This window comes from Pleurodeles waltl, chromosome 9 (assembly GCF_031143425.1).
Source record: "Pleurodeles waltl isolate 20211129_DDA chromosome 9, aPleWal1.hap1.20221129, whole genome shotgun sequence".
In the NCBI taxonomy this organism is placed as follows: Eukaryota; Metazoa; Chordata; class Amphibia; order Caudata; family Salamandridae; genus Pleurodeles; species Pleurodeles waltl.
This window is the reverse complement of record NC_090448.1, coordinates 864,512,980-864,657,158: the sequence shown is the minus strand read 5'-3', so window position 1 is coordinate 864,657,158 and position 144,179 is coordinate 864,512,980.

Here is a 144,179-nt window from a genome sequence, read left to right as displayed (position 1 = left end):
ACCTGTGGATTTTGGCCTCTAGCTCAGCCGGCACTTGGGGAAACCTAGCAAACCAGCGCATTTTTGAAAACTAGAAACCCAGGGGAATCCAAGATGGGGTGACTTATGGGGCTCTGACCAGGTTCTGTTACAAAGAATCCTTTGCAAACCCCAAAAGTAGCTAAAATAACACATTTTCCTCACATTTCGGTGACAGAAAGTTCTAGAATCTGAAAGGAGCCACAAATTTCCTTCCACCCAGCGTTCCCCCAAGTCTCCCGATAAAAATTATACCTCACTTATGTGGGTAGGCCTAGCGCCCGCGACAGGAAATGCCCCAAAACACAACGTGGACACATCCCATTTTTTGACAGAAAACAGAGCTGTTTTTTGCAAAGTGCCTACCTGTAGATTTTGGCCTCTAGCTCAGCCGGCACATAGAGATACCTACCAAACCTGTGCATTTTTGAAAACTAGAGACCTAGGGGAATCCAAGATGGGGTGACTTGTGGGGCTCTGACCAGGTTCTGTTACCCAGAATCCTTTGCAAACCTCAAAACGTGGCTAAAAAAACACGTTTTCCTCACAAATCAGTGACAGAAAGTTCTGGAATCTGAGAGGAGCCAAAAATTTCCTTCCACCCAGAGTTCCCCCAAGTCTCCCGATAAAAATGATACCTCACTTGTGTGGGTAGGCCTAGCGCTCGCGACAGGAAATGCCCCAAAACACAACATGGACACATCCCATTTTTTGACAGAAAACAGGGCTGTTTTTTGCAAAGTGCCTACCTGTAGATTTTGGCCTCTAGCTCAGCCGGCACCTAGGGAAACCTACCAAACCTGTGCATTTTTTTAAACTAGAGACCTAGGGGAATCGAAGATGGGGTGACTTGTGGGGCTCTGACCAGGTTCTGTTACCCAGAATCCTTTGCAAACCTCAAAACGTGGCAAAAATAACACGTTTCCTCACATTTCGGTGACAGAAAGTTCTGGAATCTGAGAGGAGCCACAAATTTCCTTCCACCCTGCGTTCCCCCAAGTCTCCCGATAAAAATTATACCTCACTTGTGTGGGTAGACCTAGCGCCCGAACAGAAAATGCCCCAAAACACAACGTGGACACATCACATTTTTTCATAGAAAACAGTGCCTACCTGTGGATTTTGGCCTCTAGCTCAGCCGGCACTTAGGGGAAACCTAGCAAACCAGCGCATTTTTGAAAATTAGAAACCCAGGCGAATCCAAGATGGGGTGACTTATGGGGCTCTGACCAGGTTCTGTTACCCAGAATCCTTTGCAAACCCCAAAAGCAGCTAAAATAACACATTTTCCTCACATTTCGGTGACAGAAAGTTCTGGAATCTGAGAGGAGCCACAAATTTACTTCCACCCTGCATTCCCCGAAGTCTCCCGATAAAAATGATACCTCACTTATGTGGGTAGGCCTAGCGCCCGCGATAGGAAATGCCCCAAAACACAAAGTGGACACATCCCATTTTTTGACAGAAAACAGAGCTGTTTTTTGCAAAGTGCCTACCTGTAGATTTTGGCCTCTAGCTCAGCCGGCACATAGAGATACCTACCAAACCTGTGCCTTTTTTAAAACTAGAGACCTAGGGGAATCCAAGATGGGGTGACTTGTGGGGCTCTGACCAGGTTCTGTTTCCCAGAATCCTTTGCAAACCTCAAAATGTGGCTAAAATAACACATTTTCCTCACATTTCGGTGACAGAAAGTTCTGGAATCTGAGAGGAGCCACAAATTTCCTTCCACCCAGCGTTCCCCCAAGTCTCCAGATAAAAATTATACCTCACTTATGTGGGTAGGCCTAGCGCCCGCGACAGGAAATGCCCCAAAACACAACGTGGACACATCCCATTTTTTGACAGAAAACAGAGCTGTTTTTTGCAAAGTGCCTACCTGTAGATTTTGGCCTCTAGCTCAGCCGGCACATAGAGATACCTACCAAACCTGTGCATTTTTGAAAACTAGAGACCTAGGGGAATCCAAGATGGGGTGACTTGTGGGGCTCTGGCCAGATTCTGTTACCCAGAATCCTTTGCAAACCTCAAAACGTGGCCAAAATAACACGTTTCCTCACATTTCGGTGACAGAAAGTTCTGGAATCTGAGAGGAGCCACAAATTTCCTTCCACCCTGCGTTCCCCCAAGTCTCCCGATAAAAATTATACCTCACTTGTGTGGGTAGACCTAGCGCCCGAACAGAAAATGCCCCAAAACACAACGTGGACACATCACATTTTTTCATAGAAAACAGTGCCTACCTGTGGATTTTGGCCTCTAGCTCAGCCGGCACCTAGGGGAAACCTAGCAAACCAGCGCATTTTTGAAAATTAGAAACCCAGGCGAATCCAAGATGGGGTGACTTATGGGGCTCTGACCAGGTTCTGTTACCCAGAATCCTTTGCAAACCCCAAAAGCAGCTAAAATAACACATTTTCCTCACATTTCGGTGACAGAAAGTTCTGGAATCTGAGAGGAGCCACAAATTTACTTCCACCCTGCATTCCCCGAAGTCTCCCGATAAAAATGATACCTCACTTATGTGGGTAGGCCTAGCGCCCGCGATAGGAAATGCCCCAAAACACAAAGTGGACACATCCCATTTTTTGACAGAAAACAGAGCTGTTTTTTGCAAAGTGCCTACCTGTAGATTTTGGCCTCTAGCTCAGCCGGCACATAGAGATACCTACCAAACCTGTGCCTTTTTTAAAACTAGAGACCTAGGGGAATCCAAGATGGGGTGACTTGTGGGGCTCTGACCAGGTTCTGTTTCCCAGAATCCTTTGCAAACCTCAAAATGTGGCTAAAATAACACATTTTCCTCACATTTCGGTGACAGAAAGTTCTGGAATCTGAGAGGAGCCACAAATTTCCTTCCACCCAGCGTTCCCCCAAGTCTCCAGATAAAAATTATAGCTCACTTATGTGGGTAGGCCTAGCGCCCGCGACAGGAAATGCCCCAAAACACAACGTGGACACATCCCATTTTTTGACAGAAAACAGAGCTGTTTTTTGCAAAGTGCCTACCTGTAGATTTTGGCCTCTAGCTCAGCCGGCACATAGAGATACCTACCAAACCTGTGCATTTTTGAAAACTAGAGACCTAGGGGAATCCAAGATGGGGTGACTTGTGGGGCTCTGGCCAGATTCTGTTACCCAGAATCCTTTGCAAACCTCAAAACGTGGCCAAAATAACACGTTTCCTCACATTTCGGTGACAGAAAGTTCTGGAATCTGAGAGGAGCCACAAATTTCTTTCCACCCAGAGTTCCCACAAGTCTCCGGATAAAAATGATACCTCACTTGTGTGGGTAGGCCTAGCGCCCGCGACAGGAAATGCCCCAAAACACAACATGGACACATCCCATTTTTTGACAGAAAACAGGGCTGTTTTTTGCAAGGAGCCTACCTGTAGATTTTGGCCTCTAGCTCAGCCGGCACCTAGGGAAACCTACCAAACCTGTGCATTTTTTAAAACTAGAGACCTAGGGGAATCCAAGATGGGGTGACTTGTGGGGCTCTGACCAGTTTCTGTTACCCAGAATCCTTTGCAAACCTCAAAATGTGGCTAAAATAACACGTTTTCCTCACATTTCGGTGACAGAAGGTTCTGGAATCTGAGAGGAGCCACAAATTTCCTTCCACCCAGCGTTCCCCCAAGTCTCCAGATAAAAATTATACCTCACTTATGTGGGAGGCCTAGCGCCCGCGACAGGAAATGCCCCAAAACACAACGTGGACACATCCAATTTTTTGACAGAAAACAGAGCTGTTTTTTGCAAAGTGCTTACCTGTAGATTTTTGCCTCTAGCTCAGCCGGCACATAGAGATACCTACCAAACCTGTGCATTTTTGAAAACTAGAGACCTAGGGGAATCCAAGATGGGGTGACTTGTGGGGCTCTGACCAGTTTCTGTTACCCAGAATCCTTTGCAAACCTCAAAATGTGGCTAAAATAACACGTTTTCCTCACATTTCGGTGACAGAAAGTTCCGGAATCTGAGAGGAGCCACAAATTTCCTTCCACCCTGCATTCCCCCAAGTCTCCCGATAAAATGATACCTCACTTGTGTGGGTAGGCCTAGCGCCCGTGACAGAAAATGCCCCAAAACACAACATTGGCACACATCATATTTTTTCATAGAAAACAGTGCCTACCTGTGGATTTTGGCCTCTAGCTCAGCCGGCACTTGGGGAAACCTAGCAAACCAGCGCATTTTTTAAAACTAGAAACCCAGGGGAATCCAATATGGGGTGACTTATGGGGCTCTGACTAGGTTCTGTTACCCAGAATCCTTTGCAAACCTCAAAATGTGGCTAAAATAACACATTTTCCTCACATTTCGGTGACAGAAAGTTCTGGAATCTGAGAGGAGCCACAAATTTCCTTCCACCCAGCGTTCCCCCAAGTCTCCAGATAAAAATTATACCTCACTTATGTGGGTAGGCCTAGCGCCCGCGACAGGAAATGCCCCAAAACACAAAGTGGACACATCCCATTTTTTGACAGAAAACAGAGCTGTTTTTTGCAAAGTGCCTACCTGTAGATTTTGGCCTCTAGCTCAGCCGGCACATAGAGATACCTACCAAACCTGTGCATTTTTTAAAACTAGAGACCTAGGGGAATACAAGATGGGGTGACTTGCGGGGCTCTGACCAGGTTCTGTTACCCAGAATCCTTTGCAAACCTCACAATGTGGCTAAAATAACAAGTTTTCCTCACATTTCGGTGACAGAAAGTTCTGGAATCTGAGAGGAGCCACAAATTTCCTTCCACCCTGCGTTCCCCCAAGTCTCCCGATAAAAATGATACCTCACTTGTGTGGGTAGGCCTAGTGCCCGAACAGAAAATGCCCCAAAACACAACGTGGACACATCACATTTTTTCATAGAAAACAGTGCCTACCTGTGGATTTTGGCCTCTAGCTCAGCCGGCACCTAGGGGAAACCTAGCAAACCAGCGCATTTTTGAAAACTAGAAACCCAGGGGAATCCAAGATGGGGTGACTTATGGGGCTCTGACCAGGTTCTGTTACCCAGAATCCTTTGCAAACCCCAAAAGTAGCTAAAATAACAAATTTTCCTCTCATTTCGGTGACAGAAAGTTCTGGAATCTGAGAGGAGCCACAAATTTCCTTCCACCCAGCGTTCCCCCAAGTCTCCCCATAAAAATTATACCTCACTTATGTGGGTAGGCCTAGCGCCCGCGACAGGAAATGCCCCAAAACACAACGTGGACACATCCCATTTTTTGACAGAAAACAGAGCTGTTTTTTGCAAAGTGCCTACCTGTAGATTTTGGCCTCTAGCTCAGCCGGCACATAGAGATACCTACCAAACCTGTGCATTTTTTAAAACTAGAGACCTAGGGGAATACAAGATGGGGTGACTTGCGGGGCTCTGACCAGGTTCTGTTACCCAGAATCCTTTGCAAACCTCAAAATGTGGCTAAAATAACAAGTTTTCCTCACATTTCGGTGACAGAAAGTTCTGGAATCTGAGAGGAGCCACAAATTTCCTTCCACCCTGCGTTCCCCCAAGTCTCCCGATAAAAATGATACCTCACTTGTGTTGGTAGGTCTAGTGCCCGAACAGAAAATGCCCCAAAACACAACGTGGACACATCACATTTTTTCATAGAAAACAGTGCCTACCTGTGGATTTTGGCCTCTAGCTCAGCCGGCACCTAGGGGAAACCTAGCAAACCAGCGCATTTTTGAAAACTAGAAACCCAGGGGAATCCAAGATGGGGTGACTTATGGGGCTCTGACCAGGTTCTGTTACCCAGAATCCTTTGCAAACCCCAAAAGTAGCTAAAATAACAATTTTTCCTCTCATTTCGGTGACAGAAAGTTCTGGAATCTGAGAGGAGCCACAAATTTCCTTCCACCCAGCGTTCCCCCAAGTCTCCCCATAAAAATTATACCTCACTTATGTGGGTAGGCCTAGCGCCCGCGACAGGAAATGCCCCAAAACACAACGTGGACACATCCCATTTTTTGACAGAAAACAGAGCTGTTTTTTGCAAAGTGCCTACCTGTAGATTTTGGCCTCAAGCTCAGCCGGCACATAGAGATACCTACTAAACCTGTGCATTTTTGAAAACTAGAGACCTAGGGGAATCCAAGATGGGGTGACTTGTGGGGCTCTGACCAGGTTCTGTCACCCAGAATCCTTTGCAAACCTCAAAACGTGGCTAAAAAAACACGTTTTCCTCACAAATCAGTGACAGAAAGTTCTGGAATCTGAGAGGAGCCACAAAATTCCTTCCACCCAGAGTTCCCCCAAGTCTCCCGATAAAAATGATACCTCACTTGTGTTGGTAGGCCTAGCGCTCGCGACAGGAAATGCCCCAAAACACAACATGGACACATCCCATTTTTTGACAGAAAACAGGGCTGTTTTTTGCAAAGTGCCTACCTGTAGATTTTGGCCTCTAGCTCAGCCGGCACCTAGGGAAACCTACCAAACCTGTGCATTTTTTAAAACTAGAGACCTAGGGGAATCCAAGATGGGGTGACTTGTGGGGCTCTGACCAGGTTCTGTTACCCAGAATTCTTTGCAAACCTCAAAATGTGGCTAAAATAACACGTTTTCCTCACATTTCGGTGACAGAAAGTTCCGGAATCTGAGAGGAGCCACAAATTTCCTTCCACCCTGCGTTCCCCCAAGTCTCCCGATAAAATGATACCTCACTTGTGTGGGTAGGCCTAGCGCCCGTGACAGAAAATGCCCCAAAACACAACATTGGCACACATCATATTTTTTCTTTGAAAACAGTGCCTACCTGTGGATTTTGGCCTCTAGCTCAGCCGGCACTTGCGGAAACCTAGCAAACCAGCGCATTTTTGAAAACTAGAAACCCAGGGGAATCCAAGATGGGGTGACTTATGGGGCTCTGACTAGGTTCTGTTACCCAGAATCCTTTGCAAACCTCAAAATGTGGCTAAAATAACACATTTTCCTCACATTTCGGTGACAGAAAGTTCTGGAATCTGAGAGGAGCCACAAATTTCCTTCCACCCAGCGTTCCCCCAAGTCTCCAGATAAAAATTATACCTCACTTATGTGGGTAGGCCTAGCGCCAGCGACAGGAAATGCCCCAAAAAACAACGTGGACACATCCCATTTTTTGACAGAAAACAGAGCTGTTTTTTGCAAAGTGCCTACCTGTAGATTTTGGCCTCTAGCTCAGCCGGCTCATAGAGATACCTACCAAACCTGTGCATTTTTGAAAACTAGAGACCTAGGGGAATCCTAGATGGGGTGACTTGTGGGGCTCTGACCAGGTTCTGTTACCCAGAATCCTTTGCAAACCTCAAAACGTGGCTAAAAAAACACGTTTTCCTCACAAATCAGTGACAGAAAGTTCTGGAATCTGAGAGGAGCCACAAATTTCCTTCCACCCAGCGTTCCCCAAAGTCTCCCGATAAAAATGATACCTCACTTGTGTGGGTAGGCCTAGCGCCCGTGACAGAAAATGCCCCAAAACACAACGTGGACACATCACATTTTTTCATAGAAAACAGTGCCTACCTGTGCATTTTGGCCTCTAGCTCAGCCGGCACCTGGGGAAACCTAGCAAACCAGCGCATTTTTGAAAACTAGAAACCCAGGGTAATCCAAGATGGGGTGACTTATGGGGCTCTGACCAGGTTCTGTTACCCAGAATCCTTTGCAAACCTCAAAATGTGGCTAAAATAACACATTTTCCTCACATTTCGGTGACAGAAAGTTCTGGAATCTGAGAGGAGCCACAAATTTCCTTCCACCCAGCGTTCCCCCAAGTCTCTGGATAAAAATGATACCTCACTTGTGTGGGTAGACCTAGCGCCCGCGACAGGAAATGCCCCAAAACACAACATGGACACATCCCATTTTTTGACAGAAAACAGGGCGTTTTTTTGCAAAGTGCCTACCTGTGGATTTTGGCCTCTAGCTCAGCCGGCACCTAGGGAAACCTACCAAACCTGTGCATTTTTTAAAACTAGAGACCTAGGGGAATCCAAGATGGGGTGACTTGTGGGGCTCTGACCAGGTTCTGTTACCCAGAATCCTTTGCAAACCTCAAAACCCGGCTAAAATAACACATTTTCCTCACATTTCGGTGACAGAAAGTTCTGGAATCTGAGAGGAGCCACAAATTTCCTTCAACCCAGCGTTCCCCCAAGTCTCCCGATAAAAATGATACCTCGCTTGTGTGGGTAGGCCTAGCGCCCGTGACAGAAAATGCCCCAAAACTCAACGTGAACACATCCCATTTTTTGACAGAAAACAGAGCTGTTTTTTGCAAAGTGCCTACCTGTATATTTTGGCCTCTAGCTCAGCCGGCACATAGAGATACCTACCAAACCCGTGCATTTTTGAAAACTAGAGACCTAGGGGAATCCAAGATGGGGTGACTTGTGGGGCTCTGACCAGGTTCTGTTACCCAGAATCCTTTGCAAACCTCAAAACGTGGCTAAAAAAACACGTTTTCCTCACAAATCAGTGACAGAAAGTTCTGGAATCTGAGAGGAGCCACAAATTTCCTTCCACCCAGAGTTCCCCCAAGTCTCCCGATAAAAATGATACCTCACTTGTGTGGGTAGGCCTAGCGCTCGCGACAGGAAATGCCCCAAAACACAACATGGACACATCCCATTTTTTGACAGAAAACAGGGCTGTTTTTTGCAAAGTGCCTACCTGTAGATTTTGGCCTCTAGCTCAGCCGGCACCTAGGGAAACCTACCAAACCTGTGCATTTTTTTAAACTAGAGACCTAGGGGAATCCAAGATGGGGTGACTTGTGGGGCTCTGACCAGGTTCTGTTACCCAGAATCCTTTGCAAACCTTAAAATGTGGCTAAAATAACACGTTTTCCTCACATTTCGGTGACAGAAAGTTCCGGAATCTGAGAGGAGCCACAAATTTCCTTCCACCCTGCGTTCCCCCAAGTCTCCCGATAAAATGATACCTCACTTGTGTGGGTAGGCCTAGCGCCCGTGACAGAAAATGCCCCAAAACACAACATTGGCACACATCATATTTTTTCATAGAAAACAGTGCCTACCTGTGGATTTTGGCCTCTAGCTCAGCCGGCACTTGGGGAAACCTAGCAAACCAGCGCATTTTTGATAACTAGAAACCCAGGGGAATCCAAGATGGGGTGACTTATGGGGCTCTGACTAGGTTCTGTTACCCAGAATCCTTTGCAAACCTCAAAATGTGGCTAAAATAACACATTTTCCTCACATTTCGGTGACAGAAAGTTCTGGAATCTGAGAGGAGCAACAAATTTCCTTCCACCCAGCGTTCCCCCAAGTCTCCAGATAAAAATTATACCTCACTTATGTGGGTAGGCCTAGCGCCCGCGACAGGAAATGCCCCAAAACACAACGTGGACACATCCCATTTTTTGACAGAAAACAGAGCTGTTTTTTGCAAAGTGCCTACCTGTAGATTTTGGCCTCTAGCTCAGCCGGCGCATAGAGATACCTACCAAACCTGTGCATTTTTGAAAACTAGAGACCTAGGGGAATCCAAGATGGGGTGACTTGTAGGGCTCTGACCAGGTTCTGTTACCCAGAATCCTTTGCAAACCTCAAAACGTGGCTAAAAAAACACGTTTTCCTCACAAATCAGTGACAGAAAGTTCTGGAATCTGAGAGGAGCCACAAATTTCCTTCCACCCAGAGTTCCCCAAAGTCTCCCGATAAAAATGATACCTCACTTGTGTGGGTAGGCCTAGCGCCCGTGACAGAAAATGCCCCAAAACACAACGTGGACACATCACATTTTTTCATAGAAAAAAGTGCCTACCTGTGCATTTTGGCCTCTAGCTCAGCCGGCACCTAGGGAAACCTACCAAACCTGTGCATTTTTTAAAACTAGAGACCTAGGGGAATCCAAGATGGGGTGACTTGTGGGGCTCTGACCAGGTTCTGTTACCCAGAATCCTTTGCAAACCTCAAAATGTGGCCAAAATAACACGTTTCCTCACATTTCGGTGACAGAAAGTTCTGGAATCTGAGAGGAGCCACAAATTTCCTTCCACCCAGCGTTCCCCAAAGTCTCCCGATAAAAATGATACCTCACTTGTGTGGGTAGGCCTAGCGCCCGTGACAGAAAATGCCCCAAAACACAACGTGGACACATCACATTTTTTCATAGAAAACAGTGCCTACCTGTGCATTTTGGCCTCTAGCTCAGCCGGCACCTGGGGAAACCTAGCAAACCAGCGCATTTTTGAAAACTAGAAACCCAGGGGAATCCAAGATGGGGTGACTTATGGGGCTCTGACCAGGTTCTGTTACCCAGAATCCTTTGCAAACCTCAAAATGTGGCTAAAATAACACGTTTTCCTCACATTTCGGTGACAGAAAGTACTGGAATCTGAGAGGAGCCACAAATTTCCTTCCACCCAGCGTTCCCCCAAGTCTCCCGATAAAAATGATACCTCGCTTGTGTGGGTAGGCCTAGCGCCCGTGACAGAAAATGCCCCAAAACACAACGTGGACACATCACATTTGTCATAGAAAACAGTGCCTACCTGTGCATTTTGGCCTCTAGCTCAGCCGGCACCTAGGGAAACGTAGCAAACCAGCGCATTTTTGAAAACTAGAAACCCAGGGGAATCCAAGATGGGGTGACTTATGGGGCTCTGACCAGGCTCTGTTACCCAGAATCCTTTGCAAACCTCAAATAGTGGCTAAAATAACACATTTTCCTCACATTTCGGTGACAGAAAGTTCTGGAATCTAAGAGGAGCCACAAATTTCCTTCCACCCAGCGTTCCCCCAAGTCTCCCGATAAAAATGATACCTCGCTTGTGTGGGTAGGCCTAGCGCCCGTGACAGAAAATGCCCCAAAACACAACGTGGACACATCCCATTTTTTGACAGAAAACAGAGCTGTTTTTTGCAAAGTGCCTACCTGTAGATTTTGGCCTCTAGCTCAGCCGGCAAATAGAGATACCTACCAAACCCGTGCATTTTTGAAAACTAGAGACCTAGGGGAATCCAAGATGGGGTGACTTGTGGGGCTCTGACCAGGTTCTGTTACCCAGAATCCTTTGCAAACCTCAAAACGTGGCTAAAAAAACACGTTTTCCTCACAAATCAGTGACAGAAAGTTCTGGAATCTGAGAGGAGCCACAAATTTCCTTCCACCCAGAGTTCCCCCAAGTCTCCCGATAAAAATGATACCTCACTTGTGTGGGTAGGCCTAGCGCTCGTGACACGAAATGCCCCAAAACAGAACATGGACACATCCCATTTTTTGACAGAAAACAGGGCTGTTTTTTGCAAAGTGCCTACCTGTAGATTTTGGCCTCTAGCTCAGCCGGCACCTAGGGAAACCTACCAAACCTGTGCATTTTTTAAAACTAGAGACCTAGGGGAATCCAAGATGGGGTGACTTGTGGGGCTCTGACCAGGTTCTGTTACCCAGAATCCTTTGCAAACCTCAAAATGTGGCTAAAATAACACGTTTTCCTCACATTTCGGTGACAGAAAGTTCCGGAATCTGAGAGGAGCCACAAATTTCCTTCCACCCTGCGTTCCCCCAAGTCTCCCGATAAAATGATACCTCACTTGTGTGGGTAGGCCTAGCGCCCGTGACAGAAAATGCCCCAAAACACAACATTGGCACACATCATATTTTTTCATTGAAAACAGTGCCTACCTGTGGATTTTGGCCTCTAGCTCAGCCGGCACTTGGGGAAACCTAGCAAACCAGTGCATTTTTGAAAACTAGAAACCCAGGGGAATCCAAGATGGGGTGACTTATGGGGCTCTGACTAGGTTCTGTTACCCAGAATCCTTTGCAAACCTCAAAATGTGGCTAAAATAACACATTTTCCTCACATTTCGGTGACAGAAAGTTCTGGAATCTGAGAGGAGCCACAAATTTCCTTCCACCCAGCGTTCCCCCAAGTCTCCAGATAAAAATTATACCTCACTTATGTGGGTAGGCCTAGCGCCAGCGACAGGAAATGCCCCAAAAAACAACGTGGACACATCCCATTTTTTGACAGAAAACAGAGCTGTTTTTTGCAAAGTGCCTACCTGTAGATTTTGGCCTCTAGCTCAGCCGGCTCATAGAGATACCTACCAAACCTGTGCATTTTTGAAAACTAGAGACCTAGGGGAATCCTAGATGGGGTGACTTGTGGGGCTCTGACCAGGTTCTGTTACACAGAATCCTTTGCAAACCTCAAAACGTGGCTAAAAAAACACGTTTTCCTCACAAATCAGTGACAGAAAGTTCTGGAATCTGAGAGGAGCCACAAATTTCATTCCACCCAGCTTTCCCCAAAGTCTCCCGATAAAAATGATACCTCACTTGTGTGGGTAGGCCTAGCGCCCGTGACAGAAAATGCCCCAAAACACAACGTGGACACATCACATTTTTTCATAGAAAACAGTGCCTACCTGTGCATTTTGGCCTCTAGCTCAGCCGGCACCTGGGGAAACCTAGCAAACCAGCGCATTTTTGAAAACTAGAAACCCAGGGTAATCCAAGATGGGGTGACTTATGGGGCTCTGACCAGGTTCTGTTACCCAGAATCCTTTGCAAACCTCAAAATGTGGCTAAAATAACACATTTTCCTCACATTTCGGTGACAGAAAGTTCTGGAATCTGAGAGGAGCCACAAATTTCCTTTCACCCAGCGTTCCCCAAGTCTCTGGATAAAAATGATACCTCACTTGTGTGGGTAGACCTAGCGCCCGCGACAGGAAATGCCCCAAAACACAACATGGACACATCCCATTTTTTGACAGAAAACAGGGCTGTTTTTTGCAAAGTGCCTACCTGTGGATTTTGGCCTCTAGCTCAGCCGGCACCTAGGGAAACCTACCAAACCTGTGCATTTTTTAAAACTAGAGACCTAGGGGAATCCAAGATGGGGTGACTTGTGGGGCTCTGACCAGGTTCTGTTACCCAGAATCCTTTGCAAACCTCAAAACCCGGCTAAAATAACACATTTTCCTCACATTTCGGTGACAGAAAGTTCTGGAATCTGAGAGGAGCCACAAATTTCCTTCAACCCAGCGTTCCCCCAAGTCTCCCGATAAAAATGGTACCTCGCTTGTGTGGGTAGGCCTAGCGCCCGTGACAGAAAATGCCCCAAAACTCAACGTGAACACATCCCATTTTTTGACAGAAAACAGAGCTGTTTTTTGCAAAGTGCCTACCTGTATATTTTGGCCTCTAGCTCAGCCGGCACATAGAGATACCTACCAAACCCGTGCATTTTTGAAAACTAGAGACCTAGGGGAATCCAAGATGGGGTGACTTGTGGGGCTCTGACCAGGTTCTGTTACCCAGAATCCTTTGCAAACCTCAAAACGTGGCTAAAAAAACACGTTTTCCTCACAAATCAGTGACAGAAAGTTTGGAATCTGAGAGGAGCCACAAATTTCCTTCCACCCAGAGTTCCCCCAAGTCTCCCGATAAAAATGATACCTCACTTGTGTGGGTAGGCCTAGCGCTCGCGACAGGAAATGCCCCAAAACACAACATGGACACATCCCATTTTTTGACAGAAAACAGGGCTGTTTTTTGCAAAGTGCCTACCTGTAGATTTTGGCCTCTAGCTCAGCCGGCACCTAGGGAAACCTACCAAACCTGTGCATTTTTTTAAACTAGAGACCTAGGGGAATCCAAGATGGGGTGACTTGTGGGGCTCTGACCAGGTTCTGTTACCCAGAATCCTTTGCAAACCTTAAAATGTGGCTAAAATAACACGTTTTCCTCACATTTCGGTGACAGAAAGTTCCGGAATCTGAGAGGAGCCACAAATTTCCTTCCACCCTGCGTTCCCCCAAGTCTCCCGATAAAATGATACCTCACTTGTGTGGGTAGGCCTAGCGCCCGTGACAGAAAATGCCCCAAAACACAACATTGGCACACATCATATTTTTTCATAGAAAACAGTGCCTACCTGTGGATTTTGGCCTCTAGCTCAGCCGGCACTTGGGGAAACCTAGCAAACCAGCGCATTTTTGATAACTAGAAACCCAGGGGAATCCAAGATGGGGTGACTTATGGGGCTCTGACTAGGTTCTGTTACCCAGAATCCTTTGCAAACCTCAAAATGTGGCTAAAATAACACATTTTCCTCACATTTCGGTGACAGAAAGTTCTGGAATCTGAGAGGAGCAACAAATTTCCTTCCACCCAGCGTTCCCCCAAGTCTCCAGATAAAAATTATACCTCACTTATGTGGGTACGCCTAGCGCCCGCGACAGGAAATGCCCCAAAACACAACGTGGACACATCCCATTTTTTGACAGAAAACAGAGCTGTTTTTTGCAAAGTGCCTACCTGTAGATTTTGGCCTCTAGCTCAGCCGGCGCATAGAGATGCCTACCAAACCTGTGCATTTTTGAAAACTAGAGACCTAGGGGAATCCAAGATGGGGTGACTTGTAGGGCTCTGACCAGGTTCTGTTACCCAGAATCCTTTGCAAACCTCAAAACGTGGCTAAAAAAACACGTTTTCCTCACAAATCAGTGACAGAAAGTTCTGGAATCTGAGAGGAGCCACAAATTTCCTTCCACCCAGCGTTCCCCAAAGTCTCCCGATAAAAATGATACCTCACTTGTGTGGGTAGGCCTAGCGCCCGTGACAGAAAATGCCCCAAAACACAACGTGGACACATCACATTTGTCATAGAAAACAGTGCCTACCTGTGCATTTTGGCCTCTAGCTCAGCCGGCACCTAGGGAAACGTAGCAAACCAGCGCATTTTTGAAAACTAGAAACCCAGGGGAATCCAAGATGGGGTGACTTATGGGGCTCTGACCAGGCTCTGTTACCCAGAATCCTTTGCAAACCTCAAAATGTGGCTAAAATAACACGTTTTCCTCACATTTCGGTGACAGAAAGTTCTGGAATCTGAGAGGAGCCACAAATTTCCTTCCACCCAGCGTTCCCCCAAGTCTCCGGTTAAAAATGATACCTCACTTGTGTTGGTAGACCTAGCGCCCGCGACAGGAAATGCCCAAAAACACAACATGGACACATCCCATTTTTTTACAGAAAACAGGGCTGTTTTTTGCAAAGTGCCTACCTGTAGATTTTGGCCTCTAGCTCAGCCGGCACCTAGGGAAACCTACCAAACCTGTGCATTTTTTTAAACTAGAGACCTAGGGGAATCCAAGATGGGGTGACTTGTGGGGCTCTGACCAGGTTCTGTTACCCAGAATCCTTTGCAAACCTCAAAATGTGGCTAAAATAACACGTTTTCCTCACATTTCGGTGACAGAAAGTTCCGGAATCTGAGAGGAGCCACAAATTTCCTTCCACCCTGCGTTCCCCCAAGTCTCCCGATAAAATGATACCTCACTTGTGTGGGTAGGCCTAGCGCCCGTGACAGAAAATGCCCCAAAACACAACATTGGCACACATCATATTTTTTCATAGAAAACAGTGCCTACCTGTGGATTTTGGCCTCTAGCTCAGCCGGCACTTGGGGAAACCTAGCAAACCAGCGCATTTTTGATAACTAGAAACCCAGGGGAATCCAAGATGGGGTGACTTATGGGGCTCTGACTAGGTTCTGTTACCCAGAATCCTTTGCAAACCTCAAAATGTGGCTAAAATAACACATTTTCCTCACATTTCGGTGACAGAAAGTTCTGGAATCTGAGAGGAGCAACAAATTTCCTTCCACCCAGCGTTCCCCCAAGTCTCCCGATAAAAATGATACCTCACTTGTGTGGGTAGGCCTAGCGCCCGTGACAGAAAATGCCCCAAAACACAACGTGGACACATCACATTTTTTCATAGAAAAAAGTGCCTACCTGTGCATTTTGGCCTCTAGCTCAGCCGGCACCTAGGGAAACCTACCAAACCTGTGCATTTTATAAAACTAGAGACCTAGGGGAATCCAAGATGGGGTGACTTGTGGGGCTCTGACCAGGTTCTGTTACCCAGAATCCTTTGCAAACCTCAAAATGTGGCCAAAATAACACGTTTCCTCACATTTCGGTGACAGAAAGTTCTGGAATCTGAGAGGAGCCACAAATTTCCTTCCACCCAGCGTTCCCCAAAGTCTCCCGATAAAAATGATACCTCACTTGTGTGGGTAGGCCTAGCGCCCGTGACAGAAAATGCCCCAAAACACAACGTGGACACATCACATTTTTTCATAGAAAACAGTGCCTACCTGTGCATTTTGGCCTCTAGCTCAGCCGGCACCTGGGGAAACCTAGCAAACCAGCGCATTTTTGAAAACTAGAAACCCAGGGGAATCCAAGATGGGGTGACTTATGGGGCTCTGACCAGGTTCTGTTACCCAGAATCCTTTGCAAACCTCAAAATGTGGCTAAAATAACACGTTTTCCTCACATTTCGGTGACAGAAAGTACTGGAATCTGAGAGGAGCCACAAATTTCCTTCCACCCAGCGTTCCCCCAAGTCTCCCGATAAAAATGATACCTCGCTTGTGTGGGTAGGCCTAGCGCCCGTGACAGAAAATGCCCCAAAACACAACGTGGACACATCACATTTGTCATAGAAAACAGTGCCTACCTGTGCATTTTGGCCTCTAGCTCAGCCGGCACCTAGGGAAACGTAGCAAACCAGCGCATTTTTGAAAACTAGAAACCCAGGGGAATCCAAGATGGGGTGACTTATGGGGCTCTGACCAGGCTCTGTTTCCCAGAATCCTTTGCAAACCTCAAATAGTGGCTAAAATAACACATTTTCCTCACATTTCGGTGACAGAAAGTTCTGGAATCTAAGAGGAGCCACAAATTTCCTTCCACCCAGCGTTCCCCCAAGTCTCCCGATAAAAATGATACCTCGCTTGTGTGGGTAGGCCTAGCGCCCGTGACAGAAAATGCCCCAAAACACAACGTGGACACATCCCATTTTTTGACAGAAAACAGAGCTGTTTTTTGCAAAGTGCCTACCTGTAGATTTTGGCCTCTAGCTCAGCCGGCACATAGAGATACCTACCAAACCCGTGCATTTTTGAAAACTAGAGACCTAGGGGAATCCAAGATGGGGTGACTTGTGGGGCTCTGACCAGGTTCTGTTACCCAGAATCCTTTGCAAACCTCAAAACGTGGCTAAAAAAACACGTTTTCCTCACAAATCAGTGACAGAAAGTTCTGGAATCTGAGAGGAGCCACAAATTTCCTTCCACCCAGAGTTCCCCCAAGTCTCCCGATAAAAATGATACCTCACTTGTGTGGGTAGGCCTAGCGCTCGTGACACGAAATGCCCCAAAACACAACATGGACACATCCCATTTTTTGACAGAAAACAGGGCTGTTTTTTGCAAAGTGCCTACCTGTAGATTTTGGCCTCTAGCTCAGCCGGCACCTAGGGAAACCTACCAAACCTGTGCATTTTTTTAAACTAGAGACCTAGGGGAATCCAAGATGGGGTGACTTGTGGGGCTCTGACCAGGTTCTGTTACCCAGAATCCTTTGCAAACCTCAAAATGTGGCTAAAATAACACGTTTTCCTCACATTTCGGTGACAGAAAGTTCCGGAATCTGAGAGGAGCCACAAATTTCCTTCCACCCTGCGTTCCCCCAAGTCTCCCGATAAAATGATACCTCACTTGTGTGGGTAGGCCTAGCGCCCGTGACAGAAAATGCCCCAAAACACAACATTGGCACACATCATATTTTTTCATTGAAAACAGTGCCTACCTGTGGATTTTGGCCTCTAGCTCAGCCGGCACTTGGGGAAACCTAGCAAACCAGTGCATTTTTGAAAACTAGAAACCCAGGGGAATCCAAGATGGGGTGACTTATGGGGCTCTGACTAGGTTCTGTTACCCAGAATCCTTTGCAAACCTCAAAATGTGGCTAAAATAACACATTTTTCTCACATTTCGGTGACAGAAAGTTCTGGAATCTGAGAGGAGCCACAAATTTCCTTCCACCCAGCGTTCCCCCAAGTCTCCAGATAAAAATTATACCTCACTTATGTGGGTAGGCCTAGCGCCAGCGACAGGAAATGCCCCAAAAAACAACGTGGACACATCCCATTTTTTGACAGAAAACAGAGCTGTTTTTTGCAAAGTGCCTACCTGTAGATTTTGGCCTCTAGCTCAGCCGGCTCATAGAGATACCTACCAAACCTGTGCATTTTTGAAAACTAGAGACCTAGGGGAATCCTAGATGGGGTGACTTGTGGGGCTCTGACCAGGTTCTGTTACACAGAATCCTTTGCAAACCTCAAAACGTGGCTAAAAAAACACGTTTTCCTCACAAATCAGTGACAGAAAGTTCTGGAATCTGAGAGGAGCCACAAATTTCATTCCACCCAGCTTTCCCCAAAGTCTCCCGATAAAAATGATACCTCACTTGTGTGGGTAGGCCTAGCGCCCGTGACAGAAAATGCCCCAAAACACAACGTGGACACATCACATTTTTTCATAGAAAACAGTGCCTACCTGTGCATTTTGGCCTCTAGCTCAGCCGGCACCTGGGGAAACCTAGCAAACCAGCGCATTTTTGAAAACTAGAAACCCAGGGTAATCCAAGATGGGGTGACTTATGGGGCTCTGACCAGGTTCTGTTACCCAGAATCCTTTGCAAACCTCAAAATGTGGCTAAAATAACACATTTTCCTCACATTTCGGTGACAGAAAGTTCTGGAATCTGAGAGGAGCCACAAATTTCCTTTCACCCAGCGTTCCCCAAGTCTCTGGATAAAAATGATACCTCACTTGTGTGGGTAGACCTAGCGCCCGCGACAGGAAATGCCCCAAAACACAACATGGACACATCCCATTTTTTGACAGAAAACAGGGCTGTTTTTTGCAAAGTGCCTACCTGTGGATTTTGGCCTCTAGCTCAGCCGGCACCTAGGGAAACCTACCAAACCTGTGCATTTTTTAAAACTAGAGACCTAGGGGAATCCAAGATGGGGTGACTTGTGGGGCTCTGACCAGGTTCTGTTACCCAGAATCCTTTGCAAACCTCAAAACCCGGCTAAAATAACACATTTTCCTCACATTTCGGTGACAGAAAGTTCTGGAATCTGAGAGGAGCCACAAATTTCCTTCAACCCAGCGTTCCCCCAAGTCTCCCGATAAAAATGGTACCTCGCTTGTGTGGGTAGGCCTAGCGCCCGTGACAGAAAATGCCCCAAAACTCAACGTGAACACATCCCATTTTTTGACAGAAAACAGAGCTGTTTTTTGCAAAGTGCCTACCTGTATATTTTGGCCTCTAGCTCAGCCGGCACATAGAGATACCTACCAAACCCGTGCATTTTTGAAAACTAGAGACCTAGGGGAATCCAAGATGGGGTGACTTGTGGGGCTCTGACCAGGTTCTGTTACCCAGAATCCTTTGCAAACCTCAAAACGTGGCTAAAAAAACACGTTTTCCTCACAAATCAGTGACAGAAAGTTTGGAATCTGAGAGGAGCCACAAATTTCCTTCCACCCAGAGTTCCCCCAAGTCTCCCGATAAAAATGATACCTCACTTGTGTGGGTAGGCCTAGCGCTCGCGACAGGAAATGCCCCAAAACACAACATGGACACATCCCATTTTTTGACAGAAAACAGGGCTGTTTTTTGCAAAGTGCCTACCTGTAGATTTTGGCCTCTAGCTCAGCCGGCACCTAGGGAAACCTACCAAACCTGTGCATTTTTTTAAACTAGAGACCTAGGGGAATCCATGATGGGGTGACTTGTGGGGCTCTGACCAGGTTCTGTTACCCAGAATCCTTTGCAAACCTTAAAATGTGGCTAAAATAACACGTTTTCCTCACATTTCGGTGACAGAAAGTTCCGGAATCTGAGAGGAGCCACAAATTTCCTTCCACCCTGCGTTCCCCCAAGTCTCCCGATAAAATGATACCTCACTTGTGTGGGTAGGCCTAGCGCCCGTGACAGAAAATGCCCCAAAACACAACATTGGCACACATCATATTTTTTCATAGAAAACAGTGCCTACCTGTGGATTTTGGCCTCTAGCTCAGCCGGCACTTGGGGAAACCTAGCAAACCAGCGCATTTTTGATAACTAGAAACCCAGGGGAATCCAAGATGGGGTGACTTATGGGGCTCTGACTAGGTTCTGTTACCCAGAATCCTTTGCAAACCTCAAAATGTGGCTAAAATAACACATTTTCCTCACATTTCGGTGACAGAAAGTTCTGGAATCTGAGAGGAGCAACAAATTTCCTTCCACCCAGCGTTCCCCCAAGTCTCCAGATAAAAATTATACCTCACTTATGTGGGTACGCCTAGCGCCCGCGACAGGAAATGCCCCAAAACACAACGTGGACACATCCCATTTTTTGACAGAAAACAGAGCTGTTTTTTGCAAAGTGCCTACCTGTAGATTTTGGCCTCTAGCTCAGCCGGCGCATAGAGATGCCTACCAAACCTGTGCATTTTTGAAAACTAGAGACCTAGGGGAATCCAAGATGGGGTGACTTGTAGGGCTCTGACCAGGTTCTGTTACCCAGAATCCTTTGCAAACCTCAAAACGTGGCTAAAAAAACACGTTTTCCTCACAAATCAGTGACAGAAAGTTCTGGAATCTGAGAGGAGCCACAAATTTCCTTCCACCCAGCGTTCCCCAAAGTCTCCCGATAAAAATGATACCTCACTTGTGTGGGTAGGCCTAGCGCCCGTGACAGAAAATGCCCCAAAACACAACGTGGACACATCACATTTGTCATAGAAAACAGTGCCTACCTGTGCATTTTGGCCTCTAGCTCAGCCGGCACCTAGGGAAACGTAGCAAACCAGCGCATTTTTGAAAACTAGAAACCCAGGGGAATCCAAGATGGGGTGACTTATGGGGCTCTGACCAGGCTCTGTTACCCAGAATCCTTTGCAAACCTCAAAATGTGGCTAAAATAACACGTTTTCCTCACATTTCGGTGACAGAAAGTTCTGGAATCTGAGAGGAGCCACAAATTTCCTTCCACCCAGCGTTCCCCCAAGTCTCCGGTTAAAAATGATACCTCACTTGTGTTGGTAGACCTAGCGCCCGCGACAGGAAATGCCCAAAAACACAACATGGACACATCCCATTTTTTTACAGAAAACAGGGCTGTTTTTTGCAAAGTGCCTACCTGTAGATTTTGGCCTCTAGCTCAGCCGGCACCTAGGGAAACCTACCAAACCTGTGCATTTTTTTAAACTAGAGACCTAGGGGAATCCAAGATGGGGTGACTTGTGGGGCTCTGACCAGGTTCTGTTACCCAGAATCCTTTGCAAACCTCAAAATGTGGCTAAAATAACACGTTTTCCTCACATTTCGGTGACAGAAAGTTCCGGAATCTGAGAGGAGCCACAAATTTCCTTCCACCCTGCGTTCCCCCAAGTCTCCCGATAAAATGATACCTCACTTGTGTGGGTAGGCCTAGCGCCCGTGACAGAAAATGCCCCAAAACACAACATTGGCACACATCATATTTTTTCATAGAAAACAGTGCCTACCTGTGGATTTTGGCCTCTAGCTCAGCCGGCACTTGGGGAAACCTAGCAAACCAGCGCATTTTTGATAACTAGAAACCCAGGGGAATCCAAGATGGGGTGACTTATGGGGCTCTGACTAGGTTCTGTTACCCAGAATCCTTTGCAAACCTCAAAATGTGGCTAAAATAACACATTTTCCTCACATTTCGGTGACAGAAAGTTCTGGAATCTGAGAGGAGCAACAAATTTCCTTCCACCCAGCGTTCCCCCAAGTCTCCCGATAAAAATGATACCTCACTTGTGTGGGTAGGCCTAGCGCCCGTGACAGAAAATGCCCCAAAACACAACGTGGACACATCACATTTTTTCATAGAAAAAAGTGCCTACCTGTGCATTTTGGCCTCTAGCTCAGCCGGCACCTAGGGAAACCTACCAAACCTGTGCATTTTATAAAACTAGAGACCTAGGGGAATCCAAGATGGGGTGACTTGTGGGGCTCTGACCAGGTTCTGTTACCCAGAATCCTTTGCAAACCTCAAAATGTGGCCAAAATAACACGTTTCCTCACATTTCGGTGACAGAAAGTTCTGGAATCTGAGAGGAGCCACAAATTTCCTTCCACCCAGCGTTCCCCAAAGTCTCCCGATAAAAATGATACCTCACTTGTGTGGGTAGGCCTAGCGCCCGTGACAGAAAATGCCCCAAAACACAACGTGGACACATCACATTTTTTCATAGAAAACAGTGCCTACCTGTGCATTTTGGCCTCTAGCTCAGCCGGCACCTGGGGAAACCTAGCAAACCAGCGCATTTTTGAAAACTAGAAACCCAGGGGAATCCAAGATGGGGTGACTTATGGGGCTCTGACCAGGTTCTGTTACCCAGAATCCTTTGCAAACCTCAAAATGTGGCTAAAATAACACGTTTTCCTCACATTTCGGTGACAGAAAGTACTGGAATCTGAGAGGAGCCACAAATTTCCTTCCACCCAGCGTTCCCCCAAGTCTCCCGATAAAAATGATACCTCGCTTGTGTGGGTAGGCCTAGCGCCCGTGACAGAAAATGCCCCAAAACACAACGTGGACACATCACATTTGTCATAGAAAACAGTGCCTACCTGTGCATTTTGGCCTCTAGCTCAGCCGGCACCTAGGGAAACGTAGCAAACCAGCGCATTTTTGAAAACTAGAAACCCAGGGGAATCCAAGATGGGGTGACTTATGGGGCTCTGACCAGGCTCTGTTACCCAGAATCCTTTGCAAACCTCAAATAGTGGCTAAAATAACACATTTTCCTCACATTTCGGTGACAGAAAGTTCTGGAATCTAAGAGGAGCCACAAATTTCCTTCCACCCAGCGTTCCCCCAAGTCTCCCGATAAAAATGATACCTCGCTTGTGTGGGTAGGCCTAGCGCCCGTGACAGAAAATGCCCCAAAACACAACGTGGACACATCCCATTTTTTGACAGAAAACAGAGCTGTTTTTTGCAAAGTGCCTACCTGTAGATTTTGGCCTCTAGCTCAGCCGGCACATAGAGATACCTACCAAACCCGTGCATTTTTGAAAACTAGAGACCTAGGGGAATCCAAGATGGGGTGACTTGTGGGGCTCTGACCAGGTTCTGTTACCCAGAATCCTTTGCAAACCTCAAAACGTGGCTAAAAAAACACGTTTTCCTCACAAATCAGTGACAGAAAGTTCTGGAATCTGAGAGGAGCCACAAATTTCCTTCCACCCAGAGTTCCCCCAAGTCTCCCGATAAAAATGATACCTCACTTGTGTGGGTAGGCCTAGCGCTCGTGACACGAAATGCCCCAAAACACAACATGGACACATCCCATTTTTTGACAGAAAACAGGGCTGTTTTTTGCAAAGTGCCTACCTGTAGATTTTGGCCTCTAGCTCAGCCGGCACCTAGGGAAACCTACCAAACCTGTGCATTTTTTTAAACTAGAGACCTAGGGGAATCCAAGATGGGGTGACTTGTGGGGCTCTGACCAGGTTCTGTTACCCAGAATCCTTTGCAAACCTCAAAATGTGGCTAAAATAACACGTTTTCCTCACATTTCGGTGACAGAAAGTTCCGGAATCTGAGAGGAGCCACAAATTTCCTTCCACCCTGCGTTCCCCCAAGTCTCCCGATAAAATGATACCTCACTTGTGTGGGTAGGCCTAGCGCCCGTGACAGAAAATGCCCCAAAACACAACATTGGCACACATCATATTTTTTCATAGAAAACAGTGCCTACCTGTGGATTTTGGCCTCTAGCTCAGCCGGCACTTGGGGAAACCTAGCAAACCAGCGCATTTTTGATAACTAGAAACCCAGGGGAATCCAAGATGGGGTGACTTATGGGGCTCTGACTAGGTTCTGTTACCCAGAATCCTTTGCAAACCTCCAAATGTGGCTAAAATAACACATTTTCCTCACATTTCGGTGACAGAAAGTTCTGGAATCTGAGAGGAGCAACAAATTTCCTTCCACCCAGCGTTCCCCCAAGTCTCCAGATAAAAATTATACCTCACTTATGTGGGTAGGCCTAGCGCCCGCGACAGGAAATGCCCCAAAACACAACGTGGACACATCCCATTTTTTGACAGAAAACAGAGCTGTTTTTTGCAAAGTGCCTACCTGTAGATTTTGGCCTCTAGCTCAGCCGGCGCATAGAGATACCTACCAAACCTGTGCATTTTTGAAAACTAGAGACCTAGGGGAATCCAAGATGGGTTGACTTGTAGGGCTCTGACCAGGTTCTGTTACCCAGAATCCTTTGCAAACCTCAAAACGTGGCTAAAAAAACACGTTTTCCTCACAAATCAGTGACAGAAAGTTCTGGAATCTGAGAGGAGCCACAAATTTCCTTCCACCCAGAGTTCCCCAAAGTCTCCCGATAAAAATGATACCTCACTTGTGTGGGTAGGCCTAGCGCCCGTGACAGAAAATGCCCCAAAACACAACGTGGACACATCACATTTTTTCATAGAAAAAAGTGCCTACCTGTGCATTTTGGCCTCTAGCTCAGCCGGCACCTAGGGAAACCTACCAAACCTGTGCATTTTTTAAAACTAGAGACCTAGGGGAATCCAAGATGGGGTGACTTGTGGGGCTCTGACCAGGTTCTGTTACCCAGAATCCTTTGCAAAGCTCAAAATGTGGCCAAAATAACACGTTTCCTCACATTTCGGTGACAGAAAGTTCTGGAATCTGAGAGGAGCCACAAATTTCCTTCCACCCAGCGTTCCCCAAAGTCTCCCGATAAAAATGATACCTCACTTGTGTGGGTAGGCCTAGCGCCCGTGACAGAAAATGCCCCAAAACACAACGTGGACACATCACATTTTTTCATAGAAAACAGTGCCTACCTGTGCATTTTGGCCTCTAGCTCAGCCGGCACCTGGGGAAACCTAGCAAACCAGCGCATTTTTTAAAACTAGAAACCCAGGGGAATCCAAGATGGGGTGACTTATGGGGTTCTGACCAGGTTCTGTTACCCAGAATCCTTTGCAAACCTCAAAATGTGGCTAAAATAACACGTTTTCCTCACATTTCGGTGACAGAAAGTTCTGGAATCTGAGAGGAGCCACAAATTTCCTTCCACCCAGCGTTCCCCCAAGTCTCCCGATAAAAATGATACCTCGCTTGTGTGGGTAGGCCTAGCGCCCGTGACAGAAAATGCCCCAAAACACAACGTGGACACATCACATTTGTCATAGAAAACAGTGCCTACCTGTGCATTTTGGCCTCTAGCTCAGCCGGCACCTAGGGAAACGTAGCAAACCAGCGCATTTTTGAAAACTAGAAACCCAGGGGAATCCAAGATGGGGTGACTTATGGGGCTCTGACCAGGCTCTGTTACCCAGAATCCTTTGCAAACCTCAAAATGTGGCTAAAATAACACGTTTTCCTCACATTTCGGTGACAGAAAGTTCTGGAATCTGAGAGGAGCCACAAATTTCCTTCCACCCAGCGTTCCCCCAAGTCTCCGGTTAAAAATGATACCTCACTTGTGTTGGTAGACCTAGCGCCCGCGACAGGAAATGCCCCAAAACACAACATGGACACATCCCATTTTTTTACAGAAAACAGGGCTGTTTTTTGCAAAGTGCCTACCTGTAGATTTTGGCCTCTAGCTCAGCCGGCACCTAGGGAAACCTACCAAACCTGTGCATTTTTTAAAACTAGAGACCTAGGGGAATCCAAGATGGGGTGACTTGTGGGGCTCTGACCAGGTTCTGTTACCCAGAATCCTTTGCAAACCTCAAAATGTGGCTAAAATAACACCTTTTCCTCACATTTCGGTGACAGAAAGTTCTAGAATCTGAGAGGAGCCACAAATTTCCTTCCACCCTGCGTTCCCCCAAGTCTCCCGATAAAAATGATGCTTTACTTGTGTGGGTAGGCATAGCGCACGTGACAGAAAATGCCCCAAAACACAACGTGGACACATCACATTTTTTCATAGAAAACAGTGCCTACCTGTGGATTTTGGCCTCTAGCTCAGCCGGCACCTGGGGAAACCTAGCAAACCAGCGCATTTTTGAAAACTAGAAACCCAGGGGAATCCAAGATGGGGTGACGTATGGGGCTCTGACCAGGTTCTGTTACCCAGAATCCTTTGCAAACCTCAAAACGTGGCTAAAATAACACATTTTCCTCACATTTCGGTGACAGAAAGTTCTGGAATCTGAGAGGAGCCACAAATTTCCTTCCACCCAGCGTTCCCTCAAGTCTCCGGATAAAAATTATACCTCATTTGTGTGGGTAGGCCTAGCGCCCGCGACAGGAAATGCCCCAAAACACAACATGGACACATCCCATTTTTTGACAGAAAACAGGGCTGTTTTTTGCAAAGAGCCTACCTGTAGGTTTTGGCCTCTAGCTCAGCCGGCACCTAGGGAAACCTACCAAACCTGTGCATATTTTAAAACTAGAGACCTAGGGGAATCCAAGATGGGGTGACTTTTGGGGCTCTGACCAGGTTCTGTTACCCAGAATCCTTTGCAAACCTCAAAATGTGGCTAAAATAACATGTTTTCCTCACATTTCGGTGACAGAAAGTTCTGGAATCTGAGAGGAGCCACAAATTTCCTTCCACCCTGCGTTCCCCCAAGTCTCCCGATAAAAATGATACCTCACTTGTGTGGGTAGACCTAGCGCCCGAACAGAAAATGCCCCAAAACACAATGTGGACACATCACATTTTTTCATAGAAAACAGTGCCTACCTGTGGATTTTGGCCTCTAGCTCAGCCGGCACCTAGGGGAAACCTAGCAAACCAGCGCATTTTTGAAAACTAGAAACCCAGAGGAATCCAAGATGGGGTGACTTATGGTGTTGCGTGGGCTCTCATTATCCTAAATGAGACTACTGGATTTCTAGGCAGCAGGATCGATAACGGTGTGGGGGACTGAGTCTGACCCACGTGTAAGGAACTCTGTCACCCTAAATCCGGTTGTTGCTCCGGCTAACTAGCAGTGCCTCATTTCTCCCACGGGGAAGAAATGATTGGGCAGCCGAGCGCATGACATCTTTGGAACTTCTCAGGGAAGTCGTGGTCACTCAGATCCAAACCAACTCTCTCATTCACAATATGGTCTCATATACAAATGACAAAGACAGTATAAGTTTTATATAATGTTTTAATAAAACAACTGTATTTTAGATATTAAGGCGTGAGCCGCAATAACCAGAACAATACAACATAGTAGGATGGATATAGTAACCAGGAGAGTGAAACATAGAAATAAAGCTATCATAATTCCTAACCGTTTCTACTCTCCCTCTGCTTGTTCTATTTAGAGCACAGCATGTTTAAGCTTTCAGCTTGCCTTTCTGTATCACTAGGGAGACGGATACACTCATACCTGAGCAAAGGCCTGTGATCTTGGTTCAACATCTGCAACGAGGCAGTCAGCGTCAAGTTGTGGTTCCCTGGTCGGAATCTCCCTCTTACGTGTACTGGGACAAGGAAGTGATTTTATAACTAACATGTCAGCAAGATCACAAAATGTCCCTACGCAGGAATGCAGAGTCTAAACTCTTACCACGTCTATCGGCAATGTACCAGACTGTATCCTTGACTGAAGCACAGAGTAAATATGTTATGGAGAACTCTAGTGCAGAGTAGGCAAAACAGTGTGATATGAATAAAAAACAACACCGTAGAACTGGCTATTTGAAAAATAACAGTACGAAGCCTAATAAAAAGCATGTAGAGCAAAGTGCACAGAGGCTCTAAGCTATTAGCAAATGAATAAAATATATTCAGGGCAAAATGCACAAAGGCCTAAAGCCTGAAGCTAAAGCGCAATGAATACGTAAAACTAACCACACTACACCCTCCCCTTGTCGGTAGCAAGTGGTTCCAATAACATAAAAGGATGCCCTAAACATAAACCAAATCTAAAACAAGTATTTCGACAAGGTGAGAAGACAATAAAGTCATAAATTTAGGTATCATGTGAGCACAACCAAATTCAAGATAGTGTCAATTTTGTAAAAATCCAATCATCAGACAGAAGCAATAGAACGTAGGAGTTCCTCCACCTCGATATATGTCAATATCGGAAGTTCCACGCCACAAAGTACCATGGAGCAGGTGTGATCCAAAGCCCCAAAACCACTCTGGGCGGCACCCCGTGCAGGGCCTATGAAAGAGACAATACCATCTTCCTCCAGGAAGGGAATCTCATAAACTGCCTCACGAAGCAAGCGCATCTGTAGTGCACAAGTCTGGGAATGAGCCCTCATCGGGAACATCAACAGATCAGTATCGACCATTGGAGGGCGCTGCAATGAGAGACAGAGAGCCAGTGCATGTTCAAACGAGCACCAAAGGCATCGAAACACGGGTTGCACACAATCCAAAACCGGTCTGAATGACAGAGACCAGTCGCACTCCAAATGTCCCAGGAGTGTTGCTCCAAAATGCCGCATCATGCGTTCACGACACAGCTGCGCTGATGGGAGCAGCAGTACAGGATCTCGTCGCGACGGGACAGCCATTACGAAAAAATAGCAATAACAGCAAGACTCCAGCCAATAAAGCCAAAGTAATCGGGAAACCCCCAAAAACGCTTCCGAAAATAGAATGTATAGCCAAAGGTATCAAACCGAATATGGAAGAGAAGGTATTAGCAAAACCAACACCAACGACTTTGAAAAAATGTGCAATACCAGCAGTGCTGGATGCATTAAATATACGTCCCACAAGTTCACCGAAGTGAGTCGGAAAGTTAGTATTCAAAAGGGACTGTATCTCCGCCGATGACCTTGCCACCTGAAGTGTGTAGGTCTCGCTAGCAGATGTAAGGGCCACATGCTTTTGAAACAATAAAGCTTTTAGCCGACTCAACTTGTCGAAATCAACCTTGGAAGTAGCAATATGAGGCCAGATGTCCGCTACCTCCCTAATTTGAGTGGGGGGAAACAACACATTCCCGCAGCACGTAACGGCCTTGATGACAACAACGATGTAAACTATTCCGGCACGCATGCCACAGCAGCGTTCGCTGTTAAGAACAATGTAACTGCCGTTAGAAAGCACCTGGAAAGTGTTTTTAATAACCGGGACTGGAACTCCCTTCAGATAACAAGCTAAGTTAGCAATCGAAGCGTTACACGCCCCGTGCAAGGACAGCTGTTTACAAACCATTGAATGGCTGACAGAAGCTTCGCATTCGCTGCCGCTAAGAAAAACCTCCTTCAAACCATTAACACATCTGTACTGAAAGGGAAGGTCCCACACCTCGTGTATGTAACTGTCTCCCAATAGTTCATATCTACCCACCGGAATGTGCTTCAAACACGAAGTAAATTGCAAAGTAGAGATAGGCAAATTAATAACCCCATGGATCAACCATTCAGCTGACGGAATCTCAGCTACCGTGAAAGGCAGTTTCTCAAATTTTTCAATATTTAACATAACATATGTCGCTTCCTTTTTAGCCATCAGTTGTTGTTGACGAGTCAAATTAAAAGAGATAAAGATCTCTCTGGCACGAACGTGCTGCCACGGAACGCGACCCGCCTTCAAGGTCTGAAGAGTCCAACCCAGCTGCATGATGGATCGTGTCTGACTCTGCCCATGATATAAAGAAGATATGTCCGATTTAATAATGTCTATAGCAGAGGACACAATGCTGTCAATTGTGTAAACACGTTCAGAAAGGGTATGCATGCCATTATCAACAACAGACAAAGGCCCTCATTCGGACCTAGGCGGGCGGCGGAGGCCGCCCGCCAAAGTCCCGCCGTCAAAATACCGTACCGCGGTTGCAAGACCGCGGCGGGTATTTTGACTTTTCCCCTGGGCTGGCGGGCGGCCGCCGAAAGGCCGCCCTCCAGCCCAGGGGGAAAACGACCTTCCCACCATGAAGCCGGCTCGTAATCGAGCCGGCGGAGTGGGAAGGTGCGACGGGTGCTACTGCACCCGTCGCGTATTTCACTGTCTGCTATGCAGACAGTGAAATACTAGCGGGGCCCTCTTACGGGGGCCCCTGCAGTGCCCATGCCATTGGCATGGGCACTGCAGGGGCCCCCAGGGGCCCCACGACACCCCCTACCGCCATCCTGTTCCTGGCGGGCGAACCGCCAGGAACAGGATGGCGGTAGGGGGTGTCAGAATCCCCAAGGCGGCGCAGCATGCTGCGCCGCCTTGGAGGATTCATTTGGGCAGCGGGAAACTGGCGGGAGACCGCCAGTTGTCCCGGTCCGACCGCGGCGTTACCGCCGCGGTCGGAATGCCCAAGGGAGCACCGCCGGCCTGTCGGCGGTGCTCCCGCCCCCGTTGGCCCTGGCGGTTCTGTACCGCCAGGGTCATAATGAGGCCCAAAGTCTGCATCAGATTTGCTTGATCAATCTGCCTCAACCGGGCTGCAGCCTCTTGTTGTGAAAGCTTCCAAATCTCATTATAAACCTCGTATAAGAACCTTTTCTTCCGTGGTACTCTGGGACCTGACAAAAAATCTTGTAAATCAGTATTATTAGACAGTAACATGAGATGTGACTTAACTGCATCCAGCGTGGAGGACTTCAACCATTGCTGACAAAGCTTCCCCACACTGTATGTAGTTATAATATCAGCATGTTCTGGTGAAACGTAACGAGGGTCTGCCCTACTAGTCCTGAACCCCCCTGAAGAGGTGACAAAACGTTGATGACACATATTAGTGTCTATAGGCCATAATAACCACCCGCCTGGATGTAACGATGAAGTGTTAAGTGTACCATTCTGGACCCAATGTGTAAAGTCACTGAAAGTAGCATTCACATAGTGCTGCCAATTTTTTAATTTAGAAGGGACAGGTATACTAGGCAAAGTTAATTCCTTAATCGTCGCTAAGCCCAAACAGCTAGTCTGTTGTACTGTGTCATTGAGGAAAATCATCTGCACAGGGATAATACATGCTCTAAATAACGTGTCCCTGCCTCGCATTTGCCAATTTTTCGTACCCCAAACACTTTTCAAGTCAACAGTTTTGAACCAGTATTCATATCCCTCGACCGACAGTTTAGATACAAACAAATTAGAATACAGTAATTTAGTATCGGTCAATAACATTTGCTTATTAGAATACGGTGTAACTTTAAAATAGTAGGACCTAGCATTACGCGGATCATGCCCAGTAAAATATGCAAATTTGTCATAATACGTTTTTGAACTCCCTTGTGGAGGAGTCGAGCAATGTTCCCATTGCACATAATTAAACATGGACTTAGGGCTACTAGCTTTATGAATAAAGTGGTGTCCATAATAGTTGTAACAAAACATGTCACCATGATTATCTCTAAACTGGTAAGCATCTTCATCGTCATAGACAGTATAATATTGCAAATCCATTAGCATAGAATCTACTGTCTTCACATCCCAATCATCAGAAACAATGCCTGGTATAACAATATCATTCATAGATAATTTGAGGACATACGGTATTTGAATCAATTCAGTGGGACCATATATATCAAACATTACTTTATCCCACACAATTCCATCCGGAACTGGTATAGCAGAAATGTTCACTGTGGACAAGTCTCTTCGAACCATATGAGATGAAAAATGTGGTTTCAACACAGTCTTCACGTGCTCAATGTCAGATCGATCGGGAAGAAAATGACCATGTATTGTTAGAAAAAAAGTAACCACAAATCCCAACCATAATAATATAGTCATCACGGCCAAAAATAGCCAAAAATTGTTCCAAGGAAAAACAAAATATGTTCGTTTTAGCCATCCCAGCAGCCGTTGTGGACCGGGGACAGAAGACATCGAAGACGAAGAGCCGGACCCATCATTATCAGCGTCGTTGAAGCAGCCAGAAGCAGTTCTAGCAAAAGGTGCAACCCTGAACGAAGAAGCAGACGGAGGCTCCCGCCGTGGCACGCTATAAACCACATGTTCAGAAACATCAGTAGAACGTACAGCAATTTGATCACAAGATTCCATATTAATCGCCGTCGGTGGAACGATCGCAAGATCATCATCCACCCTCCCCAAGCTCGGAGAGGAAACAGTGTCGGTGAAAATCACCTGCAGCGGGACCTCATCCCCAGTAGTGAGAGGGATTCCGGAACTACTGGGTGTCCCTCTTGGTTTGCTGTGCAGAATCGGCCACATGTTGTAACTTGACATTATCAATGGAAACAAAGCGATTTCCTTTGGCCCCTCGCAGCGGCGGTAAAATCACAGTTCTCGTGCCGCTTACCCCTAACACAGGGACAGGTTCTCGATAAGAAGGACCAAATTCTTTTTTAACTGCGACCTTTTCACGCACCAGATCCCCAATCCTGGGTATCCAACCAGTAGGTGTTACTGGCTCATCCTTAATTCCTGAGGAGGCAGCATTGGCAGAAGAGTTATCTTCACGGAATTGTTGTAAATCCTGCAAAACAGTGACACGATCATTTATGTCAAAGGGCGTATCTGCCGCCTCCACACCAGGACCATCTAGATCAGGAACATACATTCGTGTTCCGAACAGGCACTCATATGAAGTACGACCCCCCAGTGACCTTCTAGGCAAGTTATTAAGTGCTCTCTGTACTCCATACAGGTGGGCTAGCCAACCACGACCCGTACCTATAACTCTGGCCGTTAAGGACTGCTTTAAATCACGATTTAAACGCTCCACAACAGAATTTCCCTCGGGATGAAATGGAGACGAGAATTGGAGTTGGACCCCCAACGAAGCCATGGTGTCCCTGAATGCCTTAGAGGCAAAAGCAGGGCCCTGGTCCGAATGAAAAGCCGCAACTGCAAATATATCGACAAAGATGCGCAAATCTTTAATAACAGTGCGAGCGCCAGCCGAGCGTTGTGGCCATACCCATACAAATCTGGAGCACGAATCTACAGCAACCAATATATATTTGCATGCACTATCTGGTGTCAGCGGACCACAATGATCCAAGTACACACACTGTAATGGTTTGTTTGAAATCAGAAGGGGCGTCTGCTGCGGGCGTCTAGCCGACGATGTCTTAATTTGTTGACAAATGTCACAACAAAGGACATACTGTTTCGTCTCTTTATAGAGACCAGGCCACCAGTAACGAGCCTGTAAAAGTGAAATTGTGGCAGCCACCCCAGCATGTGCAGAAGCCACCCCCTCATGTGCTGCAGAAATCAATCGAGGTCTTTCAATTTTATTGGGAATTTCACGTACACCAATGCCTGGAATTGTAACAGTAGCATTTAGCGCACCATTCAAGCAGTAACTATATTTCGAAGGAAATCCTTTAGGAAAAGGCGTGCCATCAGCCGTAGCCTTTATGGCAGCTGAAATTTCTGTGTCTGGTTTTGAACTCGAACGAGTCACTGCGGCTACTGTGGCGACAGCCACTGCCGATTTCGCGGCTTCATCAGCCAAAGTATTCCCAGCAACGTGTATTCCAACGCGCTGGTGTCCAAGTGTATGCACAACATGGACATTAGGAAGCGTTTCCTTTAGATCCGCAACCTTACCCCACAACATTTTATGCTTAATGGTGTTGCCTTTAGAATCTCTGAACCCATTCATCTTCCAATAGTGTAAATATTTGTTAAAAGACTGCACACAGTAGTAGGAGTCACAGACCAGCAAGGTTAAAAGTGCCGGATCCGCGTGCTCCAATGCTAACAATAGAGCTTTGAGCTCAGCCAGCTGTGCCGTGCAATCTCCCAAGGTTTTAGTATAAGTATGTCGGGGGCAGAACACTTCCCCCTCCATAGTGCCGCTCACCACCGCACATGCAGCAGAATATTGTTGTTTAGTCCCAACCGCCGGTTGCGCAGAGCCATCAGTATACATGACCACTTCATATTGGTCAATAGGCAATGTACCAGCAGGAACAGGGTATTCTATTTCGTATTGAAGAAATTCTTGAGTCTGCAGTTTAGGATCAAATACATAATCTACATCAGTGGCTGTCAAAGACATAGCCCATTGTATCCATCGCGGGTGTAGAGCCTTCGAATTAGGAACACTCGCTTTAGTAACAGCCTCTAAGGCCGGAACCGGGGAAACGACAACAATGCGTTGACCCTGTGCCAGCGGTCTTTCTTTAATAACAGCCATCTGTACTGCAGTGAGAATTTTCTCAGTTTGTGCAAAACGTTGCTCTGCAGCAGAATACAAGTGAGATTTGTATGCAATCGGGACAGTCTCCCCTTCATTAAAGGTGACATAAGTAAACCCAACAGCCCCAGGTATTACCCTGCTCACTAAATGTGTTTTATTTTCCCGAGTGTGTAAGTGTTTAACTGCTAAAAGATCACTCTGTAATTCTCGCAGTATGTGTGTATGTTCAATCGTCCAAAGTTTACTCGAAAAATTCGTATAATGGTTTTATACGCGTTGCATATTCAGGAATGTAAGTTCTGCCAAAATTCAGAAACCCCAACAATGACTGGAGCTTCCGAACCGTATTAGGAGGCTGCAATAAAGCACATTTCTCCAAAAAATGTGGCGCTAAGCTCTTGCCCTCACTCGACAACTCATATCCCAGGAAAATGACGCTGAGGAAAGCAATCTTTGATTTCTTAAAATTGAACTTATAGCCAATATCTGCAAATCCCACAACAATGCGCGATACACGCCGTAGATGTCGCAGAATCTCATCATCTGTCAGATATATGTCATCAACATATGATAATGCTTCAGGGTCGAACTCATGCAGCATTTCAGTTACACGAGCCGAAAACAGTCCTGGGCTATTCTTATACCCCTGAGGCAAACGACAAAAAATTTTCTGAGAGCCAAACGCACTGAAACAGGTATAGTCCCGACTCTCGGGCGCTATATTCTGGCAGAAAAATCCATTCGAGATATCCAATGTTGTTTTGTATTTTTTACGCACTATATTATTTATAAGCGCCGCGCTATGTGAGTTCTGTATTGCATATGTGCGTGTATGACTATTCAAATGTCGGTAATCCACCACTATCCTATATGAATGGTCCGGTTTAGCAACCGGAAACAAGGGATTATTCATCGGCGAGACACAGGGCTCAATAACACCCTGATACTCCAATTCAGTAAGAATTTTCCTAACCGATGCCCTAGCTTCAAATTTGATAGGATATTGCGGTTGTGGCTGAGGTTCGCCCTTTATCAGTATTACATGATAAGGTGATTGTCTGTCCCACCCCACGTTATTTCTATACAAGGCGGGAGCCTGTGCTAGAGCCCATGATTTACTATAGGACTCCGCAAGTTCTCTCGGAACAAGTGGTGAGAAGGAAGGTGTAATAACCTCCTCCCCAACTGGACAGTCGCGAACAAAGTCAGGTGGCCAATCTTGTTCGGCCAACAGAACATCATATGATTTTACCACATGGTCCCAAAAAATGGCGTTTATAACACGGTCAATGTCCCCTTCCAATCGCAGAGTTACTTCATATACTCTATCAGGATCAGAGACTCGCATATCCGCCGTCTCGACTTGTATGAAGTCATCAGTTGCTTTCACCTCCAGATGCTCTAGAAGACTCCGGCGAACTATTGTGACCTCTGCCGCGCTGTCTAACAGTGCTAACGCCCATGTCTTGTTCTTCAAGAGAACTCTCTTCTTGAGCGGCATGTCTAACTGAGACAGCTGCCACTTTCTTCTTTTTGAATTGCTGTTTCTGTTGCAGCGGTTTCTCTTCTTGTTTAATAGAAACCTCCGCAGAGCGTTGTGAATCCTGTCTCGGTTTCACGTACTCCGTCCTCCGCTCTGACCGCCCACCTCTCTCACTTCTCTTTTCCGAGGAGTCCTGAAAGGAACGAGATTGGCGTGTATCAATATATTGATATCTATCAGGCGTCTTCAAAGTATCCCTATTCCTGAGATTATACTTATTCTGTGGGGTCTCTGTTGCGGAGACTGCCCATCATCCTTCTTAGGTGTTTGCTGTTTCTTTTCCCAGCGCTTTTTCGAACCCTCAGGTTGTTGCTGTTTAGCATTATCTTTATTATTTTTACCCTGTAACTGGAGTTTTTGTGGTCTAGCCCCTAGGCTATCACGACCAATACTAGAATATGTTTCCGCTATTATTCTCGGAAGCTCCTGCTCCTGTTGAAGCAGCGGAACATCCCGAAGACGCATACGCACTGCTAGTGCTACTGCCTCTCCTTTGAGATTACTCAAAATAATAGAAGAAACTGTGGCAAAATTGCCCAGCAACTGCATGCTCAAATCCAAGGCAGGGGCAGCCCCATATTCTTCCTGTATCTGCTTAAGTACGTCCGTTAAATTAGCTAATGTCGGTGTACCGTGTGCCGTAGTGTAGAGCGCGGCAAACACCGTGCCCCAGGTATTACAAAGGTCCACCGTAGGAACCATCCCGTACGGCAAACACATCGTCAAAATTCTATGTTTATCCTGAGGTCCCGTATGGGGAAATACTGCTTCCAGCGTATTAATTTTTTGCGCCAGCCAAAACGGAGTCGCCTCTCGTTTAGCCGGTGCTTTACCCATAACTGAGTGTACAGTGGCCGGATTAAGACCCGGAACCACCGGCTGTGGGTGCGCTGGAGCAGCACGCGCTGCATTCGTATTTAATGTCTGCATCACAAACTGAACTAATCGTCTATATGTATCCGTTAATTCTGTATATAAACGATGAACTTCAACCACTGCCAATTGAGCAACCGCAGGATGTGGTGTATATGTAGCCAATAAAGGCCAGGTAGGACCATCATTACTCAGTGGACCTAACCTTACTTGTGCTATTGTGTGTGGGAGGGCGCCATCAAGCCAATTATGGTGTTCTTGATAAGATAGAGGTATTTCTAAATAAGCGTAAGCCCTGTATTGTCCAGGGGCATTCGCAACTGTGTATTCGTGAAAAGTATTTGTTCCCCCATCCACTGCTGGAAAAGCGACCCAAGAATAAAAAAGTTCCGTTCTATAGGCTGCATGGGCGTCCACCACAAAAGTGACTGGACCCCCCTTGACTGTCAGTCCATGTGTCAATAGATGTCCCGTGAGCGGATGTCGCATATTAATTGCTATGTTCACTACATTAGGATTCGCCATTTCATAAAAAAAACGGCTGCAGGTCAGAGAAGGCACACCAATATCGGGGTTTTTTCCTTTCAAAGTTCAAGCTTGAACAACCGACCACTAAGCAATAGGATGTACCCAACCAGTGGTGGCGGAAACCCTCAGCCCCACGGACGTCTCCGCATACGGAACCGAGGAGTCAAAATATATACGAGACCGACCCAAACATTAGAGCCAGACCAAACGTTGGCGGCGCCATGTCGCGTGGGCTCTCATTATCCTAAATGAGACTACTGGATTTCTAGGCAGCAGGATCGATAACGGTGTGGGGGACTGAGTCTGACCCACGTGTAAGGAACTCTGTCACCCTAAATCCGGTTGTTGCTCCGGCTAACTAGCAGTGCCTCATTTCTCCCACGGGAAAGAAATGATTGGGCAGCCGAGCGCATGACATCTTTGGAACTTCTCAGGGAAGTCGTGGTCACTCAGATCCAAACCAACTCTCTCATTCACAATATGGTCTCATATACAAATGACAAAGACAGTATAAGTTTTATATAATGTTTTAATAAAACGACTGTATTTTAGATATTAAGGCGTGAGCCGCAATAACCAGAACAATACAACATAGTAGGATGGATATACTAACCAGGAGAGTGAAACATAGAAATAAAGCTATCATAATTCCTAACCGTTTCTACTCTCCCTCTGCTTGTTCTATTTAGAGCACAGCATGTTTAAGCTTTCAGCTTGCCTTTCTGTATCACTAGGGAGACGGATACACTCATACCTGAGCAAAGGCCTGTGATCTTGGTTCAGCATCTGCAACGAGGCAGTCAGCGTCAAGTTGTGGTTCCCTGGTCGGAATCTCCCTCTTACGTGTACTGGGACAAGGAAGTGATTTTATAACTAACATGTCAGCGAGATCACAAAATGTCCCTACGCAGGAATGCAGAGTCTAAACTCTTACCACGTCTACCGGCAATGTACCAGACTGTATCCTTGACTGAAGCACAGAGTAAATATGTTATGGAGAACTCTAGTGCAGAGTAGGCAAAACAGTGTGATATGAATAAAAAACAACACCGTAGAACTGGCTATTTGAAAAATAACAGTACGAAGCCTAATAAAAAGCATGTAGAGCAAAGTGCACAGAGGCTCTAAGCTATTAGCAAATGAATAAAATATATTCAGGGCAAAATGCACAAAGGCCTAAAGCCTGAAGCTAAAGCGCAATGAATACGTAAAACTAACCACACTACAATGGGGCTCTGACCAGGTTCTGTTACCCAGAATCCTTTGCAAACCCCAAAAGCAGCTAAAATAACACATTTTCCTCACATTTCGGTGACAGAAAGTTCTGGAATCTGAGAGGAGCCACAAATTTACTTCCACCCAGCGTTCCCCGAAGTCTCCCGATAAAAATGATACCTCACTTATGTGGGTAGGCCTAGCGCCCGCGATAGGAAATGCCCCAAAACACAAAGTGGACACATCCCATTTTTTGACAGAAAACAGAGCTGTTTTTTGCAAAGTGCCTACCTGTAGATTTTGGCCTCTAGCTCAGCCGGCACATAGAGATAACTACCAAACCTGTGCATTTTTGAAAACTAAAGACCTAGGGGAAACCAAGATGGGGTGACTTGTGGGGCTCTGACCAGGTTCTGTTTCCCAGAATCCTTTGCAAACCTCAAAACGTGGCTAAAAAAACACGTTTTCCTCACAAATCAGTGACAGAAAGTTCTGGAATCTGAGAGGAGCCACAAATTTCCTTCCACCCAGAGTTCCCCCAAGTCTCCCGATAAAAATGATACCTCACTTGTGTGGGTAGGCCTAGCGCTCGCGACAGGAAATGCCCCAAAACACAACATGGACACATCCCATTTTTTGACAGAAAACAGGGCTGTTTTTTGCAAAGTGCCTACCTGTAGATTTTGGCCTCTAGCTCAGCCGGCACCTAGGGAAACCTACCAAACCTGTGCATTTTTTAAAACTAGAGACCTAGGGGAATCCAAGATGGGGTGACTTGTGGGGCTCTGACCAGGTTCTGTTACCCAGAATCCTTTGCAAACCTCAAAATATGGCTAAAATAACACGTTTTCCTCACATTTCGGTGACAGAAAGTTCCGGAATCTGAGAGGAGCCACAAATTTCCTTCCACCCTGCGTTCCCCCAAGCCTCCCGATAAAATGATACCTCACTTGTGTGGGTAGGCCTAGCGCCCGTGACAGAAAATGCCCCAAAACACAACATTGGCACACATTATATTTTTTCATAGAAAACAGTGCCTACCTGTGGATTTTGGCCTCTAGCTCAGCCGGCACTTGGGGAAACCTAGCAAACCAGCGCATTTTTGAAAACTAGAAACCCAGGGGAATCCAAGATGGGGTGACTTATGGGGCTCTGACTAGGTTCTGTTACCCAGAATCCTTTGCAAACCTCAAAATATGGCTAAAATAACACATTTTCCTCACATTTCGGTGACAGAAAGTTCTGGAATCTGAGAGGAGCCACAAATTTCCTTCCACCCAGCGTTCCCCCAAGTCTCCAGATAAAAATTATACCTCACTTATGTGGGTAGGCCTAGCGCCCGCGACAGGAAATGCCCCAAAACACAACGTGGACACATCCCATTTTTTGACAGAAAACAGAGCTGTTTTTTGCAAAGTGCCTACCTGTAGATTTTGGCCTCTAGCTCAGCCGGCACATAGAGATACCTACCAAACCTGTGCATTTTTGAAAACTAAAGACCTAGGGGAATCCAAGATGGGGTGACTTGTGGGGCTCTGACCAGGTTCTGTTACCCAGAATCCTTTGCAAACCTCAAAACGTGGCCAAAATAACACGTTTCCTCACATTTCGGTGACAGAAAGTTCTGGAATCTGAGAGGAGCCACAAATTTCCTTACACCCTGCGTTCCCCCAAGTCTCCCGATAAAAATGATACCTCGCTTGTGTGGGTAGGCCTAGCGCCTGTGACAGAAAATACCCCAAAACACAACGTGGACACATCACATTTTTCATAGAAAACAGTGCCTACCTGTGGATTTTGGCCTCTAGCTCAGCCGGCACCTGGGGAAACCTAGCAAACCAGCGCATTTTAGAAAACTAGAAATCCAGGGGAATCCAAGATGGGGTGACTTATGGGGCTCTGACCAGGTTCTGTTACCCAGAATCCTTTGCAAACCTCAAAACGTGGCTAAAATAACACATTTTCCTCACATTTCGGTGACAGAAAGTTCTGGAATCTGAGAGGAGCCACAAATTTCCTTCCACCCAGCGTTCCCCCAAGTCTCCGGATAAAAATGATACCTCACTTGTGTGGGTAGGCCTAGCGCCCGCGACAGGAAATGGCCCAAAACACAACATGGACACATCCCATTTTTTGACAGAAAACAGAGCTGTTTTTTGCAAAGTGCCTACCTGTAGATTTTGGCCTCTAGCTCAGCCGGCACATAGAGATACCTACCAAACCTGTGCATTTTTGAAAACTAGAGACCTAGGGGAATCCAAGATGGGGTGACTTGTGGGGCTCTGACCAGGTTCTGTTTCCCAGAATCCTTTGCAAACCTCAAAACGTGGCTAAAAAAACACGTTTTCCTCACAAATCAGTGACAGAAAGTTCTGGAATCTGAGAGGAGCCACAAATTTCCTTCCACCCAGAGTTCCCCCAAGTCTCCCGATAAAAATGATACCTCACTTGTGTGGGTAGGCCTAGCGCTCGCGACAGGAAATGCCCCAAAACACAACATGGACACATCCCATTTTTTTACAGAAAACAGGGCTGTTTTTTGCAAAGTGCCTACCTGTAGATTTTGGCCTCTAGCTCAGCCGGCACCTAGGGAAACCTACCAAACCTGTGCATTTTTGAAAACTAGAGACCTAGGGGAATCCAAGATGGGGTGACTTGTGGGGCTCTGACCAGGTTCTGTTACCCAGAATCCTTTGCAAATCTCAAAACGTGGCCAAAATAACACGTTTCCTCACATTTCGGTGACAGAAAGTTCTGGAATCTGAGAGGAGCCACAAATTTCCTTACACCCTGCGTTCCCCCAAGTCTCCCGATAAAAATGATACCTCGCTTGTGTGGGTAGGCCTAGCGCCTGTGACAGAAAATACCCCAAAACACAAGGTGGACACATCACATTTTTCATAGAAAACAGTGCCTACCTGTGGATTTTGGCCTCTAGCTCAGCCGGCACCTGGGGAAACCTAGCAAACCAGCGCATTTTAGAAAACTAGAAATCCAGGGGAATCCAAGATGGGGTGACTTATGGGGCTCTGACCAGGTTCTGTTACCCAGAATCCTTTGCAAACCTCAAAACGTGGCTAAAATAACACATTTTCCTCACATTTCGGTGACAGAAAGTTCTGGAATCTGAGAGGAGCCACAAATTTCCTTCCACCCAGCGTTCCCCCAAGTCTCCGGATAAAAATGATACCTCACTTGTGTGGGTAGGCCTAGCGCCCGCGACAGGAAATGCCCCAAAACACAACATGGACACATCCCATTTTTTGACAGAAAACAGAGCTGTTTTTTGCAAAGTGCCTACCTGTAGATTTTGGCCTCTAGCTCAGCCGGCACATAGAGATACCTACCAAACCTGTGCATTTTTGAAAACTAGAGACCTAGGGGAATCCAAGATGGGGTGACTTGTGGGGCTCTGACCAGGTTCTGTTTCCCAGAATCCTTTGCAAACCTCAAAACGTGGCTAAAAAAACACGTTTTCCTCACAAATCAGTGACAGAAAGTTCTGGAATCTGAGAGGAGCCACAAATTTCCTTCCACCCAGAGTTCCCCCAAGTCTCCCGATAAAAATGATACCTCACTTGTGTGGGTAGGCCTAGCGCTCGCGACAGGAAATGCCCCAAAACACAACATGGACACATCCCATTTTTTTACAGAAAACAGGGCTGTTTTTTGCAAAGTGCCTACCTGTAGATTTTGGCCTCTAGCTCAGCCGGCACCTAGGGAAACCTACCAAACCTGTGCATTTTTTAAAACTAGAGACCTAGGGGAATCCAAGATGGGGTGACTTGTGGGGCTCTGACCAGGTTCTGTTACCCCGAATCCTTTGCAAACCTCAAAATGTGGCTAAAATAACACGTTTTCCTCACATTTCCATGACAGAAAGTTCTGGAATCTGAGAGGAGCCACAAATTTCCTTCCACCCTGCGTTCCCCCAAGCCTCCCGATAAAATGATACCTCACTTGTGTGGGTAGGCCTAGCGCCCGTGACAGAAAATGCCCCAAAACAGAACATTGGCACACATCATATTTTTTCATAGAAAACAGTGCCTACCTGTGGATTTTGGCCTCTAGCTCAGCCGGCACTTGGGGAAACCTAGCAAACCAGCGCATTTTTGAAAACTAGAAACCCAGGGGAATCCAAGATGGGGTGACTTATGGGGCTCTGACTAGGTTCTGTTACCCAGAATCCTTTGCAAACCTCAAAATGTGGCTAAAATAACACATTTTCCTCACATTTCGGTGACAGAAAGTTCTGGAATCTGAGAGGAGCCACAAATTTCCTTCCACCCAGCGTTCCCCCAAGTCTCCAGATAAAAATGATACCTCACTTATGTGGGTAGGCCTAGCGCCCGCGACAGGAAATGCCCCAAAACACAACGTGGACACATCCCATTTTTTGACAGAAAACAGAGCTGTTTTTTGCAAAGTGCCTACCTGTAGATTTTGGCCTCTAGCTCAGCCGGCACATAGAGATACCTACCAAACCTGTGCATTTTTGAAAACTAAAGACCTAGGGGAATCCAAGATGGGGTGACTTGTGGGGCTCTGACCAGGTTCTGTTACCCAGAATCCTTTGCAAACCTCAAAACGTGGCCAAAATAACACGTTTCCTCAAATTTCGGTGACAGAAAGTTCTGGAATCTGAGAGGAGCCACAAATTTCCTTCCACCCTGCGTTCCCCCAAGTCTCCCGATAAAAATTATACCTCGCTTGTGTGGGTAGGCCTAGCGCCTGTGACAGAAAATACCCCAAAACACAACGTGGACACATCACATTTTTCATAGAAAACAGTGCCTACCTGTGGATTTTGGCCTCTAGCTCAGCCGGCACCTGGGGAAACCTAGCAAACCAGCGCATTTTAGAAAACTAGAAATCCAGGGGAATCCAAGATGGGGTGACTTATGGGGCTCTGACCAGGTTCTGTTACCCAGAATCCTTTGCAAACCTCAAAACGTGGCTAAAAAAACACGTTTTCCTCACAAATCGGTGACAGAAAGTTCTGGAATCTGAGAGGAGCCACAAATTTCCTTCCACCCAGAGTTCCCCCAAGTCTCCCGATAAAAATGATACCTCACTTGTGAGGGTAGGCCTAGCGCTCGCGACAGGAAATGCCCCATAACACACAACATGGACACATCCCATTTTTTGACAGAAAACGGGGCTGTTTTTTGCAAAGTGCCTACCTGTAGATTTTGGCCTCTAGCTCAGCCGGCACCTAGGGAAACCTATTAAACCTGTGCATTTTTTAAAACTAGAGACCTGGGGGAATCCAAGATGAGGTGACTTGTGGGGCTCTGACCAGGTTCTGTTACCAAGAATCCTTTGCAAACCTCAAAATGTGGCTAAAATAACACGTTTTCCTCACATTTCGGTGACAGAAAGTTCTGGAATCTGAGAGGAGCCACAAATTTCCTTCCAACCTGCGTTCCCCCAAGTCTCCTGATAAAATGATACCTCACCTGTGTGGGTAGGCCAGCGCCCGTGACAGAAAATGCCCCAAAACACAACGTGGACACATCATATTTTTTCATAGAAAACAGTGCCTACCTATGGATTTTGGCCTCTAGCTCAGCCGGCACTTGGGGAAACCTAGCAAACCAGCGCATTTTTGAAAACTAGAAACCCAGGGGAATCCAAGATGGGGTGACTTATGGGGCTCTGACTAGGTTCTGTTACCCAGAATCCTTTGCAAACCTCAAAATGTGGCTAAAATAACACATTTTCCTCACATTTCGGTGACAGAAAGTTCTGGAATCTGAGAGGAGCCACAAATTTCCTTCCACCCAGCGTTCCCCCAAGTCTCCGGATAAAAATGATACCTCACTTGTGTGGGTAGGCCTAGCGCCCGCGACAGGAAATGCCCCAAAACACAACATGGACACATCCCATTTTTTGACAGAAAACAGGGCTGTTTTTTGCAAAGAGCCTACCTGTAGATTTTGGCCTCTAGCTCAGCCGGCACCTAGGGAAACCTACCAAACCTGTGCATTTTTTAAAACTAGAGACCTAGGGGAATCCAAGATGGGGTGACTTGTGGGGCTCTGACCAGTTTCTGTTACCCAGAATCCTTTGCAAACCTCAAAATGTGGCTAAAATAACACGTTTTCCTCACATTTCGGTGACAGAAAGTTCTGGAATCTGAGAGGAGCCACAAATTTCCTTCCACCCTGCGTTCCCCCAAGTCTCCCGATAAAAATGATACCTCACTTGTGTGGGTAGGCCTAGCGCCCGTGACAGAAAATGCCCCAAAACACAACGTGGATACATCACATTTTTTCATAGAAAACAGTGCCTACCTGTGGATTTTGGCCTCTAGCTCAGCCGGCACCTGGGGAAACCTAGCAAACCAGCGCATTTTTTAAAACTAGAAACCCAGGGGAATCCAAGATGGGGTGACTTATGGAGCTCTGACCAGGTTCTGTTACCCAGAATACTTTGCAAACCTCAAAATGTGGCTAAAATAACACATTTTCCTCACATTTCGGTGACAGAAAGTTCTGGAATCTGAGAGGAGCCACAAATTTCCTTCCACCCAGCGTTCCCCCAAGTCTCCCGATAAAAATTATACCTCACTTATGTGGGTAGGCCTAGCGCCCGCGACAGGAAATGCCCCAAAACACAACGTGGACACATCCCATTTTTTGACAGAAAACAGAGCTGTTTTTTGCAAAGTGCCTACCTGTAGATTTTGGCCTCTAGCTCAGCCGGCACATAGAGATACCTACCAAACCTGTGCATTTTTGAAAACTAGAGACCTAGGGGAATCCAAGATGGGGTGACTTGTGGGGCTCTGACCAGTTTCTGTTACCCAGAATCCTTTGCAAACCTCAAAACGTGGCTAAAATAACACGTTTTCCTCACATTTCGGTGACAGAAAGTTCTGGAATCTGAGAGGAGCCACAAATTTCCTTCCACCCAGCGTTCCCCCAAGTCTCCAGATAAAAATTATACCTCACTTATGTGGGAGGCCTAGCGCCCGCGACAGGAAATGCCCCAAAACACAACGTGGACACATCCCATTTTTTGACAGAAAACAGAGCTGTTTTTTGCAAAGTGCCTACCTGTAGATTTTGGCCTCTAGCTCAACCGGCACATAGAGATACCTACCAAACCTGTGCATTTTTGAAAACTAGAGACCCAGGGGAATCCAAGATGGGGTGACTTATGGGGCTCTGACTAGGTTCTGTTACCCAGAATCCTTTGCAAACCTCAAAATGTGGCTAAAATAACACATTTTCCTCACATTTCGGTGACAGAAAGTTCTGGAATCTGAGAGGAGCCACAAATTTCCTTCCACCCAGCGTTCCCCCAAGTCTCCCGATAAAAATTATACCTCACTTATGTGGGTAGGCCTAGCGCCCGCGACAGGAAATGCCCCAAAACACAACGTGGACACATCCCATTTTTTGACAGAAAACAGAGCTGTTTTTTGCAAAGTGCCTACCTGTAGATTTTGGCCTCTAGCTCAGCCGGCACATAGAGATACCTACCAAACCTGTGCATTTTTGAAAACTAGAGACCTAGGGGAATCCAAGATGGGGTGACTTGTGGGGCTCTGACCAGGTTCTGTTACCCAGAATCCTTTGCAAACCTCAAAACGTGGCTAAAAAAACAAGTTTTCCTCACAAATCGGTGACAGAAAGTTCTGGAATCTGAGAGGAGCCACAAATTTCCTTCCACCCAGAGTTCCCCCAAGTCTCCCGATAAAAATGATACCTCACTTGTGAGGGTAGGCCTAGCGCTCGCGACAGGAAATGCCCCATAACACACAACATGGACACATCCCATTTTTTGACAGAAAACAGGGCTGTTTTTTGCAAAGTGCCTACCTGTAGATTTTGGCCTCTAGCTCAGCCGGCACCTAGGGAAACCTATTAAACCTGTGCATTTTTTAAAACTAGAGACCTGGGGGAATCCAAGATGAGGTGACTTGTGGGGCTCTGACCAGGTTCTGTTACCAAGAATCCTTTGCAAACCTCAAAATGTGGCTAAAATAACACGTTTTCCTCACATTTCGGTGACAGAAAGTTCTGGAATCTGAGAGGAGCCACAAATTTCCTTCCACCCTGCGTTCCCCCAAGTCTCCTGATAAAATGATACCTCACCTGTGTGGGTAGGCCAGCGCCCGTGACAGAAAATGCCCCAAAACACAACGTGGACACATCATATTTTTTCATAGAAAACAGTGCCTACCTATGGATTTTGGCCTCTAGCTCAGCCGGCACTTGGGGAAACCTAGCAAACCAGCGCATTTTTGAAAACTAGAAACCCAGGGGAATCCAAGATGGGGTGACTTATGGGGCTCTGACTAGGTTCTGTTACCCAGAATCCTTTGCAAACCTCAAAATGTGGCTAAAATAACACATTTTCCTCACATTTCGGTGACAGAAAGTTCTGGAATCTGAGAGGAGCCACAAATTTCCTTCCACCCAGCGTTCCCCCAAGTCTCCGGATAAAAATGATACCTCACTTGTGTGGGTAGGCCTAGCGCCCGCGACAGGAAATGCCCCAAAACACAACATGGACACATCCCATTTTTAGACAGAAAACAGGGCTTTTTTTTGCAAAGAGCCTACCTGTAGATTTTGGCCTCTAGCTCAGCCGGCACCTAGGGAAACCTACCAAACCTGTGCATTTTTTAAAACTAGAGACCTAGGGGAATCCAAGATGGGGTGACTTGTGGGGCTCTGACCAGTTTCTGTTACCCAGAATCCTTTGCAAACCTCAAAATGTGGCTAAAATAACACGTTTTCCTCACATTTCGGTGACAGAAAGTTCTGGAATCTGAGAGGAGCCACATATTTCCTTCCACCCTGCGTTCCCCCAAGTCTCCCGATAAAAATGATACCTCACTTGTGTGGGTAGGCCTAGCGCCCGTGACAGAAAATGCCCCAAAACACAACGTGGATACATCACATTTTTTCATAGAAAACAGTGCCTACCTGTGGATTTTGGCCTCTAGCTCAGCCGGCACCTGGGGAAACCTAGCAAACCAGCGCATTTTTTAAAACTAGAAACCCAGGGGAATCCAAGATGGGGTGACTTATGGAGCTCTGACCAGGTTCTGTTACCCAGAATACTTTGCAAACCTCAAAATGTGGCTAAAATAACACATTTTCCTCACATTTCGGTGACAGAAAGTTCTGGAATCTGAGAGGAGCCACAAATTTCCTTCCACCCAGCGTTCCCCCAAGTCTCCCGATAAAAATTATACCTCACTTATGTGGGTAGGCCTAGCGCCCGCGACAGGAAATGCCCCAAAACACAACGTGGACACATGCCATTTTTTGACAGAAAACAGAGCTGTTTTTTGCAAAGTGCCTACCTGTAGATTTTGGCCTCTAGCTCAGCCGGCACATAGAGATACCTACCAAACCTGTGCATTTTTGAAAACTAGAGACCTAGGGGAATCCAAGATGGGGTGTCTTGTGGGGCTCTGACCAGTTTCTGTTACCCAGAATCCTTTGCAAACCTCAAAATGTGGCTAAAATAACACGTTTTCCTCACATTTCGGTGACAGAAAGTTCCGGAATCTGAGAGGAGCCACAAATTTCCTTCCACCCTGCGTTCCCCCAAGTCTCCCGATAAAATGATACCTCACTTGTGTGGGTAGGCCTAGCGCCTGTGACAGAAAATGCCCCAAAACACACCATTGGCACACATCATATTTTTTCATAGAAAACAGTGCTTACCTGTGGATTTTGGCCTCTAGCTCAGCCGGCACTTGGGGAAACCTAGCAAACCAGCGCATTTTTGAAAACTAGAAACCCAGGGGAATCCAAGATGGGGTGACTTATGGGGCTCTGACTAGGTTCTGTTACCCAGAATCCTTTGCAAACCTCAAAATGTGGCTAAAATAACACATTTTCCTCACATTTCGGTGACAGAAAGTTCTGGAATCTGAGAGGAGCCACAAATTTCCTTCCACCCTGCGTTCCCCCAAGTCTCCAGATAAAAATTATACCTCACTTATGTGGGTAGGCCTAGCGCCCGCGACAGGAAATGCCCCAAAACACAAAATGGACACATCCCATTTTTTGACAGAAAACAGAGCTGTTTTTTGCAAAGTGCCTACCTGTAGATTTTGGCCTCTAGCTCAGCCGGCACATAGAGATACCTACCAAACCTGTGCATTTTTGAAAACTAGAGACCTAGGGGAATCCAAGATGGGGTGTCTTGTGGGGCTCTGACCAGGTTCTGTTACCCAGAATCCTTTGCAAACCTCAAAACGTGGCCAAAATAACACGTTTCCTCACATTTCGGTGACAGAAAGTTCTGGAATCTGAGAGGAGCCACAAATTTCCTTCCACCCTGCGTTCCCCCAAGTCTCCCGATAAAAATGATACCTCGCTTGTGTGGGTAGGCCTAGCGCCCGTGACAGAAAATACCCCAAAACACAACGTGGACACATCACATTTTTCATAGAAAACAGTGCCTACCTGTGGATTTTGGCCTCTAGCTCTGCCGGCACCTGGGGAAACCTAGCAAACCAGCGCATTTTTGAAAACTAGAAATCCAGGGGAATCCAAGATGGGGTGACTTATGGGGCTCTGAACAGGTTCTGTTACCCAGAATCCTTTGCAAACCTCAAAACGTGGCTAAAATAACACATTTTCCTCACATTTCGGTGACAGAAAGTTCTGGAATCTGAGAGGAGCCACAAATTTCCTTCCACCCAGCGTTCCCCCAAGTCTCCGGATAAAAATGATACCTCACTTGTGTGGGTAGGCCTAGCGCCCGCGACAGGAAATGCCCCAAAACACAACATGGGCATATCCCATTTTTTGACAGAAAACAGGGCTGTTTTTTGCAAAGAGCCTACCTGTAGATTTTGGCCTCTAGCTCAGCCGGCACATAGAGATACCTACCAAACCTGTGCATTTTTGAAAACTAGAGACCTAGGGGAATCAAAGATGGGGTGACTTGTGGGGCTCTGACCAGGTTCTGTTACCCAGAATCCTTTGCAAACCTCAAAACGTGGCTAAAAAAACATGTTTTCCTCACAAATCAGTGACAGAAAGTTCTGGAATCTGAGAGGAGCCACAAATTTCCTTCCACCCAGAGTTCCCCCAAGTCTCCCGATAAAAATGATACCTCACTTGTGTGGGTAGGCCTAGCGCTCGCGACAGGAAATGCCCCATAACACACAACATGGACACATCCCATTTTTTGACAGAAAACAGGGCTGTTTTTTGCAAAGTGCCTACCTGTAGATTTTGGCCTCTAGCTCAGCCGGCACCTAGGGAAACCTATTAAACCTGTGCATTTTTTAAAACTAGAGACCTGGGGGAATCCAAGATGAGGTGACTTGTGGGGCTCTGACCAGGTTCTGTTACCAAGAATCCTTTGCAAACCTCAAAATGTGGCTAAAATAACACGTTTTCCTCACATTTCGGTGACAGAAAGTTCTGGAATCTGAGAGGAGCCACAAATTTCCTTCCACCCTGCGTTCCCCTAAGTCTCCTGATAAAATGATACCTCACCTGTGTGGGTAGGCCAGCGCCCGTGACAGAAAATGCCCCAAAACACAACGTGGACACATCATATTTTTTCATAGAAAACAGTGCCTACCTATGGATTTTGGCCTTTAGCTCAGCCGGCACTTGGGGAAACGTAGCAAACCAGCGCATTTTTGAAAACTAGAAACCCAGGGGAATCCAAGATGGGGTGACTTATGGGGCTCTGACTAGGTTCTGTTACCCAGAATCCTTTGCAAACCTCAAAATGTGGCTAAAATAACACATTTTCCTCACATTTCGGTGACAGAAAGTTCTGGAATCTGAGAGGAGCCACAAATTTCCTTCCACCCAGCGTTCCCCCAAGTCTCCGGATAAAAATGATACCTCACTTGTGTGGGTAGGCCTAGCGCCCGCGACAGGAAATGCCCCAAAACACAACGTGGATACATCACATTTTTTCATAGAAAACAGTGACTACCTGTGGATTTTGGCCTCTAGCTCAGCCGGCACCTGGGGAAACCTAGCAAACCAGCGCATTTTTTAAAACTAGAAACCCAGGGGAATCCAAGATGGGGTGACTTATGGGGCTCTGACCAGGTTCTGTTACCCAGAATCCTTTGCAAACCTCAAAATGTGGCTAAAATAACACATTTTCCTCACATTTCGGTGACAGAAAGTTCTGGAATCTGATAGGAGCCACACATTTCCTTCCACCCAGCGTTCCCCCAAGTCTCCCGATAAAAATTATACCTCACTTATGTGGGTAGGCCTAGCGCCCGCGACAGGAAATGCCCCAAAACACAACGTGGACACATCCCATTTTTTGACAGAAAACAGAGCTGTTTTTTGCAAAGTGCCTACCTGTAGATTTTGGCCTCTAGCTCAGCCGGCACATAGAGATACCTACCAAACCTGTGCATTTTTGAAAACTAGAGACCTAGGGGAATCCAAGATGGGGTGACTTGTGGGGCTCTGACCAGGTTCTGTTACCCAGAATCCTTTGCAAACCTCAAAACGTGGCTAAAAAAACACGTTTTCCTCACAAATCAGTGACAGAAAGTTCTGGAATCTGAGAGGAGCCACAAATTTCCTTCCACCCAGAGTTCCCCCAAGTCTCCCGATAAAAATGATACCTCACTTGTGTGGGTAGGCCTAGCGCTCGCGACAGGAAATGCCCCATAACACACAACATGGACACATCCCATTTTTTGACAGAAAACAGGGCTGTTTTTTGCAAAGTGCCTACCTGTAGATTTTGGCCTCTAGCTCAGCCGGCACCTAGGGAAACCTATTAAACCTGTGCATTTTTTAAAACTAGAGACCTAGAGGAATCCAAGATGAGGTGACTTGTGGGGCTCTGACCAGGTTCTGTTACCCAGAATCCTTTGCAAACCTCAAAATGTGGCTAAAATAACACGTTTTCCTCACATTTCAGTGACAGAAAGTTCTGGAATCTGAGAGGAGCCACAAATTTCCTTCCACCCTGCGTTCCCCCAAGTCTCCCGATAAAATGATACCTCACCTGTGTGGGTAGGCCAGCGCCCGTGACAGAAAATGCCCCAAAACACAACGTGGACACATCATATTTTTTCATAGAAAACAGTGCCTACCTATGGATTTTGGCCTCTTGCTCAGCCGGCACTTGGGGAAACCTAGCACACCAGCGCATTTCTGAAAACTAGAAACCCAGGGGAATCCAAGATGGGGTGACTTATGGGGCTCTGACTAGGTTCTGTTACCCAGAATCCTTTGCAAACCTCAAAATGTGGCTAAAATAACACATTTTCCTCACATTTCGGTGACAGAAAGTTCTGGAATCTGAGAGGAGCCACAAATTTCCTTCCACCCAGCGTTCCCCCAAGTCTCCAGATAAAAATTATACCTCACTTATGTGGGTAGGCCTAGCGCCCGCGACAGGAAATGCCCCAAACCACAATGTGGACACATCCCATTTTTTGCCAGAAAACAGAGCTGTTTTTTGCAAAGTGCCTACCTGTAGATTTTGGCCTCTAGCTCACCCGGCACATAGAGATACCTACCAAACCTGTGCATTTTTGAAAACTAGTGACCTAGGGGAATCCAAGATGGGGTGACTTGTGGGGTCTGACCAGGTTCTGTTACCCAGAATCCTTTGCAAACCTCAAAACGTGGCTAAAAAAACACGTTTTCCTCACAAATCAGTGACAGAAAGTTCTGGAATCTGAGAGGAGCCACAAATTTCCTTCCACCCAGAGTTCCCCCAAGTCTCCCGATAAAAATGATACCTCACTTGTGTGGGTAGGCCTAGCGCCCGCGACAGGAAATGCCCCAAAACACAACATGGACACATCCCATTTTATGACAGAAAACAGAGCTGTTTTCTGCAAAGTGCCTACCTGTAGATTTTGGCCTCTAGCTCAGCCGGCACCTAGGGAAACCTACCAAACCTGTGCATTTTTTTAAACTAGATACCTAGGGGATTCCAAGATGGGGAGACTTGTGGGGCTCTGACCAGGTTCTGTTACCCAGAATCCTTTGCAAACCTCAAAATGTGGCCAAAATAACACGTTTCCTCACATTTCGGTGACAGAAAGTTCTGGAATCTGAGAGGAGCCACAAATTTCCTTCCACCCAGCGTTCCCCCAAGTCTCCCGATAAAAATGATACCTCGCTTGTGTGGGTAGGCCTAGCGCCCGTGACAGAAAATGCCCCAAAACACAACGTGGACACATCACATTTTTCATAGAAAACAGTGCCTACCTGTGGATTTTGGCCTCTAGCTCAGCCGGCACCTGGGGAAACCTAGCAAACCAGCGCATTTTTGAAAACTAGAAACCCAGGGGAATCCAAGATGGGGTGACTTATGGGGCTCTGACTAGGTTCTGTTACCCAGAATCCTTTGCAAACCTCAAAATGTGGCTAAAATAACACATTTTCCTCACATTTCGGTGACAGAAAGTTCTGGAATCTGAGAGGAGCCACAAATTTCCTTCCACCCAGCGTTCACCCAAGTCTCCAGATAAAAATTATACCTCACTTATGTGGGTAGGCCTAGCGCCCGCGACAGGAAATGCCCCAAAACACAACGTGGACACATCCCATTTTTTGACAGAAAACAGATCTGTTTTTTGCAAAGTGCCTACCTGTAGATTTTGGCCTCTAGCTCAGCCGGCACATAGAGATACCTACCAAACCTGTGCATTTTTGAAAACTAGAGACCTAGGGGAATCCAAGATGGGGTGACTTGTGGGGCTCTGACCAGGTTCTGTTACCCAGAATCCTTTGCAAACCTCAAAACGTGGCCAAAATAACACGTTTCCTCACATTTTGGTGACAGAAAGTTCTGGAATCTGAGAGGAGCCACAAATTTCCTTCCACCCTGCGTTCCCCCTAGTCTCCCGATAAAAATTATACCTCACTTATGTGGGTAGGCCTAGCGCTCGCGACAGGAAATGCCCCAAAACACAACGTGGACACATCCCATTTTTTGACAGAAAACAGAGCTGTTTTTTGCAAAGTGCCTACCTGTAGATTTTGGCCTCTAGCTCAGCCGGCACATAGAGATACCTACCAAACCTGTGCATTTTTGAAAACTAGAGACCTAGGGGAATCAAAGATGGGGTGACTTGTGGGGCTCTGACCAGGTTCTGTTACCCAGAATCCTTTGCAAACCTCAAAACGTGGCTAAAAAAACACGTTTTCCTCACAAATCAGTGACAGAAAGTTCTGGAATCTGAGAGGAGCCACAAATTTCCTTCCACCCAGAGTTCCCCCAAGTCTCCCGATAAAAATGATACCTCACTTGTGTGGGTAGGCCTAGCGCTCGCGACAGGAAATGCCCCATAACACACAACATGGACACATCCCATTTTTTTGACAGAAAACAGGGCTGTTTTTTGCAAAGTGCCTACCTGTAGATTTTGGCCTCTAGCTCAGCCGGCACCTAGGGAAACCTATTAAACCTGTGCATTTTTTAAAACTAGAGACCTGGGGGAATCCAAGATGAGGTGACTTGTGGGGCTCTGACCAGGTTCTGTTACCAAGAATCCTTTGCAAACCTCAAAATGTGGCTAAAATAACACATTTTCCTCACATTTCGGTGACAGAAAGTTCTGGAATCTGAGAGGAGCCACAAATTTCCTTCCACCCTGCGTTCCCCCAAGTCTCCTGATAAAATGATACCTCACCTGTGTGGGTAGGCCAGCGCCCGTGACAGAAAATGCCCCAAAACACAACGTGGACACATCATATTTTTTCATAGAAAACAGTGCCTACCTATGGATTTTGGCCTTTAGCTCAGCCGGCACTTGGGGAAACGTAGCAAACCAGCGCATTTTTGAAAACTAGAAACCCAGGGGAATCCAAGATGGGGTGACTTATGGGGCTCTGACTAGGTTCTGTTACCCAGAATCATTTGCAAACCTCAAAATGTGGCTAAAATAACACATTTTCCTCACATTTCGGTGACAGAAAGTTCTGGAATCTGAGAGGAGCCACAAATTTCCTTCCACCCAGCGTTCCCCCAAGTCTCCTGATAAAAATTATACCTCACTTATGTGGGTAGGCCTAGCGCCCGCGACAGGAAATGCCCCAAAACACAACGTGGACACATCCCATTTTTTGCCAGAAAACAGAGCTGTTTTTTGCAAAGTGCCTACCTGTAGATTTTGGCCTCTAGCTCACCCGGCACATAGAGATACCTACCAAACCTGTGCATTTTTGAAAACTAGTGACCTAGGGGAATCCAAGATGGGGTGACTTGTGGGGTCTGACCAGGTTCTGTTACCCAGAATCCTTTGCAAACCTCAAAACGTGGCTAAAAAAACACGTTTTCCTCACAAATCAGTGACAGAAAGTTCTGGAATCTGAGAGGAGCCACAAATTTCCTTCCACCCAGAGTTCCCCCAAGTCTCCCGATAAAAATGATACCTCACTTGTGTGGGTAGGCCTAGCGCCCGCGACAGGAAATGCCCCAAAACACAACATGGACACATCCCATTTTATGACAGAAAACAGAGCTGTTTTCTGCAAAGTGCCTACCTGTAGATTTTGGCCTCTAGCTCAGCCGGCACCTAGGGAAACCTACCAAACCTGTGCATTTTTTTAAACTAGAGACCTAGGGGAATCCAAGATGGGGAGACTTGTGGGGCTCTGACCAGGTTCTGTTACCCAGAATCCTTTGCAAACCTCAAAATGTGGCCAAAATAACACGTTTCCTCACATTTCGGTGACAGAAAGTTCTGGAATCTGAGAGGAGCCACAAATTTCCTTCCACCCAGCGTTCCCCCAAGTCTCCCGATAAAAATGATACCTCGCTTGTGTGGGTAGGCCTAGCGCCCGTGACAGAAAATGCCCCAAAACACAACGTGGACACATCACATTTTTCATAGAAAACAGTGCCTACCTGTGGATTTTGGCCTCTAGCTCAGCCGGCACCTGGGGAAACCTAGCAAACCAGCGCATTTTTGAAAACTAGAAACCCAGGGGAATCCAAGATGGGGTGACTTATGGGGCTCTGACTAGGTTCTGTTACCCAGAATCCTTTGCAAACCTCAAAATGTGGCTAAAATAACACATTTTCCTCACATTTCGGTGACAGAAAGTTCTGGAATCTGAGAGGAGCCACAAATTTCCTTCCACCCAGCGTTCACCCAAGTCTCCAGATAAAAATTATACCTCACTTATGTGGGTAGGCCTAGCGCCCGCGACAGGAAATGCCCCAAAACACAACGTGGACACATCCCATTTTTTGACAGAAAACAGATCTGTTTTTTGCAAAGTGCCTACCTGTAGATTTTGGCCTCTAGCTCAGCCGGCACATAGAGATACCTACCAAACCTGTGCATTTTTGAAAACTAGAGACCTAGGGGAATCCAAGATGGGGTGACTTGTGGGGCTCTGACCAGGTTCTGTTACCCAGAATCCTTTGCAAACCTCAAAACGTGGCCAAAATAACACGTTTCCTCACATTTCGGTGACAGAAAGTTCTGGAATCTGAGAGGAGCCACAAATTTCCTTCCACCCTGCGTTCCCCCTAGTCTCCCGATAAAAATGATACCTCACTTATGTGGGTAGGCCTAGCGCCCGCGACAGGAAATGCCCCAAAACACAACGTGGACACATCCCATTTTTTGACAGAAAACAGAGCTGTTTTTTGCAAAGTGCCTACCTGTAGATTTTGGCCTCTAGCTCAGCCGGCACATAGAGATACCTACCAAACCTGTGCATTTTTGAAAACTAGAGACCTAGGGGAATCAAAGATGGGGTGACTTGTGGGGCTCTGACCAGGTTCTGTTACCCAGAATCCTTTGCAAACCTCAAAACGTGGCTAAAAAAACACGTTTTCCTCACAAATCAGTGACAGAAAGTTCTGGAATCTGAGAGGAGCCACAAATTTCCTTCCACCCAGAGTTCCCCCAAGTCTCCCGATAAAAATGATACCTCACTTGTGTGGGTAGGCCTAGCGCTCGCGACAGGAAATGCCCCATAACACACAACATGGACACATCCCATTTTTTTGACAGAAAACAGGGCTGTTTTTTGCAAAGTGCCTACCTGTAGATTTTGGCCTCTAGCTCAGCCGGCACCTAGGGAAACCTATTAAACCTGTGCATTTTTTAAAACTAGAGACCTGGGGGAATCCAAGATGAGGTGACTTGTGGGGCTCTGACCAGGTTCTGTTACCAAGAATCCTTTGCAAACCTCAAAATGTGGCTAAAATAACACGTTTTCCTCACATTTCGGTGACAGAAAGTTCTGGAATCTGAGAGGAGCCACAAATTTCCTTCCACCCTGCGTTCCCCCAAGTCTCCTGATAAAATGATACCTCACCTGTGTGGGTAGGCCAGCGCCCGTGACAGAAAATGCCCCAAAACACAACGTGGACACATCATATTTTTTCATAGAAAACAGTGCCTACCTATGGATTTTGGCCTTTAGCTCAGCCGGCACTTGGGGAAACGTAGCAAACCAGCGCATTTTTGAAAACTAGAAACCCAGGGGAATCCAAGATGGGGTGACTTATGGGGCTCTGACTAGGTTCTGTTACCCAGAATCATTTGCAAACCTCAAAATGTGGCTAAAATAACACATTTTCCTCACATTTCGGTGACAGAAAGTTCTGGAATCTGAGAGGAGCCACAAATTTCCTTCCACCCAGCGTTCCCCCAAGTCTCCTGATAAAAATTATACCTCACTTATGTGGGTAGGCCTAGCGCCCGCGACAGGAAATGCCCCAAAACACAACGTGGACACATCCCATTTTTTGACAGAAAACAGAGCTGTTTTTTGCAAAGTGCCTACCTGTAGATTTTGGCCTCTAGCTCAGCCGGCACATAGAGATACCTACCAAACCTGTGCATTTTTGAAAACTAGAGACCTAGGGGAATCCAAGATGGGGTGACTTGTGGGGCTCTGACCAGGTTCTGTTACCCAGAATCCTTTGCAAACCTCAAAACGTGGCTAAAAAAACACGTTTTCCTCACAAATCAGTGACAGAAAGTTCTGGAATCTGAGAGGAGCCACAAATTTCCTTAAACCCAGAGTTCCCCCAAGTCTCCCGATAAAAATGATACCTCACTTGTGTGGGTAGGCCTAGCGCTCGCGACAGGAAATGCCCCATAACACACAACATGGACACATCCCATTTTTTGACAGAAAACAGGGCTGTTTTTTGCAAAGTGCCTACCTGTAGATTTTGGCCTCTAGCTCAGCCGGCACCTAGGGAAACCTATTAAACCTGTGCATTTTTTAAAACTAGAGACCTAGTGGAATCCAAGATGAGGTGACTTGTGGGGCTCTGACCAGGTTCTGTTACCCAGAATCCTTTGCAAACCTCAAAATGTGGCTAAAATAACACGTTTTCCTCACATTTCAGTGACAGAAAGTTCTGGAATCTGAGAGGAGCCACAAATTTCCTTCCACCCTGCGTTCCCCCAAGTCTCCCGATAAAATGATACCTCACCTGTGTGGGTAGGCCAGCGCCCGTGACAGAAAATGCCCCAAAACACAACGTGGACACATCATATTTTTTCATAGAAAACAGTGCCTACCTATGGATTTTGGCCTCTTGCTCAGCCGGCACTTGGGGAAACCTAGCACACCAGCGCATTTCTGAAAACTAGAAACCCAGGGGAATCCAAGATGGGGTGACTTATGGGGCTCTGACTAGGTTCTGTTACCCAGAATCCTTTGCAAACCTCAAAATGTGGCTAAAATAACACATTTTCCTCACATTTCGGTGACAGAAAGTTCTGGAATCTGAGAGGAGCCACAAATTTCCTTCCACCCAGCGTTCCCCCAAGTCTCCAGATAAAAATTATACCTCACTTATGTGGGTAGGCCTAGCGCCCGCGACAGGAAATGCCCCAAACCACAACGTGGACACATCCCATTTTTTGCCAGAAAACAGAGCTGTTTTTTGCAAAGTGCCTACCTGTAGATTTTGGCCTCTAGCTCACCCGGCACATAGAGATACCTACCAAACCTGTGCATTTTTGAAAACTAGTGACCTAGGGGAATCCAAGATGGGGTGACTTGTGGGGTCTGACCAGGTTCTGTTACCCAGAATCCTTTGCAAACCTCAAAACGTGGCTAAAAAAACACGTTTTCCTCACAAATCAGTGACAGAAAGTTCTGGAATCTGAGAGGAGCCACAAATTTCCTTCCACCCAGAGTTCCCCCAAGTCTCCCGATAAAAATGATACCTCACTTGTGTGGGTAGGCCTAGCGCCCGCGACAGGAAATGCCCCAAAACACAACATGGACACATCCCATTTTATGACAGAAAACAGAGCTGTTTTCTGCAAAGTGCCTACCTGTAGATTTTGGCCTCTAGCTCAGCCGGCACCTAGGGAAACCTACCAAACCTGTGCATTTTTTTAAACTAGAGACCTAGGGGAATCCAAGATGGGGAGACTTGTGGGGCTCTGACCAGGTTCTGTTACCCAGAATCCTTTGCAAACCTCAAAATGTGGCCAAAATAACACGTTTCCTCACATTTCGGTGACAGAAAGTTCTGGAATCTGAGAGGAGCCACAAATTTCCTTCCACCCAGCGTTCCCCCAAGTCTCCCGATAAAAATGATACCTCGCTTGTGTGGGTAGGCCTAGCGCCCGTGACAGAAAATGCCCCAAAACACAACGTGGACACATCACATTTTTCATAGAAAACAGTGCCTACCTGTGGATTTTGGCCTCTAGCTCAGCCGGCACCTGGGGAAACCTAGCAAACCAGCGCATTTTTGAAAACTAGAAACCCAGGGGAATCCAAGATGGGGTGACTTATGGGGCTCTGACTAGGTTCTGTTACCCAGAATCCTTTGCAAACCTCAAAATGTGGCTAAAATAACACATTTTCCTCACATTTCGGTGACAGAAAGTTCTGGAATCTGAGAGGAGCCACAAATTTCCTTCCACCCAGCGTTCACCCAAGTCTCCAGATAAAAATTATACCTCACTTATGTGGGTAGGCCTAGCGCCTGCGACAGGAAATGCCCCAAAACACAACGTGGACACATCCCATTTTTTGACAGAAAACAGATCTGTTTTTTGCAAATTGCCTACCTGTAGATTTTGGCCTCTAGCTCAGCCGGCACATAGAGATACCTACCAAACCTGTGCATTTTTGAAAACTAGAGACCTAGGGGAATCCAAGATGGGGTGACTTGTGGGGCTCTGACCAGGTTCTGTTACCCAGAATCCTTTGCAAACCTCAAAACATGGCCAAAATAACACGTTTCCTCACATTTCGGTGACAGAAAGTTCTGGAATCTGAGAGGAGCCACAAATTTCCTTCCACCCTGCGTTCCCCCAAGTCTCCCGATAAAAATGATACCTCGCTTGTGTGGGTAGGCCTAGCGCCCGTGACAGAAAATACCCCAAAACACAACGTGGACACATCACATTTTTCATAGAAAACAGTGCCTACCTGTGGATTTTGGCCTCTAGCTCAGCCGGCACCTGGGGAAACCTAGCAAACCAGCGCATTTTTGAAAACTAGAAATCCAGGGGAATCCAAGATGGGGTGACTTATGGGGCTCTGACCAGGTTCTGTTACCCAGAATCCTTTGCAAACCTCAAAACGTGGCTAAAATAACACATTTTCCTCACATTTCGGTGACAGAAAGTTCTGGAATCTGAGAGGAGCCACAAATTTCCTTCCACCCAGCGTTCCCCCAAGTCTCCGGATAAAAATGATACCTCACTTGTGTGGGTAGGCCTAGCGCCCGCGACAGGAAATGCCCCAAAACACAACATGGACACATCTCATTTTTTGACAGAAAACAGGGCTGTTTTTTGCAAAGAGCCTACCTGTAGATTTTGGCCTCCAGCTCAGCCGGCACCTAGGGAAACCTACCAAACCTGTGAATTTTTTAAAACTAGAGACCTAGGGGAATCCAAGATGGGGTGACTTGTGGGGCTCTGACCAGTTTCTGTTACCCAGAATCCTTTGCAAACCTCAAAATGTGGCTAAAATAACACGTTTTCCTCACATTTCGGTGACAGAAAGTTCTGGAATCTGAGAGGAGCCACAAATTTCCTTCCACCCTGCGTTCCCCCAAGTCTCCCGATAAAAATTATACCTCACTTGTGTGGGCAGGCCTAGCGCCTGTGACAGAAAATACCCCAAAACACAACGTGGACACATCACATTTTTCATAGAAAACAGTGCCTACCTGTGGATTTTGGCCTCTAGCTCAGCCGGCACCTGGGGAAACCTAGCAAACCAGCGCATTTTAGAAAACTAGAAATCCAGGGGAATCCAAGATGGGGTGACTTATGGGGCTCTGACCAGGTTCTGTTACCCATAATCCTTTGCAAACCTCAAAACGTGGCTAAAATAACACGTTTTCCTCACAAATCAGTGACAGAAAGTTCTGGAATCTGAGAGGAGCCACAAATTTCCTTCCACCCAGAGTTCCCCCAAGTCTCCCGATAAAAATGATACCTCACTTGTGTGGGTAGGCCTAGCGCCCGCGACAGGAAATGCCCCAAAACACAACATGGACACATCCCATTTTTTGACAGAAAACAGGGCTGTTTTTTGCAAAGAGCCTACCTGTAGATTTTGGCCTCTAGCTCAGCCGGCACCTAGGGAAACCTACCAAACCTGTGCATTTTTTAAAACTAGAGACCTAGGGGAATCCAAGATGGGGTGACTTGTGGGGCTCTGACCAGTTTCTGTTACCCAGAATCCTTTGCAAACCTCAAAATGTGGCTAAAATAACACGTTTTCCTCACATTTCGGTGACAGAAAGTTCTGGAATCTGAGAGGAGCCACAAATTTCCTTCCACCCTGCGTTCCCCCAAGTCTCCTTATAAAAATGATACCTCACTTGTGTGGGTAGGCCTAGCGCCCGTGACAGAAAATGCCCCAAAACACAACGTGGATACATCACATTTTTTCATAGAAAACAGTGCCTACCTGTGGATTTTGGCCTCTAGCTCAGCCGGCACCTGGGGAAACCAAGCAAACCAGCGCATTTTTTAAAACTAGAAACCCAGGGGAATGCAAGATGGGGTGACTTATGGGGCTCTGACCAGGTTCTGTTACCCAGAATCCTTTGCAAACCTCAAAATGTGGCTAAAATAACACATTTTCCTCACATTTCGGTGACAGAAAGTTCTGGAATCTGAGAGGAGCCACAAATTTCCTTCCACCCAGCGTTCCCCCAAGTCTCCCGATAAAAATTATACCTCACTTATGTGGGTAGGCCTAGCGCCCGCGACAGGAAATGCCCCAAAACACAATGTGGACACATCCCATTTTTTGACAGAAAACAGAGCTGTTTTTTGCAAAGTGCCTACCTGTAGATTTTGGCCTCTAGCTCAGCCGGCACATAGAGATACCAACCAAACCTGTGCATTTTTGAAAACTAGAGACCTAGGGGAATCCAAGATGGGGTGACTTGTGGGGCTCTGACCAGGTTCTGTTACCCAGAATCCTTTGGAAACCTCAAATGTGGCTAAAAAAACACGTTTTCCTCACAAATCAGTGACAGAAAGTTCTGGAATCTGAGAGGAGCCACTTATTTCCTTCCACCCAGAGTTCCCCCAAGTCTCCCGATAAAAATGATACCTCACTTGTGTGAGTAGGCCTAGCGCCCGCGACAGGAAATGCCCCAAAACACAACATGGACACATCCCATTTTTTGACAGAAAACAGGGCTGTTTTTTGCAAAGAGCCTACCTGTAGATTTTGGCCTCTAGCTCAGCCGGCACCTAGGAAAACCTACCAAACCTGTGCATATTTTAAAACTAGAGACCGAGGGGAATCCAAGATGGGGTGACTTGTGGGGCTCTGACGAGGTTCTGTTACCCAGAATCCTTTGCAAACCTCAAAATGTGGCTAAAATAACACGTTTTCCTCACATTTCGGTGACAGAAAGTTCTGGAATCTGAGGGGAGCCACAAATTTCCTTCCACCCTGCGTTCCCCCAAGTCTCCCGATAAAAATGATACCTCACTTGTGTGGGCAGGCCTAGCGCCTGTGACAGAAAATACCCCAAAACACAACGTGGACACATCACTTTTTTCATAGAAAACAGTGCCTACCTGTGGATTTTGGCCTCTAGCTCAGCCGGCACCTGGGGAAACCTAGCAAACCAGCGCATTTTAGAAAACTAGAAATCCAGGGGAATCCAAGATGGGGTGACTTATGGGGCTCTGACCAGTTTCTGTTACCCAGAATCCTTTGCAAACCTCAAAATGTGGCTAAAATAACATGTTTTCCTCACATTTCGGTGACAGAAAGTTCTGGAATCTGAGAGGAGCCACAAATTTCCTTCCACCCAGCGTTCCCCCAAGTCTCCAGATAAAAATTATACCTCACTTATGTGGGAGGCCTAGCGCCCGCGACAGGAAATGCCCCAAAACACAACGTGGACACATCCCATTTTTTGACAGAAAACAGAGCTGTTTTTTGCAAAGTGCCTACCTGTAGATTTTGGTCTCTAGCTCAGCCGGCACATAGAGATACCTACCAAACCTGTGCATTTTTGAAAACTAGAGACCTAGGGGAATCCAAGATGGGGTGACTTGTGGGGCTCTGACCAGTTTCTGTTACCCAGAATCCTTTGCAAACCTCAAAATGTGGCTAAAATAACACGTTTTCCTCACATTTCGGTGACAGAAAGTTCCGGAATCTGAGAGGAGCCACAAATTTCCTTCCACCCTGCGTTCCCCCAAGTCTCCCGATAAAATGATACCTCACTTGTGTGGGTAGGCCTAGTGCCCGTGACAGAAAATGCCCCAAAACACAACATTGGCACACATCATATTTTTTCATAGAAAACAGTGCCTACCTGTGGATTTTGGCCTCTAGCTCAGCCCGCACTTGGGGAAACCTAGCAAACCAGCGCATTTTTGAAAACTAGAAACCCAGGGGAATCCAAGATGGGGTGACTTATGGGGCTCTGACTTGGTTCTGTTACCCAGAATCCTTTGCAAACCTCAAAATGTGGCTAAAATAACACATTTTCCTCACATTTCGGTGACAGAAAGTTCTGGAATCTGAGAGGAGCCACAAATTTCCTTCCACCCAGCGTTCCCCCAAGTCTCCAGATAAAAATTATACCTCACTTATGTGGGTAGGCCTAGCGCCCGCGACAGGAAATGCCCCGAAACACAACGTGGACACATCCCATTTTTTGACAGAAAACAGAGCTGTTTTTTGCAAAGTGCCTACCTGTAGATTTTGGCCTCTAGCTCAGCCGGCACATAGAGATACCTACCAAACCTGTGCATTTTTGAAAACTAGAGACCTAGGGGAATCCAAGATGGGGTGACTTATGGGGCTCTGACCAGGTTCTGTTACCCAGAATCCTTTGCAAACCTCAAAACGTGCTAAAATAACACATTTTCCTCACATTTCGGTGACAGAAAGTTCTGGAATCTGAGAGGAGCCACAAATTTCCTTCCACCCAGCGTTCCCCCAAGTCTCCGGATAAAAATGATACCTCACTTGTGTGGGTAGGCCTAGCGCCCGCGACAGGAAATGCCCCAAAACACAACATGGACACATCCCATTTTTTGACAGAAAACAGGGCTGTTTTTTGCAAAGAGCCTACCTGTAGATTTTGGCCTCTAGCTCAGCCGGCACCTAGGGAAACCTACCAAACCTGTGCATTTTTTAAAACTAGAGACCTAGGGGAATCCAAGATGGGGTGACTTGTGGGGCTCTGACCAGTTTCTGTTACCCAGAATCCTTTGCAAACCTCAAAATGTGGCTAAAATAACACGTTTTCCTCACATTTCGGTGACAGAAAGTTCTGGAATCTGAGAGGAGCCACAAATTTCCTTCCACCCTGCGTTCCCCCAAGTCTCCCTATAAAAATGATACCTCACTTGTGTGGGTAGGCCTAGCGCCCGTGACAGAAAATGCCCCAAAACACAACGTGGATACATCACATTTTTTCATAGAAAACAGTGCCTACCTGTGGATTTTGGCCTCTAGCTCAGCCGGCACCTGGGGAAACCTAGCAAACCAGCGCATTTTTTAAAACTAGAAACCCAGGGGAATCCAAGATGGGGTGACTTATGGGGCTCTGACCAGGTTCTGTTACCCAGAATCCTTTGCAAACCTCAAAATGTGGCTAAAATAACACGTTTTACTCACATTTCGGTGACAGAAAGTTCCGGAATCTGAGAGGAGCCACAAATTTCCTTCCACCCTGCGTTCCCCCAAGTCTCCCGATAAAATGATACCTCACTTGTGTGGGTAGGCCTAGCGCCCGTGACAGAAAATGCCCCAAAACACAACATTGGCACACATCATATTTTTTCATAGAAAACAGTGCCTACCTGTGGATTTTGGCCTCTAGCTCAGCCGGCACTTGGGGAAACCTTGCAAACCAGCGCATTTTTGAAAACTAGAAACCCAGGGGAATCCAAGATGGGGTGACTTATGGGGCTCTGACTAGGTTCTGTTACCCAGAATCCTTTGCAAACCTCAAAATGTGGCTAAAATAACACATTTTCCTCACATTTCGGTGACAGAAAGTTCTGGAATCTGAGAGGAGCCACAAATTTCCTTCCACCCAGCGTTCCCCCAAGTCTCCAGATAAAAATTATACCTCACTTATGTGGGTAGGCCTAGCGCCCGCGACAGGAAATGCCCCAAACCACAACGTGGACACATCCCATTTTTTGCCAGAAAACAGAGCTGTTTTTTGCAAAGTGCCTACCTGTAGATTTTGGCCTCTAGCTCACCCGGCACATAGAGATACCTACCAAACCTGTGCATTTTTTAAAACTAGTGACCTAGGGGAATCCAAGATGGGGTGACTTGTGGGGCTCTGACCAGGTTCTGTTACCCAGAATCCTTTGCAAACCTCAAAACGTGGCTAAAAAAACACGTTTTCCTCACAAATCAGTGACAGAAAGTTCTGGAATCTGAGAGGAGCCACAAATTTCCTTCCACCCAGAGTTCCCCCAAGTCTCCCGATAAAAATGATACCTCACTTGTGTGGGTAGGCCTAGCGCCCGCGACAGGAAATGCCCCAAAACACAACATGGACACATCCCATTTTATGACAGAAAACAGAGCTGTTTTCTGCAAAGTGCCTACCTGTAGATTTTGGCCTCTAGCTCAGCCGGCACCTAGGGAAACCTACCAAACCTGTGCATTTTTTTTAAACTAGAGACCTAGGGGAATCCAAGATGGGGAGACTTGTGGGGCTCTGACCAGGTTCTGTTACCCAGAATCCTTTGCAAACCTCAAAACGTGGCCAAAATAACACGTTTCCTCACATTTCGGTGACAGAAAGTTCTGGAATCTGAGAGGAGCCACAAATTTCCTTCCACCCTGCGTTCCCCCAAGTCTCCCGATAAAAATGATACCTCGCTTGTGTGGGTAGGCCTAGCGCCCGTGATAGAAAATACACAAAACACAACGTGGACACATCACATTTTTCATAGAAAACAGTGCCTACCTGTGGATTTTGGCCTCTAGCTCAGCCGGCACCTGGGGAAACCTAGCAAACCAGCGCATTTTTGAAAACTAGAAATCCAGGGGAATCCAAGATGGGGTGACTTATGGGGCTCTGACCAGGTTCTGTTACCCAGAATCCTTTGCAAACCTCAAAACGTGGCTAAAATAACACATTTTCCTCACATTTCGGTGACAGAAAGTTCTGGAATCTGAGAGGAGCCACAAATTTCCTTCCACCCAGCGTTCCCCCAAGTCTCCGGATAAAAATGATACCTCACTTGTGTGGGTAGGCCTAGCGCCCGCGACAGGAAATGCCCCAAAACACAACATGGACACATCCCATTTTTTGACAGAAAACAGGGCTGTTTTTTGCAAAGAGCCTACCTGTAGATTTTGGCCTCTAGCTCAGCCGGCACCTAGGAAAACCTACCAAACCTGTGCATATTTTAAAACTAGAGACCGAGGGGAATCCAAGATGGGGTGACTTGTGGGGCTCTGACGAGGTTCTGTTACCTAGAATCCTTTGCAAACCTCAAAATGTGGCTAAAATAACACGTTTTCCTCACATTTCGGTGACAGAAAGTTCTGGAATCTGAGAGGAGCCACAAATTTCCTTCCACCCTGCGTTCCCCCAAGTCTCCCGATAAAAATGATACCTCACTTGTGTGGGCAGGCCTAGCGCCTGTTACAGAAAATACCCCAAAACACAACGTGGACACATCACATTTTTCATAGAAAACAGTGCCTACCTGTGGATTTTGGCCTCTAGCTCAGCCGGCACCTGGGGAAACCTAGCAAACCAGCGCATTTTAGAAAACTAGAAATCCAGGGGAATCCAAGATGGGGTGACTTATGGGGCTCTGACCAGGTTCTGTTACCCAGAATCCTTTGCAAACCTCAAAACGTGGCTAAAATAACACATTTTCCTCACATTTCGGTGACAGAAAGTTCTGGAATCTGAGAGGAGCCACAAATTTCCTTCCACCCAGCGTTCCCCCAAGTCTCCGGATAAAAATGATACCTCACTTGTGTGGGTAGGCCTAGCGCCCGCGACAGGAAATGCCCCAAAACACAACATGGACACATCCCATTTTTTGACAGAAAACAGGGCTGTTTTTTGCAAAGAGCCTACCTGTAGATTTTGGCCTCTAGCTCAGCCGGCACCTAGGGAAACCTACCAAACCTGTGCAGTTTTTAAAACTAGAGACCTAGGGGAATCCAAGATGGGGTGACTTGTGGGGCTCTGACCAGTTTCTGTTACCCAGAATCCTTTGCAAACCTCAAAATGTGGCTAAAATAACACGTTTTCCTCACATTTCGGTGACAGAAAGTTCTGGAATCTGAGAGGAGCCACAAATTTCCTTCCACCCTGCATTCCCCCAAGTCTCCCGATAAAAATGATACCTCACTTGTGTGGGTAGGCCTAGCGCCCGTGACAGAAAATGCCCCAAAACACAACGTGGATACATCACATTTTTTCATAGAAAACAGTGCCTACCTGTGGATTTTGGCCTCTAGCTCAGCCGGCACCTGGGGAAACCTAGCAAACCAGCGCATTTTTTAAAACTAGAAACCCAGGGGAATCCAAGATGGGGTGACTTATGGGGCTCTGACCAGGTTCTGTTACCCAGAATCCTTTGCAAACCTCAAAATGTGGCTAAAATAACACATTTTCCTCACATTTCGGTGACAGAAAGTTCTGGAATCTGAGAGGAGCCACAAATTTCCTTCCACCCAGCGTTCCCCCAAGTCTCCAGATAAAAATTATACCTCACTTATGTGGGTAGGCCTAGCGCCCGCGACAGGAAATGCCCCAAACCACAACGTGGACACATCCCATTTTTTGCCAGAAAACAGAGCTGTTTTTTGCAAAGTGCCTACCTGTAGATTTTGGCCTCTAGCTCACCCGGCACATAGAGATACCTACCAAACCTGTGCATTTTTGAAAACTAGTGACCTAGGGGAATCCAAGATGGGGTGACTTGTGGGGCTCTGACCAGGTTCTGTTACCCAGAATCCTTTGCAAACCTCAAAACGTGGCTAAAAAAACACGTTTTCCTCACAAATCAGTGACAGAAAGTTCTGGAATCTGAGAGGAGCCACAAATTTCCTTCCACCCAGAGTTCCCCCAAGTCTCCCGATAAAAATGATACCTCACTTGTGTGGGTAGGCCTAGCGCCCGCGACAGGAAATGCCCCAAAACACAACATGGACACATCCCATTTTATGACAGAAAACAGAGCTGTTTTCTGCAAAGTGCCTACCTGTAGATTTTGGCCTCTAGCTCAGCCGGCACCTAGGGAAACCTACCAAACCTGTGCATTTTTTAAAACTAGAGACCTAGGGGAATACAAGATGGGGTGACTTGTGGGGCTCTGACCAGGTTCTGTTACCCAGAATCCTTTGCAAACCTCAAAACGTGGCAAAAAAAAAAAACGTTTTCCTCACAAATCAGTGACAGAAAGTTCTGGAATCTGAGAGGAGCCACAAATTTCCTTCCACCCAGAGTTCCCCCAAGTCTCCCGATAAAAATGATACCTCACTTGTGTGGGTAGGCCTAGCGCCCGCGACAGGAAATGCCCCAAAACACAACATGGACACATCCCATTTTATGACAGAAAACAGAGCTGTTTTCTGCAAAGTGCCTACCTGTAGATTTTGGCCTCTAGCTCAGCCGGCACCTAGGGAAACCTACCAAACCTGTGCATTTTTTTTAAACTAGAGACCTAGGGGAATCCAAGATGGGGAGACTTGTGGGGCTCTGACCAGGTTCTGTTACCCAGAATCCTTTGCAAACCTCAAAACGTGGCCAAAATAACACGTTTCCTCACATTTCGGTGACAGAAAGTTCTGGAATCTGAGAGGAGCCACAAATTTCCTTCCACCCTGCGTTCCCCCAAGTCTCCCGATAAAAATGATACCTCGCTTGTGTGGGTAGGCCTAGCGCCCGTGATAGAAAATACACAAAACACAACGTGGACACATCACATTTTTCATAGAAAACAGTGCCTACCTGTGGATTTTGGCCTCTAGCTCAGCCGGCACCTGGGGAAACCTAGCAAACCAGCGCATTTTTGAAAACTAGAAATCCAGGGGAATCCAAGATGGGGTGACTTATGGGGCTCTGACCAGGTTCTGTTACCCAGAATCCTTTGCAAACCTCAAAACGTGGCTAAAATAACACATTTTCCTCACATTTCGGTGACAGAAAGTTCTGGAATCTGAGAGGAGCCACAAATTTCCTTCCACCCAGCGTTCCCCCAAGTCTCCGGATAAAAATGATACCTCACTTGTGTGGGTAGGCCTAGCGCCCGCGACAGGAAATGCCCCAAAACACAACATGGACACATCCCATTTTTTGACAGAAAACAGGGCTGTTTTTTGCAAAGAGCCTACCTGTAGATTTTGGCCTCTAGCTCAGCCGGCACCTAGGAAAACCTACCAAACCTGTGCATATTTTAAAACTAGAGACCGAGGGGAATCCAAGATGGGGTGACTTGTGGGGCTCTGACGAGGTTCTGTTACCCAGAATCCTTTGCAAACCTCAAAATGTGGCTAAAATAACACGTTTTCCTCACATTTCGGTGACAGAAAGTTCTGGAATCTGAGAGGAGCCACAAATTTCCTTCCACCCTGCGTTCCCCCAAGTCTCCCGATAAAAATGATACCTCACTTGTGTGGGCAGGCCTAGCGCCTGTGACAGAAAATACCCCAAAACACAACGTGGACACATCACATTTTTCATAGAAAACAGTGCCTACCTGTGGATTTTGGCCTCTAGCTCAGCCGGCACCTGGGGAAACCTAGAAAACCAGCGCATTTTAGAAAACTAGAAATCCAGGGGAATCCAAGATGGGGTGACTTATGGGGCTCTGACCAGGTTCTGTTACCCAGAATCCTTTGCAAACCTCAAAACGTGGCTAAAATAACACATTTTCCTCACATTTCGGTGACAGAAAGTTCTGGAATCTGAGAGGAGCCACAAATTTCCTTCCACCCAGCGTTCCCCCAAGTCTCCGGATAAAAATGATACCTCACTTGTGTGGGTAGGCCTAGCGCCCGCGACAGGAAATGCCCCAAAACACAACATGGACACATCCCATTTTTTGACAGAAAACAGGGCTGTTTTTTGCAAAGAGCCTACCTGTAGATTTTGGCCTCTAGCTCAGCCGGCACCTAGGGAAACCTACCAAACCTGTGCATTTTTTAAAACTAGAGACCTAGGGGAATCCAAGATGGGGTGACTTGTGGGGCTCTGACCAGTTTCTGTTACCCAGAATCCTTTGCAAACCTCAAAATGTGGCTAAAATAACACGTTTTCCTCACATTTCGGTGACAGAAAGTTCTGGAATCTGAGAGGAGCCACAAATTTCCTTCCACCCTGCGTTCCCCCAAGTCTCCCGATAAAAATGATACCTCACTTGTGTGGGTAGGCCTAGCGCCCGTGACAGAAAATGCCCCAAAACACAACGTGGATACATCACATTTTTTCATAGAAAACAGTGCCTACCTGTGGATTTTGGCCTCTAGCTCAGCCGGCACCTGGGGAAACCTAGCAAACCAGCGCATTTTTTAAAACTAGAAACCCAGGGGAATCCAAGATGGGGTGACTTATGGGGCTCTGACCAGGTTCTGTTACCCAGAATCCTTTGCAAACCTCAAAATGTGGCTAAAATAACACATTTTCCTCACATTTCGGTGACAGAAAGTTCTGGAATCTGAGAGGAGCCACAAATTTCCTTCCACCCAGCGTTCCCCCAAGTCTCCCGATAAAAATTATACCTCACTTATGTGGGTAGGCCTAGCGCCCGCGACAGGAGATGCCCCAAAACACAATGTGGACACATCCCATTTTTTGACAGGAAACAGAGCTGTTTTTTGCAAAGTGCATACCTTTAGATTTTGGCCTCTAGCTCAGCCGGCACATAGAGATACCTACCAAACCTGTGCATTTTTGAAAACTAGAGACCTAGGGGAATCCAAGATGGGGTGACTTGTGGGGCTCTGACCAGGTTCTGTTACCCAGAATCCTTTGCAAACCTCAAAACGTGTCTAAAAAAACACGTTTTCCTCACAAATCAGTGACAGAAAGTTCTGGAATCTGAGAGGAGCCACAAATTTCCTTCCACCCAGAGTTCCCCCAAGTCTCTCGATAAAAATGATACCTCACTTGTGTGGGTAGGCCTAGCGCCCGCGACAGGAAATGCCCCAAAACACAACATGGACACATCCCATTTTTTGACAGAAAACAGGGCTGTTTTTTGCAAAGAGCCTACCTGTAGATTTTGGCCTCTAGCTCAGCGGGCACCTAGGAAAACCTACCAAACCTGTGCATATTTTAAAACTAGAGACCGAGGGGAATCCAAGATGCGGTGACTTGTGGGGCTCTGACGAGGTTCTGTTACCCAGAATCCTTTGCAAACCTCAAAATGTGGCTAAAATAACACGTTTTCCTCACATTTCGGTGACAGAAAGTTCTGGAATCTGAGAGGAGCCACAAATTTCCTTCCACCCTGCGTTCCCCCAAGTCTCCCGATAAAAATGATACCTCACTTGTGTGGGCAGGCCTAGCGCCTGTGACAGAAAATACCCCAAAACACAACGTGGACACATCACATTTTTCATAGAAAACAGTGCCTACCTGTGGATTTTGGCCTCTAGCTCAGCCGGCACCTGGGGAAACCTAGCAAACCAGCGCATTTTTGAAAACTAGAAATCCAGGGGAATCCAAGATGGGGTGACTTATGGGGCTCTGACCAGTTTCTGTTACCCAGAATCCTTTGCAAACCTCAAAATGTGGCTAAAATAACACGTTTTCCTCACATTTCGGTGACAGAAAGTTCTGGAATCTGAGATGAGCCACAAATTTCCTTCCACCCAGCGTTCCCCCAAGTCTCCAGATAACAATTATACCTCACTTATGTGGGAGGCCTAGCGCCCGCGACAGGAAATGCCCCAAAACACAACGTGGACACATCCCATTTTTTGACAGAAAACAGAGCTGTTTTTTGCAAAGTGCCTACCTGTAGATTTTGGCCTCTAGCTCAGCCGGCACATAGAGATACCTACCAAACCTGTGCATTTTTGAAAACTAGAGACGTAGGGGAATCCAAGATGGGGTGACTTGTGGGGCTCTGACCAGTTTCTGTTACCCAGAATCCTTTGCAAACCTCAAAATGTGGCTAAAATAACACGTTTTCCTCACATTTCGGTGACAGAAAGTTCCGGAATCTGAGATGAGCCACAAATTTCCTTCCACCCTGCGTTCCCCCAAGTCTCCCGATAAAATGATACCTCACTTGTGTGGGTAGGCCTAGCGCCCGTGACAAAAAATGCCCCAAAACACAACATTGGCACACATCATATTTTTTCATAGAAAACAGTGCCTACCTGTGGATTTTGGCCTCTAGCTCAGCCGGCACTTGGGGAAACCTAGCAAACCAGCGCATTTTTGAAAACTAGAAACCCAGGGGAATCCAAGATGGGGTGACTTATGGGGCTCTGACTAGGTTCTGTTACCCAGAATCCTTTGCAAACCTCAAAATGTGGCTAAAATAACACATTTTCCTCACATTTCGGTGACAGAAAGTTCTGGAATCTGAGAGGAGCCACAAATTTCCTTCCACCCAGCGTTCACCCAAGTCTCCAGATAAAAATTATACCTCACTTATGTGGGTAGGCCTAGCGCCCGCGACAGGAAATGCCCCAAAACACAACGTGGACACATCCCATTTTTTGACAGAAAACAGAGCTGTTTTTTGCAAAGTGCCTACCTGTAGATTTTGGCCTCTAGCTCAGCCGGCACATAGAGATACCTACCAAACCTGTGCATTTTTGAAAACTAGAGACCTAGGGGAATCCAAGATGGGGTGACTTGTGGGGCTCTGACCAGGTTCTGTTACCCAGAATCCTTTGCAACCCTCAAAACGTGGCCAAAATAACACGTTTCCTCACATTTCGGTGACAGAAAGTTCTGGAATCTGAGAGGAGCCACAAATTTCCTTCCACCCTGCGTTCCCCCAAGTCTCCCGATAAAAATGATACCTCGCTTGTGTTGGTAGGCCTAGCGCCCGTGACAGAAAATACCCCAAAACACAACGTGGACACATCACATTTTTCATAGAAAACAGTGCCTACCTGTGGATTTTGGCCTCTAGCTCAGCCGGCACCTGGGGAAACCTAGCAAACCAGCGCATTTTTGAAAACTAGAAATCCAGGGGAATCCAAGATGGGGTGACTTATGGGGCTCTGACCAGGTTCTGTTACCCAGAATCCTTTGCAAACCTCAAAACGTGGCTAAAATAACACATTTTCCTCACATTTCGGTGACAGAAAGTTCTGGAATCTGAGAGGAGCCACAAATTTCCTTCCACCCTGCGTTCCCCCAAGTCTCCCGATAAAAATGATACCTCACTTGTGTGGGCAGGCCTAGCGCCTGTGACAGAAAATACCCCAAAACACAACGTGGACACATCACATTTTTCATAGAAAACAGTGCCTACCTGTGGATTTTGGCCTCTAGCTCAGCCGGCACCTGGGGAAACCTAGAAAACCAGCGCATTTTAGAAAACTAGAAATCCAGGGGAATCCAAGATGGGGTGACTTATGGGGCTCTGACCAGGTTCTGTTACCCAGAATCCTTTGCAAACCTCAAAACGTGGCTAAAATAACACATTTTCCTCACATTTCGGTGACAGAAAGTTCTGGAATCTGAGAGGAGCCACAAATTTCCTTCCACCCAGCGTTCCCCCAAGTCTCCGGATAAAAATGATACCTCACTTGTGTGGGTAGGCCTAGCGCCCGCGACAGGAAATGCCCCAAAACACAACATGGACACATCCCATTTTTTGACAGAAAACAGGGCTGTTTTTTGCAAAGAGCCTACCTGTAGATTTTGGCCTCTAGCTCAGCCGGCACCTAGGGAAACCTACCAAACCTGTGCATTTTTTAAAACTAGAGACCTAGGGGAATCCAAGATGGGGTGACTTGTGGGGCTCTGACCAGTTTCTGTTACCCAGAATCCTTTGCAAACCTCAAAATGTGGCTAAAATAACACGTTTTCCTCACATTTCGGTGACAGAAAGTTCTGGAATCTGAGAGGAGCCACAAATTTCCTTCCACCCTGCGTTCCCCCAAGTCTCCCGATAAAAATGATACCTCACTTGTGTGGGTAGGCCTAGCGCCCGTGACAGAAAATGCCCCAAAACACAACGTGGATACATCACATTTTTTCATAGAAAACAGTGCCTACCTGTGGATTTTGGCCTCTAGCTCAGCCGGCACCTGGGGAAACCTAGCAAACCAGCGCATTTTTTAAAACTAGAAACCCAGGGGAATCCAAGATGGGGTGACTTATGGGGCTCTGACCAGGTTCTGTTACCCAGAATCCTTTGCAAACCTCAAAATGTGGCTAAAATAACACATTTTCCTCACATTTCGGTGACAGAAAGTTCTGGAATCTGAGAGGAGCCACAAATTTCCTTCCACCCAGCGTTCCCCCAAGTCTCCCGATAAAAATTATACCTCACTTATGTGGGTAGGCCTAGCGCCCGCGACAGGAAATGCCCCAAAACACAATGTGGACACATCCCATTTTTTGACAGAAAACAGAGCTGTTTTTTGCAAAGTGCCTACCTGTAGATTTTGGCCTCTAGCTCAGCCGGCACATAGAGATACCTACCAAACCTGTGCATTTTTGAAAACTAGAGACCTAGGGGAATCCAAGATGGGGTGACTTGTGGGGCTCTGACCAGGTTCTGTTACCCAGAATCCTTTGCAAACCTCAAAACGTGGCTAAAAAAACACGTTTTCCTCACAAATCAGTGACAGAAAGTTCTGGAATCTGAGAGGAGCCACAAATTTCCTTCCACCCAGAGTTCCCCCAAGTCTCCCGATAAAAATGATACCTCACTTGTGTGGGTAGGCCTAGTGCCCGCGACAGGAAATGCCCCAAAACACAACATGGACACATCTTATTTTTTGACAGAAAACATGGCTGTTTTTTGCAAAGAGCCTACCTGTAGATTTTGGCCTCTAGCTCAGCCGGCACCTAGGAAAACCTACCAAACCTGTGCATATTTTAAAACTAGAGACCGAGGGGAATCCAAGATGGGGTGACTTGTGGGGCTCTGACGAGGTTCTGTTACCCAGAATCCTTTGCAAACCTCAAAATGTGGCTAAAATAACACGTTTTCCTCACATTTCGGTGACAGAAAGTTCTGGAATCTGAGGGGAGCCACAAATTTCCTTCCACCTTGCGTTCCCCCAAGTCTCCCGATAAAAATGATACCTCACTTGTGTGGGCAGGCCTAGCGCCTGTGACAGAAAATACCCCAAAACACAACGTGGACACATCACATTTTTCATAGAAAACAGTGCCTACCTGTGGATTTTGGCCTCTAGCTCAGCCGGCACCTGGGGAAACCTAGCAAACCAGCGCATTTTAGAAAACTAGAAATCCAGGGGAATCCAAGATGGGGTGACTTATGGGGCTCTGACTTGGTTCTGTTACCCAGAATCCTTTGCAAACCTCAAAACGTGGCTAAAATAACACATTTTCCTCACATTTCGGTGACAGAAAGTTCTGGAATCTGAGAGGAGCCACAAATTTCCTTCCACCCAGCGTTCCCCCAAGTCTCCAGATAAAAATTATACCTCACTTATGTGGGTAGGCCTAGCGCCCGCGACAGGAAATGCCCCAAAACACAACATGGACACATCCCATTTTTTGACAGAAAACAGGGCTGTTTTTTGCAAAGAGCCTACCTGTAGATTTTGGCCTCTAGCTCAGCCGGCACCTAGGGAAACCTACCAAACCTGTGCATTTTTTAAAACTAGAGACCTAGGGGAATCCAAGATGGGGTGACTTGTGGGGCTCTGACCAGTTTCTGTTACCCAGAATCCTTTGCAAACCTCAAAATGTGGCTAAAATAACACGTTTTCCTCACATTTCGGTGACAGAAAGTTCTGGAATCTGAGAGGAGCCACAAATTTCCTTCCACCCTGCGTTCCCCCAAGTCTCCCTATAAAAATGATACCTCACTTGTGTGGGTAGGCCTAGCGCCCGTGACAGAAAATGCCCCAAAACACAACGTGGATACATCACATTTTTTCATAGAAAACAGTGCCTACCTGTGGATTTTGGCCTCTAGCTCAGCCGGCACCTGGGGAAACCTAGCAAACCAGCGCATTTTTTAAAACTAGAAACCCAGGGGAATCCAAGATGAGGTGACTTATGGGGCTCTGACCAGGTTCTGTTACCCAGAATCCTTTGCAAACCTCAAAATGTGGCTAAAATAACACGTTTTCCTCACATTTCGGTGACAGAAAGTTCCGGAATCTGAGAGGAGCCACAAATTTCCTTCCACCCTGCGTTCCCCCAAGTCTCCCGATAAAATGATACCTCACTTGTGTGGGTAGGCCTAGCGCCCGTGACAGAAAATGCCCCAAAACACAACATTGGCACACATCATATTTTTTCATAGCAAACAGTGCCTACCTGTGGATTTTGGCCTCTAGCTCAGTCGGCACTTGGGGAAACCTAGCAAACCAGCGCATTTTTGAAAACTAGAAACCCAGGGGAATCCAAGATGGGGTGACTTATGAGCTCTGACTAGGTTCTGTTACCCAGAATCCTTTGCAAACCTCAAAATGTGGCTAAAATAACACATTTTCCTCACATTTCGGTGACAGAAAGTTCTGGAATCTGAGAGGAGCCACAAATTTCCTTCCACCCTGCGTTCCCCCAAGTCTCCCGATAAAAATGATACCTCACTTGTGTGGGCAGGCCTAGCGCCTGTGACAGAAAATACCCCAAAACACAACGTGGACACATCACATTTTTCATAGAAAACAGTGCCTACCTGTGGATTTTGGCCTCTAGCTCAGCCGGCACCTGGGGAAACTTAGCAAACCAGCGCATTTTAGAAAACTAGAAATCCAGGGGAATCCAAGATGGGGTGACTTATGGGGCTCTGACCAGTTTCTGTTACCCAGAATCCTTTGCAAACCTCAAAATGTGGCTAAAATAACACGTTTTCCTCACATTTCGGTGACAGAAAGTTCTGGAATCTGAGAGGAGCCACAAATTTCCTTCCACCCAGCGTTCCCCCAAGTCTCCAGATAAAAATTATACCTCACTTATGTGGGAGGCCTAGCGCCCGCGACAGTAAATGCCCCAAAGCACAACGTGGACACATCCCATTTTTTGACAGAAAACAGAGCTGTTTTTTGCAAAGTGCCTACCTGTAGATTTTGGCCTCTAGCTCAGCCGGCACATAGAGATACCTACCAAACCTGTGCATTTTTTAAAACTAGAGACCTAGGGGAATACAAGATGGGGTGACTTGTGGGGCTCTGACCAGGTTCTGTTACCCAGAATCCTTTGCAAACCTCAAAACGTGGCAAAAAAAAAAAACGTTTTCCTCACAAATCAGTGACAGAAAGTTCTGGAATCTGAGAGGAGCCACAAATTTCCTTCCACCCAGAGTTCCCCCAAGTCTCCCGATAAAAATGATACCTCACTTGTGTGGGTAGGCCTAGCGCCCGCAACAGGAAATGCCCCAAAACACAACATGGACACATCCCATTTTATGACAGAAAACAGAGCTGTTTTCTGCAAAGTGCCTACCTGTAGATTTTGGCCTCTAGCTCAGCCGGCACCTAGGGAAACCTACCAAACCTGTGCATTTTTTTTAAACTAGAGACCTAGGGGAATCCAAGATGGGGAGACTTGTGGGGCTCTGACCAGGTTCTGTTACCCAGAATCCTTTGCAAACCTCAAAACGTGGCCAAAATAACACGTTTCCTCACATTTCGGTGACAGAAAGTTCTGGAATCTGAGAGGAGCCACAAATTTCCTTCCACCCTGCGTTCCCCCAAGTCTCCCGATAAAAATGATACCTCGCTTGTGTGGGTAGGCCTAGCGCCCGTGATAGAAAATACACAAAACACAACGTGGACACATCACATTTTTCATAGAAAACAGTGCCTACCTGTGGATTTTGGCCTCTAGCTCAGCCGGCACCTGGGGAAACCTAGCAAACCAGCGCATTTTTGAAAACTAGAAATCCAGGGGAATCCAAGATGGGGTGACTTATGGGGCTCTGACCAGGTTCTGTTACCCAGAATCCTTTGCAAACCTCAAAACGTGGCTAAAATAACACATTTTCCTCACATTTCGGTGACAGAAAGTTCTGGAATCTGAGAGGAGCCACAAATTTCCTTCCACCCAGCGTTCCCCCAAGTCTCCGGATAAAAATGATACCTCACTTGTGTGGGTAGGCCTAGCGCCCGCGACAGGAAATGCCCCAAAACACAACATGGAAACATCCCATTTTTTGACAGAAAACAGGGCTGTTTTTTGCAAAGAGCCTACCTGTAGATTTTGGCCTCTAGCTCAGCCGGCACCTAGGAAAACCTACCAAACCTGTGCATATTTTAAAACTAGAGACCGAGGGGAATCCAAGATGGGGTGACTTGTGGGGCTCTGACGAGGTTCTGTTACCCAGAATCCTTTGCAAACCTCAAAATGTGGCTAAAATAACACGTTTTCCTCACATTTCGGTGACAGAAAGTTCTGGAATCTGAGAGGAGCCACAAATTTCCTTCCACCCTGCGTTCCCCCAAGTCTCCCGATAAAAATGATACCTCACTTGTGTGGGCAGGCCTAGCGCCTGTGACAGAAAATACCCCAAAACACAACGTGGACACATCACATTTTTCATAGAAAACAGTGCCTACCTGTGGATTTTGGCCTCTAGCTCAGCCGGCACCTGGGGAAACCTAGAAAACCAGCGCATTTTAGAAAACTAGAAATCCAGGGGAATCCAAGATGGGGTGACTTATGGGGCTCTGACCAGGTTCTGTTACCCAGAATCCTTTGCAAACCTCAAAACGTGGCTAAAATAACACATTTTCCTCACATTTCGGTGACAGAAAGTTCTGGAATCTGAGAGGAGCCACAAATTTCCTTCCACCCAGCGTTCCCCCAAGTCTCCGGATAAAAATGATACCTCACTTGTGTGGGTAGGCCTAGCGCCCGCAACAGGAAATGCCCCAAAACACAACATGGACACATCCCATTTTTTGACAGAAAACAGGGCTGTTTTTTGCAAAGAGCCTACCTGTAGATTTTGGCCTCTAGCTCAGCCGGCACCTAGGGAAACCTACCAAACCTGTGCATTTTTTAAAACTAGAGACCTAGGGGAATCCAAGATGGGGTGACTTGTGGGGCTCTGACCAGTTTCTGTTACCCAGAATCCTTTGCAAACCTCAAAATGTGGCTAAAATAACACGTTTTCCTCACATTTCGGTGACAGAAAGTTCTGGAATCTGAGAGGAGCCACAAATTTCCTTCCACCCTGCGTTCCCCCAAGTCTCCCGATAAAAATGATACCTCACTTGTGTGGGTAGGCCTAGCGCCCGTGACAGAAAATGCCCCAAAACACAACGTGGATACATCACATTTTTTCATAGAAAACAGCGCCTACCTGTGGATTTTGGCCTCTAGCTCAGCCGGCACCTGGGGAAACCTAGCAAACCAGCGCATTTTTTAAAACTAGAAACCCAGGGGAATCCAAGATGGGGTGACTTATGGGGCTCTGACCAGGTTCTGTTACCCAGAATCCTTTGCAAACCTCAAAATGTGGCTAAAATAACACATTTTCCTCACATTTCGGTGACAGAAAGTTCTGGAATCTGAGAGGAGCCACAAATTTCCTTCCACCCAGCGTTCCCCCAAGTCTCCCGATAAAAATTATACCTCACTTATGTGGGTAGGCCTAGCGCCCGCGACAGGAGATGCCCCAAAACACAATGTGGACACATCCCATTTTTTGACAGGAAACAGAGCTGTTTTTTGCAAAGTGCATACCTTTAGATTTTGGCCTCTAGCTCAGCCGGCACATAGAGATACCTACCAAACCTGTGCATTTTTGAAAACTAGAGACCTAGGGGAATCCAAGATGGGGTGACTTGTGGGGCTCTGACCAGGTTCTGTTACCCAGAATCCTTTGCAAACCTCAAAACGTGTCTAAAAAAACACGTTTTCCTCACAAATCAGTGACAGAAAGTTCTGGAATCTGAGAGGAGCCACAAATTTCCTTCCACCCAGAGTTCCCCCAAGTCTCTCGATAAAAATGATACCTCACTTGTGTGGGTAGGCCTAGCGCCCGCGACAGGAAATGCCCCAAAACACAACATGGACACATCCCATTTTTTGACAGAAAACAGGGCTGTTTTTTGCAAAGAGCCTACCTGTAGATTTTGGCCTCTAGCTCAGCCGGCACCTAGGAAAACCTACCAAACCTGTGCATATTTTAAAACTAGAGACCGAGGGGAATCCAAGATGCGGTGACTTGTGGGGCTCTGACGAGGTTCTGTTACCCAGAATCCTTTGCAAACCTCAAAATGTGGCTAAAATAACACGTTTTCCTCACATTTCGGTGACAGAAAGTTCTGGAATCTGAGAGGAGCCACAAATTTCCTTCCACCCTGCGTTCCCCCAAGTCTCCCGATAAAAATGATACCTCACTTGTGTGGGCAGGCCTAGCGCCTGTGACAGAAAATACCCCAAAACACAACGTGGACACATCACATTTTTCATAGAAAACAGTGCCTACCTGTGGATTTTGGCCTCTAGCTCAGCCGGCACCTGGGGAAACCTAGCAAACCAGCGCATTTTTGAAAACTAGAAATCCAGGGGAATCCAAGATGGGGTGACTTATGGGGCTCTGACCAGTTTCTGTTACCCAGAATCCTTTGCAAACCTCAAAATGTGGCTAAAATAACACGTTTTCCTCACATTTCGGTGACAGAAAGTTCTGGAATCTGAGATGAGCCACAAATTTCCTTCCACCCAGCGTTCCCCCAAGTCTCCAGATAAAAATTATACCTCACTTATGTGGGAGGCCTAGCGCCCGCGACAGGAAATGCCCCAAAACACAACGTGGACACATCCCATTTTTTGACAGAAAACAGAGCTGTTTTTTGCAAAGTGCCTACCTGTAGATTTTGGCCTCTAGCTCAGCCGGCACATAGAGATACCTACCAAACCTGTGCATTTTTTAAAACTAGAGACGTAGGGGAATCCAAGATGGGGTGACTTGTGGGGCTCTGACCAGTTTCTGTTACCCAGAATCCTTTGCAAACCTCAAAATGTGGCTAAAATAACACGTTTTCCTCACATTTCGGTGACAGAAAGTTCCGGAATCTGAGATGAGCCACAAATTTCCTTCCACCCTGCGTTCCCCCAAGTCTCCCGATAAAATGATACCTCACTTGTGTGGGTAGGCCTAGCGCCCGTGACAAAAAATGCCCCAAAACACAACATTGGCACACATCATATTTTTTCATAGAAAACAGTGCCTACCTGTGGATTTTGGCCTCTAGCTCAGCCGGCACTTGGGGAAACCTAGCAAACCAGCGCATTTTTGAAAACTAGAAACCCAGGGGAATCCAAGATGGGGTGACTTATGGGGCTCTGACTAGGTTCTGTTACCCAGAATCCTTTGCAAACCTCAAAATGTGGCTAAAATAACACATTTTCCTCACATTTCGGTGACAGAAAGTTCTGGAATCTGAGAGGAGCCACAAATTTCCTTCCACCCAGCGTTCACCCAAGTCTCCAGATAAAAATTATACCTCACTTATGTGGGTAGGCCTAGCGCCCGCGACAGGAAATGCCCCAAAACACAACGTGGACACATCCCATTTTTTGACAGAAAACAGAGCTGTTTTTTGCAAAGTGCCTACCTAGAGATTTTGGCCTCTAGCTCAGCCGGCACATAGAGATACCTACCAAACCTGTGCATTTTTGAAAACTAGAGACCTAGGGGAATCCAAGATGGGGTGACTTGTGGGGCTCTGACCAGGTTCTGTTACCCAGAATCCTTTGCAAACCTCAAAACGTGGCCAAAATAACACGTTTCCTCAAATTTCGGTGACAGAAAGTTCTGGAATCTGAGAGGAGCCACAAATTTCCTTCCACCCTGCGTTCCCCCAAGTCTCCCGATAAAAATGATACCTCGCTTGTGTGGGTAGGCCTAGCGCCCGTGACAGAAAATACCCCAAAACACAACGTGGACACATCACATTTTTCATAGAAAACAGTGCCTACCTGTGGATTTTGGCCTCTAGCTCAGCCGGCACCTGGGGAAACCTAGCAAACCAGCGCATTTTTGAAAACTAGAAATCCAGGGGAATCCAAGATGGGGTGACTTATGGGGCTCTGACCAGGTTCTGTTACCCAGAATCCTTTGCAAACCTCAAAACGTGGCTAAAATAACACATTTTCCTCACATTTCGGTGACAGAAAGTTCTGGAATCTGAGAGGAGCCACAAATTTCCTTCCACCCAGCGTTCCCCCAAGTCTCCAGATAAAAATTATACCTCACTTATGTGGGTAGGCCTAGCGCCCGCGACAGGAAATGCCCCAAAACACAACATGGACACATCCCATTTTTTGACAGAAAACAGGGCTGTTTTTTGCAAAGAGCCTACCTGTAGATTTTGGCCTCTAGCTCAGCCGGCACCTAGGGAAACCTACCAAACCTGTGCATTTTTTAAAACTAGAGACCTAGGGGAATCCAAGATGGGGTGACTTGTGGGGCTCTGACCAGTTTCTGTTACCCAGAATCCTTTGCAAACCTCAAAATGTGGCTAAAATAACACGTTTTCCTCACATTTCGGTGACAGAAAGTTCTGGAATCTGAGAGGAGCCACAAATTTCCTTCCACCCTGCGTTCCCCCAAGTCTCCCGATAAAAATGATACCTCACTTGTGTGGGTAGGCCTAGCGCCCGTGACAGAAAATGCCCCAAAACACAACGTGGATACATCACATTTTTTCATAGAAAACAGTGCCTACCTGTGGATTTTGGCCTCTAGCTCAGCCGGCACCTGGGGAAACCTAGCAAACCAGCGCATTTTTTAAAACTAGAAACCCAGGGGAATCCAAGATGGGGTGACTTATGGGGCTCTGACCAGGTTCTGTTACCCAGAATCCTTTGCAAACCTCAAAATGTGGCTAAAATAACACATTTTCCTCACATTTCGGTGACAGAAAGTTCTGGAATCTGAGAGGAGCCACAAATTTCCTTCCACCCAGCGTTCCCCCAAGTCTCCCGATAAAAATTATACCTCACTTATGTGGGTAGGCCTAGCGCCCGCGACAGGAAATGCCCCAAAACACAATGTGGACACATCCCATTTTTTGACAGAAAACAGAGCTGTTTTTTGCAAAGTGCCTACCTGTAGATTTTGGCCTCTAGCTCAGCCGGCACATAGAGATACCTACCAAACCTGTGCATTTTTGAAAACTAGAGACCTAGGGGAATCCAAGATGGGGTGACTTGTGGGGCTCTGACCAGGTTCTGTTACCCAGAATCCTTTGCAAACCTCAAAACGTGGCTAAAAAAACACGTTTTCCTCACAAATCAGTGACAGAAAGTTCTGGAATCTGAGAGGAGCCACAAATTTCCTTCCACCCAGAGTTCCCCCAAGTCTCCCGATAAAAATGATACCTCACTTGTGTGGGTAGGCCTAGTGCCCGCGACAGGAAATGCCCCAAAACACAACATGGACACATCTTATTTTTTGACAGAAAACATGGCTGTTTTTTGCAAAGAGCCTACCTGTAGATTTTGGCCTCTAGCTCAGCCGGCACCTAGGAAAACCTACCAAACCTGTGCATATTTTAAAACTAGAGACCGAGGGGAATCCAAGATGGGGTGACTTGTGGGGCTCTGACGAGGTTCTGTTACCCAGAATCCTTTGCAAACCTCAAAATGTGGCTAAAATAACACGTTTTCCTCACATTTCGTTGACAGAAAGTTCTGGAATCTGAGGGGAGCCACAAATTTCCTTCCACCCTGCGTTCCCCCAAGTCTCCCGATAAAAATGATACCTCACTTGTGTGGGCAGGCCTAGCGCCTGTGACAGAAAATACCCCAAAACACAACGTGGACACATCACATTTTTCATAGAAAACAGTGCCTACCTGTGGATTTTGGCCTCTAGCTCAGCCGGCACCTGGGGAAACCTAGCAAACCAGCGCATTTTAGAAAACTAGAAATCCAGGGGAATCCAAGATGGGGTGACTTATGGGGCTCTGACTTGGTTCTGTTACCCAGAATCCTTTGCAAACCTCAAAACGTGGCTAAAATAACACATTTTCCTCACATTTCGGTGACAGAAAGTTCTGGAATCTGAGAGGAGCCACAAATTTCCTTCCACCCAGCGTTCCCCCAAGTCTCCAGATAAAAATTATACCTCACTTATGTGGGTAGGCCTAGCGACCGCGACAGGAAATGCCCCAAAACACAACATGGACACATCCCATTTTTTGACAGAAAACAGGGCTGTTTTTTGCAAAGAGCCTACCTGTAGATTTTGGCCTCTAGCTCAGCCGGCACCTAGGGAAACCTACCAAACCTGTGCATTTTTTAAAACTAGAGACCTAGGGGAATCCAAGATGGGGTGACTTGTGGGGCTCTGACCAGTTTCTGTTACCCAGAATCCTTTGCAAACCTCAAAATGTGGCTAAAATAACACGTTTTCCTCACATTTCGGTGACAGAAAGTTCTGGAATCTGAGAGGAGCCACAAATTTCCTTCCACCCTGCGTTCCCCCAAGTCTCCCTATAAAAATGATACCTCACTTGTGTGGGTAGGCCTAGCGCCCGTGACAGAAAATGCCCCAAAACACAACGTGGATACATCACATTTTTTCATAGAAAACAGTGCCTACCTGTGGATTTTGGCCTCTAGCTCAGCCGGCACCTAGGGAAACCTAGCAAACCAGCGCATTTTTTAAAACTAGAAACCCAGGGGAATCCAAGATGGGGTGACTTATGGGGCTCTGACCAGGTTCTGTTACCCAGAATCCTTTGCAAACCTCAAAATGTGGCTAAAATAACACGTTTTCCTCACATTTCGGTGACAGAAAGTTCCGGAATCTGAGAGGAGCCACAAATTTCCTTCCACCCTGCGTTCCCCCAAGTCTCCGGATAAAATGATACCTCACTTGTGTGGGTAGGCCTAGCGCCCGTGACAGAAAATGCCCCAAAACACAACATTGGCACACATCATATTTTTTCATAGCAAACAGTGCCTACCTGTGGATTTTGGCCTCTAGCTCAGTCGGCACTTGGGGAAACCTAGCAAACCAGCGCATTTTTGAAAACTAGAAACCCAGGGGAATCCAAGATGGGGTGACTTATGGGGCTCTGACTAGGTTCTGTTACCCAGAATCGTTTGCAAACCTCAAAATGTGGCTAAAATAACACATTTTCCTCACATTTCGGTGACAGAAAGTTCTGGAATCTGAGAGGAGCCACAAATTTCCTTCCACCCTGCGTTCCCCCAAGTCTCCCGATAAAAATGATACCTCACTTGTGTGGGCAGGCCTAGCGCCTGTGACAGAAAATACCCCAAAACACAACGTGGACACATCACATTTTTCATAGAAAACAGTGCCTACCTGTGGATTTTGGCCTCTAGCTCAGCCGGCACCTGGGGAAACTTAGCAAACCAGCGCATTTTAGAAAACTAGAAATCCAGGGGAATCCAAGATGGGGTGACTTATGGGGCTCTGATCAGTTTCTGTTACCCAGAATCCTTTGCAAACCTCAAAATGTGGCTAAAATAACACGTTTTCCTCACATTTCGGTGACAGAAAGTTCTGGAATCTGAGAGGAGCCACAAATTTCCTTCCACCCAGCGTTCCCCCAAGTCTCCAGATAAAAATTATACCTCACTTATGTGGGAGGCCTAGCGCCCGCGACAGTAAATGCCCCAAAGCACAACGTGGACACATCCCATTTTTTGACAGAAAACAGAGCTGTTTTTTGCAAAGTGCCTACCTGTAGATTTTGGCCTCTAGCTCAGCCGGCACATAGAGATACCTACCAAACCTGTGCATTTTTGAAAACTAGAGACCTAGGGGAATCCAAGATGGGGTGACTTGTGGGGCTCTGACCAGTTTCTGTTACCCAGAATCCTTTGCAAACCTCAAAATGTGGCTAAAATAACACGTTTTCCTCACATTTCGGTGACAGAAAGTTCCGGAATCTGAGAGGAGCCACAAATTTCCTTCCACCCTGCGTTCCCCCAAGTCTCCCGATAAATTGATACCTCATTTGTGTGGGTAGGCCTAGCGCCCGTGACAGAAAATGCCCCAAAACACAACATTGGCACACATCATATTTTTTCATAGAAAACAGTGCCTACCTGTGGATTTTGGCCTCTAGCTCAGCCGGCACTTGGGGAAACCTAGCAAACCAGCGCATTTTTGAAAACTAGAAACCCAGGGGAATCCAAGATGGGGTGACTTATGGGGCTCTGACTTGGTTCTGTTACCCAGAATCCTTTGCAAACCTCAAAATGTGGCTAAAATAACACATTTTCCTCACATTTCGGTGACAGAAAGTTCTGGAATCTGAGAGGAGCCACAAATTTCCTTCCACCCAGCGTTCCCCCAAGTCTCCAGATAAAAATTAAACCTCACTTATGTGGGTAGGCCTAGCGCCCGCGACAGGAAATGCCCCAAAACACAACGTGGACACATCCCATTTTTTGACAGAAAACAGAGCTGTTTTTTGCAAAGTGCCTACCTGTAGATTTTGGCCTCTAGCTCAGCCGGCACATAGAGATACCTACCAAACCTGTGCATTTTTGAAAACTAGAGACCTAGGGGAATCCAAGATGGGGTGACTTGTGGGGCTCTGACCAGGTTCTGTTACCCAGAATCCTTTGCAAACCTCAAAACGTGGCCAAAATAACACGTTTCCTCACATTTCGGTGACAGAAAGTTCTGGAATCTGAGAGGAGCCACAAATTTCCTTCCACCCTGCGTTCCCCCAAGTCTCCCGATAAAAATGATACCTCGCTTGTGTGGGTAGGCCTAGCGCCCGTGACAGAAAATACCCCAAAACACAACGTGGACACATCACATTTTTCATAGAAAACAGTGCCTACCTGTGGATTTTGGCCTCTAGCTCAGCCGGCACCTGGGGAAACCTAGCAAACCAGCGCATTTTTGAAAACTAGAAATCCAGGGGAATCCAAGATGGGGTGACTTATGGGGTCTGACCAGGTTCTGTTACCCAGAATCCTTTGCAAACCTCAAAACGTGGCTAAAATAACACATTTTCCTCACATTTCGGTGACAGAAAGTTCTGGAATCTGAGAGGAGCCACAAATTTCCTTCCACCCAGCGTTCCCCCAAGTCTCCAGATAAAAATTATACCTCACTTATGTGGGTAGGCCTAGCGCCCGCGACAGGAAATGCCCCAAAACACAACATGGACACATCCCATTTTTTGACTGAAAACAGGGCTGTTTTTTGCAAAGAGCCTACCTGTAGATTTTGGCCTCTAGCTCAGCCGGCACCTAGGGAAACCTACCAAACCTGTGAATTTTTGAAAACTAGAGACCTAGGGGAATCCAAGATGGGGTGACTTGTGGGGCTCTGACCAGTTTCTGTTACTCAGAATCCTTTGCAAACCTCAAAATGTGGCTAAAATAACACGTTTTCCTCACATTTCGGTGACAGAAAATTCTGGAATCTGAGAGGAGCCACAAATTTCCTTCCACCCTGCGTTCCCCCAAGTCTCCTTATAAAAATGATACCTCACTTGTGTGGGTAGGCCTAGCGCCCGTGACAGAAAATGACCCAAAACACAACGTGGATACATCACATTTTTTCATAGAAAACAGTGCCTACCTGTGGATTTTGGCCTCTAGCTCAGCCGGCACCTGGGGAAACCTAGCAAACCAGCGCATTTTTTAAAACTAGAAACCCAGGGGAATCCAAGATGGGGTGACTTATGGGGCTCTGACCAGGTTCTGTTACCCAGAATCCTTTGCAAACCTCAAAATGTGGCTAAAATAACACGTTTTCCTCACATTTCGGTGACAGAAAGTTCCGGAATCTGAGAGGAGCCACAAATTTCCTTCCACCCTGCGTTCCCCCAAGTCTCCCGATAAAATGATACCTCACTTGTGTGGGTAGGCCTAGCGCCCGTGACAGAAAATGCCCCAAAACACAACATTGGCACACATCATATTTTTTCATAGAAAACAGTGCCTACCTGTGGATTTTGGCCTCTAGCTCAGCCGGCACTTGGGGAAACCTAGCAAACCAGCGCATTTTTGAAAACTAGAAACCCAGGGGAATCCAAGATGGGGTGACTTATGGGGCTCTGACTAGGTTCTGTTACCCAGAATCCTTTGCAAACCTCAAAATGTGGCTAAAATAACACATTTTCCTCACATTTCGGTGACAGAAAGTTCTGGAATCTGAGAGGAGCCACAAATTTCCTTCCACCCAGCGTTCCCCCAAGTCTCCCGATAAAAATTATACCTCACTTATGTGGGTAGGCCTAGCGCCCGTGACAGGAAATTCCCCAAAACACAACGTGGACACATCCCATTTTTTGACAGAAAACAGAGCTGTTTTTTGCAAAGTGCCTACCTGTAGATTTTGGCCTCTAGCTCACCCGGCACATAGAGATACCTACCAAACCTGTGCATTTTTGAAAACTAGAGACATAGGGGAATCCAAGATGGGGTGACTTGTGGGGCTCTGACCAGGTTCTGTTACCCAGAATCCTTTGCAAACCTCAAAACGTGGCTAAAAAAACACGTTTTCCTCACAAATCAGTGACAGAAAGTTCTGGAATCTGAGAGGAGCCACAAATTTCCTTCCACCCAGAGTTCCCCCAAGTCTCCCGATAAAAATGATACCTCACTTGTGTGGGTAGGCCTAGCGCTCGCGACAGGAAATGCCCCATAACACACAACATGGACACATCCCATTTTTTGACAGAAAACAGGGCTGTTTTTTGCAAAGTGCCTACCTGTAGATTTTGGCCTCTAGCTCAGCCGGCACCTAGGGAAACCTATTAAACCTGTGCATTTTTTAAAACTAGAGACCTAGGGGAATCCAAGATGGGGTGACTTGTGGGGCTCTGACCAGGTTCTGTTACCCAGAATCCTTTGCAAACCTCAAAATGTGGCTAAAATAACACGTTTTCCTCACATTTCGGTGACAGAAAGTTCTGGAATCTGAGAGGAGCCACAAATTTCCTTCCACCCTGCGTTCCCCCAAGTCTCCCGATAAAATGATACCTCACCTGTGTGGGTAGGCCAGGGCCCGTGACAGAAAATGCCCCAAAACACAACGTGGACACATCATATTTTTTCATAGAAAACAGTGCCTACCTATGGATTTTGGCCTCTAGCTCAGCCGGCACTTGGGGAAACCTAGCAAACCAGCACATTTTTGAAAACTAGAAACCCAGGGGAATCCAAGATGGGGTGACTTATGGGGCTCTGACTAGGTTCTGTTACCCAGAATCCTTTGCAAACCTCAAAATGTGGCTAAAATAACACATTTTCCTCACATTTCGGTGACAGAAAGTTCTGGAATCTGAGAGGAGCCACAAATTTCCTTCCACCCAGCGTTCCCCCAAGTCTCCAGATAAAAATTATACCTCACTTATGTGGGTAGGCCTAGCGCCCGCGACAGGAAATGCCCCAAAACACAACGTGGACACATCCCATTTTTTGACAGAAAACAGAGCTGTTTTTTGCAAAGTGCCTACCTGTAGATTTTGGCCTCTAGCTCACCCGGCACATAGAGATACCTACCAAACCTGTGCATTTTTGAAAACTAGAGACCTAGGGGAATCCAAGATGGGTTGACTTGTGGGGCTCTGACCAGGTTCTGTTACCCAGAATCCTTTGCAAACCTCAAAACGTGGCTAAAAAAATACGTTTTCCTCACAAATCAGTGGCAGAAAGTTCTGGAATCTGAGAGGAGCCACAAATTTCCTTCCAGCCAGATTTCCCCCAAGTCTCCCGATAAAAATGATACCTCACTTGTGTGGGTAGGCCTAGCGCCCACGACAGGAAATGCCCCAAAACACAACATGGACACATCCCATTTTATGACAGAAAACAGAGCTGTTTTCTGCAAAGTGCCTACCTGTAGATTTTGGCCTCTAGCTCAGCCGGCACCTAGGGAAACCTACCAAACCTGTGCATTTTTTTAAAACTAGAGACCTAGGGGAATCCAAGATGGGGAGACTTGTGGGGCTCTGACCAGGTTCTGTTACCCAGAATCCTTTGCAAACCTCAAAATGTGGCCAAAATAACACGTTTCCTCACATTTCGGTGACAGAAAGTTCTGGAATCTGAGAGGAGCCACAAATTTCCTTCCACCCAGCGTTCCCCCAAGTCTCCCGATAAAAATGATACCTCGCTTGTGTGGGTAGGCCTAGCGCCCGTGACAGAAAATGCCCCAAAACACAACGTGGACACATCACATTTTTCAGAGAAAACAGTGCCTACCTGTGGATTTTGGCCTCTAGCTCAGCCGGCACCTGGGAAAACCTAGCAAACCAGTGCATTTTTGAAAACTAGATATCCAGGGGAATCCAAGATGGGGTGACTTATGGGGCTCTGACCAGGTTCTGTTACCCAGAATCCTTTGCAAACCTCAAAACGTGGCTAAAATAACACATTTTCCTCACATTTCGGTGACAGAAAGTTCTGGAATCTGAGAGGAGCCACAAATTTCCTTCCACCCAGTGTTCCCTTAAGTCTCCGGATAAAAATGATACCTCACTTGTGTGGGTAGGCCTAGCGCTCGCGACAGGAAATGCCCCATAACACACAACATGGACACATCCCATTTTTTGACAGAAAACAGGGCTGTTTTTTGCAAAGTGCCTACCTGTAGATTTTGGCCTCTAGCTCACCCGGCACATAGAGATACCTACCAAACCTGTGCATTTTTGAAAACTAGAGACCTAGGGGAATCCAAGATGGGGTGACTTGTGGGGCTCTGACCAGGTTCTGTTACCCAGAATCCTTTGCAAACCTCAAAACGTGGCTAAAAAAATACGTTTTCCTCACAAATCAGTGACAGAAAGTTCTGGAATCTGAGAGGAGCCACAAATTTCCTTCCACCCAGAGTTCCCCCAAGTCTCCCGATAAAAATTATACCTCACTTGTGTGGGTAGGCCTAGCGCCCACGACAGGAAATGCCCCAAAACACAACATGGACACATCCCATTTTATGACAGAAAACAGAGCTGTTTTCTGCAAAGTGCCTACCTGTAGATTTTGGCCTCTAGCTCAGCCGGCACCTAGGGAAACCTACCAAACCTGTGCATTTTTTTTAAACTAGAGACCTATGGGAATCCAAGATGGGGATACTTGTGGGGCTCTGACCAGGTTCTGTTACCCAGAATCCTTTGCAAACCTCAAAATGTGGCCAAAATAACACGTTTCCTCACATTTTGGTGACAGAAAGTTCTGGAATCTGAGAGGAGCCACAAATTTCCTTCCACCCAGCGTTCCCCCAAGTCTCCCGATAAAAATGATACCTCGCTTGTGTGGGTAGGCCTAGCGCCCGTGACAGAAAATGCCCCAAAACACAACGTGGACACATCACATTTTTCATAGAAAACAGTGCCTACCTGTGGATTTTGGCCTCTAGCTCAGCCGGCACCTGGGGAAACCTAGCAAACCAGTGCATTTTTGAAAACTAGATATCCAGGGGAATCCAAGATGGGGTGACTTATGGGGCTCTGACCAGGTTCTGTTACCCAGAATCCTTTGCAAACCTCAAAACGTGGCTAAAATAACACATTTTCCTCATATTTCGGTGACAGAAAGTTCTGGAATCTGAGAGGAGCCACAAATTTCCTTCCACCCAGCGTTCCCTCAAGTCTCCGGATAAAAATGATACCTCACTTGTGTGGGTAGGCCTAGCGCCCGCGACAGGAAATGACCCAAAACACAACATGGACACATCCCATTTTTTGACTGAAAACAGGGCTGTTTTTTGCAAAGAGCCTACCTGTAGATTTTGGCCTCTAGCTCAGCCGGCACCTAGGAAAACCTACCAAACCTGTGCATATTTTAAAACTAGAGACCGAGGGGAATCCAAGATGGGGTGACTTGTGGGGCTCTGACGAGGTTCTGTTACCCAGAATCCTTTGCAAACCTCAAAATGTGGCTAAAATAACACGTTTTCCTCACATTTCGGTGACAGAAAGTTCTGGAATCTGAGAGCAGCCACAAATTTCCTTCCACCCTGCGTTCCCCCAAGTCTCCCGATAAAAATGATACCTCACTTGTGTGGGCAGGCCTAGCGCCTGTGACAGAAAATACCCCAAAACACAACGTGGACACATCACATTTTTCATAGAAAACAGTGCCTACCTGTGGATTTTGGCCTCTAGCTCAGCCGGCACCTGGGGAAACCTAGCAAACCAGCGCATTTTAGAAAACTAGAAATCCAGGGGAATCCAAGATGGGGTGACTTATGGGGCTCTGACCAGGTTCTGTTACCCAGAATCCTTTGCAAACCTCAAAACGTGGCTAAAATAACACATTTTCCTCACATTTCGGTGACAGAAAGTTCTGGAATCTGAGAGGAGCCACAAATTTCCTTCCACCCAGCGTTCCCCCAAGTCTCCAGATAAAAATCATACCTCACTTATGTGGGAGGCCTAGCGCCCGCGACAGGAAATGCCCCAAAACACAACGTGGACACATCCCATTTTTTGACAGAAAACAGAGCTGTTGTTTGCAAAGTGCCTACCTGTAGATTTTGGCCTCTAGCTCAGCCGGCATATAGAGATACCTACCAAACCTGTGCATTTTTTTTAAACTAGAGACCTAGGGGAATCCAAGATGGGGAGACTTGTGGGGCTCTGACCAGGTTCTGTTACCCAAAATCCTTTGCAAACCTCAAAATGTGGCCAAAATAACACGTTTCCTCACATTTCGGTGACAGAAAGTTCTGGAATCTGAGAGGAGCCACAAATTTCCTTCCACCCAGCGTTCCCCCAAGTCTCCCGATAAAAATGATACCTCGCTTGTGTGGGTAGGCCTAGCGCCCGTGACAGAAAATGCCCCAAAACACAATGTGGACACATCACATTTTTCATAGAAAACAGTGCCTACCTGTGGATTTTGGCCTCTAGCTCAGCCGGCACCTGGGGAAACCTAGCAAACCAGCGCATTTTTGAAAACTAGAAATCCAGGGGAATCCAAGATGGGGTGACTTATGGGGCTCTGACCAGGTTCTGTTACCCAGAATCCTTTGCAAACCTCAAAACATGGCTAAAATAACACATTTTCCTCACATTTCGGTGACAGAAAGTTCTGGAATCTGAGAGGAGCCACAAATTTCCTTCCACCCAGCGTTCCCTCAAGTCTCCGGATAAAAATGATACCTCACTTGTGTGGGTAGGCCTAGCGCCCGCGACAGGAAATGCCCCAAAACACAACATGGACACATCCCATTTTTTGACAGAAAACAGGGCTGTTTTTTGCAAAGAGCCTACCTGTAGATTTTGGCCTCTAGCTCAGCCGGCACCTAGGAAAACCTACCAAACCTGTGCATATTTTAAAACTAGAGACCGAGGGGAATCCAAGATGGGGTGACTTGTGGGGCTCTGACGAGGTTCTGTTACCCAGAATCCTTTGCAAACCTCAAAATGTGGCTAAAATAACACGTTTTCCTCACATTTCGGTGACAGAAAGTTCTGGAATCTGAGAGCAGCCACAAATTTCCTTCCACCCTGCGTTCCCCCAAGTCTCCCGATAAAAATGATACCTCACTTGTGTGAGCAGGCCTAGCGCCTGTGACAGAAAATACCCCAAAACACAACGTGGACACATCACATTTTTCATAGAAAACAGTGCCTACCTGTGGATTTTGGCCTCTAGCTCAGCCGGCACCTGGGGAAACCTAGCAAACCAGCGCATTTTAGAAAACTAGAAATCCAGGGGAATCCAAGATGGGGTGACTTATGGGGCTCTGACCAGGTTCTGTTACCCAGAATCCTTTGCAAACCTCAAAACGTGGCTAAAATAACACATTTTCCTCACATTTCGGTGACAGAAAGTTCTGGAATCTGAGAGGAGCCACAAATTTCCTTCCACCCAGCGTTCCCCCAAGTCTCCGGATAAAAATGATACCTCACTTGTGTGGGTAGGCCTAGCGCCCGCGACAGGAAATGCCCCAAAACACAACATGGACACATCCCATTTTTTGACAGAAAACAGGGCTGTTTTTTGCAAAGAGCCTACCTGTAGATTTTGGCCTCTAGCTCAGCCGGCACCTAGGGAAACCTACCAAACCTGTGCATTTTTTAAAACTGAAGACCTAGGGGAATCCAAGATTGGGTGACTTGTGGGGCTCTGACCAGTTTCTGTTACCCAGAATCCTTTGCAAACCTCAAAATGTGGCTAAAATAACACGTTTTCCTCACATTTCGGTGACAGAAAGTTCTGGAATCTGAGAGGAGCCACAAATTTCCTTCCACCCAGCGTTCCCCCAAGTCTCCAGATAAAAATTATACCTCACTTATGTGGGAGGCCTAGCGCCCGCGACAGGAAATGCCCCAAAACACAACGTGGACACATCCCATTTTTTGACAGAAAACAGAGCTGTTTTTTGCAAAGTGCCTACCTGTAGATTTTGGCCTCTAGCTCAGCCGGCACATAGAGATACCTACCAAACCTGTGCATTTTTGAAAACTAGAGACCTAGGGGAATCCAAGATGGGGTGACTTGTGGGGCTCTGACCAGTTTCTGTTACCCAGAATCCTTTGCAAACCTCAAAATGTGGCTAAAATAACACGTTTTCCTCACATTTCGGTGACAGAAAGTTCCGGAATCTGAGAGGAGCCACAAATTTCCTTCCACCCTGCGTTCCCCCAAGTCTCCCGATAAAATGATACCTCACTTGTGTGGGTAGGCCTAGCGCCCATGACAGAAAATGCCCCAAAACACAACATTGGCACACATCATATTTTTTCATAGAAAACAGTGCCTACCTGTGGATTTTGGCCTCTAGCTCAGCCGGCACTTGGGGAAACCTAGCAAACCAGCGTATTTTTTAAGACTAGAAACCCAGGGGAATCCAAGATGGGGTGACTTATGGGGCTCTGACTAGGTTCTGTTACCCAGAATCCTTTGCAAACCTCAAAATGTGGCTAAAATAACACATTTTCCTCACATTTCGGTGACAGAAAGTTCTGGAATCTGAGAGGAGCCACAAATTTCCTTCCACCCAGCGTTCCCCCAAGTCTCCAGATAAAAATTATACCTCACTTATGTGGGTAGGCCTAGCGCCCGCGACAGGAAATGCCCCAAAACACAACGTGGACACATCCCATTTTTTGACAGAAAACAGAGCTGTTTTTTGCAAAGTGCCTACCTGTAGATTTTGGCCTCTAGCTCAGCCGGCACATAGAGATACCTACCAAACCTGTGCATTTTTGAAAACTAGAGACCTAGGGGAATCCAAGATGGGGTGACTTGTGGGGCTCTGTCCAGGTTCTGTTACCCAGAATCCTTTGCAAACCTCAAAATGTGGCTAAAATAACACATTTTCCTCACATTTCGGTGACAGAAAGTTCTGGAATCTGAGAGGAGCCACAAATTTCCTTCCACCCAGCGTTCCCCCAAGTCTCCCGATAAAAATGATACCTCGCTTGTGTGGGTAGGCCTAGCGCCCGTGGCAGAAAATACCCCAAAACACAACGTGGACACATCACATTTATCATAGAAAACAGGGTCTACCTGTGGATTTTGGCCTCTAGCTCAGCCGGCACCTAGGGAATCCTAGCAAACCAGCGCATTTTTGAAAACTAGAAATCCAGGGGAATCCAAGATGGGGTGACTTATGGGGCTCTGACCAGGTTCTGTTACCCAGAATCCTTTGCAAACCTCAAAACGTGGCTAAAATAACACATTTTCCTCACATTTCGGTGACAGAAAGTTCTGGAATCTGAGAGGAGCCACAAATTTCCTTCCACCCAGCGTTCCCCCAAGTCTCCCGATAAAAATGATACCTCACTTGTGTGGGTAGGCCTAGCGCCCGCGACAGGAAATGCCCCAAAACACAACATGGACACATCCCATTTTTTGACAGAAAACAGGGCTGTTTTTTGCAAAGAGCCTACCTGTAGATTTTGGCCTCTAGCTCAGCCGGCACCTAGGGAAACCTACCAAACCTGTGCATTTTTTAAAACTAGAGACCTAGGGGAATCCAAGATGGGGTGACTTGTGGGGCTCTGACCAGTTTCTGTTACCCAGAATCCTTTGCAAACCTCAAAATGTGGCTAAAATAACACGTTTTCCTCACATTTCGGTGACAGAAAGTTCTGGAATCTGAGAGGAGCCACAAATTTCCTTCCACCCTGCGTTCCCCCAAGTCTCCCGATAAAAATGATACCTCACTTATGTGGGTAGGCCTAGCGCCCGCGACAGGAAATGCCCCAAAACACAACGTGGACACATCCCATTTTTTGACAGAAAACAGAGCTGTTGTTTGCAAAGTGCCTACCTGTAGATTTTGGCCTCTAGCTCAGCCGGCATATAGAGATACCTACCAAACCTGTGCATTTTTTTTAAACTAGAGACCTAGGGGAATCCAAGATGGGGAGACTTGTCGGGCTCTGACCAGGTTCTGTTACCCAGAATCCTTTGCAAACCTCAAAATGTGGCCAAAATAACAAGTTTCCTCACATTTCGGTGACAGAAAGTTCTGGAATCTGAGAGGAGCCACGAATTTCCTTCCATCCAGCGTTCCCCCAAGTCTCCCGATAAAAATGATACCTCGCTTGTGGGTAGGCCTAGCGCCCGTGACAGAAAATGCCCCAAAACACAACGTGGACACATCACATTTTTCATAGAAAACAGTGCCTACCTGTGGATTTTGGCCTCTAGCTCAGCCGGGACCTGGGGAAACCTAGCAAACCAGCGCATTTTTGAAAACTAGATATCCAGGGGAATCCAAGATGGGGTGACTTATGGGGCTCTGACCAGGTTCTGTTACCCAGAATCCTTTGCAAACCTCAAAACGTGGCTAAAATAACATATTTTCCTCACATTTCGGCGACAGAAAGTTCTGGAATCTGAGAGCAGCCACAAATTTCCTTCCACCCTGCGTTCCCCCAAGTCTCCCGATAAAAATGATACCTCACTTGTGTGGGCAGGCCTAGCGCCTGTGACAGAAAATACCCCAAAACACAACGTGGACACATCACATTTTTCATAGAAAACAGTGCCTACCTGTGGATTTTGGCCTCTAGCTCAGCCGGGAACCTGGGGAAACCTAGCAAACCAGCGCATTTTAGAAAACTAGAAATCCAGGGGAATCCAAGATAGGGTGACTTATGGGGCTCTGACCAGGTTCTGTTACCCAGAATCCTTTGCAAACCTCAAAACGTGGCTAAAATAACACATTTTCCTCACATTTCGGTGACAGAAAGTTCTGGAATCTGAGAGGAGCCACAAATTTCCTTCCACCCAGCGTTCCCCCAAGTCTCCGGATAAAAATGATACCTCACTTGTGTGGGTAGGCCTAGCGCCTGCGACAGGAAATGCCCCAAAACACAACATGGACACATCCCATTTTTTGACAGAAAACAGGGCTGTTTTTTGCAAAGAGCCTACCTGTAGATTTTGGCCTCTAGCTCAGCCGGCACCTAGGGAAACCTACCAAACCTGTGCATTTTTTTAAACTGGAGACCTAGGGGAATCCAAGATGGGGTGACTTGTGGGGCTCTGACCAGTTTCTGTTACCCAGAATCCTTTGTAAACCTCAAAATGTGGCTAAAATAACACGTTTTCCTCACATTTCGGTGACAGAAAGTTCTGGAATCTGAGAGGAGCCACAAATTTCCTTCCACCCAGCGTTCCCCCAAGTCTCCAGATAAAAATTTTGCCTCACTTATGTGGGAGGCCTAGCGCCCGCGACAGGAAATGCCCCAAAACACAACGTGGACACATCCCATTTTTTGACAGAAAACAGAGCTGTTTTTTGCAAAGTGCCTACCTGTAGATTTTGGCCTCTAGCTCAGCCGGCATATAGAGATACCTACCAAACCTGTGCATTTTTGAAAACTAGAGACCTAGGGGAATCCAAGATGGGGTGACTTGTGGGGCTCTGACCAGTTTCTGTTACCCAGAATCCTTTGCAAACCTCAAAATGTGGCTAAAATAACACGTTTTCCTCACATTTCGGTGACAGAAAGTTCCGGAATCTGAGAGGAGCCACAAATTTCCTTCCACCCTGCGTTCCCCCAAGTCTCCCGATAAAATGATACCTCACTTGTGTGGGTAGGCCTAGCACCCATGACAGAAAATGCCCCAAAACACAACATTGGCACACATCATATTTTTTCATAGAAAACAGTGCCTACCTGTGGATTTTGGCCTCTAGCTCAGCCGGCACTTGGGGAAACCTAGCAAACCAGCGTATTTTTGAAAACTAGAAACCCAGGGGAATCCAAGATGGGGTGACTTATGGGGCTCTGACTAGGTTCTGTTACCCAGAATCCTTTGCAAACCTCAAAATGTGGCTAAAATAACACATTTTCCTCACATTTCGGTGACAGAAAGTTCTGGAATCTGAGAGGAGCCACAAATTTCCTTCCACCCAGCGTTCCCCCAAGTCTCCAGATAAAAATTATACCTCACTTATGTGGGTAGGCCTAGCGCCCGCGACAGGAAATGCCCCAAAACACAACGTGGACACATCCCATTTTTTGACAGAAAACAGAGCTGTTTTTTGCAAAGTGCCTATCTGTAGATTTTGGCCTCTAGCTCAGCTGGCACATAGAGATACCTACCAAACCTGTGCATTTTTGAAAACTAGAGACCTAGGGGAATCCAAGATGGGGTGACTTGTGGGGCTCTGACCAGGTTCTGTTACCCAGAATCCTTTGCAAACCTCAAAACGTGGCCAAAATAACACGTTTCCTCACATTTCGGTGACAGAAAGTTCTGGAATCTGAGAGGAACCACAAATTTCCTTCCACCCTGCGTTCCCCCAAGTCTCCCGATAAAAATGATACCTCGCTTGTGTGGGTAGGCCTAGCGCCCGTGACAGAAAATACCCCAAAACACAACGTGGACACATCACATTTTTCATAGAAAACAGGGTCTACCTGTGGATTTTGGCCTCTAGCTCAGCCGGCACCTGGGGAAACCTAGCAAACCAGCGCATTTTTGAAAACTAGAAATCCAGGGGAATCCAAGATGGGGTGACTTATGGGGCTCTGACCAGGTTCTGTTACCCAGAATCCTTTGCAAACCTCAAAATGTGGCTAAAATAACACGTTTTCCTCACATTTCGGTGACAGAAAGTTCTGGAATCTGAGAGGAGCCACAAATTTCCTTCCACCCTGCGTTCCCCCAAGTCTCCCGATAAAAATGATACCTCACTTGTGTGGGTAGGCCTAGCGCCCGTGACAGGAAATGCCCCAAAACACAACGTGGACACATCCCATTTTTTGACAGAAAACAGAGCTGTTTTTTGCAAAGTGCCTACCTTTAGATTTTGGCCTCTAGCTCAGCCGGCACATAGAGATACCTACCAAACCTGTGCATTTTTGAAAACTAGAGACCTAGGGGAATCCAAGATGGGGTGACTTGTGGGGCTCTGACCAGGTTCTGTTACCCAGAATCCTTTGCAAACCTCAAAACGTGGCTAAAATAACACGTTTTCCTCACATTTCGGTGACAGAAAGTTCTGGAATCTGAGAGGAGCCACAAATTTCCTTCCACCCTGCGTTCCCCCAAGTCTCCCGATAAAAATGATACCTCACTTGTGTGGGTAGGCCTAGCGCCCGTGACAGAAAATGCCCCAAAACACAACGTGGATACATCACATTTTTTCATAGAAAACAGTGCCTACCTGTGGATTTTGGCCTCTAGCTCAGCCGGCACCTGGGGAAACCTAGCAAACCAGCGCATTTTTTAAAACTAGAAACCCAGGGGAATCCAAGATGGGGTGACTTATGGGGCTCTGACCAGGTTCTGTTACCCAGAATCTTTTGCAAACCTCAAAATGTGGCTAAAATAACACATTTTCCTCACATTTCGGTGACAGAAAGTTCTGGAATCTGAGAGGAGCCACAAATTTCCTTCCACCCAGCGTTCCCCCAAGTCTCCCGATAAAAATTATACCTCACTTATGTGGGTAGGCCTAGCGCCCGCGACAGGAAATGCCCCAAAACACAACGTGGACACATCCCATTTTTTGACAGAAAACAGAGCTGTTTTTTGCAAAGTGCCTACCTTTAGATTTTGGCCTCTAGCTCAGCCGGCACATAGAGATACCTACCAAACCTGTGCATTTTTGAAAACTAGAGACCTAGAGGAATCCAAGATGGGGTGACTTGTGGGGCTCTGACCAGGTTCTGTTACCCAGAATCCTTTGCAAACCTCAAAACGTGGCTAAAAAAACACGTTTTCCTCACAAATCAGTGACAGAAAGTTCTGGAATCTGAGCGGAGCCACAAATTTCCTTCCACCCAGAGTTCCCCCCAAGTCTCCCGATAAAAATGATACCTCACTTGTGTGGGTAGGCCTAGCGCTCGCGACAGGAAATGCCCCATAACACACAACATGGACACATCCCATTTTTTGACAGAAAACAGGGCTGTTTTTTGCAAAGTGCCTACCTGTAGATTTTGGCCTCTAGCTCAGCCGGCACCTAGGGAAACCTATTAAACCTGTGCATTTTTTAAAACTAGAGACCTAGGGGAATCCAAGATGGGGTGACTTGTGGGGCTCTGACCAGGTTCTGTTACCCAGAATCCTTTGCAAACCTCAAAATGTGGCTAAAATAACACGTTTTCCTCACATTTCGGTGACAGAAAGTTCTGGAATCTGAGAGGAGCCACAAATTTCCTTCCACCCTGCGTTCCCCCAAGTCTCCCGATAAAATGATACCTCACCTGTGTGGGTAGGCCAGCGCACGTGACAGAAAATGCCCCAAGCCACAACGTGGACACATCATATTTTTTCATAGAAAACAGTGCCTACCTATGGATTTTGGCCTCTAGCTCAGCCGGCACTTGGGGAAACCTAGCAAACCAGCGCATTTTTGAAAACTAGAAACCCAGGGGAATCCAAGATGGGGTGACTTATGGGGCTCTGACTAGGTTCTGTTACCCAGAATCCTTTGCAAACCTCAAAATGTGGCTAAAATAACACATTTTCCTCACATTTCGGTGACAGAAAGTTCTGGAATCTGAGAGGAGCCACAAATTTCCTTCTCCCAGCGTTCCCCCAAGTCTCCAGATAAAAATTATACCTCACTTATGTGGGTAGGCCTAGCGCCCACGACAGGAAATGCCCCAAAACACAACGTGGACACATCCCATTTTTTGACAGAAAACAGAGCTGTTTTTTGCAAAGTGCCTATCTGTAGATTTTGGCCTCTAGCTCAGCTGGCACATAGACATACCTACCAAACCTGTGCATTTTTGAAAACTAGAGACCTAGGGGAATCCAAGATGGGGTGACTTGTGGGGCTCTGACCAGGTTCTGTTACCCAGAATCCTTTGCAAACCTCAAAACGTGGCCAAAATAACACGTTTCCTCACATTTCGGTGACAGAAAGTTCTGGAATCTGAAAGGAACCACAAATTTCCTTCCACCCTGCGTTCCCCCAAGTCTCCCGATAAAAATGATACCTCGCTTGTGTGGGTAGGCCTAGCGCCCGTGACAGAAAATACCCCAAAACACAACGTGGACACATCACATTTTTCATAGAAAACAGGGTCTACCTGTGGATTTTGGCCTCTAGCTCAGCCGGCACCTGGGGAAACCTAGCAAACCAGCGCATTTTTGAAAACTAGAAATCCAGGGGAATCCAAGATGGGGTGACTTATGGGGCTCTGACCAGGTTCTGTTACCCAGAATCCTTTGCAAACCTCAAAACGTGGCTAAAATAACACATTTTCCTCACATTTCAGTGACAGAAAGTTCTGGAATCTGAGAGGAGCCACAAATTTCCTTCCACCCAGCGTTCCCCCAAGTCTCCGGATAAAAATGATACCTCACTTGTGTGGGTAGGCCTAGCGCCCGCGACAGGAAATGCCCCAAAACACAACATGGACACATCCCATTTTTTGACAGAAAACAGGGCTGTTTTTTGAAAAGAGCCTACCTGTAGATTTTGGCCTCTAGCTCAGCCGGCACCTAGGGAAACCTACCAAACCTGTGCATTTTTTAAAACTAGAGACCTAGGGGAATCCAAGATGGGGTGACTTGTGGGGCTCTGACCAGTTTCTGTTACCCAGAATCCTTTGCAAACCTCAAAATGTGGCTAAAATAACACGTTTTCCTCACATTTCGGTGACAGAAAGTTCTGGAATCTGAGAGGAGCCACAAATTTCCTTCCACCCTGCGTTCCCCCAAGTCTCCCGATAAAAATGATACCTCACTTGTGTGGGTAGGCCTAGCGCCCGTGACAGAAAATGCCCCAAAACACAACGTGGATACATCACATTTTTTCATAGAAAACAGTGCCTACCTGTGGATTTTGGCCTCTAGCTCAGCCGGCACCTGGGGAAACCTAGCAAACCAGCGCATTTTTTAAAACTAGAAACCCAGGGGAATCCAAGATGGGGTGACTTATGGGGCTCTGACCAGGTTCTGTTACCCAGAATCTTTTGCAAACCTCAAAATGTGGCTAAAATAACACATTTTCCTCACATTTCGGTGACAGAAAGTTCTGGAATCTGAGAGGAGCCACAAATTTCCTTCCACCCAGCGTTCCCCCAAGTCTCCCGATAAAAATTATACCTCACTTATGTGGGTAGGCCTAGCGCCCGCGACAGGAAATGCCCCAAAACACAACGTGGACACATCCCATTTTTTGACAGAAAACAGAGCTGTTTTTTGCAAAGTGCCTACCTTTAGATTTTGCCCTCTAGCTCAGCCGGCACATAGAGATACCTACCAAACCTGTGCATTTTTGAAAACTAGAGACCTAGGGGAATCCAAGATGGGGTGACTTGTGGGGCTCTGACCAGGTTCTGTTACCCAGAATCCTTTGCAAACCTCAAAATGTGGCTAAAATAACATGTTTTCCTCACATTTCGGTGACAGAAAGTTCTGGAATCTGAGAGGAGCCACAAATTTCCTTCCACCCTGCGTTCCCCCAAGTCTCCCGATAAAAATTATACCTCACTTGTGTGGGCAGGCCTAGCGCCTGTGACAGAAAATGCCCCAAACCACAACGTGGACACATCATATTTTTTCATAGAAAACAGTGCCTACCTATGGATTTTGGCCTCTAGCTCAGCCGGCACTTGGGGAAACCTAGCAAACCAGCGCATTTTTGAAAACTAGAAACCCAGGGGAATCCAAGATGGGGTGACTTATGGGGCTCTGACTAGGTTCTGTTACCCAGAATCCTTTGCAAACCTCAAAATGTGGCTAAAATAACACATTTTCCTCACATTTCGGTGACAGAAAGTTCTGGAATCTGAGAGGAGCCACAAATTTCCTTCCACCCTGCGTTCCCCCAAGTCTCCCGATAAAAATGATACCTCACTTGTGTGCGTAGGCCTAGCGCCCGTGACAGAAAATGCCCCAAAACACAACGTGGATACATCACATTTTTTCATAGAAAACAGTGCCTACCTGTGGATTTCGGCCTCTAGCTCAGCCGGCACCTAGGGAAACCTAGCAAACCAGCGCATTTTTTAAAACTAGAAACCCAGGGGAATCCAAGATGGGGTGACTTATGGGGCTCTGACTAGGTTCTGTTACCCAGAATCCTTTGCAAACCTCAAAATGTGGCTAAAATAACACATTTTCCTAACATTTCGGTGACAGAAAGTTCTGGAATCTGAGAGGAGCCACAAATTTCCTTCCACCCAGCGTTCCCCCAAGTCTCCCGATAAAAATTATACCTCACTTATGTGGGTAGGCCTAGCGCCCGTGACAGGAAATGCCCCAAAACACAACGTGGACACATCCCATTTTATGACAGAAAACAGAGCTGTTTTCTGCAAAGTGCCTACCTGTAGATTTTGGCCTCTAGCTCAGCCGGCACCTAGGGAAACCAACCAAACCTGTGCATTTTTTAAAACTAGAGACCTAGGGGAATTCAAGATGGGGTGACGTGGGGCTCTGACCAGGTTCTGTTAACCAGAATCCTTTGCAAACCTCAAAATGTGGCTAAAATATCACGTTTTCCTCACATTTCGGTGACAGAAAGTTCTGGAATCTGAGAGGAGCCACAAATTTCCTTCCACCCAGCGTTCCCCCAAGTCTCCGGATAAAAATGATACCTCACTTGTGTGGGTAGGCCTAGCGCCCGCGACAGGAAATGCCCCAAAACACAACATGGACACATCCCATTTTTTGACAGAAAACAGGGCTGTTTTTTGCAAAGAGCCTACCTGTAGATTTTGGCCTCTAGCTCAGCCGGCACCTAGGGAAACCTACCAAACCTGTGCATTTTTTAAAACTAGAGACCTAGGGGAATCCAAGATGGGGTGACTTGTGGGGCTCTGACCAGTTTCTGTTACCCAGAATCCTTTGCAAACCTCAAATGTGGCTAAAATAACACGTTTTCCTCACATTTCGGTAACAGAAAGTTCTGGAATCTGAGAGGTGCCACAAATTTCCTTCCACCCTGCGTTCCCCCAAGTCTCCCGATAAAAATGATACCTCACTTGTGTGGGTAGGCCTAGCGCCCGTGACAGAAAATGCCCCAAAACACAACGTGGATACATCACATTTTTTCATAGAAAACAGTGCCTACCTGTGGATTTTGGCCTCTAGCTCAGCCGGCACCTGGGGAAATCTAGCAAACCAGCGCATTTTTGAAAACTAGAAACCCAGGGGAATCCAAGATGGGGTGACTTATGGGGCTCTGACCAGGTTCTGTTACCCAGAATCCTTTGCAAACCTCAAAACGTGGCTAAAATAACACATTTTCCTCACATTTCGGTGACAGAAAGTTCTGGAATCTGAGAGGAGCCACAAATTTCCTTCCACCCAGCGTTCCCCCAAGTCTCCTGATAAAAATTATACCTCACTTATGTGGGTAGGCCTAGCGCCCGCGACAGGAAATGCCCCAAAACACAACGTGGACACATCCCATTTTTTGACAGAAAACAGAGCTGTTTTTTGCAAAGTGCCTACCTGTAGATTTTGGCCTCTAGCTCAGCCGGCACATAGAGATACCTACCAAACCTGTGCATTTTTTAAAACTAGAGACCTAGGGGAATCCAAGATGAGGTGACTTGTGGGGCTCTGACCAGGTTCTGTTACCCAGAATCCTTTGCAAACCTCAAAACGTGGCTAAAAAAACACGTTTTCCTCACAAATCAGTGACAGAAAGTTCTGGAATCTGAGAGGAGCCACAAATTTCCTTCCACCCAGAGTTCCCCGAAGTCTCCCGATAAAAATGATACCTCACTTGTGTGGGTAGGCCTAGCGCCTGCGACAGGAAATGCCCCAAAACACAACATGGACACATCCCATTTTATGACAGAAAACAGAGCTGTTTTCTGCAAAGTGCCTACCTGTAGATTTTGGCCTCTAGCTCAGCCGGCACCTAGGGAAACCAACCAAACCTGTGCATTTTTTAAAACTAGAGACCTAGGGGAATTCAAGATGGGGTGACGTGGGGCTCTGACCAGGTTCTGTTACCCAGAATCCTTTGCAAACCTCAAATGTGGCTAAAATAACACGTTTTCCTCACATTTCGGTAACAGAAAGTTCTAGAATCTGAGAGGTGCCACAAATTTCCTTCCACCCTGCGTTCCCCCAAGTCTCCCGATAAAAATGATACCTCACTTTTGTGGGTAGGCCTAGCGCCCGTGACAGAAAATGCCCCAAAACACAACGTGGATACATCACATTTTTTCATAGAAAACAGTGCCTACCTGTGGATTTTGGCCTCTAGCTCAGCCGGCACCTGGGGAAATCTAGCAAACCAGCGCATTTTTGAAAACTAGAAACCCAGGGGAATCCAAGATGGGGTGACTTATGGGGCTCTGACCAGGTTCTGTTACCCAGAATCCTTTGCAAACCTCAAAATGTGGCTAAAATAACACATTTTCCTCACATTTCGGTGACAGAAAGTTCTGGAATCTGAGAGGAGCCACAAATTTCCTTCCACCCAGCGTTCCCCCAAGTCTCCCGATAAAAATTATACCTCACTTATGTGGGTAGGCCTAGCGCCCGCGACAGGAAATGCCCCAAAACACAACGTGGACTCATCCCATTTTTTGACAGAAAACAGAGCTGTTTTTTGCAAAGTGCCTACCTGTAGATTTTGGCCTCTAGCTCAGCCGGCACATAGAGATACCTACCAAACCTGTGCATTTTTGAAAACTAGAGACCTAGGGGAATCCAAGATGGGGTGACTTGTGGGGCTCTGACTAGGTTCTGTTACCCAGAATCCTTTGCAAACCTCAAAACGTGGCTAAAAAAACACGTTTTCCTCACAAATCAGTGACAGAAAGTTCTGGAATCTGAGAGGAGCCACAAATTTCCTTCCACCCAGAGTTCCCCCAAGTCTCCCGATAAAAATGATACCTCACTTGTGTGGGTAGGCCTAGCGCCCACGACAGGAAATGCCCCAAAACACAACATGGACACATCCCATTTTATGACAGAAAACAGAGCTGTTTTCTGCAAAGTGCCTACCTGTAGATTTTGGCCTCTAGCTCAGCCGGCACCTAGGGAAACCTACCAAACCTGTGCATTTTTTTTAAACTAGAGACCTAGGGGAATCCAAGATGGGGAGACTTGTGGGGCTCTGGCCAGGTTCTGTTACCCAGAATCCTTTGCAAACCTCAAAATGTGGCCAAAATAACATGTTTCCTCACATTTCGGTGACAGAAAGTTCTGGAATCTGAGAGGAGCCACAAATTTCCTTCCACCCAGCGTTCCCCCAAGTATCCTGATAAAAATGATACCTCGCTTGTGTGGGTAGGCCTAGCGCCCATGACAGAAAATGCCCCAAAACACAACGTGGACACATCACATTTTTCATAGAAAACAGTGCCTACCTGTGGATTTTGGCCTCTAGCTCAGCCGGCACCTGGGGAAACCTAGCAAACCAGCGCATTTTTGAAAACTAGAAATCCAGGGGAATCCAAGATGGGGTGACTTATGGGGCTCTGACCAGGTTCTGTTACCCAGAATCCTTTGCAAACCTCAAAACGTGGCTAAAATAACACATTTTCCTCACATTTCGGTGACAGAAAGTTCTGGAATCTGAGAGGAGCCACAAATTTCCTTCCACCCAGCGTTCCCTCAAGTCTCCGGATAAAAATGATACCTCACTTGTGTGGGTAGGCCTAGCGCCCGCGACAGGAAATGCCCCAAAACACAACATGGACACATCCCATTTTTTGACAGAAAACAGGGCTGTTTTTTGCAAAGAGCCTACCTGTAGATTTTGGCCTCTAGCTCAGCCGGCACCTAGGAAAACCTTCCAAACCTGTGCATATTTTAAAACTAGAGACCGAGGGGAATCCAAGATGGGGTGACTTGTGGGGCTCTGACCAGGTTCTGTTACCCAGAATCCTTTGCAAACCTCAAAATGTGGCTAAAATAACACGTTTTCCTCACATTTCGGTGACAGAAAGTTCTGGAATCTGAGAGGAGCCACAAATTTCCTTCCACCCTGCGTTCCCCCAAGTCTCCCGATAAAAATGATACCTCACTTGTGTGGGTAGGCCTAGCGCCCGAACAGAAAATGCCCCAAAACACAACGTGGACACATCACATTTTTTCATAGAAAACAGTGCCTACCTGTGGATTTTGGCCTCTAGCTCACCCGGCACCTAGGGGAAACCGAGCAAACCAGCGCATTTTTGAAAACTAGAAACCCAGGGGAATCCAAGATGGGGTGACTTGTGGGGCTCTGACCAGGTGCTGTTACCCAGAATCCTTTGCAAACCCCAAAAGTAGCTAAAATAACACATTTTCCTCACATTTCGGTGACAGAAAGTTCTGGAATCTGAGAGGAGCCACAAATTTCCTTCCACCCAGCGATCTCCCAAGTCTCCCGATAAAAATGATACCTCACTTATGTGGGTAGGCCTAGCGCCCGTGACAGGAAATGCCCCAAAACACAACGTGGACACATCCCATTTTTTGACAGAAAACAGAGTTGTTTTTTGCAAATTGCCTACCTGTAGATTTTGGCCTCTAGCTCAGCCGGCACATAGAGATACCTACCACACCTGTGCATTTTTGAAAACTAGAGACCTAGGGGAATCCAAGATGGGGTGACTTGTGGGGCTCTGACCAGGTTCTGTTACCCAGAATCCTTTGCAAACCTCAAAACGTGGCTAAAAAAACACGTTTTCCTCACAAATCAGTGACAGAAAGTTCTGGAATCTGAGAGGAGCCACAAATTTCCTTCCACCCAGAGTTCCCCCAAGTCTCCCGATAAAAATGATACCTCACTTGTGTGGGTAGGCCTAGCGCTCGCGACAGGAAATGCCCCAAAACACAACATGGACACATCCCATTTTTTGACAGAAAACAGGGCTGTTTTTTGCAAAGTGCCTACCTGTAGATTTTGGCCTCTAGCTCAGCCGGCACCTAGGGAAACCTACCAAACCTGTGCATTTTTTAAAACTAGAGACCTAGGGGAATCCAAGATGGGGTGACTTGTGGGGCTCTGACCAGGTTCTGTTACCCAGAATCCTTTGGAAACCTCAAAATGTGGCTAAAATAACACTTTTTTCCTCACATTTCGGTGACAGAAAGTTCCGGAATCTGAGAGGAGCCACAAATTTCCTTCCACCCTGCGTTCCCCCAAGTCTCCCGATAAAATGATACCTCACTTGTGTGGGTAGGCCTAGCGCCCGTGACAGAAAATGCCCCAAAACACAACATTGGCACACATCATATTTTTTCATAGAAAACAGTGCCTACCTGTGGATTTTGGCCTCTAGCTCAGCCGGCACTTCGGGAAACCTAGCAAACCAGCGCATTTTTGAAAACTAGAAACCCAGGGGAATCCAAGATGGGGTGAAATATGGGGCTCTGACTAGGTTCTGTTACCCAGAATCCTTTGCAAACCTCAAAATGTGGCTAAAATAACACTTTTTTCCTCACATTTCGGTTACAGAAAGTTCTGGAATCTGAGAGGAGCCACAAATTTCCTTCCACCCAGCGTTCCCCCAAGTCTCCAGATAAAAATGATACCTCACTTATGTGGGTAGGCCTAGCGCCCGCGACAGGAAATGCCCCAAAACGCAACGTGGACACATCCCATTTTTTGACAGAAAACAGAGCTGTTTTTTGCAAAGTGCCTACCTGTAGATTTTGGCCTCTAGCTCAGCCGGCACATAGAGATATCTACCAAACCTGTGCATTTTTTAAAACTAGAGACCTAGGGGAATCCAAGATGGGGTGACTTGTGGGGCTCTGACCAGGTTCTGTTACCCAGAATCCTTTGAAAACCTCAAAACGTGGCTAAAAAAACACGTTTTCCTCACAAATCAGTGACAGAAAGTTCTGGAATCTGAGAGGAGCCACAAATTTCCATCCACCCAGAGTTCCCCCAAGTCTCCCGATAAAAATGATACCTCACTTGTGTGGGTAGGCCTAGCGCCCGCGACAGGAAATGCCCCAAAACACAACATGGACACATCCCATTTTATGACAGAAAACAGATCTGTTTTCTGCAAAGTGCCTACCTGTAGATTTTGGCCTCTAGCTCAGCCGGCACCTAGGGAAACCTACCAAACCTGTGCATTTTTTTTAAACTAGAGACCTAGGGGAATCCAAGATGGGGAGACTTGTGGGGCTCTGACCAGGTTCTGTTACCCAGAATCCTTTGCAAACCTCAAAATGTGGCCAAAATAACACGTTTCCTCACATTTCGGTGAGAGAAAGTTCTGGAATCTGAGAGGAGCCACAAATTTCCTTCCACCCTGCGTTCCCCCAAGTCTCCCGATAAAAATGATACCTCGCTTGTGTGGGTAGGCCTAGCGCCCGTGACAGAAAATACCCCAAAACACAACGTGGACACATCCCATTTTTCACAGAAAACAGTGCCTCCCTGTGGATTTTGGCCTCTAGCTCAGCCGGCACCTGGGGAAACCTAGCAAACCAGCGCATTTTTGAAAACTAGAAATCCAGGGGAATCCAAGATGGGGTGACTTATGGGGCTCTGACCAGGTTCTGTTACCCAGAATCCTTTGCAAACCTCAAAACGTGGCTAAAATAACACATTTTCCTCACATTTCGGTGACAGAAAGTTCTGGAATCTGAGAGGAGCCACAAATTTCCTTCCACCCAGTGTTCCCTCAAGTCTCCGGATAAAAATGATACCTCACTTGTGTGGGTAGGCCTAGCGCCCGCGACAGGAAATGACCCAAAACACAACATGGACACATCCCATTTTTTGACAGAAAACAGGGCTGTTTTTTGCAAAGAGCCTACCTGTAGATTTTGGCCTCTAGCTCAGCCGGCACCTAGGAAAACCTTCCAAACCTGTGCATATTTTAAAACTAGAGACCGAGGGGAATCCAAGATGGGGTGACTTGTGGGGCTCTGACCAGGTTCTGTTACCCAGAATCCTTTGCAAACCTCAAAATGTGGCTAAAATAACACGTTTTCCTCACATTTCGGTGACAGAAAGTTCTGGAATCTGAGAGGAGCCACAAATTTCCTTCCACCCTGCGTTCCCCCAAGTCTCCCGATAAAAATGATACCTCACTTGTGTGGGTAGGCCTAGCGCCCGAACAGAAAATGCCCCAAAACACAACGTGGACACATCACATTTTTTCATAGAAAACAGTGCGTACCTGTGGATTTTGGCCTCTAGCTCAGCCGGCACCTAGGGGAAACCTAGCAAACCAGCGCATTTTTGAAAACTAGAAACCCAGGGGAATCCAAGATGGAGTGACTTGTGGGGCTCTGACCAGGTGCTGTTACCCAGAATCCTTTGCAAACCCCAAAAGTAGCTAAAATAACACATTTTCCTCACATTTCGGTGACAGAAAGTTCTGGAATCTGAGAGGAGCCACAAATTTCCTTCCACCCAGCGTTCTCCCAAGTCTCCCGATAAAAATGATACCTCACTTATGTGGGTAGGCCTAGTGCCCGCGACAGGAAATGCCCCAAAACACAACGTGGACACATCCCATTTTTTGACAGAAAACAGAGCTGTTTTTTGCAAATTGCCTACCTGTAGATTTTGGCCTCTAGCTCAGCCGGCACATAGAGATACCTACCAAACCTGTGCATTTTTGAAAACTAGAGACCTAGGGGAATCCAAGATGGGGTGACTTGTGGGGCTCTGACCAGGTTCTGTTACCCAGAATCCTTTGCAAACCTCAAAACGTGGCTAAAAAAACACGTTTTCCTCACAAATCAGTGACAGAAAGTTCTGGAATCTGAGAGTAGCCACAAATTTCCTTCCACCCAGAGTTCCCCCAAGTCTCCCGATAAAAATGATACCTCACTTGTGTGGGTAGGCCTAGCGCTCGCGACAGGAAATGCCCCAAAACACAACATGGACACATCCCATTTTTTGACAGAAAACAGGGCTGTTTTTTGCAAAGTGCCTACCTGTAGATTTTGGCCTCTAGCTCAGCCGGCACCTAGGGAAACCTACCAAACCTGTGCATTTTTTAAAACTAGAGACCTAGGGGAATCCAAGATGGGGTGACTTGTGGGGCTCTGACCAGGTTCTGTTACCCAGAATCCTTTGCAAACCTCAAAATGTGGCTAAAATAACACGTTTTCCTCCCATTTCGGTGACAGAAAGTTCCGGAATCTGAGAGGAGCCACAAATTTCCTTCCACCCTGCGTTCCCCCAAGTCTCCCGATAAAATGATACCTCACTTGTGTGGGTAGGCCTAGCGCCCGTGACAGAAAATGCCCCAAAACACAACATTGGCACACATCATATTTTTTCATAGAAAACAGTGCCTACCTGTGGATTTTGGCCTCTAGCTCAGCCGGCACTTCGGGAAACCTAGCAAACCAGCGCATTTTTGAAAACTAGAAACCCAGGGGAATCCAAGATGGGGTGAAATATGGGGCTCTGACTAGGTTCTGTTACCCAGAATCCTTTGCAAACCTCAAAATGTGGCTAAAATAACACATTTTCCTCACATTTCGGTTACAGAAAGTTCTGGAATCTGAGAGGAGCCACAAATTTCCTTCCACCCAGCGTTCCCCCAAGTCTCCAGATAAAAATTATACCTCACTTATGTGGGTAGGCCTAGCGCCCGCGACAGGAAATGCCCCAAAACACAACGTGGACACATCCCATTTTTTGACAGAAAACAGAGCTGTTTTTTGCAAAGTGCCTACCTGTAGATTTTGGCCTCTAGCTCAGCCGGCACATAGAGATACCTACCAAACCTGTGCATTTTTGAAAACTAGAGACCTAGGGGAATCCAAGATGGGGTGACTTGTGGGGCTCTGACCAGGTTCTGTTACCCAGAATCCTTTGAAAACCTCAAAACGAGGCTAAAAAAACACGTTTTCCTCACAAATCAGTGACAGAAAGTTCTGGAATCTGAGAGGAGCCACAAATTTCCATCCACCCAGAGTTCCCCCAAGTCTCCCGATAAAAATGATACCTCACTTGTGTGGGTAGGCCTAGCGCCCGCGACAGGAAATGCCCCAAAACACAACATGGACAGATCGCATTTTTTGACAGAAAACAGGGCTGTTTTTTGCACAGTGCCTGCCTGTAGATTTTGGCCTCTAGCTCAGCGGGCACCTAGGGAAACCTATTAAACCTGTGCATTTTTTTAAACTAGAGACCTAGGGGAATCCAAGATGGGGTGACTTGTGTTGCTCTGACCAGGTTCTGTTACCCAGAATCCTTTGCAAACCTCAAAATGTGGCTAAAATAACACATTTTCCTCACATTTCGGTGACAGAAAGTTCTGGAATCTGAGAGGAGCCACACATTTCCTTCCACCCAGCGTTCCCCCAAGTCTCCAGATAAAAAGGATACCTCGCTTTTGTGGGTAGGCCTAGCGCCCGTGACAGAAAATGCCCCAAAACACAACGTGGACACATCACATTTTTCATAGAAAACAGTGCCTACCTGTGGATTTTGGCCTCTAGCTCAGCCGGCACCTGGGGAAACCTAGCAAACCAGCGCATTTTAGAAAACTAGAAATCCAGGGGAATCCAAGATGGGGTGACTTATGGGGCTCTGACCAGGTTCTGTTACCCAGAATCCTTTGCAAACCTCAAAACGTGGCTAAAATAACACATTTTCCTCACATTTCGGTGACAGAAAGTTCTGGAATCTGAGAGGAGCCACAAATTTCCTTCCACCCAGCGTTCCCCCAAGTCTCCGGATAAAAATGATACCTCACTTGTGTGGGTAGGCCTAGCGCCCGCGACAGGAAATGCCCCAAAACACAACATGGACACATCCCATTTTTTGACAGAAAACAGGGCTGTTTTTTGCAAAGTGCCTACCTGTAGATTTTGGCCTCTAGCTCAGCCGTCACCTAGGGAAACCTAACAAACCTGTGCATTTTTTAAAACTAGAGACCTAGGGGAATCTAAGATGGGGTGAGTTGTGGGGCTCTGACCAGTTTCTGTTACCCAGAGTCCTTTGCAAACCTCAAAATGTGGCTAAAATAACACGTTTTCCTCACATTTCGGTGACAGAAAGTTCTGGAATCTGAGAGGAGCCACAAATTTCCTTCCACGCTGCGTTCCCCCAAGTCTCCCGATAAAAATTATACCTCACTTGTGTGGGTAGGCCTAGCGCCCGTGACAGAAAATGCCCCAAAACACAACGTGGACACATCACATTTTTTCATAGAAAACAGTGCCTACCTGTGGATTTTGGCCTCTAGCTCAGCCGGCACCTGGGGAAACTAGCAAACCAGCGCATTTTTGAAAACTAGAAACGCAGGGGAATCCAAGATGGGGTGACTTATGGGGCTCTGACCAGGTTCTGTTACCCAGAATCCTTTGCAAACCTCAAAATGTGGCTAAAATAACACATTTTCCTCACATTTCGGTGAGCGAAAGTTCTGGAATCTGAAAGGAGCCACAAATTTCCTTCCACCCAGCGTTCCCCCAAGTCTCCGGATAAAAATTATACCTCACTTGTGTGGGTAGCCCTCGCGCCCGCGACAGGAAATACCGCAAAACACAACATGGACACATCCCATTTTTTGACAGAAAACAGAGCTGTTTTTTGCAAAGTGCCTACCTGTAGATTTTGGCCTCTAGCTCAGCCGTCACCTAGGGAAACCTAACAAACCTGTGCATTTTTTAAAACTAGAGACCTAGGGGAATCTAAGATGGGGTGACTTGTGGGGCTCTGACCAGGTTCTGTTACCAAGAATCCTTTGCAAACCTCAAAATGTGGCTAAAATAACACGCTTTCCTCACATTTCGGTGACAGAAAGTTCTGGACTCTGAGAGGAGCCACAAATTTCCTTCCACCCAGCGTTCCCCTAAGGCTCCCGATAAAAATGATACTTCACTTGTGTGGGTAGGCCTAGCGCCCACAACAGGAAATGCCCCAAAACATAACGTGGACACATCCCATTTTTTGACAGAAAACAGAGCTGTTTTTTGCAAAGTGCCTACCTGTAGATTTTGGCCTCTAGCTCAGCCGGCACATAAAGATACCTACCAAACCTGTGCATTTTTGAAAACTAGAGACCCAGGGGAATCCAAGATGGGGTGACTTGGGGGCTCTGACCAGGTTCTGTTACCCAGAATCCTTTGCAAACCTCAAAACATGGCTAAAAAAACACGTTTTCCTCACAAATCAGTGTCAGAAAGTTCTGGAATCTGAGAGGAGCCACAAATTTCCTTCCACCCAGAGTTCCCCCAAGTCTCCCGATAAAAATGATACCTCACTTGTGTGGGTAGGCCTAGCGCTCGCGACAGGAAATGCCCCAAAACACAACATGGACACATCCCATTTTTTGACAGAAAACAGGGCCGTTTTTTGCACAGTGCCTGCCTGTAGATTTTGGCCTCTAGCTCAGCGGGCACCTAGGGAAACCTATTAGACCTGTGCATTTTTTTAAACTAGAGACCTAGGGGAATCCAAGATGGGGTGACTTGTGGTGCTCTGACCAGGTTCTGTTACCCAGAATCCTTTGCAAACCTCAAAATGTGGCTAAAATAACACATTTTCCTCACATTTTGGTGACAGAAAGTTCTGGAATCTGAGAGGAGCCACACATTTCCTTCCACCCAGCATTCCCCCAAGTCTCCAGATAAAAATGATACCTCGCTTGTGTGGGTAGGCCTAGCGCCCGTGACAGAAAATGCCCCAAAACACAACGTGGACACATCACATTTTTCATAGAAAACAGTGCCTACCTGTGGATTTTGGCCTCTAGCTCAGCCGGCACCTGGGGAAACCTAGCAAACCAGCGCATTTTTGAAAACTAGAAATCCAGGGGAATCCAAGATGGGGTGACTTATGGGGCTCTGACCAGGTTCTGTTACCCAGAATCCTTTGCAAACCTCAAAACGTGGCTAAAATAACACATTTTCCTCACATTTCGGTGACAGAAAGTTCTGGAATCTGAGAGGAGCCACAAATTTCCTTCCACCCAGCGTTCCCTCAAGTCTCCGGATAAAAATGATACCTCACTTGTGTGGGTAGGCCTAGCGCCCGCGACAGGAAATGCCCCAAAACACAACATTGACACATCTCATTTTTTGACAGAAAACAGGGCTGTATTTTGCAAAGAGCCTACCTGTAGATTTTGTCCTCTAGCTCAGCCGGCACCTAGGAAAACCTACCAAACCTGTGCATTTTGTAAAACTAGAGACCTAGGGGAATCCAAGATGGGGTGAGTTGTGGGGCTCTGACCAGTTTCTGTTACCCAGAATCCTTTGCAAACCTCAAAATGTGGCTAAAATAACACGTTTTCCTCACATTTCGGTGACAGAAAGTTCTGGAATCTGAGAGGAGCCACAAATTTCCTTCCACCCTGCGTTCCCCCAAGTCTCCCGATAAAAATGATACCGCACTTGTGTGGGTAGGCCTAGCGCCCGTGACAGAAAATGCCCCAAAACACAACGTGGATACATCACATTTTTTCATAGAAAACAGTGCCTACCTGTGGATTTTTGCCTCTAGCTCAGCCGGCACCTGGGGAAACCTAGCAAACCAGCGCATTTTTTAAAACTAGAAACCCAGGGGAATCCAAGATGGGGTGACTTATGGGGCTCTGACCAGGTTCTGTTACCCAGAATCCTTTGCAAACCTCAAAATGTGGCTAAAATAATACATTTTCCTCACATTTCGGTGACAGAAAGTTCTGGAATCTGAGAGGAGCACAAATTTCCTTCCACCCAGCGTTCCCCCAAGTCTCCCGATAAAAATTATACCTCACTTATGTGGGTAGGCCTAGCGCCCGCGACAGGAAATGCCCCAAAACTCAACGTGGACACATCCCATATTTTGACAGAAAACAGAGCTGTTTTTTGCAAAGTGCCTACCTGTAGATTTTGGCCTCTAGCTCAGCCGACACATAGAGATACCTACCAAACCTGTGCATTTTTTAAAACTAGAGACCTAGGGGAATCCAAGATGGGGTGACTTGTGGGGCTCTGACCAGGTTCTGTTACCCAGAATCCTTTCCAAACCTCAAAACATGGCTAAAAAAACACGTTTTCCTCCAAATCAGTGACAGAAAGTTCTGGAATCTGAGAGGAGCCACAAATTTCCTTCCACCCAGAGTTCCCCCCAAGTCTCCCGATAAAAATGATACCTCACTTGTGTGGGTAGGCCTAGCGCTCGCGACAGGAAATGCCCCAAAACACAACATGGACAGATCCCATTTTTTGACAGAAAACAGGGCTGTTTTTTGCAAAGTGCCTACCTGTAGATTTTGGCCTCTAGCTCAGCCGGCACCTAGGGAAACCTATTAAACCTGTGCATTTTTTAAAACTAGAGACCTAGGGGAATCCAAGATGGGGTGACTTGTGGGGCTCTGACCAGGTTCTGTTACCCAGAATCCTTTGCAAACCTCAAAACGTGTCTAAAAAAACACGTTTTCCTCACAAATCAGTGACAGAAAGTTCTGGAATCTGAGAGGAGCCACAAATTTCCTTCCACCCAGCGATCCCCCAAGTCTCCCGATAAAACTGATACCTCAGTTGTGTGGGTAGGCCTAGCGCTCGCGACAGGAAATGCCCCAAAACACAACATGGACACATCCCATTTTTTGACAGAAAACAGGGCTGTTTTTTGCAAAGTGCCTACCTGTAGATTTTGGCCTCTAGCTCAGCCGGCACCTAGGGAAACCTATTAAACCTGTGCATTTTTTAAAACTAGAGACCTAGGGGAATCCAAGATGGGGTGACTTGTGGGGCTCTGACCAGGTTCTGTAACCCAGAATCCTTTGCAAACCTCAAAATGTGCTAAAATAACACGTTTTCCTCACATTTCGGTGACAGAAAGTTCGGGAATCTGAGAGGAGCCACAAATTTCCTTCCACCCTGCGTTGCCCCAATTCTCCCGATAAAATGATACCTCACCTGTGTGGGTAGGCCAGCGCCCGTGACAGAAAATGCCCCAAAACACAACGTGGACACATCATATTTTTTCATAGAAAACAGTGCCTACCTGTGGATTTTGGCCTCTAGCTCAGCCGCCACTTGGGGAAACCTAGCAAACCAGCACATTTTTGAAAACTAGAAACCCAGGGGAATCCAAGATGGGGTGACTTATGGGGCTCTGACTAGGTTCTGTTACCCAGAATCCTTTGCAAACCTCAAAATGTGGCTAAAATAACACATTTTCCTCACATTTCGGTGACAGAAAGTTCTGGAATCTGAGAGGAGCCACAAATTTCCTTCCACCCAGCGTTCCCCCAAGTCTCCAGATAAAAATTATACCTCACTTATGTGGGTAGGCCTAGCGCCCGCGACAGGAAATGCCCCAAAACACAACATGGACACATCCCATTTTTTGACAGAAAACAGGGCTGTTTTTTGCAAAGAGCCTACCTGTAGATTTTGGCCTCTAGCTCAGCCGGCACCTAGGGAAACCTACCAAACCTGTGCCTTTTTTAAAACTAGAGACCTAGGGGAATCCAAGATGGGGTGAGTTGTGGGGCTCTGACCAGTTTCTGTTACCCAGAGTCCTTTGCAAACCTCAAAATGTGGCTAAAATAACACGTTTTCCTCACATTTCGGTGACAGAAAGTTCTGGAATCTGAGAGGAGCCACAAATTTCCTTCCACCCTGCGTTCCCCCAAGTCTCCCGATAAAAATGATACCTCACTTGTGTGGGTAGGCCTAGCGCCCGAACAGAAAATGCCCCAAAACACAACGTGGATACATCACATTTTTTCATAGAAAACAGTGCCTACCTGTGGATTTTGGCCTCTAGCTCAGCCGGCACCTGGGGAAACCTAGCAAACCAGCGCATTTTTTAAAACTAGAAACCCAGGGGAATCCAAGATGGGGTGACTTATGGGGCTCTGACCAGGTTCTGTTACCCAGAATCCTTTGCAAACCCCAAAAGTAGCTAAAATAACACATTTTCCTCTCAAATCAGTGACAGAAAGTTCTGGAATCTGAGAGGAGCCACAAATTTCCTTCCACCCAGAGTTCCCCCAAGTCTCCCGATAAAAATGATACCTCACTTGTGTGGGTAGGCCTAGGGCTCGCGACAGGAAATGCCCCAAAACACAACATGGACACATTTCATTTTTTGACAGAAAACAGGGCTGTTTTTTGCAAAGTGCCTACCTGTAGATTTTGGCCTCTAGCTCAGCCGGCACCTAGGGAAACCTACCAAACCTGTGCATTTTTTAAAACTAGAGACCTAGGGGAATCCAAGATGGGGTGACTTGTGGGGCTCTGACCAGGTTCTGTTACCCAGAATCCTTTGCAAACCTCAAAATGTGGCTAAAATAACACGTTTTCCTCACATTTCGGTGACAGAAAGTTCCGGAATCTGAGAGGAGCCACAAATTTCCTTCCACCCTGCGTTCCCCCAAGTCTCCCGATAAAATGATACCTCACTTGTGTGGGTAGGCCTAGCGCCCGCGACAGGAAATACCCCAAAACACAACGTGGACTCATCACATTTTTCACAGAAAACAGTGCCTACCTGTGGATTTTGGCCTCTAGCTCAGCCGGCACCTGGGGAAACCTAGCAAACCAGCGCATTTTTGAAAACTAGAAATCCAGGGGAATCCAAGATGGGGTGACTTATGGGGCTCTGACCAGGTTCTGTTACCCAGAATCCTTTGCAAACCTCAAAACGTGGCTAAAATAACACATTTTCCTCACATTTCGGTGACAGAAAGTTCTGGAATCTGAGAGGAGCCACAAATTTCCTTCCACCCTGCGTTCCCCCAAGTCTCCCGATAAAAATGATACCTCGCTTGTGTGGGTAGGCCTAGCGCCCGTGACAGAAAATACCCCAAAACACAACGTGGACACATCACATTTTTCACAGAAAACAGTGCCTACCTGTGGATTTTGGCCTCTAGCTCAGCCGGCACCTGGGGAAACCTAGCAAACCAGCGCATTTTTGAAAACTAGAAATCCAGGGGAATCCAAGATGGGGTGACTTATGGGGCTCTGACCAGGTTCTGTTACCCAGAATCCTTTGCAAACCTCAAAACGTGGCTAAAATAACACATTTTCCTCACATTTCGGTGACAGAAAGTTCTGGAATCTGAGAGGAGCCACAAATTTCCTTCCACCCTGCATTCCCGCAAGTCTCCGGTTAAAAATGATACCTCGCTTGTGTGGGTAGGCCTAGCGCCCGTGACAGAAAATATCCCAAAACACAACGTGGACACATCACATTTTTCACATAAAGCAGTGCCTACCTGTGGATTTTGGCCTCTAGCTCAGCCGGCACCTGGGGAAACCTAGCAAACCAGCGCATTTTTGAAAACTAGAAATCCAGGGGAATCCAAGATGGGGTGACTTATGGGGCTCTGACCAGGTTGTGTTACCCAGAATCCTTTGCAAACCTCAAAACGTGGCTAAAATAACACATTTTCCTCACATTTCGGTGACAGAAAGTTCTGGAATCTGAGAGGAGCCACAAATTTCCTTCCACCCAGCGTTCCCCCAAGTCTCCCGATAAAAATTATACCTCACTTGTGTGGGTAGGCCTAGCGCCCGCGACAGGAAATGCCCCAAAACACAACATGGACACATCCCATTTTTTGACAGAAAACAGGGCTGTTTTTTGCAAAGAGCCTACCTGTAGATTTTGGCCTCTAGCTCAGCCGGCACCTAGGGAAACCTACCAAACCTGTGCATTTTTTAAAACTAGAGACCTAGGGGAATCCAAGATGGGGTGAGTTGTGGGGCTCTGACCAGTTTCTGTTACCCAGAATCCTTTGCAAACCTCAAAATGTGGCTAAAATAACACGTTTTCCTCACATTTCGGTGACAGAAAGTTCTGGAATCTGAGAGGAGCCACAAATTTCCTTCCACCCTGCGTTCCCCCAAGTCTCCCGATAAAAATTATACCTCACTTATGTGGGTAGGCCTAGCGCCCGTGACAGAAAATGCCCCAAAACACAACGTGGATACATCACATTTTTTCATAGAAAACAGTGCCTACCTGTGGATTTTGGCCTCTAGCTCAGCCGGCAGCTGGGGAAACCTAGCAAACCAGCGCATTTTTTAAAACTAGAAACCCAGGGGAATCCAAGATGGGGTGACTTATGGGGCTCTGACCAGGTTCTGTTACCCACAATCCTTTGCAATCCTCAAAATGTGGCTAAAATAACACATTTTCCTCACATTTCGGTGACAGAAAGATCTGGAATCTGAGAGGAGCCACAAATTTCCTTCCACCCAGCGTTCCCCCAAGTCTCCAGATAAAAATTATACCTCACTTATGTGGGTAGGCCTAGCGCCCGCGACAGGAAATGCCCCAAAACACAACGTGGACACATCCCATATTTTGACAGAAAACAGAGCTGTTTTTTGCAAAGTGCCTACCTGTAGATTTTGGCCTCTAGCTCAGCCGGCACATAGAGATACCTACCAAACCTGTGCATTTTTGAAAACTAGAGACCTAGGGGAATCCAAGATGGGGTGACTTGTGGGGCTCTGACCAGGTTCTGTTACCCAGAATCCTTTGCAAACCTCAAAACTTGGCTAAAAAAACACGTTTTCCTCCAAATCAGTGACAGAAAGTTCTGGAATCTGAGAGGAGCCACAAATTTCCTTCCACCCAGAGTTCCCCCAAGTCTCCCGATAAAAATGATACCTCACTTGTGTGGGTAGGCCTAGCGCTCGCGACAGGAAATGCCCCAAAACACAACATGGACACATTTCATTTTTTGACAGAAAACAGGGCTGTTTTTTGCAAAGTGCCTACCTGTAGATTTTGGCCTCTAGCTCAGCCGGCACCTAGGGAAACCTACCAAACCTGTGCATTTTTTAAAACTAGAGACCTAGGGGAATCCAAGATGGGGTGACTTGTGGGGCTCTGACCAGGTTCTGTTACCCAGAATCCTTTGCAAACCTCAAAATGTGGCTAAAATAACACGTTTTCCTCACATTTCGGTGACAGAAAGTTCCGGAATCTGAGAGGAGCCACAAATTTCCTTCCACCCTGCGTTCCCCCAAGTCTCCCGATAAAATGATACCTCACTTGTGTGGGTAGGCCTAGCGCCCGCGACAGGAAATACCCCAAAACACAACGTGGACTCATCACATTTTTCACAGAAAACAGTGCCTACCTGTGGATTTTGGCCTCTAGCTCAGCCGGCACCTGGGGAAACCTAGCAAACCAGCGCATTTTTGAAAACTAGAAATCCAGGGGAATCCAAGATGGGGTGACTTATGGGGCTCTGACCAGGTTCTGTTACCCAGAATCCTTTGCAAACCTCAAAACGTGGCTAAAATAACACATTTTCCTCACATTTCGGTGACAGAAAGTTCTGGAATCTGAGAGGAGCCACAAATTTCCTTCCACCCTGCGTTCCCCCAAGTCTCCCGATAAAAATGATACCTCGCTTGTGTGGGTAGGCCTAGCGCCCGTGACAGAAAATACCCCAAAACACAACGTGGACACATCACATTTTTCACAGAAAACAGTGCCTACCTGTGGATTTTGGCCTCTAGCTCAGCCGGCACCTGGGGAAACCTAGCAAACCAGCGCATTTTTGAAAACTAGAAATCCAGGGGAATCCAAGATGGGGTGACTTATGGGGCTCTGACCAGGTTCTGTTACCCAGAATCCTTTGCAAACCTCAAAACGTGGCTAAAATAACACATTTTCCTCACATTTCGGTGACAGAAAGTTCTGGAATCTGAGAGGAGCCACAAATTTCCTTCCACCCTGCATTCCCGCAAGTCTCCGGTTAAAAATGATACCTCGCTTGTGTGGGTAGGCCTAGCGCCCGTGACAGAAAATATCCCAAAACACAACGTGGACACATCACATTTTTCACATAAAGCAGTGCCTACCTGTGGATTTTGGCCTCTAGCTCAGCCGGCACCTGGGGAAACCTAGCAAACCAGCGCATTTTTGAAAACTAGAAATCCAGGGGAATCCAAGATGGGGTGACTTATGGGGCTCTGACCAGGTTGTGTTACCCAGAATCCTTTGCAAACCTCAAAACGTGGCTAAAATAACACATTTTCCTCACATTTCGGTGACAGAAAGTTCTGGAATCTGAGAGGAGCCACAAATTTCCTTCCACCCAGCGTTCCCCCAAGTCTCCCGATAAAAATTATACCTCACTTGTGTGGGTAGGCCTAGCGCCCGCGACAGGAAATGCCCCAAAACACAACATGGACACATCCCATTTTTTGACAGAAAACAGGGCTGTTTTTTGCAAAGAGCCTACCTGTAGATTTTGGCCTCTAGCTCAGCCGGCACCTAGGGAAACCTACCAAACCTGTGCATTTTTTAAAACTAGAGACCTAGGGGAATCCAAGATGGGGTGAGTTGTGGGGCTCTGACCAGTTTCTGTTACCCAGAATCCTTTGCAAACCTCAAAATGTGGCTAAAATAACACGTTTTCCTCACATTTCGGTGACAGAAAGTTCTGGAATCTGAGAGGAGCCACAAATTTCCTTCCACCCTGCGTTCCCCCAAGTCTCCCGATAAAAATTATACCTCACTTATGTGGGTAGGCCTAGCGCCCGTGACAGAAAATGCCCCAAAACACAACGTGGATACATCACATTTTTTCATAGAAAACAGTGCCTACCTGTGGATTTTGGCCTCTAGCTCAGCCGGCAGCTGGGGAAACCTAGCAAACCAGCGCATTTTTTAAAACTAGAAACCCAGGGGAATCCAAGATGGGGTGACTTATGGGGCTCTGACCAGGTTCTGTTACCCACAATCCTTTGCAATCCTCAAAATGTGGCTAAAATAACACATTTTCCTCACATTTCGGTGACAGAAAGATCTGGAATCTGAGAGGAGCCACAAATTTCCTTCCACCCAGCGTTCCCCCAAGTCTCCAGATAAAAATTATACCTCACTTATGTGGGTAGGCCTAGCGCCCGCGACAGGAAATGCCCCAAAACACAACGTGGACACATCCCATATTTTGACAGAAAACAGAGCTGTTTTTTGCAAAGTGCCTACCTGTAGATTTTGGCCTCTAGCTCAGCCGGCACATAGAGATACCTACCAAACCTGTGCATTTTTGAAAACTAGAGACCTAGGGGAATCCAAGATGGGGTGACTTGTGGGGCTCTGACCAGGTTCTGTTACCCAGAATCCTTTGCAAACCTCAAAACGTGGCTAAAAAAACACGTTTTCCTCCAAATCAGTGACAGAAAGTTCTGGAATCTGAGAGGAGCCACAAATTTCCTTCCACCCAGAGTTCCCCCAAGTCTCCCGATAAAAATGATACCTCACTTGTGTGGGTAGGCCTAGCGCTCGCGACAGGAAATGCCCCAAAACACAACATGGACACATCCCATTTTTTGACAGAAAACAGGGCTGTTTTTTGCAAAGTGCCTACCTGTAGATTTTGGCCTCTAGCTCGGCCGGCACCTAGGGAAACCTATTAAACCTGTGCATTTTTAAAAACTAGAGACCTAGGGGAATCCAAGATGTGGTGACTTGTGGGGCTCTGACCAGGTTCTGTTACCCAGAATCCTTTGCAAACCTCAAAATGTGGCTAAAATAACACGTTTTCCTCACATTTCGGTGACAGAAAGTTCTGGAATCTGAGAGGAGCCACAAATTTCCTTCCACCCTGCGTTCCCCCAAGTCTCCCGATAAAATGATACCTCACCTGTGTGGGTAGGCCAGCGCCCGTGACAGAAAATGCCCCAAAACACAACGTGGACACATCATATTTTTTCATAGAAAACAGTGCCTACCTGTGGATTTTGGCCTCTAGCTCAGCCGGCACTTGAGGAAACCTAGCAAACCAGCGCATTTCTGAAAACTAGAAACCCAGGGGAATCCAAGATGGGGTGACTTATGGGGCTCTGACTAGGTTCTGTTACCCAGAATCCTTTGCAAACCTCAAAATGTGGCTAAAATAACACATTTTCCTCACATTTCGGTGACAGAAAGTTCTGGAATCTGAGAGGAGCCACAAATTTCCTTCCACCCAGCGTTCCCCCAAGTCTCCAGATAAAAATGATACCTCACTTATGTGGGTAGGCCTAGCGCCGGCGACAGGAAATGCCCCAAAACACAACGTGGACACATCCCATTTTTTGACAGAAAACAGAGCTGTTTTTTGCAAATTGCCTACCTGTAGATTTTGGCCTCTAGCTCACCCAGCACATAGAGATACCTACCAAACCTGTGCATTTTTGAAAACTAGAGACCTAGGGGAATCCAAGATGGGGTGACTTGTGGGGCTCTGACCAGGTTCAGTTACCCAGAATCCTTTGCAAACCTCAAAACGTGGCTAAAAAAACACGTTTTCCTCTCAAATCAGTGACAGAAAGTTCTGGAATCTGAGAGGAGCCACAAATTTCCTTCCACCCAGAGTTCCCCCAAGTCTCCCGATAAAAATGATACCTCACTTGTGTGGGTAGGCCTAGCGCTCGCGACAGGAAATGCCCCAAAACACAACATGGACAGATCCCATTTTTTGACAGAAAACAGGGCTGTTTTTTGCACAGTGCCTGCCTGTAGATTTTGGCCTCTAGCTCAGCGGGCACCTAGGGAAACCTATTAAACCTGTGCATTTTTTTAAACTAGAGACCTAGGGGAATCCAAGATGGGGTGACTTGTGTTGCTCTGACCAGGTTCTGTTACCCAGAATCCTTTGCAAACCTCAAAATGTGGCTAAAATAACACATTTTCCTCACATTTCGGTGACAGAAAGTTCTGGAATCTGGGAGGAGCCACACATTTCCTTCCACCCAGCGTTCCCCCAAGTCTCCAGATAAAAAGGATACCTCGCTTGTGTGGGTAGGCCTAGCGCCCGTGACAGAAAATGCCCCAAAACACAACGTGGATACATCACATTTTTTCATAGAAAACAGTGCCTACCTGTGGATTTTGGCCTCTAGCTCAGCCGGCAGCTGGGGAAACCTAGCAAACCAGCGCATTTTTTAAAACTAGAAACCCAGGGGAATCCAAGATGGGGTGACTTATGGGGCTCTGACCAGGTTCTGTTACCCACAATCCTTTGCAATCCTCAAAATGTGGCTAAAATAACACATTTTCCTCACATTTCGGTGACAGAAAGATCTGGAATCTGAGAGGAGCCACAAATTTCCTTCCACCCAGCGTTCCCCCAAGTCTCCAGATAAAAATTATACCTCACTTATGTGGGTAGGCCTAGCGCCCGCGACAGGAAATGCCCCAAAACACAACGTGGACACATCCCATATTTTGACAGAAAACAGAGCTGTTTTTTGCAAAGTGCCTACCTGTAGATTTTGGCCTCTAGCTCAGCCGGCATATAGAGATACCTACCAAACCTGTGCATTTTTGAAAACTAGAGACCTAGGGGAATCCAAGATGGGGTGACTTGTGGGGCTCTGACCAGGTTCTGTTACCCAGAATCCTTTGCAAACCTCAAAACGTGGCTAAAAAAACACGTTTTCCTCCAAATCAGTGACAGAAAGTTCTGGAATCTGAGAGGAGCCACAAATTTCCTTCCACCCAGAGTTCCCCCAAGTCTCCCGATAAAAATGATACCTCACTTGTGTGGGTAGGCCTAGCGCTCGCGACAGGAAATGCCCCAAAACACAACATGGACACATCCCATTTTTTGACAGAAAACAGGGCTGTTTTTTGCAAAGTGCCTACCTGTAGATTTTGGCCTCTAGCTCGGCCGGCACCTAGGGAAACCTATTAAACCTGTGCATTTTTTAAAACTAGAGACCTAGGGGAATCCAAGATGTGGTGACTTGTGGGGCTCTGACCAGGTTCTGTTACCCAGAATCCTTTGCAAACCTCAAAATGTGGCTAAAATAACACGTTTTCCTCACATTTCGGTGACAGAAAGTTCTGGAATCTGAGAGGAGCCACAAATTTCCTTCCACCCTGCGTTCCCCCAAGTCTCCCGATAAAATGATACCTCACTTATGTGGGTAGGCCAGCGCCCGTGACAGAAAATGCCCCAAAACACAACGTGGACACATCATATTTTTTCATAGAAAACAGTGCCTACCTGTGGATTTTGGCCTCTAGCTCAGCCGGCACTTGAGGAAACCTAGCAAACCAGCGCATTTCTGAAAACTAGAAACCCAGGGGAATCCAAGATGGGGTGACTTATGGGGCTCTGACTAGGTTCTGTTACCGAGAATCCTTTGCAAACCTCAAAATGTGGCTAAAATAACACATTTTCCTCACATTTCGGTGACAGAAAGTTCTGGAATCTGAGAGGAGCCACAAATTTCCTTCCACCCAGCGTTCCCCCAAGTCTCCAGATAAAAATGATACCTCACTTATGTGGGTAGGCCTAGCGCCCGCGACAGGAAATGCCCCAAAACACAACGTGGACACATCCCATTTTTTGACAGAAAACAGAGCTGTTTTTTGCAAATTGCCTACCTGTAGATTTTGGCCTCTAGCTCACCCAGCACATAGAGATACCTACCAAACCTGTGCATTTTTGAAAACTAGAGACCTAGGGGAATCCAAGATGGGGTGACTTGTGGGGCTCTGACCAGGTTCAGTTACCCAGAATCCTTTGCAAACCTCAAAACGTGGCTAAAAAAACACGTTTTCCTCTCAAATCAGTGACAGAAAGTTCTGGAATCTGAGAGGAGCCACAAATTTCCTTCCACCCAGAGTTCCCCCAAGTCTCCCGATAAAAATGATACCTCACTTGTGTGGGTAGGCCTAGCGCTCGCGACAGGAAATGCCCCAAAACACAACATGGACAGATCCCATTTTTTGACAGAAAACAGGGCTGTTTTTTGCACAGTGCCTGCCTGTAGATTTTGGCCTCTAGCTCAGCGGGCACCTAGGGAAACCTATTAAACCTGTGCATTTTTTTAAACTAGAGACCTAGGGGAATCCAAGATGGGGTGACTTGTGTTGCTCTGACCAGGTTCTGTTACCCAGAATCCTTTGCAAACCTCAAAATGTGGCTAAAATAACACATTTTCCTCACATTTCGGTGACAGAAAGTTCTGGAATCTGGGAGGAGCCACACATTTCCTTCCACCCAGCGTTCCCCCAAGTCTCCAGATAAAAAGGATACCTCGCTTGTGTGGGTAGGCCTAGCGCCCGTGACAGAAAATGCCCCAAAACACAACGTGGACACATCACATTTTTCATAGAAAACAGTGCCTACCTGTGGATTTTGGCCTCTAGCTCAGCCGGCACCTGGGGAAACCTAGCAAACCAGTGCATTTTAGAAAACTAGAAATCCAGGGGAATCCAAGATGGGGTGACTTATGGGGCTCTGACCAGGTTCTGTTACCCAGAATCCTTTGCAAACCTCAAAACGTGGCTAAAATAACACATTTTCCTCACATTTCGGTGACAGAAAGTTCTGGAATCTGAGAGGAGCCACAAATTTCCTTCCACCCAGCGTTCCCCCAAGTCTCCGGATAAAAATGATACCTCACTTGTGTGGGTAGGCCTAGCGCCCGCGACAGGAAATGCCCCAAAACACAACATGGACACATCCCATTTTTTGACAGAAAACAGGGCTGTTTTTTGCAAAGAGCCTACCTGTAGATTTTGGCCTCTAGCTCAGCCGGCACCTAGGAAAACCTACCAAACCTGTGCATTTTGTAAAACTAGAGACCTAGGGGAATCCAAGATGGGGTGAGTTGTGGGGCTCTGACCAGTTTCTGTTACCCAGAGTCCTTTGCAAACCTCAAAATGTGGCTAAAATAACACGTTTTCCTCACATTTCGGTGACAGAAAGTTCTGGAATCTGAGAGGAGCCACAAATTTCCTTCCACCCTGCGTTCCCCCAAGTCTCTCGATAAAAATGATACCTCACTTGTGTGGGTAGGCCTAGCGCCCGTGACAGAAAATGCCCCAAAACACAACGTGGACACATCACATTTTTTCATAGAAAACAGTGCCTACCTGTGGATTTTGGCCTCTAGCTCAGCCGGCACCTGGGGAAACTAGCAAACCAGCGCATTTTTGAAAACTAGAAACGCAGGGGAATCCAAGATGGGGTGACTTATGGGGCTCTGACCAGGTTCTGTTACCCAGAATCCTTTGCAAACCTCAAAATGTGGCTAAAATAACACATTTTCCTCACATTTCGGTGAGCGAAAGTTCTGGAATCTGAAAGGAGCCACAAATTTCCTTCCACCCAGCGTTCCCCCAAGTCTCCGGATAAAAATTATACCTCACTTGTGTGGGTAGGCCTCGCGCCCGCGACAGGAAATACCGCAAAACACAACATGGACACATCCCATTTTTTGACAGAAAACAGAGCTGTTTTTTGCAAAGTGCCTACCTGTAGATTTTGGCCTCTAGCTCAGCCGTCACCTAGGGAAACCTAACAAACCTGTGCATTTTTTAAAACTAGAGACCTAGGGGAATCTAAGATGGGGTGACTTGTGGGGCTCTGACCAGGTTCTGTTACCAAGAATCCTTTGCAAACCTTAAAATGTGGCTAAAATAACACGCTTTCCTCACATTTCGGTGACAGAAAGTTCTGGACTCTGAGAGGAGCCACAAATTTCCTTCCACCCAGCGTTCCCCTAAGGCTCCCGATAAAAATGATACTTCACTTGTGTGGGTAGGCCTAGCGCCCACAACAGGAAATGCCCCAAAACATAACGTGGACACATCCCATTTTTTGACAGAAAACAGAGCTGTTTTTTGCAAAGTGCCTACCTGTAGATTTTGGCCTCTAGCTCAGCCGGCACATAAAGATACCTACCAAACCTGTGCATTTTTGAAAACTAGAGACCCAGGGGAATCCAAGATGGGGTGACTTGGGGGCTCTGACCAGGTTCTGTTACCCAGAATCCTTTGCAAACCTCAAAACATGGCTAAAAAAACACGTTTTCCTCACAAATCAGTGTCAGAAAGTTCTGGAATCTGAGAGGAGCCACAAATTTCCTTCCACCCAGAGTTCCCCCAAGTCTCCTGATAAAAATGATACCTCACTTGTGTGGGTAGGCCTAGCGCTCGCGACAGGAAATGCCCCAAAACACAACATGGACACATCCCATTTTTTGACAGAAAACAGGGCCGTTTTTTGCACAGTGCCTGCCTGTAGATTTTGGCCTCTAGCTCAGCGGGCACCTAGGGAAACCTATTAGACCTGTGCATTTTTTTAAACTAGAGACCTAGGGGAATCCAAGATGGGGTGACTTGTGGGGCTCTGACCAGGTTCTGTTACCCAGAATCCTTTGCAAACCTCAAAATGTGGCTAAAATAACACATTTTCCTCACATTTCGGTGACAGAAAGTTCTGGAATCTGAGAGGAGCCACACATTTCCTTCCACCCAGCATTCCCCCAAGTCTCCAGATAAAAATGATACCTCGCTTGTTTGGGTAGGCCTAGCGCCCGTGACAGAAAATGCCCCAAAACACAACGTGGACACATCCCATTTTTCATAGAAAACAGTGCCTACCTGTGGATTTTGGCCTCTAGCTCAGCCGGCACCTGGGGAAACCTAGCAAACCAGCGCATTTTAGAAAACTTGAAATCCAGGGGAATCCAAGATGGGGTTACTTATGGGGCTCTGACCAGGTTCTGTTACCCAGAATCCTTTGCAAACCTCAAAACGTGGCTAAAATAACACATTTTCCTCACATTTCGGTGACAGAAAGTTCTGGAATCTGAGAGGAGCCACAAATTTCCTTCCACCCAGCGTTCCTCCAAGTCTCCGGATAAAAATGATACCTCACTTGTGTGGGTAGGCCTAGCGCCCGCGACAGGAAATGCCCCAAAACACAACATGGACACATCTCATTTTTTGACAGAAAACAGGGCTGTATTTCGCAAAGAGCCTACCTGTAGATTTTGGCCTCTAGCTCAGCCGGCACCTAGGAAAACCTACCAAACCTGTGCATTTTGTAAAACTAGAGACCTAGGGGAATCCAAGATATGGTGAGTTGTGGGGCTCTGACCAGTTTCTGTTACCCAGAATCCTTTGCAAACCTCAAAATGTGGCTAAAATAACACGTTTTCCTCACATTTCGGTGACAGAAAGTTCTGGAATCTGAGAGGAGCCACAAATTTCCTTCCACCCTGCGTTCCCACAAGTCTCCCGATAAAAATGATACCGCAGTTGTGTGGGTAGGCCTAGCGCCCGTGACAGAAAATGCCCCAAAACACAACGTGGATACATCACATTTTTTCATAGAAAACAGTGCCTACCTGTGGATTTTTGCCTCTAGCTCAGCCGGCACCTGGGGAAACCTAGCAAACCAGCGCATTTTTTAAAACTAGAAACCCAGGGGAATCCAAGATGGGGTGACTTATGGGGCTCTGACCAGGTTCTGTTACCCAGAATCCTTTGCAAACCTCAAAATGTGGCTAAAATAACACGTTTTCCTCACATTTCGGTGACAGAAAGTTCTGGAATCTGAGAGGAGCCACAAATTTCCTTCCACCCAGCGTTCCTCCAAGTCTCCGGATAAAAATGATACCTCACTTGTGTGGGTAGGCCTAGCGCCCGCGACAGGAAATGCCCCAAAACACAACATGGACACATCTCATTTTTTGACAGAAAACAGGGCTGTATTTTGCAAAGAGCCTACCTGTAGATTTTGGCCTCTAGCTCAGCCGGCACCTAGGAAAACCTACCAAACCTGTGCATTTTGTAAAACTAGAGACCTAGGGGAATCCAAGATGGGGTGAGTTGTGGGGCTCTGACCAGTTTCTGTTACCCAGAATCCTTTGCAAACCTCAAAATGTGGCTAAAATAACACGTTTTCCTCACATTTCGGTGACAGAAAGTTCTGGAATCTGAGAGGAGCCACAAATTTCCTTCCACCCTGCGTTCCCCCAAGTCTCCCGATAAAAATGATACCGCACTTGTGTGGGTAGGCCTAGCGCCCGTGACAGAAAATGCCCCAAAACACAACGTGGATACATCACATTTTTTCATAGAAAACAGTGCCTACCTGTGGATTTTTGCCTCTAGCTCAGCCGGCACCTGGGGAAACCTAGCAAACCAGCGCATTTTTTAAAACTAGAAACCCAGGGGAATCCAAGATGGGGTGATTAATGGGGCTCTGACCAGGTTCTGTTACCCAGAATCCTTTGCAAACCTCAAAATGTGGCTAAAATAACACATTTTCCTCACATTTCGGTGACAGAAAGTTCTGGAATCTGAGAGGAGCCACAAATTTCCTTCCACCCAGCGTTCCCGCAAGTCTCCCGATAAAAATTATACCTCACTTATGTGGGTAGGCCTAGCGCCCGCAACAGGAAATGCCCCAAAACTCAACGTGGACACATCCCATATTTTGACAGAAAACAGAGCTGTTTTTTGCAAAGTGCCTACCTGTAGATTTTGGCCTCTAGCTCAGCCGACACATAGAGATACCTACCAAACCTGTGCATTTTTTAAAACTAGAGACCTAGGGGAATCCAAGATGGGGTGACTTGTGGGGCTCTGACCAGGTTCTGTTACCCAGAATCCTTTGCAAACCTCAAAACGTGGCTAAAAAAACACGTTTTCCTCCAAATCAGTGACAGAAAGTTCTGGAATCTGAGAGGAGCCACAAATTTCCTTCCACCCAGAGTTCCCCCCAAGTCTCCCGATAAAAATGATACCTCACTTGTGTGGGTAGTCCTAGCGCTCGCGACAGGAAATGCCCCAAAACACAACATGGACAGATCCCATTTTTTGACAGAAAACAGGGCTGTTTTTTGCAAAGTGCCTACCTGTAGATTTTGGCCTCTAGCTCATCCGGCACCTAGGGAAACCTATTAAATCTGTGCATTCTTTAAAACTAGAGACCTAGGGGAATCCAAGATGGGGTGACTTGTGGGGCTCTGACCAGGTTCTGTTACCCAGAATCCTTTGCAAACCTCAAAACGTGGCTAAAAAAACACGTTTTCCTCACAAATCAGTGACAGAAAGTTCTGGAATCTGAGAGGAGCCACAAATTTCCTTCCACCCAGCGTTCCCCCAAGTCTCCCGATAAAAATGATACCTCAGTTGTGTGGGTAGGCCTAGCGCTCGCGACAGGAAATGCCCCAAAACACAACATGGACACATCCCATTTTTTGACAGAAAACAGCGCTGTTTTTTGCAAAGTGCCTACCTGTAGATTTTGGCCTCTAGCTCAGCCGGCACCTAGGGAAACCTATTAAACCTGTGTATTTTTTAAAACTAGAGACCTAGGGGAATCCAAGATGGGGTGACTTGTGGGGCTCTGACCAGGTTCTGTAACCCAGAATCCTTTGCAAACCTCAAAATGTGCTAAAATAACACGTTTTCCTCACATTTCGGTGACAGAAAGTTCTGGAATCTGAGAGGAGCCACAAATTTCCTTCCACCCTGCGTTCCCCCAAGTCTCCCGATAAAATGATACCTCACCTGTGTGGGTAGGCCAGCGCCCGTGACAGAAAATGCCCCAAAACACAACGTGGACACATCATATTTTTTCATAGAAAACAGTGCCTACCTGTGGATTTTGGCCTCTAGCTCAGCCGGCACTTGGGGAAACCTAGCAAACCAGCGCATTTTTGAAAACTAGAAACCCAGGGGAATCCAAGATGGGGTGACTTATGGGGCTCTGACTAGGTTCTGTTACCCAGAATCCTTTGCAAACCTCAAAATGTGGCTAAAATAACACATTTTCCTCACATTTCGGTGACAGAAAGTTCTGGAATCTGAGAGGAGCCACAAATTTCCTTCCACCCAGCGTTCCCCCAAGTCTCCAGATAAAAATTATACCTCACTTATGTGGGTAGGCCTAGCGCCCGCGACAGGAAATGCCCCAAAACACAACATGGACACATCCCATTTTTTGACAGAAAACAGGGCTGTTTTTTGCAAAGAGCCTACCTGTAGATTTTGGCCTCTAGCTCAGCCGGCACCTAGGGAAACCTACAAAACCTGTGCCTTTTTTAAAACTAGAGACCTAGGGGAATCCAAGATGGGGTGAGTTGTGGGGCTCTGACCAGTTTCTGTTACCCAGAGTCCTTTGCAAACCTCAAAATGTGGGTAAAATAACACGTTTTCCTCACATTTCGGTGACAGAAAGTTCTGGAATCTGAGAGGAGCCACAAATTTCCTTCCACCCTGCGTTCCCCCAAGTCTCCCGAGAAAAATGATACCTCACTTGTGTGGGTAGGCCTAGCGCCCGTGACAGAAAATGCCCCAAAACACAACGTGGATACATCACATTTTTTCATAGAAAACAGTGCCTACCTGTGGATTTTGGCCTCTAGCTCAGCCGGCACCTGGGGAAACCTAGCAAACCAGCGCATTTTTTAAAACTAGAAACCCAGGGGAATCCAAGATGGGGTGACTTATGGGGCTCTGACCAGGTTCTGTTACCCAGAATCCTTTTCAAACCTCAAAATGTGGCTAAAATAACACATTTTCCTCACATTTCGGTGACAGAAAGTTCTAGAATCTGAGAGGAGCCACAAATTTCCTTCCATCCAGCGTTCCCCCAAGTCTCCCGATAAAAATTATACCTCACTTATGTGGGTAGGCCTAGCGCCCGTGACATGAAATGCCCCAAAACACAACGTGGACACATCCCATAATTTGACAGAAAACAGAGCTGTTTTTTGCAAAGTGCCTACCTGTAGATTTTGGCCTCTAGCTCAGCCGGCACATAGAGATACCTACCAAACCTGTGCATTTTTGAAAACTAGAGACCTAGGGGAATCCAAGATGGGGTGACTTGTGGGGCTCTGGCCAGGTTCTGTTACTCAGAATCCTTTGCAAACCTCAAAACGTGGCTAAAAAATCACGTTTTCCTCACAAATCAGTGACAGAAAGTTCTGGAATCTGAGAGGAGCCACAAATTTCCTTCCACCCAGAGTTCCCCCAAGTCTCCCGATAAAAATGATACCTCAGTTGTGTGGGTAGGCCTAGCGCTCGCGACAGGAAATGCCCCAAAACACAACATGGACACATCCCATTTTTTGACAGAAAACAGCGCTGTTTTTTTGCAAAGTGCCTACCTGTAGATTTTGGCCTCTAGCTCAGCCGGCACCTAGGGAAACCTATTAAACCTGTGCATTTTTTAAAACTAGAGACCTAGGGGAATCCAAGATGGGGTGACTTGTGGGGCTCTGACCAGGTTCTGTTACCCAGAATCCTTTGCAAACCTCAAAATGTGCTAAAATAACACGTTTTCCTCACATTTCGGTGACAGAAAGTTCTGGAATCTGAGAGGAGCCACAAATTTCCTTCCACCCTGCGTTCCCCCAAGTCTCCTGATAAAATGATACCTCACCTGTGTGGGTAGGCCAGCGCCCGTGACAGAAAATGCCCCAAAACACAACGTGGACACATCATATTTTTTCATAGAAAACAGTGCCTACCTGTGGATTTTGGCCTCTAGCTCAGCCGGCACCTGGGGAAACCTAGCAAACCAGCGCATTTTTTAAAACTAGAAACCCAGGGGAATCCAAGATGGGGTGACTTATGGGGCTCTGACTAGGTTCTGTTACCCAGAATCCTTTGCAAACCTCAAAATGTGGCTAAAATAACACATTTTCCTCACATTTCGGTGACAGAAAGTTCTGGAATCTGAGAGGAGCCACAAATTTCCTTCCACCGAGCGTTCCCCCAAGTCTCCAGATAAAAATTATACCTCACTTATGTGGGTAGGCCTAGCGCCCGCGACAGAAAATGCCCCAAAACACAACGTGGACACATCATATTTTTTCATAGAAAACAGTGCCTACCTGTGGATTTTGGCCTCTAGCTCAGCCGGCAGGTAGGGGAAACCTACCAAACATGTGCATTTTTTAAAACTAGAGACCTAGGGGAATCCAAGATGGGGTGACTTGTGGGGCTCTGACCAGGTTCTGTTACCCTTAATCCTTTGCAAACCTCAAAATATGGCTAAAATAACATGTTTTCCTCTCATTTCGGTGACAGAAAGTTCTGGAATCTGAGAGGAGCCACAAATTTCCTTCCACCGAGCGTTCCCCCAAGTCTCCGGATAAAAATGATACCTCACTTGTGTGGGTAGGCCTAGCGCCCGCGACAGGAAATGCCCCAAAACACAACATGGACACCTCCAATTTTTTGACAGAAAACAGGGCTGTTTTTTGCAAAGAGCCTACCTGTAGATTTTGGCCTCTAGCTCAGCCGGCACCTAGGGAAACCTACCAAACCTGTGCATTTTTGAAAACTAGAGACCTAGGGGAATCCAAGATGGGGTGACTTGTGGGGCTCTGACCAGGTTCTGTTACCCAGAATCCTTTGCAAACCTCAAAACGTGGCAAAAAAAACACGTTTTCCTCACAAATCAGTGACAAAAAGTTCTGGAATCTGAGAGGAGCCACAAATTTCCTTCCACCCTGCGTTCCCCCAAGTCTCCCGATAAAATGATACCTCACTTGTGTGGGTAGGCCTAGCGCCCGCAACAGGAAATGCCCCAAAACACAACATGGACACATCCCATTTTATGACAGAAAACCGAGCTGTTTTCTGCAAAGTGCCTACCTGTAGATTTTGGCCTCTAGCTCAGCCGGCACCTAGGGAAACCTACCAAACCTGTGCATTTTTTTTAAACTAGAGACCTAGGGGAATCCAAGATGGGGAGACTTGTGGGGCTCTGACCAGGTTCTGTTACCCAGAATCCTTTGCAGACCTCAAAATGTGGCCGAAATAACACGTTTCCTCACATTTCGGTGACAGAAAGTTCTGGAATCTGAGAGGAGCCACAAATTTCCTTCCACCCTGCGTTCCCCCAAGTCTCCCGATAAAAATGGTACCTCGCTTGTGTGGGTAGGCCTAGCGCCCGTGACAGAAAATACCCCAAAACACTACGTGGACACATCACATTTTTCACAGAAAACAGTGCCTACCTGTGGATTTTGGCCTCTAGCTCAGCCGGCACCTGGGGAAACCTAGCAAACCAGCGCATTTTTGAAAACTAGAAATCCAGGGGAATCCAAGATGGGGTGACTTATGGGGCTCTGACCAAGTTCTGTTACCCAGAATCCTTTGCAAACCTCAAAACGTGGCTAAAATAACATATTTTCCTCACATTTCGGTGACAGAAAGTTCTGGAATCTGAGAGGAGCCACAAATTTCCTTCCACCCAGCGTTCCCCCAAGTCTCCGGATAAAAATGATACCTCAATTGTGTGGGTAGGCCTAGCGCCCGCGACAGGAAATGCCCCAAAACACAACATGGACACATCCCATTTTATGACAGAAAACAGGGCTGTTTTTTGCAAAGAGCCTACCTGTAGATTTTGGCCTCTAGCTCAGCCGGCACCTAGGGAAACCTACCAAACCTGTGCCTTTTTTAAAACTAGAGACCTAGGGGAATCCAAGATGGGGTGAGTTGTGGGGCTCTGACCAGTTTCTGTTACCCAGAGTCCTTTGCAAACCTCAAAATGTGGCTAAAATAACACGTTTTCCTCACATTTCGGTGACAGAAAGTTCTGGAATCTGAGAGGAGCCACAAATTTCCTTCCACCCTGCGTTCCCCCAAGTCTCCCGAGAAAAATTATACCTCACTTGTGTGGGTAGGCCTAGCGCCCGTGACAGAAAATGCCCCAAAACACAACGTGGATACATCACGTTTTTTCATAGAAAACAGTGCCTACCTGTGGATTTTGGCCTCTAGCTCAGCCGGCACCTGGGGAAACCTAGCAAACCAGCGCATTTTTTAAAACTAGAAACCCAGGGGAATCCAAGATGGGGTGACTTATGGGGCTCTGACCAGGTTCTGTTACCCAGAATCCTTTGCAAACCTCAAAATGTGGCTAAAATAACACATTTTCCTCACATTTCGGTGACATAAAGTTCTGGAATCTGAGAGGAGCCACAAATTTCCTTCCATCCAGCGTTCCCCCAAGTCTCCCGATAAAAATTATACCTCACTTATGTGGGTAGGCCTAGCGCCCGTGACATGAAATGCCCCAAAACACAACGTGGACACATCCCATATTTTGACAGAAAACAGAGCTGTTTTTTGCAAAGTGCCTACCTGTAGATTTTGGCCTCTAGCTCAGCCGGCACATAGAGATACCTACCAAACCTGTGCATTTTTGAAAACTAGAGACCTAGGGGAATCCAAGATGGGGTGAGTTGTGGGGCTCTGACCAGTTTCTGTTACCCAGAGTCCTTTGCAAACCTCAAAATGTGGGTAAAATAACACGTTTTCCTCACATTTCGGTGACAGAAAGTTCTGGAATCTGAGAGGAGCCACAAATTTCCTTCCACCCTGCGTTCCCCCAAGTCTCCCGAGAAAAATGATACCTCACTTGTGTGGGTAGGCCTAGCGCCCGTGACAGAAAATGCCCCAAAACACAACGTGGATACATCACATTTTTTCATAGAAAACAGTGCCTACCTGTGGATTTTGGCCTCTAGCTCAGCCGGCACCTGGGGAAACCTAGCAAACCAGCGCATTTTTTAAAACTAGAAACCCAGGGGAATCCAAGATGGGGTGACTTATGGGGCTCTGACCAGGTTCTGTTACCCAGAATCCTTTGCAAACCTCAAAATGTGGCTAAAATAACACATTTTCCTCACATTTCGGTGACAGAAAGTTCTGGAATCTGAGAGGAGCCACAAATTTCCTTCCACCCAGCGTTCCCCCAAGTCTCCAGATAAAAATTATACCTCACTTATGTGGGTAGGCCTAGCGCCCGCGACAGAAAATGCCCCAAAACACAACGTGGACACATCATATTTTTTCATAGAAAACAGTGCCTACCTGTGGATTTTGGCCTCTAGCTCAGCCGGCAGGTAGGGGAAACCTACCAAACATGTGCATTTTTTAAAACTAGAGACCTAGGGGAATCCAAGATGGGGTGACTTGTGGGGCTCTGACCAGGTTCTGTTACCCTTAATCCTTTGCAAACCTCAAAATATGGCTAAAATAACATGTTTTCCTCTCATTTCGGTGACAGAAAGTTCTGGAATCTGAGAGGAGCCACAAATTTCCTTCCACCGAGCGTTCCCCCAAGTCTCCGGATAAAAATGATACCTCACTTGTGTGGGTAGGCCTAGCGCCCGCGACAGGAAATGCCCCAAAACACAACATGGACACATCCAATTTTTTGACAGAAAACAGGGCTGTTTTTTGCAAAGAGCCTACCTGTAGATTTTGGCCTCTAGCTCAGCCGGCACCTAGGAAAACCTACCAAACCTGTGCATTTTTGAAAACTAGAGACCTAGGGGAATCCAAGATGGGGTGACTTGTGGGGCTCTGACCAGGTTCTGTTACCCAGAATCCTTTGCAAACCTCAAAACGTGGCTAAAAAAACACGTTTTCCTCACAAATCAGTGACAGAAAGTTCTGGAATCTGAGAGGAGCCACAAATTTCCTTCCACCCTGCGTTCCCCCAAGTCTCCCGATAAAATGATACCTCACTTGTGTGGGTAGGCCTAGCGCCCGCAACAGGAAATGCCCCAAAACACAACATGGACACATCCCATTTTATGACAGAAAACCGAGCTGTTTTCTGCAAAGTGCCTACCTGTAGATTTTGGCCTCTAGCTCAGCCGGCACCAAGGGAAACCTACCAAACCTGTGCATTTTTTTTAAACTAGAGACCTAGGGGAATCCAAGATGGGGAGACTTGTGGGGCTCTGACCAGGTTCTGTTACCCAGAATCCTTTGCAGACCTCAAAATGTGGCCGAAATAACACGTTTCCTCACATTTCGGTGACAGAAAGTTCTGGAATCTGAGAGGAGCCACAAATTTCCTTCCACCCTGCGTTCCCCCAAGTCTCCCGATAAAAATGGTACCTCGCTTGTGTGGGTAGGCCTAGCGCCCGTGACAGAAAATACCCCAAAACACTACGTGGACACATCACATTTTTCACAGAAAACAGTGCCTACCTGTGGATTTTGGCCTCTAGCTCAGCCGGCACCTGGGGAAACCTAGCAAACCAGCGCATTTTTGAAAACTAGAAATCCAGGGGAATCCAAGATGGGGTGACTTATGGGGCTCTGACCAGGTTCTGTTACCCAGAATCCTTTGCAAACCTCAAAACGTGGCTAAAATAACACATTTTCCTCACATTTCGGTGACAGAAAGTTCTGGAATCTGAGAGGAGCCACAAATTTCCTTCCACCCAGCGTTCCCCCAAGTCTCCGGATAAAAATGATACCTCAATTGTGTGGGTAGGCCTAGCGCCCGCGACAGGAAATGCCCCAAAACACAACATGGACACATCCCATTTTATGACAGAAAACAGGGCTGTTTTTTGCAAAGAGCCTACCTGTAGATTTTGGCCTCTAGCTCAGCCGGCACCTAGGGAAACCTACCAAACCTGTGCCTTTTTTAAAACTAGAGACCTAGGGGAATCCAAGATGGGGTGAGTTGTGGGGCTCTGACCAGTTTCTGTTACCCAGAGTCCTTTGCAAACCTCAAAATGTGGCTAAAATAACACGTTTTCCTCACATTTCGGTGACAGAAAGTTCTGGAATCTGAGAGGAGCCACAAATTTCCTTCCACCCTGCGTTCCCCCAAGTCTCCCGAGAAAAATGATACCTCACTTGTGTGGGTAGGCCTAGCGCCCGTGACAGAAAATGCCCCAAAACACAACGTGGATACATCACGTTTTTTCATAGAAAACAGTGCCTACCTGTGGATTTTGGCCTCTAGCTCAGCCGGCACCTGGGGAAACCTAGCAAACCAGCGCATTTTTTAAAACTAGAAACCCAGGGGAATCCAAGATGGGGTGACTTATGGGGCTCTGACCAGGTTCTGTTACCCAGAATCCTTTGCAAACCTCAAAATGTGGCTAAAATAACACATTTTCCTCACATTTCGGTGACATAAAGTTCTGGAATCTGAGAGGAGCCACAAATTTCCTTCCATCCAGCGTTCCCCCAAGTCTCCCGATAAAAATTATACCTCACTTATGTGGGTAGGCCTAGCGCCCGTGACATGAAATGCCCCAAAACACAACGTGGACACATCCCATATTTTGACAGAAAACAGAGCTGTTTTTTGCAAAGTGCCTACCTGTAGATTTTGGCCTCTAGCTCAGCCGGCACATAGAGATACCTACCAAACCTGTGCATTTTTGAAAACTAGAGACCTAGGGGAATCCAAGATGGGGTGAGTTGTGGGGCTCTGACCAGTTTCTGTTACCCAGAGTCCTTTGCAAACCTCAAAATGTGGGTAAAATAACACGTTTTCCTCACATTTCGGTGACAGAAAGTTCTGGAATCTGAGAGGAGCCACAAATTTCCTTCCACCCTGCGTTCCCCCAAGTCTCCCGAGAAAAATGATACCTCACTTGTGTGGGTAGGCCTAGCGCCCGTGACAGAAAATGCCCCAAAACACAACGTGGATACATCACATTTTTTCATAGAAAACAGTGCCTGCCTGTGGATTTTGGCCTCTAGCTCAGCCGGCACCTGGGGAAACCTAGCAAACCAGCGCATTTTTTAAAACTAGAAACCCAGGGGAATCCAAGATGGGGTGACTTATGGGGCTCTGACCAGGTTCTGTTACCCAGAATCCTTTGCAAACCTCAAAATGTGGCTAAAATAACACATTTTCCTCACATTTCGGTGACAGAAAGTTCTGGAATCTGAGAGGAGCCACAAATTTCCTTCCACCCAGCGTTCCCCCAAGTCTCCAGATAAAAATTATACCTCACTTATGTGGGTAGGCCTAGCGCCCGCGACAGAAAATGCCCCAAAACACAACGTGGACACATCATATTTTTTCATAGAAAACAGTGCCTACCTGTGGATTTTGGCCTCTAGCTCAGCCGGCAGGTAGGGGAAACCTACCAAACATGTGCATTTTTTAAAACTAGAGACCTAGGGGAATCCAAGATGGGGTGACTTGTGGGGCTCTGACCAGGTTCTGTTACCCTTAATCCTTTGCAAACCTCAAAATATGGCTAAAATAACATGTTTTCCTCTCATTTCGGTGACAGAAAGTTCTGGAATCTGAGAGGAGCCACAAATTTCCTTCCACCGAGCGTTCCCCCAAGTCTCCGGATAAAAATGATACCTCACTTGTGTGGGTAGGCCTAGCGCCCGCGACAGGAAATGCCCCAAAACACAACATGGACACATCCAATTTTTTGACAGAAAACAAGGCTGTTTTTTGCAAAGAGCCTACCTGTAGATTTTGGCCTCTAGCTCAGCCGGCACCTAGGAAAACCTACCAAACCTGTGCATTTTTGAAAACTAGAGACCTAGGGGAATCCAAGATGGGGTGACTTGTGGGGCTCTGACCAGGTTCTGTTACCCAGAATCCTTTGCAAACCTCAAAACGTGGCTAAAAAAACACGTTTTCCTCACAAATCAGTGACAGAAAGTTCTGGAATCTGAGAGGAGCCACAAATTTCCTTCCACCCTGCGTTCCCCCAAGTCTCCCGATAAAATGATACCTCACTTGTGTGGGTAGGCCTAGCGCCCGCAACAGGAAATGCCCCAAAACACAACATGGACACATCCCATTTTATGACAGAAAACCGAGCTGTTTTCTGCAAAGTGCCTACCTGTAGATTTTGGCCTCTAGCTCAGCCGGCACCTAGGGAAACCTACCAAACCTGTGCATTTTTTTTAAACTAGAGACCTAGGGGAATCCAAGATGGGGAGACTTGTGGGGCTCTGACCAGGTTCTGTTACCCAGAATCCTTTGCAGACCTCAAAATGTGGCCGAAATAACACGTTTCCTCACATTTCGGTGACAGAAAGTTCTGGAATCTGAGAGGAGCCACAAATTTCCTTCCACCCTGCGTTCCCCCAAGTCTCCCGATAAAAATGGTACCTCGCTTGTGTGGGTAGGCCTAGCGCCCGTGACAGAAAATACCCCAAAACACTACGTGGACACATCACATTTTTCACAGAAAACAGTGCCTTCCTGTGGATTTTGGCCTCTAGCTCAGCCGGCACCTGGGGAAACCTAGCAAACCAGCGCATTTTTGAAAACTAGAAATCCAGGGGAATCCAAGATGGGGTGACTTATGGGGCTCTGACCAGGTTCTGTTACCCAGAATCCTTTGCAAACCTCAAAACGTGGCTAAAATAACACATTTTCCTCACATTTCGGTGACAGAAAGTTCTGGAATCTGAGAGGAGCCACAAATTTCCTTCCACCCAGCGTTCCCCCAAGTCTCCGGATAAAAATGATACCTCAATTGTGTGGGTAGGCCTAGCGCCCGCGACAGGAAATGCCCCAAAACACAACATGGACACATCCCATTTTATGACAGAAAACAGGGCTGTTTTTTGCAAAGAGCCTACCTGTAGATTTTGGCCTCTAGCTCAGCCGGCACCTAGGGAAACCTACCAAACCTGTGCCTTTTTTAAAACTAGAGACCTAGGGGAATCCAAGATGGGGTGAGTTGTGGGGCTCTGACCAGTTTCTGTTACCCAGAGTCCTTTGCAAACCTCAAAATGTGGCTAAAATAACACGTTTTCCTCACATTTCGGTGACAGAAAGTTCTGGAATCTGAGAGGAGCCACAAATTTCCTTCCACCCTGCGTTCCCCCAAGTCTCCCGAGAAAAATGATACCTCACTTGTGTGGGTAGGCCTAGCGCCCGTGACAGAAAATGCCCCAAAACACAACGTGGATACATCACGTTTTTTCATAGAAAACAGTGCCTACCTGTGGATTTTGGCCTCTAGCTCAGCCGGCACCTGGGGAAACCTAGCAAACCAGCGCATTTTTTAAAACTAGAAACCCAGGGGAATCCAAGATGGGGTGACTTATGGGGCTCTGACCAGGTTCTGTTACCCAGAATCCTTTGCAAACCTCAAAATGTGGCTAAAATAACACATTTTCCTCACATTTCGGTGACATAAAGTTCTGGAATCTGAGAGGAGCCACAAATTTCCTTCCATCCAGCGTTCCCCCAAGTCTCCCGATAAAAATTATACCTCACTTATGTGGGTAGGCCTAGCGCCCGTGACATGAAATGCCCCAAAACACAACGTGGACACATCATATTTTTTCATAGAAAACAGTGCCTACCTGTGGATTTTGGCCTCTAGCTCAGCCGGCAGGTAGGGGAAACCTACCAAACATGTGCATTTTTTAAAACTAGAGACCTAGGGGAATCCAAGATGGGGTGACTTGTGGGGCTCTGACCAGGTTCTGTTACCCAGAATCCTTTGCAAACCTCAAAATGTGACTAAAATAACACGTTTTCCTCACAGTTCAGTGACAGAAAGTTCTGGAATCTGAGAGGAGCCACAAATTTCCTTCCACCCTGCGTTCCCCCAAGTCTCCCGATAAAAATGATACCTCAGTTGTGTGGGTAGGCCTAGCGCTCGCGACAGGAAATGCCCCAAAACACAACATGGACACATCCCATTTTTTGACAGAAAACAGGGCTGTTTTTTGCAAAGCCTACCTGTAGATTTTGGCCTCTAGCTCAGCCGGCACCTAGGGAAACCTACCAAACCTGTGCATTTTTGAAAACTAGAGACCTAGGGGAATCCAAGATGGGGTGACTTGTGGGGCTCTGACCAGGTTCTGTTACCCAGAATCCTTTGCAAACCTCAAAACGTGGCTAAAAAAACACGTTTTCCTCACAAATCAGTGACAGAAAGTTCTGGAATCTGAGAGGAGCCACAAATTTCCTTCCACCCAGAGTTCCCCCAAGTCTCCCGATAAAAATGATACCTCAGTTGTGTGGGTAGGCCTAGCGCTCGCGACAGGAAATGCCCCAAAACACAACATGGACACATCCCATTTTTTGACAGAAAACAGGGCTGTTTTTTGCAAAGTGCCTACCTGTAGATTTTGGCCTCTAGCTCAGCCGGCACCTAGGGAAACCTATTAATCCTGTGCATTTTTTAAAACTAGAGACCTAGGGGAATCCAAGATGGGGTGACTTGTGGGGCTCTGACCAGGTTCTGTTACCCAGAATCCTTTGCAAACCTCAAAATGTGGCTAAAATAACACATTTTCCTCACAATTCGGTGACAGAAAGTTCTGGAATCTGAGAGGAGCCACAAATTTCCTTCCACCCAGAGTTCCCCCAAGTCTCCCGATAAAAATGATACCTCAGTTGTGTGGGTAGGCCTAGCGCTCGCGACAGGAAATGCCCCAAAACACAACATGGACACATCCCATTTTTTGACAGAAAACAGGGCTGTTTTTTGCAAAGTGCCTACCTGTAGATTTTGGCCTCTAGCTCAGCCGGCACCTAGGGAAACCTATTAATCCTGTGCATTTTTTAAAACTAGAGACCTAGGGGAATCCAAGATGGGGTGACTTGTGGGGCTCTGACCAGGTTCTGTTACCCAGAATCCTTTGCAAACCTCAAAATGTGGCTAAAATAACACATTTTCCTCACATTTCGGTGACAGAAAGTTCTGGAATCTGAGAGGAGCCACAAATTTCCTTCCACCCAGCGTTCCCCCAAGTCTCCAGATAAAAATTATACCTCACTTATGTGGGT